Source organism: Podarcis bocagei (assembly GCF_964188305.1).
Source record: "Podarcis bocagei genome assembly, chromosome: 2".
Taxonomy (NCBI): domain Eukaryota; kingdom Metazoa; phylum Chordata; class Lepidosauria; order Squamata; family Lacertidae; genus Podarcis; species Podarcis bocagei.
In genome coordinates, this window is record NC_138126.1 from 3,700,633 (window position 1) to 3,844,308 (window position 143,676).

Consider the following 143,676-nt stretch of genomic DNA (forward strand, 5'->3'; position numbering starts at 1 on the left):
TGAGTCACTTCCAGGAGACAAAGGGGAGTTTGCAGTTTCCTGCCCCCAGAGGGAAGATCTGATCATTGTCCTTTGTTTCAGTCCATGCTGAATCCACTCCCATATGCAAGTTCTTTGTGATCTTGATTGTCTTCTGTCTGGGATCATCAGGGTTGACATAGCAACTGGGCAGGGCTCCTGTGGATGTGCTGGGATGGTGAAGGGATTATGGCTGACCAGAACCAAGCCACCCCCCCCCTTTGATAGTCCTTGTCATATGGAGTAAAATAAAAATGGAACAGTGCAAATCCGATGTATGGTTGATTTTCTATGAATTTATAACAGAAATGTGGCATATGTAGTGTGTGAGTGTGAGTGTGTGTGAAGTTTGTACAAACAGAATGATTAGGGTGGGGAGGTTCCTGCTACAGTTATTAAGCTTAACAGATATGTTCCTGGTTTTTTGAGAATTGTGCTCTTAAATATTCTTTTCAATGCTTCATGTATCTTGGTCCAAAACTGTTTAATCGCCTTACACCCCCACCACATATGGTGCATTGTTCCCACTTCTGCTTTACATCTCCAACAAAGGTCTGAATATTTTTTATAGATCTTTGCCAATTTTACCAGGGTGCTTTTTCATTGGCAAGGATTTTTCTGCTCTGCCACGGCTGCCCACCATGGCACCCCAAGCAGGAGCAGACTTTGGCAATACGGAACCTGAAGGGAGGGAGGCAAATTTTGACACACCCCCCCCAAAAAAAATTCCTATTTCACAATAATTCCTTTTGGTACAGTTGTTTTTTTAAGTAGATCTCCTCAACAGGCACCGATCTCCTCCCCATTTCACTCTGCGCATGCTCTCAAGTGCACCATGTCATAGTTGTGGCAACTCAATCACCCGTCTGACCAGGGCCTAACTTTGAGTAGGCACACAAATAAATTGTTGTTGGCCTCCGCCTGTCTCAAGAGACAATGGAGTACGCCTCCAGGGGTGAAGCCCAACCGTTGTGTTGGCAGCCCCAAAGTGGCCTCCCCGGGGCACAATCTGGGACAGTGTGTATGGAGGCCCTGGGCTGCCCAAATAAATATAGGTTTACAGTGGTACCTTGGGTTACATGCACTTCAGGTTACAGACACCGCTAACCCAGAAATAGTGCTTCAGGTTAAGAACTTTGCTTCAGGATGAGAACAGAAATCTTGCTCTGGCGGCGCGGCGGCAGCAGGAGGCCCCATTAGCTAAAGTGGTGCTTCAGGTTAAGAACAGTTTCAGGTTAAGAACAGACCTCCGGAACGAATTAAGTACTTAACCCGAGGTATCACTGTATATATTTTATATATATATATATATTTCCTGTTTAGGGAAGTTTTAAATGTTTGATGTATTTATCGTGCTTTTAATACAGTGGATGCTCAGGTTGCGAACGTGATCCATGCGGGATGCACGTTCACAACCCGCAGCGTTTGAAACCTGCAACAGCGTGTCTGAACTCACACAGGTTGCGATTCAGCGCTTCTGCGCATGCGCAAAGTGCGATTTAGCACTTCTGTACATGTGCAGCCGCTGAAACCCGGAAGTAACCCATTCCTGTACTTCCAGGTTTTGGCGGTCCGTAACCTGAAAAAGGGACGTGGGTGGCGCTATGGGTAAATCCTAATAATAATAATAATAATAATAATAATAATAATAATAATAATTTATTATTTATACCCCGCCCATCTGGCTGGGCCTCCCCAGCCACTCTGGGCGGCTTCCATAAAAACCAAAAATACAGTAAAATATCACACATTAAAAACTTCCCTGAATCCTCAGCGCCTAGGGCTTGCCGATTGCATGGTCGGCAGTTCGAATCCCCGCGGTGGGGTGAGCTCCCGTCTGTGGTCCCAGCTCCTGCCCACCTAGAAGTTTGAAAGCACCCCTAAAAGTGCAAGTAGATAAATAGGTACCGCTTTCTAGCGGGAAGGTAAACGGCGTTTCCGTGTGCTGCACTGGTGCTGGCTCACCAGAGCAGCTTCGTCACGCTGGCCACGTGACCCGGAAGTGTCTCCGGACAGCGCTGGCCCGTACGGGCAGGGGTACCTTTGCCTTACCCGAAAAAACGCAACCTGAAGGGTCTGTAACCCGAGGTATGACTGTATTCTGTTAGGAGCTGCCAAGAGTGGCTGGGGAATCATCTGCACCACCCTAAATCTGACGCTGTCCCCAACCTACTTTGAGGCCAGGCAGGCAAGAGGAGCTGGCAGTGAAAGCTCTTCCTTGGGCCACCTCTTTGCCCTCCTCCGTTCCTCATCCCAGGAAGAGATGCTGAGATGGACCCAAGAAGAGGATCTGATGGGAGTTGTAGTCCAAACATCTGGCACCAGGCTGGGGAGGGCTGGGTTACAGGTTAGTTTTTTGTTACAGCTTACAAATTTCAGGCAACGTTTTACTTGTGTATTTTGAACTCAAGTTTCTCAACGCTCAAACTTATAAAAACATTGTTGCTAAAGAGATTATTCAGCTTGGCAATTGTATCTGTTGAACACGCTCACACAGCATCAGCGCTGGATCTGAAGGAATTGGAGACAAAATCTGCAAAGGAACAGGCACGTCGAGTGAGATTTTGATGTGCCTGAAATGGAAACCTTTTCAGTGCCTTGAATTTTGACACCACAGTTGGCAAGGTTATTCCAAATGATCTGTGCGCTGGAACATTTTCTTTGGTATTTGCTGTGCTACTTACACTGGCAATTTAAAATAAACTTGGCAATTTCAAGTTTTGTGCTCTTCACTTTCTCGCTACAAGACACCTGTTTCTGAAAACTGAAGTTAGCATATTTTGGGCGTGGGGTGTGCGTGCGTGCGTGCAAGTAGTTAGCCTTGCCTAGGGTGCAAAATAGCCTGGCACTAGTGCTAGGAACATAAGAAATGAGAACAGAAAAAGCGGGAAAGGCATAGCCAGGATTTTGGGATGGGGGCGGGGCAGGACACCCACCTGTTATCATCCTCACTCTGGCTCTGTCTAGCAGATTCGGAATGAAATGTCTCAACAACAGTTGCTTTATATTACTTTCTTTTGACCCTAAGTGCTCAGAAAAATCTTTTTGCGTTTTCTACTTTTAGTTGAGCATTTTTATTTATTTTTACTTGATTTAGGAGAGGGAGCTATCTCCCCAGTGGTTCCCCAGTGGTGGAGGAACCCTCTATTGCACCCAGGGCAGGGCAGCCCATATGGAGTGCGTATGAGCAGCATCCCGTACAGATTGCACATGTGCAGCATCCCGTACGGTTGCTGCGCATGTACTCTGTACAGGCTGCCACACATGCGCACTCCATACAGGCTGCTGCTCACGCATGGTGACCGTACAGGCTGCCGCGCGAGGGGCATCCCATACAGAGTGCGCGAGTGCGGCATCCTGTATGGACTGCATATGTGCGGCAACTGTATGGGATGCCGCACATGCGCACTCCGTACAAGATGCCGCTCGCGCATGGCGACCATACTGGCTGTCATGCGAGAGGCAGCCTGTATGGACAGCACGTGAGAGTGGTAGCCTGTAAGGACGACGCACATCCTTGGCCGCCCTACAGCTGGGGGGAGGCAGGGACCATCTTGTCACCCCCCCAAGAGTGGCACCCAGGGCGCACCGCCCCCTCCATCCCCCACTACGCCCCTGTACCTCCCCACCCATCCCCGGCTACATCCATGGCGAAACGGGAAGCATAAATAATATCAATGACACTGTTTTCACATATTCCATGCGTCTACCAAGGCTGCTTTCAAGGTGTGTGGCAGATTTGCCCTGTTACTATATTAAATGAGATGTCTCCAAAACTTCCCAAAGGCTTCTGGCTTAGTCCTACCGGACAAGAGAATTCCATGCCCTGCAAGCCTTTTCTGTACATGGCATACCCCAGACCTTAGCCCACTATATCCCACTATCAGTCTCCTGTAGTAATAACAACAACAACAACAACAACAACAACAACAATAATAAAAATAAAATTTTATTTATAGCCCGCTCTCCCCAGCCGAAGCCTGGCTCAGAGCGGACAACAACAATAAAAGCAACACAGTTCACATAAAATCACATTGTCGTCTTCCACTACTGAACAGTGGTAGTTCATCAGTTTTGTTGAATTAAGCGAAATAATTTAAATTGGATTTGGCACAAATATGCAATTAATTGCTGCTGCTGCTCTTAAATCTCCTCGTGCTATTCTCTTGCATATCGCTATCCTTCGGGGCACCCAGGCCGGCGAAAAAGTTTTAGGAAACGGCGGCGTAACCCTTGGCTTGCACCTCCCCACCCCTACAAAAAAAACTACCAGCAAAAGCACAAAATGAGGGTCATTTGCAGAGGCGCCACTTGCTGGTCGTCCCTGCAAGGGTTAAAGCCACGTGCTGCAAAGTCCTAGAGAGGGTTTGGGGGGGGGGAGAGAGGAAGAGGAGGAAATGAGATAGGGTTACGTCACTTCCTCCCTTCACTCCCCTGCCCTCCTCCCTCCCCAACTCAGAGAGATAGAGAGGAAGGAAGAGGTGGGTGGGGTCTCGGGTGAGTTTGCAATGTGGAGTTTTTTTTTAGAGGGGGGGGGAAATGATGGGGGGGTTTTGTCGGGTTGAGGCGGGGGGGGGAAGGGTTCTTTGGGAAGCAAGTTGAGAAAGGGGAAAGTCTTCCCAGCTTTCCCCCCCCCCTCCCGGGAAAGACCCCCCCCCCGTCTCGCCGAAGCCCCCCTCCCTCCTTGGCAAGGCCACTCTGCCAGGCAAGCCTTTTGGGGAAGCACCCGCTTTGCAGGGCGCCTCCTCCTTTGTTGTTGTTTAGTCGTTGAGTCGTGTCTGACTCTTCGTGACCCCCTGGACCAGAGCACGCCAGGCCCTCCTGTCTTCCACTGCCTCCCGCAGTTTGGTCAAACTCATGCTGGTTGCTTCAAGAACACTGTCCCACCATCTCGTCCTCCGTCGTCCCCTTCTCCTTCTGCCCTCCATCTTTCCCAACATCAGGGTCTTTTCCAGGGAGTCTTCTCTTCTCCTGAGGTGGCCAAAGTCTTGGAGTCTCAGCTTCACGATCTGTCCTTCCAGTGAGCACTCAGGGCTGATTTCCTGAAGAATGGATACGTTTGATCTTCTTGCAGTCCATGGGACTCTCAAGAGTCTCCTCCAGCACCAGAATTCAAAAGCATCAATTCTTCGGCCATCAGCCTTCTTTATGGTCCAGCTCCTCCTTTGCGTGATTTAAACCGCCCACAGAGCTGGAAGGGACCCCCAGGGGCTATCCAGTCCAACCCCCGCAGGAATCCCAGGCGAGGAATCCCTGGCACGTGGGCGAAAGAGAGTTAGCCCGTTCCTCCTTCAAACAGCTCTTAGTTGTTGTTGTTGTTTAGTCGTGTCCGACTCTTCGTGACCCCATGGACCAGAGCACACCAGTTTGGTCTAAGCTCCCGCAGTTTGGTCAAACTCATGTTCGTAGCTTCTTTTTTTAAAAAAATTAATTTTAAAAAAATTTATTATTTTCCTTATACAAATTTTACAATACAAAACAATAAATTAAAAATGTTTCCCTCTTACCTGAGCTGATGATCGCTTTTATCCATTTCCGCAGTCACACAATCAATCATTCAGTAGCTGAACTGGGTTCCACGCAGTCACAAAAACAAATTAACCGGAAAAGCCTCAAAACTGGTGCATGTGCCCTGGAAACACTAGCCGACAGCCACATTGGACGTTCAGCTTCCGAAAAATGTTCGAAAACCGGAACACTTACTTCTGGGTTTTTGGTGTTTGGGAACCAAGTCATTTGAGAACCAAGGTACTACTGTATAAATAATTTTCTTGGACTTGGGGGAGTGCTCACACCGCACTGCCTGAGAGGTGGTGCAGAGTAGTGGTTAGTGTGCCAGACCAGGACATGGGAGATCAGGATTCGAATCCCTGCTCACCCACGAAGCCCACTGGGTGACTTTGGGTCGGTCAGGCTGACCTACGCCGCAGGGTTGTGGTGAGGTGTGGCATTTGCCCGTTTGTTTGAAAATGTCTGTACAGGGGGAGAGAAAAGGTTAATATGTAGACCAATAGGAAAGCTGGAGGCAGCGCCTACCTGTTTATAAAAGGGCTTAGCACAGGCTGGTTTTAGTGGGTTGGTTGGTTGGGAAAAGCGGTTGGAAAAGCAGTTGGCAGGCAGTTGGAAACAGAGAGACAGTGCAGTTGGTTCTTGTGTGAGGGGAGGTAGAAGAGATAGAGGCAGGATAAAATACAGTGGTGCCTCGCAAGACGAATGCCTCGCAAGACGGAAAACTCGCAAAACGAAAGGGTTTTTGGTTTTTTGAGTTGCTTCGCAAGACAATTTTCCCTATGGGCTTGCTTCGTAAGACAATTTTCCCTATGGGCTTGCTTCGCAAGACGGAAACGTCTTGCAAGTTTGTTTCCTTTTTCTTAAAACCGTTAATACAGTTGCGACTTGACTTCGAGGAGCAACTCATAGAATGCGGTGTGGTAGCCTTTTCTGAGGTTTTTAAAGACTTTGGTGATTTTTGAAGCTTTTCCAAAACTTTTCCGACACCGTGCTTCGCAAGACGAAAAAAACCGCAAGACGAAAAAACTCCGGAACGAATTAATTTCGTCTTGTGAGGCACCACTGTAAGACTAAGAAGGTAAAGAATAACAGCGTTTGGAATGCAGTTAAAGTTTGTTTGTGTCTGCAATAAACTACACTTTTCTTGGTTAACTTGAGAACCTGACTGAGACTAAGTGATTTACCGGGAAGGACATGGTTGGCAGCAGAGGATTAGTGGTGTATGGGTCAATAGTCCGTGAGACGACTGGGGGCTCCGTACGAAAAAATTGAGAGGGGGCAAAGTGTGTACATCCCCTTGAGCTCTTTGGAGAAAAGGTGGAGTAGAAATGTAATAGCAATTTTTTTAAAAAATCCAGTTACTGACCTGTTAAATTGGTGGTAGGACTCTCAGGGCGGTCTAGAAGTGATTGTACAAGACACTTTCTTCTGAGTGGACTTGCCATTGTACAGATATATGGTGCGACCGTGTTTGTAATCCTGTGTATGGTTCTGGTCATGTCTCACCTTCAAAAGGAGATCGCAGAGTTGGGAAAGGTTCAGAAAAGGGCAGCTCAAATGTTCAAGGGGATGGAGTGACGTAAGGAAAGGTTGCAGCCTTTGGGACTTTTTAGTCTGGGGAAAAGGCGAGTCGGAGGAGACGTGATAGAAGCTTATAAATGGGTGGGTGAGAAAGTGGGAAAGGAGAGAACGAGTTCTTCCTCTCTCATAACACCAGCAACTCGTGGGTGTCCAATGAAGGTGAATGTTGGGAGATCCGGGGCAGATAAAAGGAAGCCCCTTTTCACACAGCCCAGAGTTAAACTGTGGAACTCCCTCCCACAGGAAGAAGTAGGCACCAACTTGCATAGAGTTAAAAGAGAATTGGATAAATTTGTAGAGAGGGTTGTCAATGGCTACTAGCCACGGTGGCCACGTTCTAATAATAGAACTGTAGAGTTTGAAGGGACCCCAATGGTCATCTGTTCCAACCCCCAGCAATGCAAAGGGAATATTTATGAGTGAGGGAATACAGCAGTACATCGATATGTGACACAATCTCTCATTCTTATTTTCTTTTCCAAAGGGAGAATCTTGAACTGACTGCTGAAAGCCTCCTGTTTTGCCTAAAACTCACCTGCTTGCCTGTAGACCAGCAGTGCATTTCCTGCGTGCGTCTACTCAGAAGTAAGCCCCGCTGATTTCAACAGGACTCCACTCCCAGGTGAACACATATAGGATTGCACTCTTTTAGGTCTTTTGAGACTAATCAGGGGCCTCTTCAAAAAAACCTTTGTCCTGGGAATGGAAGGAACTTTGCAGCAAAAGGACTTTTTGGTCTGGAAGGGAGCTGAGATGGATGTCGGAGGTAAAATGGGTCTTCCAGGCCCAGCAAGGGAGGCGTCAGGAAAAGGCCCTGGCTCATTTTTGGCTGAGAACTCTGGGGGATTCCAAAAAAGAAGAGAACAGAAGATCCTGGATGAAGGAGCAGTGAGTTCAAACACTCTCTGCCGGCGCTTCAGGCGTTTCCGCTACCAGGAGGCCGAGGGCCCCCGCGTGGCCTGCACTCGACTCCACCGTCTCTGCCGCCAGTGGCTGAAGCCAGAAAGGCACACCAAGGCCCAGATGCTGGACCTAGTGATCCTGGAGCAGTTCCTGGCTGTCCTCCCCCCGGAGATGGAGAACTGGGTCAGGGAGTGTGGGCCAGAGACCAGTTCCCAAGCGGTGGCCCTGGCCGAAGGTTTCCTCCTGAGTCGGGAGGAAGACAGAAAGCAGGAAGAGGATCAGGTGAGAAAGTTGAACACCCTGATAGTTCTAGGGAGCTGGGATTGTACCTAAGGAGGGGTTGTTTTTTGTTTTTCTAAATCATTTTTATTAAGTTTTCCATTTTAACAATCCAATCAGGTCACATTAAATATTCCAAATTATACATATAAAATAATCCAAATATTCTGCCGAATTATAATTTTTTGTTGGGGCTTCCCATGCTTCGAGTTCGGGGGGGGGTGCGGCTCTGATTATCTCATATCTCTGCTGCTTTTGATAGTCATTTCTAATAGTTCCTTTAAATCTTCCTGTTGTTTTCCTTCTTTCACTGCCTCCGAGTTGTTTCCACAAGCGAGTCGAAGTAAAATGATGTGTTTCTGTGTGGGTTTTATGTGTATGATACCCCTCTGTCCGTGCAGCATCTCCCCACACGCTGGTATTTCTGCCAAATCAATCCAAAAGTCTTTTCGCTGCTGGCAGCCGCCATCTTCTCTCAGTTCCAATGAAACAATTCTAGGCGTCTGCTCATTAATTTCCCCTGACCGGTTGCATCAAACATTAGCGTTTCCAGGGGAAATTGACCAAATCGAACCTGAAATACAAATAATAATGACATATTAAGGGCTCACCTCCCGCTATGACTATTTATAACTTTGTAGCTCGGTCTTATTCCATCATGGCGGATTTCCAGATTAAAAGGAGGGGTTGTATTTTGACATGCAGTTCCTTGCAATGGAGAGATTTCACTACCTCTAGAGGCCGATTGTTCCGCTGGTCAGACAAGGCCATCTGACTTTGCCTGTGGCAAACCTACAAGCAGGACACGGGCACGAGAGCCCTCTTAACCCCTGAGGTTTCCAACAGCTGGTTTTCAGAAGCCCTGCTGGCTGCAACCGTGGAGAGCAGAGCATGGCCACCACTGATTGCCAGATAGTTATCCACGATGCGCTGGGTGGGGAGGCCCAGACATTCCACCTGCCCCATTGATTTCAGCAGGGTTTTGCAGAGACTATGGGGAGGGAGGCATGAATCCGTCCCTTGGTCGGTATTGCTTCTCTCAACTTCTCCCCATTTTCTTGCATGGGATCCTTCTGTTTCAGGTGCTGGAAGTGATCATCGATTCCCCCAAGGCAGAGTTTGGCCTGCCCAGTACCTGTCAGGTCCCGTTATTTGGGGTAATCAACCAAGAGGATCGTCCATGGAACATGTTACCGGGTAAGGGAGGATTCCTTCTTGGTGGGGGTGCACATAGCTGTCAACGTTTACCTTTTTTAAAGGGAAATTCCCTTGTTCCAAATAGGATTCCTCGCAAGAAAAGGGAAAAGTTGACACTTATGGGTGCAAAGTTCCCAGGAGAAAGTCCAGCTCCCCTTCTCCTCTTGTGGGGGCCTGGAATTCACCCACAGTTTGCTGACATACTACTGCTTTCCACATTTTGCCTCCACCACTTCTTCACAGGGAACGGGATGAAATCACCGCCACCCCCTGAAATGTCTCTTAACGGCGGAGCAGAAGCAGCTGCTGTGCAGCCGGCTCAGGTAAGGAAAGGATCATTGAAAAATATTTGCAAGGCAGGGAGAGACTGATTGATATCAAAACTGTGTGTGTATAGTGAGGGGGGAAAGTATTTTGATCCCCTGCTAAATTTGCCCGTTTGCCCTCTGACGAAGAAATGACCAGTCCATAATTTTAATGGTAGGTTTACCGTAGCTGTGAGAGACAGAATAACAACGGGGAAAACCCCCAGAAACCCAGAAGACAAAAGTCAGAGATTGATGTGCATTATAATATCAACCAGCCAGCAGATGTCAGGCTACCTGCCATCTTCATGTCCCAGTTTTTAATGTTTGATGAACATGTTTTTATTATTTTGTTGGGAGCCGCCCAGAGTGGCTGGGAAAACCCAGCCAGATGGGTGGGGTATAAATAAATTATTATTATTATTATTATTATTATTATTATTATTATTATTATTATTATTAATTATTAATGAACTGCTTTGACACCAGCATTTATTGTTGGAAAAGCACAATTTTTTAAAAAATATTATATTAAATTGCCCCTGTAGGGAAATTACCTTCCCCTGCAAACATCAAACATCTCTCTCCTCATTTGGGAGTGAAGGACAACCATTATCCTTTGACTTGCCTGTTAACAGGGGAACACCATGTTCTTCCTCCTCCTCCTCCTCTTCTTCCAGGGTCCCCTGTCCTTTGAGGAGGTGGCTGTGTGTTTCACCGAGGATGAATGGTCTCTGCTCGACCCAGGCCAAAGAACATTGTACAGAGAAGTCATGCTGGAGAATTCCCGGAATGTGGCCTTGCTGGGTAAAGGATTTCATATTATTATTTTACTTTAGCAGTTTCCGTATTGCCCTAAGTGCATAAGTCTATAATCTGTGTACAAGAAATGCAGTTCAGGGAAGATTCAAATAATTAGTTACAATGGTGAATTAAGAATTCACTTAAAGGATCAATCTTTGCTCCGAGTTTAGGTAGCCTCTGCTGTTTCCAGCAACTAGTACTTAGAAGCAGCAGCAACATGGCAAGTAGCCATTGATAGCCTTTACCTCCATAAAGCCATCCACATTGATGGGCATCACTGCCTCCTGTGGGAACAAGCTCCATAGTTCAACTATGTGTTGCATGACGATGTACTTCTCGTTTTATTAAAGCAATAATTTTAAAGAGATAATTTTATTAAATGAGAAAGAAGGGAGCCCAGTCTAGGAACCCACTTCTGTTGAATTTATACACACCTCCTCTAAGGGCAGATCCATTGAAAATGGGCATTCAAAACACATATTCAAAGCACAGGACTTCCCTCGAATCCTGAGAACAGCCGTTCCATTCTGACAGTTACAGTTGCCAGCACCCTTGATAAGCTACGGTTCCCAGGATTCATTTGAGGAAGCTTGAATGTTGGAAAGGACCACAAGGGTCCTCTAGTCCAACCCCCAGCAGTGCAGCATCCATGACAGATGGCCATCCAACTTCTACTTAAAAACCTCCAAGGAAGGAGAGAGCCCACCACCTCCTGAGGGAGACAGTTCCACAGTCAAACCACTCTTAGTGTCAGAAAGTTCTTCCTGAGATTTAGTCGGAATCTCCTTTCTAGTACCTTGATTCCATTGGTCTGGATAAACCTGTTGTGCCTCGACTAAGCCACATATGTGCAGCCTTTTCTCTGTGGGAGTGAATTTGGTTTGATGAAAAGCTTTCTGCCCTTTCTTTTTCTAAAAAAAAATTAACAATTTCAACATAACAAAATATCAAAACATATCATATTCATTATTCCCCCCCCCCTTTCCCCCAACAAACCCTCCCCCAAGACTTCCCTCAGCTCCTCTCTCTGATTTCTCAACACATATTGTTCTCTGCATACTGTAAAATTGTATAAATCGTTACATTATCTATCTACTATATTAACCTTCAATAAATTTGTGTATGTTTATTCAAAACCTGCCAAGGAGTCCAGTTCATTTTGTTGTCTTTTTAGATAATTTGTAAAAAGTTCCCATTCTTCTTTGAAGTCACAGTTGTCCTTATCTCGCAGTTTGTATGTCAGTTTAGCCAGTTCTGCATAGTTCATCAATTCCTCTTGCCACTGTTCTTCTGTCGGGGTTTCCTCATTCTTCCATCCTTGTGCTTTCAAGACTCTTGCTGCTATTGCAGCATACATAAACAAATTCTTTATTTTCCTTGGCAGGTCTTGTCCTACAGTCCCTAACAGAAACGCTTCTGGTTTTTTTACAAATGTCATTTTAAACATTTTCTTCAGTTCATTATATATCAGCTTTCCGCCCTTTCTAACCAGGCTCCTCTCCTTTATTCCAGAAGGTGATGGGTGGCCCAGTAAGGATGAGGAGGGACCACCCAGAGAGTCGTTGGAAAGGAGCAGGTATGAAGAGACAGAAGAGGAAATCAGGAATCACAAAGGGCCAAAAAATCAGGAGCGGAATCAGCTGGAGGTGTGGATGAACGAATCAGTTAATTGGCAGGGCAGCAGCTTCCCCAAAGTTCCTATTCAGCAAGAAAAGCAGAAAGGAGCAAAGAGGAACGTCTGCCCGGTGTGCGGGAAAGGGTTCAGTCACAAATCAGACCTTAACGTTCACTGGCGAATCCACACGGGAGAGAAGCCGTTTAAATGCCCGGAATGCGGCAAGAGCTTCACCCAGCGTGCAAACCTTGCGTCGCATCAGAGGATCCATACGGGGGAGCGGCCGTACAAATGCGCCGAGTGTGGAAAGGGCTTCTACGACAAATCGAGCCTTGCTATCCACCAAAGAATCCACACGGGTGAGAAGCCGTACCAGTGCTTGGTGTGTGGAAAGAGCTTCCACCAGAGCTTTGGCCTCACCTCTCACCAGAGGATCCACACGGGGGAGAAGCCCTACGTCTGCTCGTACTGCGGGAAGGGCTTCTACGACAAGCCGCACCTCACCAGGCACCAAAGGGTCCACACCGGCGAGAAGCCGTACAAATGCTTGGTGTGCGGGAAGAGCTTCAGCCAGATCACGAGCTACACGTCCCACCAGAGAATCCACACGGGGGAGAGGCCCTTTATGTGTTCCCACTGCGGGAAGAGCTTCTACGATAAGTCCAACCTCCTCACCCACCAAAGAATCCACACGGGGGAGAAGCGGTACAAGTGCCTGGAGTGCGGGAAGAGCTTCAGCCAGAAGAAGAACCTGACTTGCCACCAGAGCATCCACACCGGCGAAAAACCTTACCAGTGCCTGGAGTGCGGGAAGTACTTCCGCCAGCACACGGACCTCACTTCCCATCAGAGAATCCACACGGGAGAGAAGCCGTACCAGTGCCTGGAATGCGGGAAGAGGTTCTATAGGAAAGCCGATCTAAACAGGCACCAGAGGATTCACGTCGGGGCGGGGAACCCCATAATTTCCTGGAACGTTGAGATGCCTTCAGAAGGTGTATCGGTCTTGCGTCCTATCAGAGAATTCGCCCAGGAGAGCCAGTATGTCACCCCTGAGATGCTGCTGAATCACCCCTTGTTAGTCATTGAGGAATCCACATAGCAGAGGCTCCTCCTGTTGTTGTTTAGTCGTTTAGTCGTGTCCGACTCTTCAGGACCCCATGGACCACAGCACACCAGGCACTCCTGTCTTCCACTGCCTCCCGCAGTTTGGTCAAACTCAAGCTGGTAGCTTCGAGAACACTGTCCCACCATCTCGTCCTCTGTCGTCCCCTTCTCCTTGCGCCCTCCATCTTTCCCAACATCAGGGACTTTTCCAGGGCGTCTTCTCTTCTCATGAGGTGGCCAAAGTATTGGAACCTCAGCTTCAGGATCTGTCCTTCCAGTGAGCACTCAGGGCTGATTTCCTTCAGAATGGATAGGTTTGATCTTCTTGCAGTCCATGGGACTCTCAAGAGGCTCCCTCCTAGTTCCCCCAAATAAATATTTGGGGTGTGGAAAAGGATCAAGCTATTTAAATATGCAGACTTTTTTAAATAAACCAGACATCAATGCAGACACAGATTGATGCTGGTAGCTGTCACCCTTCGGGGGGGGGGGAGAGTAGGCCCCACATTTATTTACTTGGGTATATTATAGCCTATGGCACCCTTCAGATGATTTTGGACTACAGCACCTAACAGCTGCACACTAGTACGCCCATTGCAGTCCAAAAACCTCTGAGGGAGGCTGCTATAATGCATGTTTTTATGCCTTACTGGGTCCTGTTATTATTTCTTGACTGGTTTGCATGAAGCTTCCTTTTATTTCCCCTGTGCCTTAGTTTTTTTATTAAAAATTATTATGATTAATATATACCGTATTTTTTGCTCTATAAGACTCACTTTTTCACTCCTAAAAAGTAAGGGGAAATGTGTGTGCGTCTTATGGAGTGAATGCAGGCTGTGCAGCTATCCCAGAAGCCAGAACAGCAAGAGGGATTGCTGCTTTCGCTGCACAGCGATCCCTCTTGTTGTTCTGGCTTCTGAGATTCAGAATATATTTTTTTCTTGTTTTCCTTCTCCAAAAACTAGGCGCGTCTTATAGTCTGATGCGTCTTATGGAGCGAAAAATACGGTATATACATTTGATGGAAACTATTTCTTTCCATTGGTCTGGAATTCTGACTGTGCCCTGCCTTTTGTAGTCAACGCACATTAAAACACGTTTAGCTAATTTTGGAGTCGCTGCTTTCTTGTTTGGGTTTGAGGAGTCCCAGGATTCTTGTGGGGTGTCTGGGCGTTTTGTATCTGTTCCTGCTTTCCAGAACCTGAAAACAGTGCCTGAGTACAGATGTACATCAAACAGAAGCTTGCAGGATGTGGCTTTGATGCTACAGCCATCGATAAGGCCAAAAATGGGAGGCTCCAGGCAAATCCAACCCTGGCATAGGCTACACCAGACGTGGTGGCCTACAATCCATAGAATCAGAGTGCATAAGGTACATCTAGTCCAACCCCCTGCAATGCAGGGATTGAAGAATCTCTGACAGGTGGCTAGCCAACCTCCGTTAAAAAACCTTAGAGGAAGAAGAGTCCACCTTCTGATGTAGCCTTTTTAGCCTCAGGTGAAAAGAGTTTTGCGCCCGGGAGAGGGAAATGGGAGTCAACAGACACTCAAGGAATAGTTTCAGAGAAAAAGCTTTATTCTACCATCCGTTTGGTAGAAGGAGCAAGTGTGATAACTCACAAAACAAGCACGAGTTCACAGCCATTTGCACAGAGTATATATTCCCCTTCAGTTCCCTCCCCTTTCTCCTCCCCTCAGGAGTCCTGCCCCATGATGGGTTTCCTGAGCATGAATAGAAAGCTCCTGTCTTGGGACTCTTTTGGACTCTTCCCAGGAAAGGGGGATGAGAAGCCAAAGGGGGATCGGTTCAGCATGTTCAAGATGTGACAACCGAATGAGATAAGAGTCAGTTCTCAGGTCTGAGTATTCTTGGCAATGACAGAGCCTATTCATTAGCCTTTTGAAGCCTTCTCGTACTGATAAAAGTAACGGTTTGCCTTTGCCACAGCATCTTGTGAGGAAAACTTTAGCTGTGGATTTTTAGAAGAGGGAAAGGAATTTTGGACAGTTTTGAGGCCTGGTTGGGGGGGTGTGACTTCGGGTCTAGGTGGGGTCACCTGTCCTCACCTCCTTCACTGAGGGAGTCCTCCAAGCTCTCCAGGAAGACTTGGAGAAATTATTTGTGAGAATTAACTAGAATGGGTAAAGAGATACGGTTTTGTTGACACCATCTCCCTCACTCACCGGGGGGGGGGGGGATCCATCTAGAAGAGCCCTTCCTAATGTGAAAGGTCTCAAACTCCACATTCTGAGGAAGAATTACTTCACTGGCTCTGTGTTGCAGTCAGGTCTGGCATATGGGGACAAACTTCAGGGGCCTACAGCCCACAAGGCCTTCAAATGACCACCCAGAGAGCCAGTGTGGTGCACTGGCTAAGAGTGGTGGACACGTAATCTGGTGAACCGGGTTCGCGTCTCCGCTCCTCCACATGCAGCTGCTGGGTGACCTTGGGCTAGTCACACTTCTCTGAAGTCTCTCAGCCCCACTCACCTCACCGAGTGTTTGTTGTGGGGGAGGAAGGGAAAGGAGAATGTGAGCCGCTTTGAGACGCCTGAAAGGGAGTGAAAGGCGGGATATCAAATCCAAACTCCTCCTCTTCTTCTGTGTGGAAAACTGTTCCCTCAACTATCACCACAAAAAGGTTTCCTTTGGTCCCACCTTTTAATAAACCCTGCTGGATCAGACCAGCACCCTGTTCTCACAGTGGCCAAATCTATTAGAATCATAGAATCCTAGAGTTGGAAGAGACCACAAGGGCCATTGAGTCCAACCCCCTGCCAAGCAGGAAACACCATCAGAGCACTCCTGACATATGGTTGTCAAGCCTCTGCTTAAAGACCTCCAAAGAAGGAGACTCCACCACACTCCTTGGCAGCAAATTCCACTGTCGAACAGCTCTTACTGTCAGGAAGTTCTTCCTAATGTTTAGGTGGAATCTTCTTTCTTGTAGTTTGGATCCATTGCTCCGTGTCCGCTTCTCTGGAGCAGCAGAAAACAACCTTTCTCCTTCCTCTATGTGACATCCTTTTATATATTTGATGGGTAAAGCTAACACTGGAGAGAACGAACCATTAACTAAGACACTTTTTAAAAGGCACATTAATGCCATCAAGAGGACACTGATACTGACTTGGCGGCTTTTGATGTGCTCAGTGACAGTTTCTGTGGACTGGACTCAATGGCAGTTGCTAACACCAGCCTCTAAAAGGCAAATTTACCTCAGGCCAAAGACCCTAAACCTCCACCTTGGCCATATATGCTCACAACCCAGTTTAGCTACTGGGGACAGTCTGCCTCTGGCCATAGGTGCCAACTCCCTGGGGCCCTGGGTGCACGAGCACCCACAAAATTCCCCATGAAGGGGTTTGGCACCCACAAATTTTGGTGCCAGGGTCATGCATGTTGCATGGCAACCACAGCCACTAGGCCAAGTTGGTGCTCCTGCCTCTGACCGCCCCCCAAAGCTCCTCTGGCTGCTTGGCCAGCTTAACCAATTTCTGAAAAACCTGCTTTTTTGAAATCTTTAAGTTAAGGCTTTTTTAAAAAGCAGGGCAGCCTCGGCCTGGCACAGCTGCCAGCTCCCCTTTCCTGGCCCTAATGGCAGCTTCATATCCAGCCCTCAGCTTCCTCTCAGCGCTCTTTCTTCCCACCTTCCTTCACCAACTGACATTCCCAACTGTCACTATTTCTGCCAGCTGTCAGTCAACTCCCTTTTCTTTGCTGGCCAATCAGGGTCTTGTTGCATTTCGACCCAGACCAATCACATCAACGTGACTGACTATCGTTTCTTGAAACTTTAGTTTTCTTGCAATTGACAGCCAGCTGTTCTCTTTGGCAGATCATCCATCTTTTTAGGCCTACTTTTGTTTAGGATAAAAGTACCACACCATCTGCGTATAATAATAAATAATTTTTTTTTTATACCCCACCCTTCCTGGTTCAGAAAACCGGGCTCAGGGCTGCTAACAACAAATTTAAAACACTTAATTGATGCAACAAAAACCAGCATAAAATACAGTATAAAACATGAGTAACAATAAATTCAGAATTCAAAAATCAATTTAGGGGGAAATCCATCCAAAAGTAATACAGAGATGGCTTTTGTGGCCAATTTTGAGGCATGATACTCTGGGGATGTTAAACTCTGAACAATATCATTTATACATAAATTAAACAGTGTGGGAGCTAGGATACAACCTTGCTTAACTCCCTTTGTGGCTGGTACTGAAGGGGAACAGTTAGCTTACCCTAAAAAACTGTTTGTGAATCCCCCCCCCCGCCCCAGCCAGGCCTCAAAGCCTCAAACACTTTTCAAACTGCACTTCTCAAAGTTTTTTTCTCTATCTAAGGCTAAAAGCTTTTAGCTCAGCATCTTTCTATGTAACAAAGGTAGAGAACAATGTCTTTTGCTTCTCAGGCTAGCTGACCTTGTCCAAGCACCTTTAGATTGTTGCAAACTCTTCCGGGAGCAGAGCCAGGGAACAAGAGCGAAACATTTTCTATGCAATTCTGTGAAGGGGGAGAGGAAAAATGGGGGTTTGGGAAAAAGGATAAAAACCTGCTGTAAAATGTTTTTTCTGCGGCCTGTTTTTGTGAATCCATCACACAGGTCCTCTGCCCCCCCCCCATGGCAGAATAAAGCTCTTTCTCTGGATTTAACCCCTTGGTGTCATTTGACTCTTTTCGTCCCTGCCCAGGTGCAACGCTTTCCTACCCATGGTTAAAAAGGCCTAGAAAGGTTACAGTACAGATCCTGTGAGCTGCCCATTTGTAGAGCAATGCACTTTCAGCAGTTTTCATATAGACATTTAATCAATAACAATAATCTTTTATCTATACTTGAAGAGTTCAACTTATCCCACAGACTTTCTCGAGAGACTGAATCGAATGCAGCTTTCAGATCAATGAAAGCTACATATAGCACACCACCTGGTTTCTTAACATACTTATCTATAAAATGGGCTAGTACAAAGCAATGGACTATAGCGAATCTGCCTTGTCTAAATCCTGCTTGCTCTTTGGCAAGAATAGCTCCATCAGGTTATCCAATCAACTAGCTTATTGTAAAGATGCTTTGCATATAATTTGCTAATTACAGGTAGCAAACTAATTGGTCTATAACTAGCCAGATCGGATGGAAGGCCCTCTTTGAATAAAGGGGTGACCACAGCAGACCTTCAGGAAATAACCTGGATGAATCGATAAATGAGAATATTACCGCCGGCAGGGAAGCCCACCAACCGATGTAAGATTTCAACGGTTCTAGGGGCAAATAGTCTATGCTGGGTGCTTTATTATTTTTTAACTGAAAGAAGGTTCTTGACCTCGGTTATAGATACTGGAGGTCAGTCTGGAAAGTTTTCCAAAGATTCTGTTATTTGGTTGACCTTACTATCCTGCCCTTGATAGAGAGAATAAGAATATTGCATCCATTCATTGAGTCCGATAGTGTCAGAAAAAGCAGCAATGCAAATGTCAGCTGCAGGTGGCTGGAATGCAAAACAGGATGTTGATGTCTGGAACTGTACTATTGGGGAAAAGGGGCAGTCCACTCTCTGTACTGAGCACCGGATGTTAGCTCAGAGTGTCATCTGACCTGTACTGGAAGTACAGGGGTGGAGTGGTGACTCTACTGCTGGAGTCTGGAGAGTGCAGACACGTTTCTCTGTACTGCTGGAACGACAGGAATAAAGACATGTAAATAGACTCCTGTCTGTCTCTTTTCCCCTCCCTGGGGGAAAGCAGGGAGGAGGGTGTGTTCTTCTCATGTCTGAGGAGGATCGCCGATTTGTGACCTTGCCTGTATCCTGCCGGGAGACGCAGTCAACAAGTATCTCAGCCGATTGCCTGGAGTGAGGCCAGTTACCTCTGACTGCGTCTGAGAATACTGACAGATAGTACACACATTGCAAGCATAAAGGCGGGATATCAAATCCAAACTCTTCTTCTTCTTCTTCAGTTTGAGCTTTTAAAATCTTCAGCCGCACACTTTTTTTTCCATTGGGGTTTGCAATCCTTAAAAGTTTGTTTTTATTCACTCCTAACAGGAGTGAGGGAGCAAAGAATGGAAGGAATGCTTTGGAAGGGGCTGGTTGGTGGGAGGAGAGAACAGAAATGCCAGTCGAGTTTAGAATGCAAAATGACCTGTGATCCCGGCCCTGCCAGGGTTCGGACTAGATGACCACTTTGTGTCCCCCTTCTAACTCCCCGAATATTTGATTCTATGAAAATCGCACCGTGGGCTGCATCTGATTCCTGCCACTTGGCAGAAGGGCAAAATTGTTCCAAGGGCGGCGGACTCTCCTTCATCAGAGGTTTTTTTAAAAACAGAGTTGGCTGTCCATCTGTCGGGGGTTCTTTAACTGTGACACCTGCATTCCAGGTGACCCTCGGGACCCCTTCCAACTCTACCATTCACAACCAAGAGCCCTCCTTCCACCTCCCTCTCTGCTCCCTTGCCAGGGCTGAACTCTTTCTCCCTGTCTTTTATTTTTTAACTGTGGCCATGTCCACACCGTATACTTATTTTAGGGTGGCAGAGGCCCCTTCTACCTGCTTCACTTGCGTCCTGGGCAGACAGAGCCTGCTCAGGACTTTAAGGACCCCTCATCTGAAATCTTGGGAGAGCTGCTGCCGCTGCCAGTCAGTGCAGGCAATAGGACTCAGCATAAGGCAGACTTCCTAGGCTCCAGCCTCCGACGTGGCTGCCCTGTCCTTCACGGGAGACTTTTAAGCAGAGGTTGGGTCATGTATGATCTAGCTGTGATCTCTCCATCACAAGGGGTTGGGCTAGATGACCCCTCCGTGTCCCATGCAGCTGATTCCATGATCTCCCTTTGCTGTTTTCCCCCTGCCTTGAGAAACCCCCACCAGCACTGCAGGATTTCCTGCAAATCGCACCCACCCTCCCTTTCCCACCAAGATTTGGGAGGAGGAAGTGACTATTCCCAGGAACCTCTCTAGGGCTGCGAGCAATTGCTTTTAACCTTTGGGGGGCGTGCATTTCCTTTGCAAAAAATAAATAAAGGCGGGGTGGGGGGAAAGCCACTGAGAAAGGGGCGGCCGGATGCCTAGAGAGGCAGCTGGGGGGGGGGAAGGAGGAGGAGGAGAGGAGCAGCTGAGCTTTGCAAGATTCAATTCCTCTCCTCTCTCTGCGCTTTGCATGTGGGAAAGAAAGAAAAGATCTTCCCACGGGTTGCATCCCTGGATGAGGTGAGTGACAGCTGCTCTCCCCCAATCCCACTTCCCCGCAACTTGGGCTCGAGGGGCGTCCCGGGGCCAGGGAAGGGGGTGCAAAGGGGGGGCGGGATTTGGATGCAAAGATCTGGACGGTGAATGGAGGCTTAACAAAAAGAAAGAAACGCAAGCGAGGTCAAAAGCATATGAAAATATTCAAAGCATTTATACAGATACTCAAAGCATGTCTTTTCGATAGTCTCCAATATGACTGGGCTCAAAACAACTCTGCGTGAGGACACCAGTTTAAGAAGACCAAGCCGGCTTCATCCTTTAATCTGTTTTCATCTCTTTTTTGGCCTGGCTATAAATCTCAGTTTTTATGTGAGCTCGCTCTTTCCCTTAAACAAAACAATGTGAGCCCAAGGCAAAGATTAATCAGATTTACCTAACTTTTCTTCCCCCTCATTTCCCTTATTGATATGTTTTGTTACCTCCCCCCCCCCCAATAGCTGTCAACGTTTTCCTTTTTTTAAGGGAAATTCCCTTATTCCGAATAGGATTCCTCGCAAGAAGAGGGAAAAGTTGTCAGCTATGCCCCCACACCTTGAGAGTTATGGGTACAACTTCTGCAAGATGCGAGTTTTATATGGCGTTAGTTTTGCTGATAGAATTCTGCCTATCACTCTCGATCCTGTGCTCAGAAGCCCCTGCAGTCTTCTCCACTGAATCACGCCCCCCAACCTGCTATTTTGCCTTCCCTTATTTCTGCTTTAAAAAGCCAAATACTTCACAACACCAAGCGCTCTGAGCTCTTTAGAACTGAATTGTCTGCCTCATTTTCCAGCAAACTCTTTACTGGTGTCTGCAGGTGTTAACAATAACAATAACAATCGTATACCACCCTTTATCCAAAGATCTCAGGGCATAAAACACAACACCCTCCCACAAAATATATAATAAGAACAGAACAGGCCCATTAACAGAGTGTTAATGAGCCCAAAGCCTGGTTGTAGAGAAAAGTTTTGCCTGGCGCCTAAATATGTACAGTGAAGGCACCAGCTGAAGCTCCCCGAGGAGAGCATTCCACAAATGGAGCCACTGCAGAAAAGGCCCTTTCTCGTGTTGCCACTCTCTGGACCTCTGGAGGAGGAGGCACATGAAGGGCCTCAGAAGCTTATATTAGTGTCCGGGCCAGTTCACAGGGGGAGAGGTGGTTCTTCAGGCATTGTACTCCTGAGCCATTTAAGGCTTTATAAGTCAAAACTTGCACTTGGAATTGTGTCCAGAAACTAATTGGTAGCCAGTGCAGTCGGACCAGGATCGGTGTAAGGCTATACTCAAACCGTCTTGCTCTGGTGAGCAACCTGGCTGCTGGATTTTGCACCAGCTGAAGTTTCCGAACCGTCTTCAAAGGAATCCCTACATATAACACATTGCAGTAATCTAACCTTTAGGTTACCATAGACAACAGTAGTTACGCTATCCCTGTCTAGAAAGGGGCATAGCTGGGCTACCAGCCGAAGATGATGGAAGGCACTCCGGGCCACTGAGGCCACCTGAGCCTCGAGCAACAGAATAATAATAATAATAATAATAATAATAATAATAATAATAATAATAATAATAATTTATTTATACCCTGCCCATCTGGCTGGGTTACCCCAGCCACTCTGGGTGGCTTCCAACAGAATATTAAAATACAATAACCTATTAAACATTAAAAGCTTCCCTAAACAGGGCTGCCTTCAGATGTCTTCTAAAAGTCTGGTAGTTGTTTTTCTCTTTGACATCTGGTGGGAGGGCCTTCCACAGGGCAGGTACCACTACTGAGAAGGCCCTCTGCCTGGTTGCCTGTAACTTCACTTCTTGCAGTGAGGGAACCGCCAGAAGGCCCTCGGCACTGGACCTCAGTGTCTGGGCAGAACGATGGGTGTGGAGACGCTCCTTCAGGTATACTGGACTGAGGCAGTTTAGGATCCAGGAGGACTCCCAAGCTACCAACCCGCTCCTTCAGAGGGAGGGTAACCCCATCAAGAGCAGGTCACCTCCCACCCATCCGGTTCAAGTAACCACCCACTAACAATGCCTCAATCTTTTCTACATTGAAGTTTGATTTGTTGGCTCTCTTCCAGTCCATTACCAAGGCAAGACCTCAGTGTCATCAGCATACTGCTGACAGCGTACTCCAAACCTCCGGATGACCCCTCTCAGTGGTTTCACGTAGATGTTAAATAGCACAGAGGATAGGTGTTGAATTTTACAACTTTGTTGATTCTTTCCTGTATTACCTTTATGCATTTGTCAAATACGGTTCCGATGTTTTAATTGTGTGCTAAGCTGGGGCATTTGGGCAAATGACAATGTAGAACTATCTAAAACGAACAAACAAATGTTCTTGTTCTTCAAGTCTTCTTGGAAGCTCAGCTACTGCAGAGAACAAAGATGGAAGAGCAAGGGTTAGCTGGACCTCAGGCAGGAAGAGGACCCCATTTAACCCAAGCTGGGAGCAGCGGGGACTTCTGGGAAAGGGCACAACAGAAGACCCTAGATGAGGCCAATGCCAACCCGGATGCTCAGCGCCAGCGCTTCAGGGAGTTTGGCTACCAGGAGGCCGAGGGGCCCCGAGAGGTTTGCAGCCAACTCCACAGTCTTTGCCACCAGTGGCTGAAGCCAAAAAGCCACACCAAGGCCCAGATGCTGGACCTGGTGGTTCTGGAGCAGTTCCTGGCTGTCCTCCCCCCGGAGATGGAGAGCTGGGTCAGGGAGTGCGGAGCGGAGACCAGTTCCCAGGCGGTGGCCCTGGCAGAAGGCTTCCTCCTGAGCCAGGAGGAGGGGAAGAAGCAGGAAGAGGAGAAACAGGTGAGAGCTGTTTAATCCTTGCAGGGCCAAAAGGTGGGGTTAGGCTTGAGGATTTCTCTCCCTCCCCCGATGGCAGCAAGAAGAAGGGAGTTTATTTACTCATCATGGTGAGAGACAAAGAAATCCCGTCATTCCTCAATAATGGCGTTGCTTATTGGCAAAACCTATTGGTGTTTCGCAACTTTCTGACTAGTTGCAGGACCTTAGCCAGACCTAGCAGACTAAACGCAGAGTTCACAAAAGCAATTGGCAACTTGGCTGCAGACAGGATGGACGAAGCAGGAACCAGGAACTTGTAGTTAGGTGTTTATTCTATACAGTGGACTATTTACAGGAACAGAACAGAACACGGATCTTTAACTAACTCTCTCATGCACAACTCACAACTCTCAACCTCCAACTCCTACTCTCAAACACGTACTAGCACACATTCTAGTTAGTAGGCCATTAATCATTATTCCCGGGAGAGAGCTTGACCAATCATGGAGCTGTCTCCATGCCTCTGCATCACCAGGCAGACTTCTTCACATTGCCTTGGCTGTCTGCCAAACCCTAATTGACTGTGTGAGTAGCTGCACGTACTCAGATTCCCAACATTGCTCACACTGAGCTCCACCCCCTTCCCTTTCTAGCCACAGCATCTGTTTCTACGGTGTCTTCAGTGGTCAGCTGCCTCTGTGCGCTGTGATCTTCCTCAAAACCCTGCTGTAATTCAATGCTGCCATCTTCTTCTCTGGAAGCTACAGGAGAAGGGTTGGGTGATCTCCACCATTCCTCCTCCTCTTCAGTCCATTCCCTGACAGGTGGATGGCATGAGCCATAGGATTCTGAAATCCACACCTTTTGCCCTCCCTTTCCCTGCCTCCTTCCTCTTCTAATGCCTCGCAACTAATGGTCGCAACTAAGGCCAGGGCCTTTTCAGCGCTGGCCCTGACTTGGTGGAACGCTCTGTCACAAGAGTCTAGGGGCCTGCAGAACTTGACATCTTTCCGCAGGGCCTGCAAGACAGAGCTGTTCCGCCTGGCCTTTGGTTTGGACTCAGTCTGACCCTTGTGTTTCCCTCCTCTTATGGTTTTGATGGGGCTGCATTTTAAATTGCATTTTAACCTGCATTTTAAATTGGTTTTTTCTTCTTCTTCCTATTATGTTTTTACTGTAATTTTACTGTTGTTAGCCGCCCTGAGCCCGGCTGTGGCCAGGGAGGGCAGGGTATGAATAAAATTTATTATTATTATATTATTATTATTATTTATTATTTCAGGTGGAGGGGTGGAGAGAAGTGGTCAGAGGTCCTCTCGAGGCAGAGGAGGACACCCTGGGCCCCATGCAGAGGACACAGTTCAGGTGGATTGTGCTGGAGGGTGACGGAGGAGCTGCCTCGCCAGGTGAGGGTCCACAGGTGATCTTGAACCTCTCAGATGTGCCAATTGCTCTCCCTGTTCCCCTGGAGCTGGGGGGCGGGGCCTTAGCTGTCAACTTTCAGATTTGAAAATAAGGGATCAGCAGCCTCGAAAATAAGGGATCAGCAGCCTCACCTGTCCCGGGGACAGTCTACGGCAGTGTTCCCCAACCTTGGGCCTCCAGCTGTTTTTGGACTACAACTCCCATCATCCCTCGCTAGCAAAACCAGTGGTCAAGGATGATGGGAATTGTAGTCCAAAAACAGCTGGAGGCCCAAGGTTGGGGAACACTGGTCTACGGGATTTCCAACAATCCGGGATAGCAGCGGGAAGCAGCGGGAAACGGCGCTGGAATAAGGGAATTTCCCGCAAAAAAAGGGAAGGTTGGCAGCTATGGGCGGGGCAGAAACATTTGACTCCATCTCCTCCCACGGTTTATGAAGATGTGTTCATCTACAAAAGCTTTGCTTCCACTCAAGGAGATGGACTGGAGCTTAAAACAACAACAACTTATTTAGCTCCAATCCATCGCTTTGAAAGGAAGCAAAGCTGTGATGTGAGGAGGGAGGGATGTTTTTCTCACCAGGTGCTGAACTGTCAAAGGTGTCTGGATGAGCATGTGTTTCTTCCATGGCTTTGGTTTCTTGTAGAGCAGATCCTCCTGGGGGCAGCCCCTGGGGTGGTTGGATGGCGCCTTGTCCGCCTCCTTCCAGCAACTCCTGCAGCCAAGCTGGTGCCCAAAGTCTTGCTCTGCTTTCGTTTGGACCACATCAGTCTTATCTAGGCAGCCTCGGACCACCACACACACTGCCCAGGCTTGCGTCTTGCAGAGGTCACTTCATTGTCTCTCAAATCTGTCTAATCTTCAGAAGAAGGCTAGCAATGGCCATTGGGGGCCTTTGCTACTAAGGTCCAGCACCTCGAATGGGCAGCTAACAGGGTCAATAATAATAATAATAATAATAATAATAATAATAATAATAATAATAATAATTTATTTATATCCTGCCCTCCCCAGCCAAAGCCGGGCTCAGAGCGGCTAACAACAGTAAAAACAGCACAATTTACATAAAATTGCAGTCAATTAATTAAAATACATTATTTCTTTTTTAAAAATATTTGTTATTAGGAATTTCAACATAACAATTCATCAAAAACACATCATCATTTTTCCTCTCCATTTTTCCCTCCCCGAGAAAGATTAATTTAATAAATTAAAATACATTCTAAAATCAATTCAGAATCAAATTAATGGCAGCCATTGGGCTAGAGTTCTATGAGGATTACAGAAGGAAACAGGGGGGTCAGACTGTGCCTTGGCCAAAGGCCAGGTGGAACAGCTCTGTCTTGCAGGCCCTGCAGAAAGATGTCAAGTCCTGCAGGGCCCTAGTCTCTTGTGACAGAGCGTTCCACCAGATCGGGGCCACTGCCAAAAGAGCCCTGGCTCTGGTTGAGGCCAGCCTAACCTCCCTGTGGCTCGGGACCTCCAAGATGTTTTTGTTTGAAGACAGTAAGGTCCTCCGTGGGACATACCAGGAGAGGCGGTCCTGTAGGTACGAGGGTCCTAGGCTGTATAGGGCATTAAAGGTTAAAACCAGCACCTTAAACCTGACCCTGTTCTCCACCGGGAGCCAGTGCAGCTGGTAGAGCACCGGGTGAACGTGATCCCTTGGTGAGGACCCCGTAAGGAGTCTCACCGCAGCATTCTGCACCCGCTGGAGTTTCTGGGTCAGTCTCAAGGGCAGCCTCATCATGCCATCATTTTTGTGTCCCTCCCAGGCGGCGAAATGACCCTGGAGCGTCCTTCCGGCCCTTTTCCTCTTTGGGATGGAGCAGAAGCAGTTCTTACCAAGCCCCCGGATCAGGTAAGAGGAGAACGGTTCGAAAGATTGGAGGCAGGGGCAGGCTGGATGTCTCTGGGTTCCCCTTTTGATCCTTCCACACCTGCCCAATAGGAAGCCTTTCCATGCTAATACCTGTGTGTATGGGAGGTGGCAAATACGTTCTTCTTTCTTCTTTCAGAGCCCAGTGACCTTTGAGGAGGTGGCTGTGCATTTCACGGAGGAGGAGTGGGCACTGTTGGATCTGGGCCAGAGAGCTCTGCACAAGGAAGTCATGGAGGAGATTTGTGGGAACCTGAGCTTTCTGGGTAAGGATAGAATCATAGAATCATAGAGTTGGAAGAGACCACAAGGGCCATCGAGTCCAACCCCCTGCCAAGCAGGAAACACCATCAGAGCACTCCTGACATATGGTTGTCAAGCCTCTGCTTAAAGACCTCCAAAGTAGGAGACTCCACCACACTCCTTGGCAGCAAATTCCACTGTCGAACAGCTCTTGCTGTCAGGAAGTTCTTCCTAATGTTTAGGTGGAATCTTCTTTCTTGTAGTTTGGATCCATTGCTCCGTGTCCGCTTCTCTGGAGCAGCAGAAAACAACCTTTCTCCCTCCTCTATGTGACATCCTTTTATATATTTGAACATGGCTATCATATCACCCCTTAACCTCCTCTTCTCCAGGCTAAACATGCCCAGCTCCCTTAGCCGTTCCTCATAAGGCATCGTTTCCAGGCCTTTGACCATTTTGGTTGCCCTCCTCTGGACACGTTCCAGTTTGTCAGTGTCCTTCTTGAACTGTGGTGCCCAGAACTGGACACAGTACTCCAGGTGAGGTCTGACCAGAGCAGAATACAGTGGCACTATTACTTCCCTTGATCTAGATGCTATACTCCTATTGATGCAGCCCAGAATTGCATTGGCTTTTTTAGCTGCCGCGTCACACTGTTGGCTCATGTCAAGTTTGTGGTCAACCAAGACTCCTAGATCCTTTTCACATGTACTGCTCTCAAGCCAGGTGTCACCCATCTTGTATTTGTGCCTCTCATTTTTTTTGCCCAAGTGCAATACTTTACATTTCTCCCTGTTAAAGTTCATCTTGTTTGTTTTCACTCTTAGCTGTCTTCTGGTGTTTGAGGCAAACCTATGTAGGGTAATAGTGGGGGAGGGTCCACCCCCCCCCACTCTTTGGCACTACACCAAAAAAACCCTTCACCACCTGTGAAGCCATGAGCTGGGATTTTTTAATGCATGTTTCGCTAACCCCCTTTATTTCTGTGGCCACCACAGATAACATTTTTTAGAATTCTCCAGCCCTAGCATAGCCAAGCATAGCGGAATGTTTGGAGATGGGGTGGTGGACCCTCATTCTTTGGAGGTTTTTAAACAGCGGTTGGGTGGCCACCTCTCAGGGGCTTTTTAGTTGTAAATAAGGTGTTTTGCAACATGACGCTTGGGGCCCCTCTACAGGGTATAGCTTCAGTCTTCGTTTATTTGTTTGTTTATTACAGTGCACACTTGCGTTGCGAACATGATCCATGTGGGAGGCACTTCCACAACCCGCAGCATTCACAACCTGCAGTGCTGCGTCTGCGCATGCGCGGGTTGCAATTCGGTGCTGCTGCGCATGCGCGAAGCGCAATTTAGCGCATGCATGATGCCAAAATCCAGAAGTAACTCATTCCGGTACTTCCGGGTTTTGACGCTTCCATAACCTGAAAAAAACAACCTGAAGTGTCTGTAACCCGAGGTATGACTGTACAACGACAAGAATGGCTACTATACTTCTGCTCCCACGGTACTGAACTAGTCCTGCTTCACATCCAACTCAAACTAAACGCAAACTTTCAGGGTGTCAGGCGTGGAGAGTACTCCTCTTCCAGTGTGAGCCAGTGTGGTGTAGTGGTTAAGAGTGGTAGACTCGTAATCTGGGGAACCGGGTTTGCGTCTCCGCTCCTCCACATGCAGCTGCTGGGTGACCTTGGGCTAGTCACACTTCTCTGAAGTCTCTCAGCCTCACTCACATCACAGAGTGTTTGTTGTGGGGGAGGAAGGGAAAGGAGAATGTTAGCCGCTTTGAGACTCCTTCGGGTAGTGATAAAGCGGGATATCAAAGCCAAACTCCTCCTCTTCTTCTTCGGTAACTTCACAGATAAGAATTAATGAGCAGTTCATAGACTTATAGTCCTTTTATTACAGCATCATGCTGCAAGCACAAAACACACATCTCTCCGCAAGGCTAGTCTGACTCCTCCCTTCCACTTCCCCAGCAACTTCCTGAGCGCCAACAGGAAGTTCCTCCCCCTCTCTGCCTTCTCTGATATGATCAGACCTCCTAGATTTTGGGGAGGGGGGTCCCCCCACACTCTCCAATGACGTATCTGCTAGCTGATCCTGCTCGTCTCTCATTATCTCGTAGCTAGGCAACTCCTGGGGAATGTGTTCTGCGTCTGTATCTCTCTCTGCTTCTGAAAACGCTGGATGCAAGGAGGGAGCCAATCCCCCCCTCCTCTTCTGAGAGGAGCTGATCTGCCTGTGAATGCATTCCCCAGTCCTCATCTCCAGACCTTTCCCTGACAAGGGGTTGGACTAGATGACCCTGTTAGGATTCTTGCTCCGTGTTTGCAGTCATGGGATTGTTTTCTATCACATGACGGTGTATGTTTTCATTCCACAGGGTGGGAAGTGACAGAAACAGGATGTTGTGATGTTAATATGTTCCGTGATGTAAGACTATTGTACTTTGGTCTTTTTCTCTTTGCTGTCTGATGAGAAAGAGGAAGGAGCTAAGTCAGAATGCTCCGAGTGTATTATATGTAAATAAAGTAGATTAGCTTCTGCTTTCCAGATAGAAATTCCCAGGTTTGGTCTCCAGCATCTCCAGGTAGTCTGGGTGGGTCTGCTACCTGAAACCCTGGAGAACTGTTGGCTGTGGACCAATGAACTCACTAAGTATAAGACACCTTCCTATTTTCAGGATCTGTGCATTGAATGCATTCTTCCTTCCGCGATTCTAACAGTGTCCTTTTGAAAAGGGCTCAGAATCCCTACTAAGACCTTCTATCCCTATACAGAAAGATCTGAAGGGGAGCTGGTGCCTGTAAGTGGGTTTGGGGGGTTGGCCTTGCATGCATATAAAAGAGAAGCAGCTAATTGGGCTTGTCCCTGATGAGGTCGTTGGTTTCTGCCTTGCCATCCTAACAGGATTTCCTTTTCCTTTTGTTTCCCAAGCAGAAGGTGGTCAGTCCAGCGAGAATTACGTGCAATCATCTGCGGAGTACGGAATGTGGAAAGAGACATTTGGAAACCAAAGGGGACCCAAAATCATCAGTCCGGATAAGCAACATTGTCAAAATAATATAAGTATCCAGACCGGAGAGAAACCGTACACATGTGTTGAGTGTGGAAAGAGCTTCAGCAACGGAGGAGACCTTGCTACCCATGAAATAATCCACAAGGGGGAGAAACCGTATAAATGTGTAGCTTGCGGAAAGACCTTCTGCACCAGTGGGAATTTTAGTAATGAAAGAATACATTCAGGGTGGAAGCCATATGTATGTGCCGAGTGCGGAAAGAGCCTTGGCGATAGCAGATCACTTGCTAAACCTCTAGGAACTCACACAAAAGAGAAACCAGATAAATGTGCGATGTGTGGAAAGTGCTTCAGGTGTACTGGGAAGTCCCTGAAAGAAAGGAAGAAAGCTGAGAAAAAACTGGCCATCATGGCCAGGAGCAGGAGGGCTAGAACAGCCCACACACTGAAGGTCAAGCTGGAGGTGGTGGAACGTGCAGAGCGCGGGGAGCGAAACAAAGACATTTCTTTAGCCATGGGCTTGTCAAAGTCTACAGTCCGTACCATATTCAACAACCGCGAGAGGATAAAAGCAAGCGCTGAAAATCTGCAGAGCGAAAAGTTAACCAAGGTGACAACCGGGCGAGCAGAAATTTATGAAACTCTGGAGAGGCTGTTGGTTCAGTGGATTGACTGCCACGGCAATCGGGGCGCCCCATTGTCCTTCCTCCTCATTCAGGAGAAAGCGCTGTCCTTGTTTGAGGACCTGAAGAGGAAGAAGGCGGAGAAGGGGGATGCGAGTGCTGTAGGCATGGGGTTCAAGGCGAGCAAGGGGTGGTTTGACAGATTCAAGAGGAGGGCGTACCTTCACAACGTTAAACTAAGGGGAGAGGTAGCTACTGCTGACACTGCGGTCGCATCAACCTACCCCACACATTTCCAGGAAATTATTGAGGAAGGCGGGTACCACCCGAAGCAGATCTTCAACATGGATGAAACGGGGCTGTTTTGGAAGCGCATGCCGTCTCGGACGTGCATCTCCATCCAGGAGACAAAGGTGCCGGGGCCCAAGGTTTCAAAGGACCGCCTGACGCTGCTGCTGGGGGGTAATCTAGAGGGTGACGCGAAGCTAAAACCCCTACTTGTGTACCACTCAGAGAACCCCAGGGCGCTGAAGGGGATCCCCAAATCAACTCTGCCCATTTTGTGGCGTTCCAACAGAAAGGCATGGGTCACCCGCGAAGTTTTCAGCGACTATATCAGGAGCTACTTTTCTCCTTTTGCGGCTGACTATTGTCGGGAGAGCAACCTGGGCAACAAAGTGCTTCTCCTGCTGGACAACGCCCCTGGCCACCCTGTTAGCAGCCACGATTATTCCGACAATGTCCGTGTTCTGTTTCTGCCTGCCAACACGACTTCGTCATTGCAGCCTATGGACCAAGGAGTGACCGACAAATTCAAGGCTTACTATCTGCAGCTTGTCATGAAACACATGGTCACGAAGAGTGCCGAAGACAACAGCAGAAGCCTCGTTGACATTTGGAAAGAATTCAACATAAGGAAGGCTGTGGATTTCATTGCTACAGCTTGGTCGATGGTTACGAAAGAGACTCTAAATGCTGCCTGGAAAAGCTTATGCCCCAAGTATGTTCGTGATCACAGAGCGCTGGCGAAGGACTTGCCCGCTGCACATAAGACTATTGTGGACCTGGCGGCACAGGCTGGCTTTGAGGGTGTGGAAGAGGAGGACGTGCGAGAGGTGCTTGCGAGTCGCACGGAACGCCTTACAAACGAGGAGCTGATTCAGCTCGATGAGCAGTGCTTTGGTGGGAAGAGGGAAAAGGGTGAGGGCAAGGAAAAGGAACAGAAAGTTATCGGCATGAAAACACTAACTCAGATGTTGGCGCTGCAAGGTGGCTTGCTGTCCGTGACGGGGGAATATGACAACAACTTCGAATGTGCTCTAAACACAGAATTGATGCTCGACGAATTAATGGAGCCCTATACGTTTCTCCATGACAAAAACCAGAGGGAGGCAAAGCAGCCCACAGGCCACGATCCTTTTCACAAGGTACCAAAAGACAGCGCTTCTGATCTCGAAGCCTTGCCTTCCACATCTGGTTATGTTCCTCCCGAAAAGGCAGTTGCCATCAAGGAAGAGATCATGGTCATCGAGGTGAACGCGGAAGAAATGGGAACTGAACCTGCAGCCAGAACTGATTCGCAATCTTCCATTTCCTTGAGTTTGTCTTGCCCTGCACCATCGCCTTGAATACAATCATCTTGCTAAGGATTGGGATAAGGAGAACCTTACGGGACTTCAAATCATTGTCTGAAGAAAATGTTTCAGTTAGCACAAACCATGAGTTGTATTCAACTAGCTTTTACTCTAAGAAGACTCATGGACACTAATGACCATAACTTTCTTAGGTCCATTTATTTTAATGGGTCTACTCTGAGTAAAAGTTAGCTAAATAGAACCCCATTTATCTACATTGGAGGAAAACAGGTAGGGCCAAAAGGGGTGCTGTTAAAAAAATAATGGGTTTTTAAAATTAGCTTCCCATATAATTTTTCCAAAATATCCAACTAAATACAAAAGACGACAACAGCACATTTTTTCAATGCTGATATATTGTATGTTGTTTCATATTGTTTGCTGTAGGTTTGCTGTGACCTGATAAAACATACACTACTTAAAAAACCCAAGTTGAGGAAAATGAGGGTAGGAATAAGGTAGAAGAAAAGAGAAGAGAGAAAAAGGACCAAACCTTTTGCTAAGCAAAACAATAACCTAAGAGGATTTTTATGACAACCAGACATTTCTGTTCACCTGTGGCATTAAATCACATAGATTTTTTGTCATTAGCATATTACATGAAGCCCCACCACACCGAAAAGAAGTCCTGTGGCTGTGCTTTACCTTGAACTAGTCTTAAATTTGATGTAAATCCCCCCATTGCAACATTCTATGCATTCTTGTACCACATTTATATATTCAAGTTGTCGAGTTCCTTCCAGTGCTGTACAAAAGTTCATCTAAACTGCAAATACTAAGAAGGCGATAAATTGTTTGGACGTTAAATCTTTATTTGTACCTTGAAACGATGTTAAAAAAAGAACGTTCCGGTGCAAAGTTTCTATGTATTGCTAATAGTTCTGTGTGAATCAGGGACCAGAATGTTTGAATGTGTGGTCACTTCCACCATAGATGAAAGTAGGTCCCTTTAGTATCACAACCATGGCAACACATAGGGCTTATTACTGCTGATGTAATAATGTGCTAATTGGGCTATATATGTCCCATACCATCTATGCCACATTTCGTGTGAGAGTTTTCTAATATTTGCCAACAGAGATATACTTGCCAACCACAGCCCTTTTCTGGTGGAATCGTCAGTATTTGTTATTAAATCATATTCCCACACTGATTTTAAGCTGGACAAATCACCTAGCTGGGCTTTTTCTCAAATTATCATAGAATTCTGAAACTTGTCCTTTACCTCTTTTCCCTTGCCCAGGCAGGCAGCAGCCAATAGATCAGCCCCCTCCTCTCTCCTCCCACCTCTGCCCTCAGCAGCCCACCTCTCTATCCACTCACTTGCCTTTTCTTTTGTGACGCCACAGGCAGGCAGCAGCCAAAGGCAACCTTCACAGCCTCCTCAGGCCACACAACAATCTGTGGTGGGTGCAATGCAATAGTAGCTCATGCACCCCAGAGCCACGCCCAGCTGAACCACTGAGAGACTAAGCAGGTGAAGGTGCTTTCAACCCGGGAACATCTCCTGCCTCTCACACACCTGTAGTTGCTGCCAAGTACCCCTGCCCAGCCCACAGTGGGGGGGGGATAGTTTGGGTGGGTTGTGTGGCTGGGGGATTTTGCCCATTTTGGAAGGGTGTTGCCTGTGTCTCATTTGTAGTGTGTGTGACTGCATACACATTTTAAGTGTCTTTTTCTTTACCTCCCTAAATCGTGGGAATTCATTCTTTGTGTTTTGAATGTAAATATGTGTTGCATGTGTAGTCTTTTGTGGGAGGGAGTGTTCTGAGCACCACCAGTGAAATGTGTATCTTGCGCTGCCCGCAACAGTTTCTGTCATTCCTAAATATATGCCTCCAGTCCCAAAACTCTCTGGACCCCCATGAATCGGGGTGTTGAATGCTGCAGTCACAGCCAACCTGTTTCTCTCCATGATTCCTTCTGGGCTCTGGATTCTTCTGTGACCCAGGGGGGTTCACAACATAACATTACAATATAAAAACCATAGAACACATAGTAGAAATAACAACCACAGCAAACCAGCAACCCCCTCTCCAACAACGCATTTAAAAGGGCATCAGATGTCAGTCAGCCAAAGAATTTTTTTGTCTGGTGCCTAAAGGTGTATAATGAAAGCACCAGGCGAACCTCCCTGGGGAGAGCATCCGACAAACAGGGAGCCACTGCAGAGAAGGCCTGTTCTTGTGTAGTCACACTCCAGAGCTCTCGTGGAGGTGGCACACGGAGAAGGGCCTCAGAGGATGATCTCCAGGTCCAGGTAGGTTCATATGGAGAGAGGTGGTCCTTGAGGCATTGTGGTCCTGAGCCATTTAAAGTAGCGGTCCTGAGCAGTTCAGCTCCTTCAGTTGCCAGTTGTGGCTGGGATCTCTCCTGGCTGCACCTATATTCCCTTTCCTCTAAGGAGCTCAAGGTGACCTATATGGTTCCCCTCCTCCCACTTGATCCTCACAACAAGAACATCCCTGTGAGGTATGTTAGGCTGAGGCACAGTGTCTGGCCCTTAAATCCCCAGTATGGAGATTTAAGTCCTCTTCTCCCAAGCCCTAGTGTAACACGTTAACCACTGCACAACACAAAGTTTGGATTAATACACCTTTTTAGACCTCAATTTTTCTACAAAGCCCAGAACAGCAGCACCATCACGTATAAAACTGCCTTATATTAAGTCAGGCCATTGGCCCATCAAGCCTAGCATTGTCTTTCCTGAATGGCAGCAGCCATCCAGGATTTCGGACTAGGCTCTCTCCCAGATGCTAGGGACTGAGCCTGGGACCTTCCACATGCAAAAGTGGGTACTGAGCTTTGACCCTTCCACACAGGGCAAAATGGCTACTTTGGCACTACCTTCCCAACTTCCCCAAGAAACGTGGCTTTGGTGTACCAGGCAGGTGTACCATTCACCACGTGACATGTCTCTGCCTTCCTCTACCACCCAGCATGCTTCCTAGCCAACTCAAGGGCAGGTGGTCCAGCGTGTGAAGGAAAGAGAAGAATCCCTTTCCCATCTGCCTCCCTCCAAGGTCCTACTCTGACTCCATTGTGGCTGGTAGGGCAGAAGGCAGGGAGCCCAACAGTAGATGGCGCCACAGCAGATAACAGGAACCAGAGCCAGGAACAGACAGAACCAACCGATTCTGGTTTTGTTCTCGCCATCCTCCCTTGCTGAGTTCTGCAAGGGCAACACGGAGACTAAGGAGGAGGTGGGAGCTGATAGTGAGGACCATCACCTGGGCTGTTTGTAAGAAAGGAGGCAGGAAACTGGGTGGAGGCGGACAGGTTGGTTGGGCAGTGCCCCCCTTGCCCATATGGACCACCCTCCACTGGCTGTTTGGACTGACCCAGGTGCACTGCTTTTCTAATGCTCTTGTCACCGAAGTTTGGGCAAAACACTCTCTTACACACAACCCATGCCAAATTTGGAGCCACATCTGTAATCCCTCACAAACATATTTTCCTCCAGTGCTGCACCTGCCACAATGATTTCAGGATGTTGTGGAGATGAGCTTCCCTCCTAATTATAATTACATCAAAATCATAGTGATTTATTCCTGCCAAAGCTCGAGAGAGATTTCTGGAGATTGCCTAGACATTGGAATAAAGGCCATCGTGAGGTTATCCGTTGCGTTCTTCCAGAGGGAGGGTGGGGAGTTGGTGTACAGCGTATCTCCTGTGTGAGACACAAACTGAGGAGACACAGAGCAGGTGAAAGGGAGGGATGTGTCTGCTTGAAGCTGGATGCCCCTGTAGGGGTGAATCCGCTGTGGGTTTGGCCTTGCAAGAGTTCTCGCCATCTTCTGATTAGCTGGCTCCGGAGGAGAGACAGGTGCAGGAGGCAGAGCCAGGATGGTACCCTTGCTGGTTCTGCTGGTTCTGCTATTGATACCCCACGGAGTGTGTGGGAACCTGAAGGCAAAATGCCCCTTGAATCTGACCATAGAAGAAGAAGCTTGGAGTTACTACCGGCCTGGAGATTTCCTCATTAGCGGGATCATATCTCCACAATATCCTTTTAAGCAAAACCTATACGACTTTTCTCGGCTCCCAGTAACCAGCTTTGACCGGTAAGTCATTATATGCTGATGGAAGTTATGCGTCTCCAATTTACAACAGAAATTGTCCCTGGATCAAGGCTGAGGACCACCCAAATGTTGCTGGGCTGTCATCCTGGGCCATTGGCCATGCTGGCTGGGGGCTTATGGGAGACCAGCAACAATTGCAGTGGGGGCACAGGTTCCCAAGATGCCTGTCCTATTTTCTAGTTCCCTTTGTCAGCCCTGGGAAGATGTTCTAGCTGCTATGATGCAGTGTTGCCTGTTGAAGGATGTAAGTAAATCGGTTCAGCAAAATTATGCACTGAAGCGAGGGTGTCCCCCAAGTCATGCAATTTCCTACAGGCAAACAGATGTCAGAACTCTCTCTCTCTCTCTCTCTCTCTCTCTCTCTCTCTCGGTGTGTGCGTGCGTGTCTGGGTCCACATAGGTTTCTTCCTGGCCCAGCAACTCATGCAAAAACCCTCCTAGGTTTCCATCCTGCCTCCTGTAACCTTTTGCTTTTGTGTCGTGTATTTTTTGGCGATAAGTCTGAGGACAGGGCCCCTCTTAACAGTGACATTTTAAACCTGCTCTGGGAGGCATTTTTGGCGGAAGAGCCAAAAGGAATAATAATTAATTTAAAAAAAATCAAGCCAGGAAGTCATAGGACCTCCTCATTACCAGTGTCCAATCTCCAAAATTTGAGAAGTAGCTATTCAGTTTTTTGAACAACAACCAACCACAAAACAACAACTTCAACTCACTAAGCTTCGTTCATAAGTAAAGTTGTTTTGATGGCTTTGGTGCTTCCTCAACTGCAGTCTAGATTAAGGTCACCAGATTTTTTTCAATGAATCTAGGACACTTTTCAACTTCAATGGATTTTGTATGGGGACTGATTTGTAAATCCGGGGACTGCCCCCGGGAAATGGGGATGTCTGGTAACCTTACTCTAGATGCTCCTAATTACAAGGGATATCCTCAGTTTCTTAGTCCCTTTAGGCTGTGTGTTTCTCTCCCTTCTGTGATGGCGTGTTCATTTCCTTACTTTTATTGTTAAGTGGCAAGTGGGTTTTTCATATTGCAAGGATATGACTTTTCTCAGTCCTCACAGCAGACGTACAGGCCATTATGTGGGAGAATCAAAACAACTGTATAGTCGCTGAATGATGAACAGTTGTTTCACATTTTAAAAAAAGTATTTATTTATTTCAGTTTCTCAGGTAGGATGTACTGGCACATCTTGTCCTTCTTGTTCACCATCCAGGAGATCAACAGGGACCCCAGGCTCTTACCCAACATCACCCTGGGCTACAACCTCTATGAGAGCTTATTCAATGCAATGATAACGTCCGATGCCATGCTAAACCTGCTTTCGGGTGGGGAAAGCAACATCCCAAACTACACCTGTGGAAAAGGGAATGATAACCTGCTGGCTGTTCTTGAAGGGGCCAATTCTGTGATTTCCAAACACATTTCGATCATGTCAAGCATCTACAAAGTACCACAGGTGTGAAGGGGCAGCAGGGAGGGACAGAATAGAAATTCATAGGCATGAAATTCCACTTTCTCTCCAGGGAAATCTAGGCAGGACATCCAAAACTAAGTTAAAACGCTGCAGATTGGATCCAGGGCTCCCAAACCCAGTCTCTGCCCACCTGGCATCCCACCCCTTGATGTTTCAGACTAATACTAATCATTTCAGGTTAATAAATGTCTGGTTCTTATCCTGAGACCAAAGCAAAGCACGAATCTCTTCCTTTCCTCACTAGATCAGTTACGGCTTCAATGCTCAGGCTCTGGATGACAAATCCCAGTTCCCTTTTGTCTACCGGTTGCTCCCCAAAGAAGATTCCCAGTACCGGGGGATTGTCAAGCTGCTTCTGCATTTTGGATGGACGTGGATTGGCCTCATTGCTCCAGACAACGAGAATGGAGAGAGGTTCATGAATGCCCTGACATCTCTGATGATCCAGAGTGGAATCTGTGTTGCCTTCACAAAACGACTAACAGAAGGCACTCTCTATGAAGGGTTCGTATCCGGGGTACCCTTTGCCATATGGAGACAAGTCAGTGTGTTTGTTTACTATGAAAACACGCGGATGGGATGGGTGACAATCATCACACTACAAAGAAGGATTTGGGAACAAGTTGGAGCAAGGGTCTGGATCACAACAGGTTTTCAGGACATCAACGTGGCATTGCAAGGCAAAGGTTTTCAGTACATCCATGGTTCTTTCTCCTTTATAATTAAGACCCCCAAAAGGACCACACACGACTACTATGGGCCATATTCCTATCTTCTTTATCAGTTTTGGGATGAATCAGATCGTTGCTCGTATTCAAAGCACGCCTTATCTGTGAAAGGTCAGATAAGATGCACAGAGAAGGAGCAGCAGCAGCAGCTGGAGCCTCTGCCCAGGGAGGAGCTGGAGAGGGCCCTGTCCCAAGACAGCTACAGCACTTACTTCCATGTCCAAGCCGTGGCGCATGCTTTACATGCTGCACGTTCGTCGAGATCAAAACGGATGCTGATGGGGGATGGGGGAGACAGGTTGGGACATCAAAGGCTGCAGCCATGGCAGGTATTTCCTTTCCCTCTTTTCAAACTGAAATGCACTTTCCAAACCGTAGAATCTATCTTAGTAGTGTCTCCAGCATTGGCACTTGTGGGATAAATGAAGGGCACTAACTTTATTACTGTATATAAAGATACGCTGCTGTTTCTAGAGATTCTAGAGATTGCCAGATGCTGGCGAATGGCTAAAAGCCTAAAAATTGAAGCATGGTACCAAAGGGTCAGGGACGCGGGTGGCGCTGTGGGTTAAACCACAGAACCTAGGACTCTTTGGCGAGATGAGCGCCACAACCCCAGAGTTAGCCACGACTGGAGCTAATGGTCCGGGGTCCCTTTGCCTTTACCTAACCAAAGGGACTGGTCAGTAGCACTAGCAGAAAAACTAACTTGCCAAATCCACACAGCCAAGGGAAAGGAATGCCCCTCTTCCTTTCTACACAGCATGGCGACTGCTTGTCTTTTACATTAGACAGGAAGAGTAAGCAAGGACTCCCACACAGCCTCACGGCAGCCTTTATGTATGCTGTTGTGGCATCTGAATATAGACTGCATTTTTAATCAAGGCATATATTGGCTTATATCTTGATCAGGTTCCTAAATTAAATGGGCTTAGATTTTCAAAAGTTTCATGCCAGGCAGGCCAGCTGTTTTTAGAGAACCTTGAGAGTGTTTTCCTCCTAGACAAGGAGACGCCATCCGAGCTATCCTGATATATGGCTGTCAGACATTTGTTTAGAAACCTTCAAATGATGAATATCTTTCAATGTTGATGTGAAACTCAAGATCCTTGACATATGTTTAAGATAAAAATTTAAGATTAACCATTTGTTTTAGAAGGCAATAGGGCAAGGAAGGCGAGAGGTGAGCTGGTAATTAAGATTCCTTGTTGAGACACATGTAAGATATATTACTACTTATTTGTCATTTATAGATGTAACAATATATAGCTCTTTGTCTGCCATATAAGGACAGAAGGATATGGGTGTATCTTAAAAATTGGTTATAGCAATCAGCCAATAGGAAATTCAAGCAGGCTGATTGAACAGGAGGAGCAAAGGGGGGTGGATTAAGGAAATATAAGGGCTGGCCATAATGGCAGGAGGCCAGGCCAGAGCTTGGTAACCATATACCACTGTGCCTCTCATTTATTTGTCTGACAAATAAATTATTATTTTAATTTCTCTGTTGCTGCGTTGAATATTTCATTCCAGCTAAGCGTTAACCACAAGCAGGGTGCTACATTTTATGGTGCCTGCGACTCGGATAAGTGGTCTGCTGGAACGCAGCGCCTTCGCCTTACTGGACGGGGTACAAGAGAGAGGACAACTGTGCCTACCCAGCGCGCACTGGAAAAATTTTTTCCAGGGGAACGCAGCAGTCTCGTCTGTCTGATACCCTGCCCACCGATGGCGACGGACCGGGGGGGACCAGAGAAATAAACAGGGAACCAGCTAAGGGTAAGTGCACTAAGGGGTTTTGGCCCTCCAATTAATTGGGAGGAAGAGAAGTCCTGATCAAACTTCTGCGTCTCAGTAAAGGGGAACTGAGTACGCTAGGTGGCTGGGTATATCAGATGGTGATCTGGTGGGGGGAAAGGGAAGAATGGGAGGTAGTGTGTGGTGAAGTATCTGGCGCATTGCATGTGTGAGAAAGTACAATGTGTAGCTGACCTAAGTGTGGAGTGAGTACTACTTCGTTTCCCAGTAAGGTGTGTGTGTGAGTGACTGAGTGGATACTTCACAGGGCCATACAATGGGAGTTGGGGGTTCAAAGGGGGGAAATACACCTTTTGAATGTATGTTAAATAATTTTAAGAAAGCCTTCTCAGGGGCATATGGAGTCAAACTGACGCCAGAGCGCCTGAGAACGTTATGTGAATTAGAGTGGCCGAATCAAAATATTGAATGGCCATCTCAAGGAACCTTTGATATAAATTTAGTAAGCAAACTTTCGTCTAACATCGCCAAAGAGACTGGAGGGTGCCCAGAACAATTTTCATATATAGATTCCTGGCTGAGCACATTAAATAAAAATCCTCCATGGATAAGGGAATGCAAAGTCCAACGATGCAAATTATTGGCTGTAAAAGCCAAAGCTAGGAAAGTAATCTTGCCAAATAAATCCAAACACTCCACCAGTTGTAACCCCAAGGCAAGAAAGTGGAATGAATAATGGGGGTGGAGTCACAGAACTTGATTCCTTGATAGATTATGAAAAATATCTTCAGGAGGCATTGGAGTTCTATAATGAAGCCCAAGCAGAAGTGGTTATTCCACCTGTGAGTCCCAGTAGAACTCCATCTACAGTCTCCTTTAGTGGAACAACTAATTGCCCACCCCAAACCCCTGTACATCCAAGTCCTAGAGAATTATTACAGAAGTTACAGGGAGACCTTGATCGGTCAGCAAGCAATACAGCCACCTCAGGCTATGATGGACTTGGTGACTTCAATAATAAATACTCACAGTCCTACTTGGACAGATTGCCGCCAGCTCCTGAATACTCTGTTCACCACTGAGGAAAGGAGAGACATAATTGAAAAGGCACAGATATATTTGCGTGAGCAGGCCAGAGTGGGAAATATTTACAACTTTCCCTTGGAAGATCCTAATTGGGATCCAAACAATGCAATTCACCTGGCCAGGCTTACCACCTACCGCCAGACGCTTGTGCAAGGTATCTGCAGGGCATGCCAGAAGCCCACTAATATGTCTAAAGTCTCAGGAGGGTAGACGTGTTACCCATAACACTGTTTCGTGTTCGGTGCACACCCACAAAAAGACTTAAGTTGTCACCTTTTGAGCTCCTGTATGGGAGGCCGCCCTCCTTTGTTCAGGATATTCCAGCTGACCTCAAACAAATAGGAGACCATGTGACACAGGGACAAGTGCAGTCTCTCTCCCGTGTTTTTGTCTCTCTCCCGTGTTTGTTTGTTTGTTTTTTATCTTAACAGGTGGGCCCTCGAGCGCACGCCGTGCAGCATTGCCGTGCCGATTCATCAGCTTCAGGCTGGCATAGCATATGGGTGAAAGAGTGGAAACGTGATCCACTTGCACCTAAGTGGCGTGGACCTTACACCGTCTTGCTCTCTACTCCAACAGCGGTGAAGGTAGCTGAGGTGACCCCCCTGGATTCATCACTCCCGTTTGAAGAAGTCCGAAGGCAGTTGGACATGCAAAGGTGACCCCTCTAATCCTCTTAAACTGACTCTCTCCAAAAACCCCTGTATCTAGCCCTACGGGGAACGGGCTAGGTCACGGGCAACATTAGACGACCGGCCTGCTGCAGCCACAACCTGGAAGCTGGCTGACCTGCGCACGCCTGAAGCTTGAGGAGCGTCTGAACCAGCGACTGTGAGCGGGAAGATTCTCTTATACAATTGATTGACTGCCCCCTTGTGGAACAATTATCAGGGATATTACACATTGGGGATCCTTGGGATATATGTTTTGGTCTTGGTGGTTCCCCATTCCTGTCACTGGGGGAATTATATTGGGACTAATATTTATATGCTATCACAATAAGGTAATCTTTTGTGGAAGGAATGCCTATGCTAGACATCAACATGATTTTATTATTAATCCTGATCCCTTGGGAAGGGGAGGGGTCCTTGAATCTGACCAAATTTGCTAAATATGGATTCCGCTATGACCACAATATGTGGGTAGGTTTAGCTGAAATGGTAAGCCAATGTTGCAAATAGGACTAATTGCCTTGTTTGCTCTCTTGGGCCAGATGATTCAGAGGGAGGTATGCCCTTATTACCGATACCATTAAATGCCATTGGTATGGTAAGCGAAATGCCACACCAAACAGAAGTACAGAATTTCCCCGGATGGAACTCAACTAAACATTACGAGTTATACCTGTACAAGGGGAATTCTGTGTACTTAAATCATCAGATGCAGCTGATTCTACCATGATAGGCTCTTCTCATTGTCACTATACTTGGGATTATATTAAGAATAGTCATACCTGGGCAAACGGTACTACCTATCGAACTCGGAATACCTTGCCCTGTGCAACCCCTTTTATTCATGCATGGAAAGTGGTATGGAACATAACTGTGACAGAGAAAGGCAATCTAATATACTGCACTGTGAACTCTATACCCCTTGTGATATTTCGCCTTATGCACTCCACATACCAAAACCCTCAGACCCAGGGTTGTGGTGGATATGTGGAGAATGGGCATACAAGAAACTCCCTTCCAAATGGAGTGGGACTTGTTTCCTGGGATGGGTATTACCACCAATGTGGATTTTGCCCACTAATTTGGCCAAGCGAACACGAAGAAACGCTGATATTTCTCATATAGCAGGAGAAAGTACCCAAAGTTGGAGCGGTACTGATGATTGGCCACCAGAGCGCATTATAGCCTATTATGATCCTGCCTCCTGGAATCCTGGTGAGCTCATACAAGGGGCACGGGATCCTATTTATAATCTAAACAGAATAATTTGATTGCAAGCAGTAGTGGAACTTGTAACCAATGTAACGGCCCAGAGTTTGAGACTTATTGCACAACAGTTGGATGAAAGTAGAGCCGCCATTTTGCAGCTGAAAATGGGAACGGATTATGTACTTGCCAAGCAGGGAGGCCTATGTGGAGTCTTGAACTTGACAGGGAATGCCTGTTGCTTTAACATTTCAGATAATGGTGAGGCAATCCGTGTGTTGGCCACAAAGATGGAGAATATAGCACATGTCCCAGTACAAACATGGGAAGGATGGGATATGGGATGGTTACCTAATGTCACAGGACTCAAAGGGATATTATTGTCTTGCTTGTTTTTCTTGACGGTAGTAGTGATGGTTTTATGTATGATGCCATGTATCATTTCATGTTTTAGAAGTACAATTAGCAAGATGATTTCGAATGAAACTCTACCTCATATCATGGCCCTATACACAGCTTTACCTTAGGAATATAATGCAGATCAAGCTATCAAGGACACCTGGTACCAAGGTCCTTGAGCTTGAAAGGGGGGAATGTGGCATCTGAATATAGACTGCATTTTTAATCAAGGCATATATTGGCTTATATCTTGATCAGGTTCCTAAATTAAATGGGCTTAGATTTTCAAAAGTTTCATGCCAGGCAGGCCAGCTGTTTTTAGAGAACCTTGAGAGTGTTTTCCTCCTAGACAAGGAGACGCCATCCGAGCTATCCTGATATATGGCTGTCAGACATTTGTTTAGAAACCTTCAAATGATGAATATCTTTCAATGTTGATGTGAAACTCAAGATCCTTGACATATGTTTAAGATAAAAATTTAAGATTAACCATTTGTTTTAGAAGGCAATAGGGCAAGGAAGGCGAGAGGTGAGCTGGTAATTAAGATTCCTTGTTGAGACACATGTAAGATATATTACTACTTATTTGTCATTTATAGATGTAACAATATATAGCTCTTTGTCTGCCATATAAGGACAGAAGGATATGGGTGTATCTTAAAAATTGGTTATAGCAATCAGCCAATAGGAAATTCAAGCAGGCTGATTGAACAGGAGGAGCAAAGGGGGGTGGATTAAGGAAATATAAGGGCTGGCCATAATGGCAGGAGGCCAGGCCAGAGCTTGGTAACCATATACCACTGTGCCTCTCATTTATTTGTCTGACAAATAAATTATTATTTTAATTTCTCTGTTGCTGCGTTGAATATTTCATTCCAGCTAAGCGTTAACCACAAGCAGGGTGCTACACTGTTTGCACAATGTGACAATGCATTTTAGCTTTCATTCATGATACTTTGGATGCTGTAATATGCAATGCAAGGGCAGTCAAGATGTTTGTAGCAGTTCTTCTTTATTATTAAATTGCAAAATGAAGCAAAAACATTTTCTGACATTCAGTAGTGAGGGGAGGGAAATGTCCATTTGTAAGGCAAATGCAATTGGTGAGGCATCTGGTGGAGGCCAATCTTTCTGCCCACTGTGGGAATGTCAGAAGAAAAGCCTTCCAACTTCCTGTGCTTCCTCCTTGGTGCTCTGAGAGAGATCCAGCCATTTTAGCTGAAATTGGACTCTCCTCAGCCTTGGCTTTGTCTCTGCTGAACCTCAGCAAGCAGCTAGAACAAAAAAGGTAAAGGACCCCTGGACAGTTAAGTCCAGTCAAAGGCGACTACGGGGTTGCAGCGCTCATCTCACTTTCAGGCCGAGGGAGCCAGCATTTGTCCACAGACAGCTTTCCAGGTCATATGGCCAGCAGGACTAAACTGCTTCTGGTGCAACAGAACACCGTGATGGAAACCAGAGTGCACGGAAATGCCATTTACCTTCCCACTGCAGCGGTACCTATTTATCTACTTGCATTGGCATGCTTTTGAACTGCTAGGTTGGCAGGAGCTGGGACAGAGCCATGGGAGCTCACCCTGTCCCGGGGATTCGAACCGCCAACCTTCCAATTGGCAAGCCCAAGAGGCTCAGTGGTTTAGACCACAGCGCTACCCATGTCCCATAGAACATAGATGCAGCAGGCACAGAGGCCTCCTGGTGACACAAGTCTGTCCCACAATGTTGAAATGTACTCATTTTATATTGAGTTATTTCTGTTTAAATGCTTATATACTGCTCTTTGTCAAAAGACGGCAGGGTGGTTGGTTTTAGAAAAAAAATGCAAAACAACTGAGGGTAGAATAAAACATAATACAAGAAGGCCGTCTAAGACAGCTTTTCATCATGCGGGGAAAAGCTGTTGAAGCAAAAAAGTTTTTCCAGGAAAATATTGTTAAATTATTGGAAATGCTTCTAAATCAATGTCTATATGACCGTGGAGTGTAAGGAGTGTAAGGAGGTGGAAATATCAATTTTGTCCTTTGATTGTTGCAATCAGCGCTGCTTCTGTTTGGCTAAATGTGTGTTGCTCTTAAATTGTTTTCTAAAAATTGGGTAACATAGCTGTTGAGGCCACCTTCGCCATTCTTCTTCTCAAGAGCACTAAAACCCAGATACTCATTATGGCATATACACTAGCTGAGTTTTACACTTGCCGAACTTCATGGGAGCAGGGCTGAGAGGTCTAATATGCTTTCTATATCCTGGTAATTTCTTTCTCATTCCAGCTTCACCCTTTCTTGAGAGCAATCCGGTTTTCTAATACGTCAGTGGGTGAACTGTATTTGAACGAGAATGGGGAGCTGCCTGGCAGTTATGATATTGTGAACTGGGTGATGTTTCCCAACATGTCTCGCGCCAGAGTGAAAGTTGGGAGTGTAGAGAGAGAGACATCCGCTGACATAAAGTTCAAGATTAACCCCGAAGCTATTACCTGGCCCCAACAGTTTAAAAAGGTAGGGGATACTTTATTTGATGTGGCACCTGTTAAGATGTAGCAATTTGTTGAAGACAGCAAATGGGACTTGATTGCAAACTTTTAAACACTTACCAGGGAGCAAGACTTACAGAATAGTGTGCCACATGGGAGCAGCATCAAAGGGGTCTCCCGTTTCTTTGGAATGCAGATAGAGAGAATTGATAAGAATAATGATCTGTTGTGACCTTGACGGAAGCATACAATAGATGAGCCTTCTTGTGTTTTGGCTCATCTTCCTCTTTTTTTCTTTTTCTTTTTCTTTTTCATTTCTTTTCTCCTCCTCCTCCTCCTCCTCCTCCTCCTCCTCCTCCTCCTCCTCCTTTCCTTTTTCCTTTTACTTTTTCCTTTCCCATAATGGCTTATGTTCTATGCCATGTGCTTTGATATTTATTGTAGTTTTTTTTTAGCTTTTTTCATCATCATCATTATTAAGGATTTTTCTTTTGTGATTTTGGTTGTTTATATTTACCTGTATGTGTTTAAAGCAAAATAAAAGTATTAAAAATTTTAAAAACAAAAACAAAGGGGTCTCCCGTTCATACAGTGAGCTTTGTATCCATGAAAGGGACATGGATTAACCACATTCCATTTGGGAATGTGGAAATTCAGAGTTGACAGCAACAGCAGTTAGCCAATGGCACCTCAGAAGGTTAACTCACCAGCCTGCCACTGCTTTTGAACAGGAACAGTGTTTGGTTCTCACTGGCTGTCACCATGTTAAATTACCCATCATGTAACCCCCCGCCCTACAGAACTATGAAATGTTAGCCCACCATCTAAATACACGATAAGAATCAGTCCACAAAAGTCCATCCCACTGAGATAGTTGTATAATAATAATAATAATAATAATAATAATAATAATAATAACAACAATAACTTTATTGTCTTTTTTTTTTTATAAAATTTTTATTGGTTTTACAACATTTTTAAGAACAACAAACAAACACAAAAAGTAACAGACATACATGAATAGTTTCAAACATATTTTCATAAACCTCTTTTCTTGGACTTCCCCATACCCCCCCTCTCTGCATCCCAATGTCCATAATTCAACTAGCAACTCCCAGTTGTTACTTTCTAATCTCTGTCATCTTAGTCCTCTTTTATAGTCTAGCCTTGTATCCCTGTACCCTTTTACTTCTGGAAACCAGAACATTTTAGCATTCATTAAGTTTATAGTAGACCTTAAGATAACTTTTAAATTTTCTCCATTCTTCTTCCACCGTCTCTTTTCGTTGATCACGGATTCTGCCTGTCATCTCGGCCAGTGTCATATAGTCCATCACTTTCATCTGCCATTCTTCCAAAGTGGGTAAATCTTGTGTCTTCCAATACTTTGCGATAAGTATTCTTGCTGCTGTTGTGGAATACATGAAGAAAGTTCTATCTTTCTTTGTCACCAATTGGCCGACAATGCCCAAGAGGAAGGCCTCTGGTTTTTTAGAAAAGGTACATTTAAGTACCTTTTTCATTTCATTATAGATCATTTCCCAGAAGGCCTTTATCTTCGGGCATGTCCACCAAAGGTGATAGAAGGTACCTTCAGTCTCTTTACACTTCCAACATTTATTGTCGGGCAAATGATAGATTTTTGCCAGTTTGACTGGGGTCATGTACCACCTGTAAACCATTTTCATAATGTTTTCCTTTAAGGCATTACATGCCGTAAATTTAATACCGGTGTTCCATAACCATTCCCAGTCAGCTGACATAATGTTATGTCCAACATCCTGAGCCCACTTAATCATAGCCGATTTAACTGTTTCATCCTGTGTGTTCCATTTCAACAACAAGTTATACATTCTAGATAAATTCTTAGTATTGGATTCTAACAATTCGGTCTCTAATTTTGATTTTTCCACCTGGAAACCGATTTTCCTATCCTGTTTAAAAAATTCCATTATTTGGCGATATTGGAACCAATTTTCTACTTTATGCTTCAATTTCTCCTGACTTTGTAGTTTGAATTTATCTCCATCCTGTTCTAAGATTTCCCAATACTTCGGCCATCCGACCTCCATATTGAGTTTCTTCACTGCTTTAGCCTCCACTGGTGACACCCATCTAGGGGTTTTATTTTCCAATAGATCTTTATATCTTATCCAAACATTAAATAATGCTTTTCTAACAATGTGATTTTTAAAGGCACTGTTAACTTTATCATACCAAAGATATGCATGCCAACCGAAAGCATTATTGAAACCTTCCAGATCCAAGATGTCCGTGTTCTCGAGGAGCATCCATTCTTTCAGCCAGCAGAAAGCTGCTGCCTCATAATACAATTTTAGGTCCGGCAGGGCAAAACCCCCTCTTTCTTTAGCGTCAGTCAATATTTTAAATTTAATTCGGGGCTTTTTGCCCTGCCAGACAAATTTCGAGATGTCTTTGTGCCACCTCTTAAAACATTCCATCTTGTCAAGAATCTGCAAGGTCTGAAACAAAAACAACATTCTAGGCAATACATTCATTTTAATTACTGCAATTCGGCCTAACATTGACAGTTTCAAATTTGACCATATTTCTAGATCTTTTTTAATTTCTGACCAACATTTTTCATAGTTGTCCTTATACAAATTCACATTCTTAGATGTTAAATAAACCCCTAGGTATTTCACCTTCTTGACCACAGTCAAACCTGTTTCCTCTTGAAATTTCTCCTTTTCCATATCTGTTAGATTTTTCCCTAAAACTTTAGTTTTTTGCTTATTCAACTTAAATCCAGCTACCTGGCCAAATTGTTGTATTATTTCTAGGACCTTTTTCGTACTAGTGTTTGGCTCTTGCAAAGTCAATACTAGGTCATCTGCATACGCTCTTAACTTATACTGTTTAGCTCCGACCTGCACACCTTTGACCTGCTGGTCATTTCTTATCATGTTCAGCAACACCTCCAGAACTGAAATAAAAAGTAATGGGGAAATTGGGCACCCCTGTCGTGTTCCTTTTTCTATCTTAAGTTCCTCAGTCACGACATTATTTACAATCAGTTTAGCTTTTTGTTCAGAATATATTGCAGCCATACCATTCTCAAAACCCTGGCCTACCCCCATCCCATGGAGATTCTTCCTCATAAAACTCCAAGAAACATTATCGAAGGCTTTCTCCGCATCCACAAAGATCAATACTGCTTTAGTGTTTATATTCACCTCTAGCTTTTCCAAAATGTCTATTACATTCCTTACATTATCTGCTAGGTGTCTCTTAGGGAGAAAGCCTGCTTGGTCTCTATGAATCTTCTCCATCAAAACTCTTTTAAATCTTTTTGCCAAAATGTCTGCAAAAATTTTGTAATCCACATTAAGCAGTGATATTGGGCGGTAGTTCTTAAGTTGGGTCTTTTCAGTCTCTGACTTTGGTATGAGTGAAATATATGCCTCTTTCCACGATTCAGGTGCCCTTTTTCCCTCAAGGATCTCATTACAAACTTCTCTTAGTGGTTGAGTCAGCCATTCCTTCAGCGATTTGTAGTATCTGGAAGTCAGTCCATCTGGTCCCGGAGATTTGCCCAATTGCATATTCTGAATGGCAGCCTCTATCTCTTGTTCTGAGATTCTCTGGTTCAAATCCATCTTATTTTGATGAGAGATGTTTTGTAGTCCATATCTTCCAAGGAATTTATCTATATCTTCTTCATTTTGCGGGCCTTGAGTGTAAAGTTTTTTAAAATAACTTAAAAAGCAATTTCTAATTTCATTGGGTTTAGATATGTTCTTTCCATCCACCTCTAGGCTTGTAACTGTATTTAGTTTCTGCCTTTTCTTCAGTTGCCATGCCAAAAGTTTACCACATTTATTTGCTGATTCAAAAGTCTTTTGCTTCATTTGCTTTATCTTCCATTCAATCTCTTGGTTCATCAATTCCATATATTGTGTTTGATATAACTTGATCTCTCTTAAAATATCCTGAGACTTTGGTTTTGTTCTTAATTTCCTCTCTCCTTCTTTTATCATTTCCAAAATCTTCTCTTTTTCTCATTTTGTTTTTTCCTCTTTATTGAGTTTTGTTGAATCAAAAATCCTCTCATAACCGCTTTACTTGCGTCCCAGATCACTCTTTTCTCCACGTCGGTCCTCAAATTTATTTCAAAATAGTCTTTTAGGGTCTTTTGGGCCTTCGTAAGAATCTCCTTATCTCGAAAGAGGGTGTCATTCATTCTCCATCTAAATTGACCAGTTATTGTGGGTTTCATCTCCATCTTCACGGCGTTATGGTCGGAGCAAGTTTTTGGGCAGATTTCCACTTTCTTAATCTTTGGAGCCAGTCCACTAGTAACCCAGATTTGGTCAATTCTGGTCCAGGTCATCATTGCTTGGGAGAAAAAGGTTCCCTCTCTCTCCAGAGGGTTCCTTGTTCTCCAAATGTCTATCAAGTCCATGTTTTCTGTCATTTCAAAAAAAGTCTTAGGGAGTCTCCCTTCTTTAGTGACTGTTAGTCTTTGTGCCTTGTCCATATTAGTGGAGACCACGCCATTCATGTCTCCCATGATTATCATATTGTAATCCAGATAGTCCGTCAAAGTTTCATGAAGTCTCTTAAAGAAGTCAGATTTGCCTTCATTTGGTGCATAAATTCCAACAACTAGAAATTTTTCTCCTTGTACTTGTATCTCCACAGCCAGATATCTCCCTTGTTCATCTTTGAATATCATTTTTGGAGCCCATTTCTCCTTCACGTATATTACCACTCCTCTCTTCTTAACTTTGTCTGATGAAATAAATTCTTGTCCTAGCCTTTTATTTGTGAGTAATCTCCTGTGGGCTCTGGTTATATGAGTTTCTTGTAAACATATCAAGTCCAGTTGTTCTCTGTTCAAAATATGAAATACTTGTCTTCTCTTCAAAGGCCCATTCAGTCCATTACAATTCCAACTAAGGAATTGCAAAGCCATCTTGTTATTTTCTTAAGGCTCCTCCAACAGCTCCAAGTTGTTGCTCTTCTTCTGATGGTGGTAGTTTTTGTCCAAACGAGAGATTCAGGATATCCAGTGCTCTCCTCTGTTCTGCAAGTACGTCCACAGTCCCCTTCTGTAGGTCCTCCTGGTATCTTGCCAAAAATTTGTCTTTATCTTGAATTGTCTTTATTTTCACTTTCTTTGCCTTGTAGTCAAATGACAGTCCTTGTGGGAACTCCCACCTGAAACGGATAGAGTTTTTCTTTAGCAAAAGAACCAAGTCCTTGTAGAAGTTTCTTAAATCCAAAATATATTTTGGGATGTCTTTAAAGATCTGTACAGCTGAATTTCCAATTTGCAAGGCCTTTTCAAAGTGTAGTCCTAATATTTTATCTCTTTCCTCCTTGGATCTGAGTGTAATCAAGCAGTCTCTTGGTGTCTTTCTATCTTGCTTTTTACCCAGTCTAAAGGCAGTCGTAATTTTAAATTCGTCTTCCTCAAGGTCCCAGCAATCCGCAAACTCCCGTGTCAAATATTCCACAAGGTTGTCTCTTTCATTCTCCGGAATCAGTCTTAATTTTAAATTTCTCTCTTTCCTCTGTAACTCCCACAAGGCCAAAGTTGCATCATGCTCATAGACCTTCTTGGCAAGTGGCTCTAATTTCTCCTGTGTCTCTCCGGCAGTGGCTTTTGCCTCTTCGGCAATTTGGCGCGTGGTGGCGTTTTCCTCCACCAATTTGTTTATAGATTCCGTATTCTGGTTTAATCTTGCTGATATTTCTGTTAATTTTTGTGTGTTCTCTGAAGTCTGTTTTGTCAAAGACTCCAGAGTTTGGTTTATCTTGAGCAAGGCCTCTGTCACAGCTTCCATAGAGACGGCTGCTCCTTTGTCTTGTCCTGTTGTTCCTGTTGATCCGGCTGTTGCGCCTGAAATTGAGCCTCTTTTCTTTGCCTGTTGCAGCTGCAGCTGTTGTTGTTGTTGTTGTTGCTTGATCTTGGCTCTTGTAACTATCTCTTCTTGTGGGCCACTCATGTCAAGGTCAATTCCCACGGGATAATTCTCCCTTGGAAAATTCCACTGTCTTAGGCCGTGCCAAGTTTTACTTTATCCTCTAGAGGGAGCAAATCAAAATGGCCATAGAACAGGATTTCCAAATACAAAAACAAAGGAGACAGTCCAAGATGTAAAAAAGAAGGAGATTAACACAGTCAAAGTCAATGTTGCTAAAGACTTATAACTTCAAATTGCCACAGTTGCCCAGTTTATACTGTTTCTTCTAATGATATACAGTGATCAGGCACTGTGGAAACTTTGTATCAAAGTATCACTTCACAGGAAAAAGTCAGTTCAGTGTACTAAAAAGGCAGACCGTTTCATGCTTTCAGATAGGTGAGATAGCAGAGGTTTTTTTTTTTTCCTCCAAATAGATCATGCAGTTGTTGGTCAGATTCACCTCCCCTCTGCCCTGCTTGCTGGAGGGGAGATCAAAGGTCTAAATGTCCGGTTTATATGATCAAAGAGCAGGTTTAAACGGATGCAAGTTTAGAGTTCCGTTGCTTTCACTTTCATGCAGTCGGGGGGAGGCAGACTTCCTTTGCTTAAATCTCCCCGTTTTTAGCCCAATTTCTAAAATTTTAAAGGGTCCCGATTATTTTCCAGCTCTTACTCACGGGAATTCAGTCCAAATTTTCTTTTCAGGAAGGAATCGGCGCTCTCCGCTTATGGCGACGCGGCTTCACTTCGCAGGCTGGGTAGCGACTCTCAGCACCGCGCTCTCTCCCGATGTCGATCCGTAGCCTTTAAAAAGGCTCTTTCACGGTACCGGGGGGGCGCGAAGGTGCCCACCGAGTCTCCTTGTTCTCAGGCTTCAGCGCCTGGGATTTTAGGGGTCCCCCGCTCGCCGTAGCGGGTAAGACCCGAACTTGCGAAGCAGTCCTTCTCCGGAGCTCGGAGGTAGGACCGCCATTAAGCGCTGGCACCGACCGGAAGTCCCAATAACTTTATTGTCATTGCCCCCTTCGGGGACAACGAAATTACTTGACTGCTCCATAAAAACACTAATTAAACAATACAGTATAATACAGCAAGGGAGATTAGATGACTTTCAAAGTCCGGGCTTCCCATTCAGGGCCGAGATCGCTCTGGAGAAGAAGCTGTTCTTAAGACGGCTCGTTCTTGTCTTCATCGTCCTGTATCTCCGTCCTGACGGCAGGAGCTCGAAGAGACAGTGACCAGGATGCGATGGATCTTTTACTATGTCCAGTGCCTTCCTATGGCACCTTGTGGCATAAATCTGCTCTAAGGTGGAGAGTGGGCAGCCAACAATGCTCTCTGCTGCCTTAACAACCCTGCACAACCCCATCCTGTCCTGGGTAGTACAGCTTCCGCACCACACACATAAGCCATAAGTGAGCACGCTCTCAATGGCACAGTGATAGAAGGCAAGCAGCAGTTTCTGCGGAAGATGGTTTTTCCTTTATTACCCAAGTTTTGTTTTGCAGTTGCTCTTATTCCTGGATTTGGATTTTGTGCCTTTTGTCCTGTGCCTTCAGCACAGTAAGAGCTCCTCCACACTTCTGCTAGACCTGTACTTGCTAGGCACAGGTCTGAGAGGAGTTGTTGTTTTTCCATTTCGAAACCCATTCTTTACTGCTGAATCGTAACAAACCCCAGTTGGGTTTTCTGAGGATTGATTTCGCTCTGATTCTCAGTGGTAAACAGCACCTTTTTCTAAAGGAAAGTGGTGGGGCAATCAAAAATATTCTCAGACTCATGCCTAGAAGGAATAGTACAAGCAGACGAAAACACAGGAGAAGTGGAAGTGTAGATGAGCCCTAAGACATATGAAATGAAATGAAGTTTATTACGGTCCCAGTGTATCTGAAGAAGTGTGCATGCACACGAAAGCTCATACCAAGAACTAACTTAGTTGGTCTTTAAGGTGCTACTGGAAGGAATTTTTTTATTTTGGTCCCAGACCAGATTCACATACCGTCCTAAGCAAACATAAAACACAATAGAATTAAGTTTGAATTTGCAATCGAATATAACAATAAACAATGTGACTATGACAGCCATTAGAAATGTGGTTTAGGTCTTAGTCTCTAAAATAGTATCTAGGGTTTGCATCTGAGGCATCAGTCTTTGTAGTAGCACAGCTTGTTCCATGAGTTTTATGGCAGCCGCAGAAAACTTGGCCACCCTTAACGTGATCTCTGGATCCTTATCCTCTATCAGGGATTTTAAGCATTGAGGTTCAGACCCACTTGGAATTTTCTGTATAACAGGGATGATAAAGACCGAGTGTATATCCTCATAAAAAGGACATCGTAGCAAGACATGAGAGACGGTTTCCGCCTCTATCAGACTCGCTCCGCATATGGTTTAACCACATATCTGCCCTGCAATAAGGCAGATGGCAGCACGTTGAATATAGTGAGATCCTGAGACATAGAAAAGAGGAATAATAAATGTAGAAGCAAGCAAACAAACACACCAAAATAGTATGCATCAAAAGAAAATTGCCTTGGGGTTAAGTGGAGCTCAGTGAGGATGCGTTACTTGCAGGTTTCGCCACTCATGCATGCGCAGACGCTCAAAATGACGTCACATGCATGCGTGGAAGCAGCGAATTGCAGACACGGGTTGTGTTCAGGATGCGAACAGGGCTCCAGAACAGATCCCGTTCGCATTCAGAGGTACCATTGTACAGTATACTCCTAACACTTTCCCCTCACTGCACCTTCTTGTCTTACCAATTAGGCTGTCCCTCACTCCAGGTGTACTGAAAGCTGTCACCCTGGATATGCCAAGGCAGTTCAAGAAGGAAAACCAGTTTGCTGCTATGCTTGTTCCCCATGTGCAGAAGGGAGAATCTCAACTCGAAAAGGTGGGTGACTCCTTATCAAGGGCAGAGATTCATTCAGAGACAGACTCTGGGAGGGACTGGGAGGTATTTCATCATCACCACCATTAATTTATTATACAGTGGTACCTTGGGTTACATACGCTTCAGGGTACAGACTCCACTAACCCAGAAATAGTACCTCGGGTTAAGAACTTTGCTTCAGGATAAGAACATAAATTGTGCTCCAGTGGCACGGCAACAGCGGGAGGCCCCATTAACTAAAGTGGTGCTTCAGGTTAAGAACAGTTTCAGGTTAAGAACGGACCTCCAGAAAGAATTAAGTTCTTAAACCGAGGTACCACTGTATGTCTCCCATTTAACTGGGTTGCCCCAGCCGCACTGAGTCTCTGAATAGGGTTCTTGCTTTGCCCTTGTTTTTAAATCACCTCCCACAAAATGAAATACTTTACCTGTCAAAGCCCAAGGTAAAGAGATGTGTCCCTAGTATGCAGAGAAAGATGTACAATGAAGACGCCAGATGCACCTCTGGACAGTTTCAATTTTCTCTTCCTCAGATGCAAGCCACTGCACCAAATGTCTGGAAGAGGAACATCCAAACAAGGACCATGATCAATGCGTTCCCAAGATGATCACCTACCTGGCCTATGAAGGGTATTTGGGGATCCTCCTGGCTACCTTTACCCTACTCTTATCCTCAGCCACAGGCTTTATTTTGGGAATATTCATGAAATACAGTGAAACTCCCCTAGTCAAAGCCAACAACAGGAACCTTTCTTACATCCTCCTCATCTCCATCCTCCTCTCCATTTTGTCCTCCTTCCTCTTCATTGGTAAGCCAAGGAAAGTCACCTGTCTTCTCCAACAAATGGTCTTCAGCATTGTCTTCTCATCTGCTGTCTCTTCTGTCTTGGCAAAAACCATCACTGTGGTTCTGGCTTTCTTGGCCACCAAGCCTGGGAACAGGCTGAGGAAATGGCTGGGGAAGAGTCTGGCCAACTCCATTGTCATTTCCTGTTCCACTGTCCAAGTTGTCATCTGCATCACCTGGCTGGGGATCTCTCCACCGTTCCCAGACTCGGACATGAGCTCCCAGCCTGGAGAGATCATCCTGAAATGCACCGAAGGGTCTGTGGCCATGTTTTACATTGCTCTCGGCTACATGGGCTTCCTGGCTGCCATCTGCTTCACAGTGGCTTTCCTAGCCAGGAATCTGCCTGGGGCCTTCAATGAAGCCAAGCTGATCACTTTCAGCATGCTGGTCTTCTGCAGTGTTTGGGTGTCCTTTGTGCCCACCTATCTGAGCACCAAGGGGAAGTATATGGTAGCCGTGCAGGTCTTCTCTATCTTGGCTTCCAGTGCTGGACTTCTGGGCTGTATCTTCATGCCCAAGTGCTACATTATTATGCTAAGACCTGATCTGAACAAGAAGGAACACCTGACAGCAAAAGACTAAACTATATATATATATATATAGAGAGAGAGAGAGAGAGAGAGAGTCTCTGTGTGAAATCATTTGTCCTTTCATTTGTCTGTAAACAAGGTATTGTCAGTCCTTTTCAGCAGGTGATGTTGAGTTTTCATGCCATGCTCTGATTATTATAGAAAGGACAAGCCATGGACAACCACAACAAAAATTGCTGGCATATTGATAATTTTATATTACAAAATGAAAATGTTACACAGGACCTGGCATCTATATTAAGAGAATATTAATAATTTTGTAGAGCTGATAAACATACTTTATGGGAGACTTCAACGGCAATAATGAGAGGTCAAATAATTCAAAAGCTTCATATATATTTTTTTGGGGGGGACACCAAGGGAGAAAGCACTGAATGGTGAGGTTGAAACTGAAAAACTAGAATTTGTTAAAAACCTAAAACTACCTGCTCTTAAAAAAATTATAGAAAATCAGAGCTACTTAGAAAGTAATCTCTTAAGAAAGATAGAAAAAGCTAAGGTTGTAAGACAGTGTTTATATGAAAAAGGGAACAAAGCTGGCAAATTGTTAGCACATTTTTACACAAACACACACTTATATACTTTCAACAATTAAAGACCAAAGAGGATAACAAGATCTGATGGGATCACAAATGAATTAATTTTTTAAAATAAGAAATCATATACATCTGATTGTCACAAAAAAGATGCTATCGAAGCCTTTTTATATCTAAAAATAATAAAAATACAATGTCTAACCCAATCTGGTTCTGAGAAGCTCCAATCTCCTATAATGCTCCCTAAACTCTGCAGAATGGTTAATGTGTTAAAATGCAATGAAGCCCCCAGACTGGATAGTTTCACAGCCAAGTAATATGAAAAATTATTGAATGAATTAGAGTAATCTTTGAAAGTGACATTAAATAAAATTATGCTAAGAACTGTTTTTCCTAAAACATGGCAAATGGCTGGAATAGTGATCACATATTTAAAAAGATAATGTCCAGCCGTACTGTCTTACAGCATTGCTGAATCAGGCTTTGTTTCACAATTCTAGTAAGTAGATTAAATATAGTAATAGATAAATATATAGCAGATCAAACTGGATTTATTATGGGACATAAACTCTCTTGAAACATATGTAAGGTGCTGCATTTCATTCATGTTACCAATAAAGTGAAACAACTATATGGCATATTATTATTTTTTTATGCAGAGAAAGCCTTTGATCGTTTAGAATGGGCTTTTTATAGCCTGTATTGGATTATATAGGGCTACGCAGGGGATCTATGACATGGATCAAGTTAATACATTTCAATCCTAAACAAAATCTGAAGGGCATCATGTTGGTGACTCCTGTTCTAAAAATGCTTAAGGATAGGCCAAACCCAGTTTTCCCTTTGCTAGCCATTTATCCATCTTTAGCTTAACTTTTTTTTTTATTTAACTATTTAAATTTGTAAACATCTGTCTACAATGAAGTGGTATGGGAATTTTATTTCAAATAAAAATAGAGGTTTAGGTGAAGTCATGGAGGTGGCTAAGGATAGTAACAGAAACTAGTCCTTATGGAAATGACCCCTCTCCACTGTTTGAGGCAGGAAGACTCTGAGTTCCAGTTGTTGGGCATCACTTGTAGGAAAAGGGCTGCTGCACTGACCCCTTCCTTAGGGCCTTCCCTTTGGGGCAACTGATTGTCCATTTTGAGAAGAAGATGCTGGACTTTATGGACCCTTCACCTGATTCAGCTTCAGGGCTCTTCTTATGTTAATCATGTTCAGCCAAACTCAACTTTCTCCCTCCTTGAACCATGTCAGTCTCTTGAGTCAACATGTTTTTCTCCTGCTCTGCACCTGCTCCCAGAGGAGACCTTTCTTCCCCTTACAATTATCAGAACCACAGTGATCTCTTCTTATCCCCTTCAAATGCTGCCTTTGGGAACAATAATACAAACATCACAATCAAGAGCAGCAGGAGTTTATTTACTCCACCGTGTCTGAGAAGTTTGATATATAAAATATATTTTGTGCCATAGAGTCCTTGCAGTCAAGCTCTAGGCCAGGTGAAAGGGTGCAGGAGATAAGTCCATGTGAAGTTTAATCAGTTCATAGGAATCTGCCTTCTAGCTTAGTACTATCTACTGACTGTAAGCTCTCCAGGTAGAGGACATCCTCAGTCCTACCTGGAGCAGGTAGCAGAGGTTAAACCCGGCACCTTATGGCTGGAAAAGAAATGCTCTATCACTGAGCTGTGGCCCTTCCTCTTTGGCTCGCTGGACAAGTCTCAGCAACCTCTGTTCAGCAAGAGTTTAGGTTTCTTCTGATTAGCAGGTTATGGAGTTAAGAGAAACAGTTGGAAGGGAAGTGTAGCAGGCACATTCAGAATGATAACACTGCTCCTGTTGCTCCCTCTTGTAACCTGTGGGATGGAGCATAAGGCAAAATGCCCACTGAACCTGCTCAGGGATACAAATTATGCTGTGAATTTTTACAGGCCAGGAGGCCATCTCCTTAGTGGAGTCATATCTTCAAGATTCGTTGGAGATCAATTTCCCTTTACATTTGACAAGAGCCCGTTTATCTGGGTTGATGCGTGAGTAATGTACTGATGTGTTTCTGCTTCCTTTATTGTTTTACTTATTTATGCATTTTTTGGTTACATTTGGATACACTTGTTTTCATCCATCCATCCTCTCCTATTTAATTGTTTGTGGACTTCCCCAACCTATCTATCCTTGACATTCTATCTTACCCTATTTGTTGTTGTTGTTTAGTCGTTCAGTCGTGTCCGACTCTTCGTGACCCCATGGACCAGAGCACGCCAGGCACTCCTGTCTTCCACTGCTTCCCGCAGTTTGGTCAAACTCATGCTGGTAGCTTTGAGAACACTGTCCAACCATCTTGTCCTCTGTCGTTCCCTTCTCCTTGTGCCCTCCATCTTTCCCAACATTCCAAGGAGTCTTCTCTTCTCATGAGGTGGCCAAAGTATTGGAGCCTCAGCTTCACGATCTGTCCTTCCAGTGAACACTCAGGGCAGATTTCCTTAAGAATGGATAGGTTTGATCTTCTTGCAGTCCATGGGACTGTCAAGGGTCTCCTCCAGCATCATAATTCAAAAGCATCCATTCTTCGGCAATCAGCCTTCTTTATGGTCCAGCTCTCACTTCCATACATCACTACTGGGAAAACCATGGCTTTAACTATACGGACCTTTGTTGGCAAGGTGATGTCTCTGCTTTTTAAGATGCTGTCTAGGTTTGTCATTGCTTTTCTCCCAAGAAGCAGGCGTCTTTTAATTTCGTGGCTGCTGTCACCATCTGCAGTGATCATGGAGCCCAAGAAAGTAAAATCTCTCACTGCCTCCATTTCTTCCCCTTCTATTTGCCAGGTGATGGAACCAGTGGCCATGATCTTCGTTTTTTTTTATGTTGAGCTTCAGACCATATTTTGCGCTCTCCTCTTTCACCCTCATTAAAAGGTTCTTTAATTCCTCCTCACTTTCTGCCATCAAGGTTGTGTCATCTGCATATCTGAGGTTGTTGATATTTCTTCTGGCAATCTTAATTCCGGCTTGGGATTCATCCAGCCCAGCCTTTCGCGTGATGAATTCTGCATATAAGTTAAATAAGCAGGGAGACAATATACAGCCTTGTCGTACAATATACAGCCTTCTATGCTTAGGCAAGTGCAATGCTGCCTGTGGCTCTGGAGGGGAGGTTGTAGCCCCTTGGTTAAGGGTTTCCCTTTGAAGGGATCCAAAAGGAGTGGCTTCTGTCTGACACCCAGGCAGCGTCTAGGTCATAGCACTCTTTCAAGGGGGACCCCTGGGGGTGGATACTCCTATTCAGGGCTTTTTTTGCAGCCAGAAGTCACTGGAACTCAGTTCTGGCATCTCTCAGGTGGGTGCCTTTGCCATTATAAGAAAACAAGGGAGGTATTCATAGTGAGTTCTGGCACCTCTTTTTCTAGAAGAATAGCAATGCCTCTATTTGATGTAGCCCCCACCCCCAAGATGTGGTTTACCCCCAGATGCACTCCCTGCAGATGTGCTCGGCTGGAATAATTGACTTCACTCAATACTGATGCCAAACCATTCACATCTGTAACCAATAAAATTGTGGCCGAGCTGAACCCAAAAACTAAATGCTGCTGTCTTGACTGGTTATTCATTACCCTAGGGAACTGTGAGGTCACAGGGCACACAACCACCAGACCTGGTAGGACAACCAAGTAGGTCACCACATAGGGCCAGATTTGTGTTTTTCTCCATTCTCCTCTCTTGCAAGGATAGTGCGGACACTGCCCCACTGTGCCCTACTTGCTGGGCTCCTTTCTCATTTGCTTTGATTGATAAAAATAATAATAATGTGACTATCAATTTCACTGAATGGACATGACAATGTGACACCATTCTTTATGCAGTGAGACAGATAGCAGGGGATTGCAAATTCTTACCTTCTTGCTTGCCATTCACGATGTCAATAAAAACCCCAGGCTCTTAGCCAACATCACCCTGGGCTACAGCATCTACGAGACCAATTTTGATGGAAGAATGACTTCGGATGCCCTGACAGATCTGCTTGCTGGTGGGAGAATCAATATACCAAACTACAGCTGTGGAAGGCGGAGAAAACTGCTAGCTGTCCTTGAACGGGGTGAATCCGACATCTCCATGCACATTGCAGGCATGTTGGGCATCTACAAAATCCCACAGGTAAGAATGGGCTTCAAGTTAGGCATACCTGACATCTTCCTCCCCATGAAAAAAAAAGTAATGCTAAGGATAATGTAACTGGTTTTATTCCTTACTTTATAATGTACACCACTTTGAAACACTGCTTTTCATGAATGAGAAAGCATATAGAAATGTTTTAATAAATAAATTGTGGGAAATGCTCCAAACTCAGAGAAAGGGGGTCAAAATGGCAAGTGTAAATGAGTGTGAAGTGTTGCAGATGGGGGGCAAGAAAGAAATCCCAATTTTACATATATACTCATAATTAAACGATGGAGCTTGTTGTCCACAGGTAGCAGCAATGGACACTAACTTGGACGACTTTAAAAGGGGATTGGGCAAATTCATGGAGGAGGAGAAGGCTATCATTGGCTACTGGCCATGATGACCATGCTCCTGTCACCACAGTTTCTGGAAAACACAAGAGCAGAGAGTGCTATTGTTTTCAGCGACTGCTTGGTGTTTCCCACATGCATCTGATTGGCCAGAATGAGAACAGGATCCTTGCCCCCCCCCATTGACTCTTTCTTAACTGCTTACAAACTATTGCAGTTAAGTGGTATGTACATAGCTTAAACAGAAATAAAATGTTTCATTTCAAATAAGTTAGAGGATGATAATTAAATATGTCTTCTTTCACATAGAAGTATCCAATCTTTGTCCTGAAAAGCAAAGCATCAGTCTCTCTCTCCCTTATCTCTCCAGCTCAGTTCTGGCTTTGTTCTTCATGATAAAAAACAGTCCCCTTTTGTCAACTCAATGGTCCCAAATGAAGAAGCTCTGTACGATGGGGTGGTCCAACTCCTCCTGCACTTCAGATGGACATGGGTGGGCCTCTTTGCTTCAGACAATGGCAATGGAGAAAAGTTCTTGAGCACTTTGACGCCTAAAATGAGCAATAGGGAAATTTGTGTTGCCTTCACTGAAAGAGTACAACGGAAAACTTCCTTGTGGTTTCCTCATGAACCATCTCCCTTGTGGAGACAAGTCAATGTATTTGTTTACTATGCAGAATCTCAGTATGGATTTTTTGTCATCGTAGAGGTACAATCTTTCTTTGAAAGGACACAAACTGGGGGGAAAGTCTGGATCACCACAGGTCTTCAGGATATAATCATGTCATATGAGACGGAAGCCTTCCGGCATGCCCATGGTTCTTTGTCCTTTGTAATAAAGACCAAAAAAAGCAGGAGAATTGGCCACTATGAACCAATACCTACTGTTTCTTGGCAGAAAGCATTTACATGTTCATATTCAGAGCAACCCTTGTCCGTGAGGAGTTGGGAAAAATGCAGGGAGAAGGAGCATCTGAAGATGCCAAGGCAGGAGATGATTGAAGAGATCCACTCCCAAGACAGTTATATCACTCACTACATTGTCCAAGTCGTGGCTCAGGCCTTGAATGCAGCCTATTCATCCAGATCAAAGCAGAGGTTGATGGTGGGTGGAGGAGACGAGATGGAACGTCAAAGTCTACAGCCATGGCAGGTATGGCCTCTCACTTTTGAAGATTGTGATTCATTAACACAGCTCTGGAATGATCCTGATAGGAACATAGGAATCTGCCTTACTTCAAAGCAGACCATTGGTCTATCTAGCTTAGGATTTTCCACGTTGGCTGTCTGCCTGTGGTTCTCCAGAGTTTCTGAAAGGGAATATTTCCCAGTCCAACTGGAGATTCAATCTGTGGCCTTTTGCATTCAAAACAGATGCTCTACCGAGTCCATTGTGCCTTTCTGCCCATTATCCCGCAGTCAGAATCAAGCATTGTGGCGGTGTATTTTATTCATTTATTTCTACAAATTTCTGAAAATGTATAAGCCACCCTTCATCATACCTGAGGGCAGTTTCCAGGAATACATTGAAATGCAATGAACAAATCATATGTTTAAATAATCCAATAACATTGTTTTCACCTGCTGGCAGAAACCTACCAGAGTCCTGCCTCCCAGAGACTCATAAGGCAAGGAGAAACTGGAACGATGGGGAGCAAACAACAGAAATGGCCCTCTCATGCCTCAGAGCCACAAAACCAGTGTGACATTCCGGCATACAAAAGTACCAGCCACAAATTGGCAGGCGTCACAACATAGAGAGCACCATAGAGCTGTTTGGACCATTGATCTGAGTCTGCAGTTATCTACCTATTTTAGACTACTTAGATCACAACCATGTGTTATACCCAGGGCTGCCTCTGAAGACAGTGCAGAAACTTCAGCTGGTGTCAGATTCAGCAGACAGGTTACTCACCAGGGCTAGATGGTTGGAGCAATGGTCCAACCACACTGGCTGCCAGTTGGTTTCTGGGCCCAATTCAAAGTGTTGGTTTCCAGTTATAAAGCCTTAAGCAGAGATTGGGGGTTTGTTGCTTTGTTGATAAGTGACTTTGGGTACCCTGTGCAAGATAAAGCAACTACCGTATTTTCCCATCTATAAGACGCCCCCATGTATAAGACACCCCCTATTTTGGGGGACTCCAAATTAAGAAAACACCCCTCAGAACTACCCGTGTTTTAGACGAGCCCCACTTTGAAACCCAATTTTTGGTAAAAAAAAACAACCCTAGTCTTACACATGAAAAATACGGTAATTTTAAAAATAAACAATAATATGAATAACAATAATTATTAGCAGTTTGTACATGACATTTCTTGGGAATTCAAAAAAGTCACCAAATGCAGTTTTGAAAGGTCAAAACATAGAATAATAGAGTAACAGAATTGTAGAATTGGAAGGGACTCCAGACATCATCTAGTCCAACCTTCTTCAATGCAGGGATCCCAACTAAAGCGTCCATGACAGATGGCCATCCAACTGCTGCCTTAAAATATCCAAGGAAGTAGATTCCACCACTTTCTGACAGAGTCCATTCCATTATCAAATAGCTCTTACCATCAGAAAGTTTTTAGTTTAGCCAGAATCCCCTTTCTTGTAACTTGAAGCCATGGGTTCAAGTCCTACCCTCCTGAGCAGGAGAAACCAAGTTTGCTCCATCTTCCATGTGGCAGCCCTTCAGATATTGGAAGATGGCTCTCATATCTCCACTCAGGAGAATCTGGATGTAAAATGAATATGGGGCTGGGTTTTTTTTTACAAAATTTAATAAGCAGTCTAAAACTAGACCTAACTCAGAAAACATGAGGGAATTAAATTCAGAGATTCAAACACTACCATTCTGGATTATCATTAGACATCAATACATTTACAAACTTTTGTGTTACAAATTCATCCACGGAGCTCCAAAATTGCTTTGCTCCGAGGGAGCCCTATGATAAATGGAAGGAATATCCAACCAATTTTTTTCTACCTCCAAACTTCCGTATAATCTATGACTACCAGAGCCCTAATGCAACTGGATTGACATTTTCATCGTTTCCTTTAGAAAAAGAGACCCTGTAGTAGAAATTGGAATCCATCCCTTGAACAACATTGTGTTCCACCTTTAATAAATCCATATTGACAATTTTTTTCACTAAATTTCCCAAAACCATTACCTGTCTTTCCCAATATATGCAATAATACTGACTTTGGTCATTGACTAAATGTTGAAGCCAAATGAGGGGACTTTAGCGTGCATCATAGTCCCTAGGAGTCCAGATGAAAGATGTATTGGCCCTTATTCAAAAGTGATTAGGGTGCAGACGCAGCAAGGATAAATTATCCAAAGTGGTTTCACATTATCTCAGAGCTGGAGTTTCCTCTGTTCTAGCTTCATTCATTCTTGAAAGGAGTCAATCTGTCTTCTGATACTTCAGCTGATGGACAGTATTTGGATGAGAATGGGGCACTGGCCATTGACTTTGATATTGTGAATTGGGTGCTGTTTCCAAATAATTCGCATGCTAGTGGGAAGATTGGGAGCATAGAGAGACAGAAGTCCTCAAATATAAAGTTCACCATTAACTCGGAAGGAACTGTATGGCCCACGGTGTTTAAGAAGGTAGGATAAATTTATTTAACCTTTAAATATATGTGATTTCTGCTACACTCTAATAGCTAGTTGAACAGTACATATGAGGCTTTCATTGCAATCCTAGACACTTCCTGGAGCCAAGTCCCATTGAGCTTAATGGACCCCACTCATATTTAAGCACAACTGCATAAACCAGTAGCAGATGTGATGGCAGCTTTATCAGGACTTGTTTTAGTGCTGCATTTTGTGGGAGTGTTTTATGATTGCTTCTTCAAAGATCATGAAGTTAGGCTCTTGTTCTTTGTATCTTTCATGCTGCCTCGATCATCTGTATGTATAGAAAAAGGAGGCATTCATGTTAAAGGAAAGCAGCAGATACACTAATGAGTTTTCATGGCCATGCTGCTCTACAAAAAAGAAAAAGGAATCACAATTGGAAGTAAAGGTGCCTTTTCCTGGATCCTTCCCAAACTCAACAATCCATTTCCTAATGCATTCTCCTCAATTCTCCTTCTCTTCCTTTCCAGACCACGCCTCATGCAAGATGCACAGAGAGCTGCCACCCAGGATATGCCAAGCAGATTCAGGAAGGGAAGCCCCCGTGCTGCTATGATTGTTCTCCCTGCTCAGAAGGGACCATCTCCACTCAGGAAGGTAGGACATGACATCATTGGAAAGGGCCTTCAATGGGAGGGTGGGGTAAATATCTGAGCCAGCCTGAACAATCATGTTTGTGATGGAACACCATGAACGGAATGCCTCATGAATGGAATGCCTCTCTGGTTTCTCATTTATATACTGATCACCTCTCACCACTGCTTAATTATCTTGGCTTGAAGGGCACCAGCAGTCGGTATTTGAGTCTGCCATTCCTCCAGCCGGAAGGCTGTCCTTTTGCTTGGTTTTCGGAGGATCAAAGAGCAACAACCGGAGGAAGCAGTTTCCACTAGATGGAAACTGTTCCCGCCTCCTTCAGCAATATATGCATGCACCACCCATCAGATAAAGGGTGGAAGACCGTCTGCCTTGCTTAAGCTCCCAATTGTACCTTTGAAGCCCCACCGACACAACTGACAAAAATTGCTTCGCCATTCCCTGTGTGCTCTCAATAGAAGCAACTAGGAAACATTTCACAGAGAAAACTTTTTGTTTAAAAAGATTATTTATTAATTTTTCCACAGAAAAGAAATCTTTACCTATTTTAACATAAACTGTTACTTTACTTTATCGGTTGACTTCCCATCCTCCTTCTCCATGGTTTCCATCTTTACCCTTAAATGCTGGATATTTCACCTATACTATTCAGTACATCTGTATTTGTTAACCTATATGTCATAGTAATTCACACTGTTGCTCATATTTCATGTCCTTCTTGCATTTTCATCTTGCTAAAGCAGTTCTTTAAGACTGGAAACATTTTACTGATTATTTAAAGGGTGTGGTTTTTTTGTCATTTTGGTCTCTGATCTTTTCTGTCATTCTTGCCAGTTCCAAATACTCCATCTTTTTCAAAAGCCAATCTTCCTTTGGGCATACAATATTCTTCATGCTGCCACCATTGAGTGCATAAATAAGTTAACCAGGTTTTTGGGAATAATTCCTTTAACAAAGCTTCAGGTTTATAGGGAATCATCAGCTCCTCCCCATCAGCTGAAACATTTTTAAAATCTCATATATCTTTCCCCAGTACCCTTAGCCTTTTTGCAAGTCCGCCACATTTTGCACTTCCAACACATACTTAGTTTAATACATTTTGGCCAGCTTTTTTGTCCTTTTGATATATACTATATATAAATCATCTTCGTATAATTTTATTTTAAAGTATAACAAGCAGTAAATCTTAGATTACTCTTCCACAACTCCTATGAAGGCATTTCTATTTTGTTTTTCCTTTATTTGGGGGATGAATCCATGGATTGAAACTTCTCTACCAGTGAACACAGTGTTCTTTCTTGATCTCTCCCATATGCCAATAATTTTGCACAATTGTAACAACATCCAGACTGCTGTAGGTGTATGACTTATGTTAGCATACTGAAGTCTCTTTTACTCTATGCAGATGCCAATGAATGCACCAAATGTCCAGAAGATAAGCATCCAAACAAGGACCGCGATCAATGTGTCCCCAAAGCAATCAACTTCTTGTCCTATGAAGAATATTTGGGGATCCTCCTGGCTTCCGTTGCCCTACTCTTATCCTCAACCACAGGCTTTATTTTGGGAATATTCATGAAATATAATGAAACTCCCCTAGTCAAGGCCAACAACAGAGACCTCTCCTACATCCTCCTCTTCTCCCTCCTGCTCTGCTTTTTGTCCTCTTTCCTCTTCATCGGCCGGCCAAGGAAAGTCACCTGTCTTCTCCGACAAATGGTCTTCAGCATTGTCTTCTCATCTGCCGTCTCTTCTGTGTTGGCAAAAACCATCACTGTGGTTCTGGCCTTCTTGGCCACCAAGCCTGGAAACAGGCTGAGGAAATGGCTGGGCAAGAGTCTGACCAACTCCATTGTCATTTCCTGTTCCACTGTCCAAGTTGTCATCTGCACCACCTGGCTGGGACTTTCTCCTCCATTCCCAAACTCTGACATGAGTTCCTTACCTGGAGTTATAATCTTGCAATGCAATGAAGGGTCTGTGGCCATGTTTTACGCTGCCCTCGGCTACATGGGCTTCCTTGCTGCCATCTGCCTCACAGTGGCTTTCCTAGCCAGGAAGCTTCCTGGGGCCTTCAATGAAGCCAAGCTGATCACCTTCAGCATGCTGGTCTTCTGCAGTGTTTGGGTGTCCTTTGTGCCCACCTACCTGAGCACCAAGGGAAAATACATGGTAGCCGTGCAGGTCTTCTCTATCTTGGCTTCCAGTGCTGGGCTTCTGGGCTGTATCTTCATATCCAAGTGCTTTATTATTATAATGAAGCCCGAACTGAACACAAAGGAGTACCTGACAGCAAAAAACTAAACAGAGAGAGTGAGAGAGATTATCCATCTTTCCTTTGGTGTGTATTAAAAGCATTGTTAATCATTTTCAACAGGTGATGCTGAATTTTTGTGTTTCCCTAGGGAGTTCAGGAGTTCAGTTGTTTAAAACTGCCATTTTCCTCTCAGTATGACACCTCATTCACTTTGCTCAGTCGATGTTTTACCTTTCAGCATCACTGCCTTCTCACTTTAGTCACTCTGCCCTTACTATTCCTCAACTGTCTCATGGTTCTGAGTCCTGGAAGACCTGCTCCCTCCTTTGCCATTTTGGCATAGTCCATCATCTTAGTTATCCATTCTTCTTTTGTTGGTACCTTCTCTTCTTTCCAGTTCTGGACAAGCCGCATTATTGCCTTGGTAATTATTCTCCTGTTAATCCAAGTAAAAAGGCTTCTGGGTTTTTTTTTGGCAAAAGTTATTTTTATTTTATTTTTAATTCATTGTACTGTATATTATTTCCAAGAAGTCTTTTACTATTCTGCAAGACCAACACATATGATGAAAAGTACCTTCCTTGTCCTTATGTTTCCAACATACATTTTATATACTTTTATACACTTTTGCTAATTTTACCAAACTCAAATACCAATAATACATCATCTTCATGTAGTTTTCTTTCAGTGAACAGCAAGCCATAAATTTTAAATCCCCTTTCCATAACTTCTCCCATAAATTAAATGGTATATTATAACCTACATCCTTTGCCCAGCTGGACCTTGTTTTCTCAACTGGGCAGGAAGAGGGTGATCTGAAAGTGGGGGACATTGACATCAGTCCCTTGTCAAGTTGACATGACTTCCAATTGAAAACGAGGCTATCAGCAGCTTTTCTGTTTGGCAGAGGCAGGGGTTTCCAGATGGCTGCTGGGAGCGATAATTAAACAAAATCTGGAGGACACAATGTTAGGGCCCCCTGTTCTAGAATGGTAAACATTCAAAACACTTGGAGAAATGAAAAATCTTGGTTTAAGAGTGAGCATTTAAAAGAAGAACTCTGCCCTAGTTAAAAATGAGAAGCAGGCTGACATGACCTCACCTTGTGCCTGTTCCAATGCTCCACTTTGGCACAAGACACAGTCACTTCCACTCCATCCACTGAAATCACTCTTAGGCCAACATTCGGCAGTGGGAGGGGGGTGCCCCTGGCCTGGCGTTGGAGGATCACATCCATGCAGAGATGGTCATTGGGCTGGATTGGGACTTCATCAGCCGATTACAACTCTGCTCTGAGATCTTCAGTGGTGGCTCCTTTGTTACTGAGCCAAGCTCAAGGTTTTACGGACGCTCCTAACACCTTGGGAAGAGTTGATTTGAGGAATTGTCATCTTCCCTATATATTCACTCATCTGCTTTAGTTTGAAAAACTGGCATAATTGTTGGTGCCCAGGGCTTTTTTTAAAGAAAGAAAAGAAGGTGCTTGCACTCACCATGAAGTTGTTTGGGGTGGGGGGAGTACTGCGCATCCTTGAGTACCCCTAGAAAATAGCACTGCTGGTGCCACACAATGCTCATTCTGGACAGGGGGAAATTGATCCCTTCCTGTGGCAGCACCTACACTTTGCCACATTCCACCTTTTGACACCTTCACTGTATTCTTTTTGATGCCTGGGAAAACAATTTTTATTGAGGGAAGTCTGTTTAGATGTGTAGAAGTTGACATGTTCTTTAATCTATCTTTGGCTTAACCTTTTTCTTAATAATATTTTGGATTTCCAAATAGATCTTCTTTATCTTCTCTTTTCCCAATAAATTTATTATTATTCTTGTAGGGGTTTTTGTACAAGAAAGTGGTATGTGAAATTTGTTTAAAATAAAAATAGAGATTTAGGCCACATCATGGAGGTGGATAAGGCTATATACAGCTACTAGCCCTTATGAAGATGGCCTCACTCCACTGTTTGAGGCAGGAAGACTCAGTTGTTGGGAATCCCATGTAGGGAAAGGGATGCTGCACTGACCCCTTCCTTGTGGCCTTCCCATTGGGGCAACTGGTCGTCCATTTTGAGAAGAAGATGCTGGACTTTATGGGCCTTTCGCCTGATCCAGTTTCAGGGCTCTTCTGATGTCAATCATGTTCAGCCAAACTCAACTTTCTCCTGATTTGTACCTTGTCAGTCTCTTGAGTCAACATGTTTTTCTCCTGCTCTGCACCTGCTCCCAGAGGAGACCTTTCTTCCCCTTACAATTATCAGAACCACAGTGATCTATTCTTATCCCCCATGAACACCCTTCGAATGCTGCCTTTGGGAACAATAACGCAAACATCACAATCAAGAGCAGTAGGAGCTTATTTACTCCACCATGCCTGAAAAGTTTGATATATAAAATATCTTGTGTGCCACAGAGGCCTTGCAGTCAAGATATACGTCAGGTGAAAGGGTGTAGGAGATAAGTCCTTGTGTAGCTTAATCAGAACATAGGAAGCCGCCTTCTAGCTTAGTACTATCTACTGACTGGTGGCAGCTCTCCAAGTAGAGGACATCCTTAGCCCTACCTGGAACAGTTGGGTGAGGTTGAACCTGTCACTTTTGGGTGCAAACAAGTGCTCTACCACTCCGTTATATCATGTCCTCTTTGTCTCTGAAGCTAGAGCTGGACACATCTTTGCAAGAGTTTAGGCTTCTTCTGATTAGCTGGCTGTGGAGTTGAGAGGAACAATCAGTAAAGAAGTGTAGCTGGTGGATTCAGAATGATAACACTGCTCTTGTTGCTCCCTCTTGTGACCTACGGGATGCAGCAGAAGGCAAAATGCTCACTGAATCTGATCAGGGATGTCAATTATGCTGTGAATTATTACAGGCCAGGAGACCATCTCATTAGTGGAATCGTATCTTCAAAATTCATTGGAAATCGTTTGCCCTTCACCTTCTCCAAAACCCCTTTTAACTTTGTTGATGCGTGAGTAATATATTGATGCGTTTCTTCTACACTCAATGCACTTGATGCACGTGGGTCAGCCCCTCTGAGATGAAAGTGACTGAAGCTAGGGTGGGTCGCTCCTGGAGACCTATGGGCTCCTAGAGGTCGATGGAGGTCTCTGGGGTGTGCCTGTTGCAGGTTTTCTGTATTTAGCAAATGACATTCATTCTTTCATTGTGTCTCACGGAACCTTGGAGTATTTCTTGGCATGAAAACTGTGGAGTTCTCCCACTCTCAACCCAATAAAATCTTATGGCCCCAGGACTGAGCCACTACCCTCACCTGGAGATGAACGGGAGATTGCTTCTCTCACTCGAAAAGTGAATGTTGAAAGGCAGGCTTGTCCTTTATAGCTGGGTGCAATGATAGATGGGGAACACAATGTTCAATGCACAATTATTTTCCCAGGCACAAAGCAATCTATGCAGCTGAAAACTGTAACTCTCTACTATGCTTAGGCAGGTGCTCTTCTCATGCTTTGATTCCAAACATGCCAACCATTTAATGGGAAGCAATGTTTGTGAGATATATAATGCCTGGAGAAGACCTTAGATACAGTGGTAGCTACTAACCACTGGACAAAGTTGAGCCAGGCTTCCCAAATCTTCCCTGAGCCCATGGAGTGGAGGATTCTAAGCCCTTGAATGCTGTTGCGTCTCCCAGGCTGCACACCTGGTCCTTCAGGGACACAGTTACCCCATTCAGGACCAAGACCCACACCTGCCCAGCCCCTGTCCCCCCAAAACAGTTCTTCTGCCTTGTCAGGATTCAACCTCAATCTGTTAGCCGTCATCCATCCTCCAACCACCACCAGACACTCACACAGGACATTCACTGCTTTCATTGGTTCCGATTTAAATGAGAGGTAGAGCTGAGTATAATTTGCATACTGATGAACACCCAGCCCAAACCCCCGATGGTTTCTCCCAGCAGCTTCATAGAGATGTATTTTTAAGAGTTTAGTATACTAGAAGTATTTTAGAAATCCTTAAGATATTTAGCAGGGAGAGAAGAGAGTAACTGCTCATGGAGCCATCTAAGACCGGAAGTGTCGAGTCTCAGAAATGAGGAGCCATCAGCAACTGTGTTTGGCTCCATTCCCTGGCTCCTCCCAAAATGTCATGTGATGTCATGTGATGTCATGCGTGTGATGTCATATGTGAAACCGTCCTCCTCAATCTTAGGCGTAAGTTTTTCTGTATTTATTTATTAAACTTATATGCTGCCATTCATCCTAAAATATCAGGGCAGTTCAGAGAATAAAATACAGTTGGAGCCTCTGCCACTGGAGCTGGTGGTGGGTTCAGGGGGCTGGTTTGTGTGCTGGTTTTTTCTCCACTCTCCTCTCCTGCAAAGACACCATGGGCATTGCCTACTGTTGTCTGATTACTGGGCTCCTTTACCATTGGGTTTGATTTACAAAAAAAAAAAGAATGTGACTTTCAATTTCACTGAATCGAACACGTCTATGTGGCATAATTCTTTTTGCAGCTCTGTGAATAAGAGGGCATGGCAAATTCTTAGCTTCTTGCTGGCCATTCAGGATGTCAATCTTAACCCCAGGCTCCTACCCAACATCACCCTGGGCTACAGCATCTATGAGACCCATTTTGATGGAAGAACCACTTCTGATGCCCTGACAGATCTGCTTGCTGGTGGGAAAATCAATATCCCAAACTACACCTGTGGAAGGCAGAAAACATTACTGGCTGTTCTTGAACGGGGTGAATCCGACATCTCCATGCACATTGCAGGCATGTTGGGCATCTACAAAATCCCACAAGTAAGAATGGGCACACCTGACATTTGTCATCTCACAAAACAACAAATTATGCTGAGGATACTTTGAGCAAATTGAGCAAAATGATAGTAAAAAAGGAACGTAATGCTAAATGTACAACTGCTTCAATATAGATATTCTTCAATGTGCATTAACGCATCAATAAATAACCGATCTCCCCCCCTCCCCATCTACAAATAATGTAATAAAAAGCCATGCTAAAGGTGGAATAATACTTGGAGGTGACTTCAATGGTATGATTTCATCTATGGTTGACAGATCTCAAGCAAGGCAATCTAGCCAATACCTTTAATAGAATAATGGAAGAAAATAGCTTGATAGATATTTGGAGAATCTACTATCTTCATGATAAAGATCTCACTTTCTATTCTCATGTCTACAATTCATATTTCCATAGAGATTTTCTCTCATTGCTTCATGCCCAGTAGCAAAGATAACTAAAACTGAAATCCACCCAATGACTTATGCTGATTATGTCCCAATATTGCTAAAGATACAACTTGCAGAAACTCGATATGACAAATTATTATGTTTGGACAACTACGTCTTGCCAATTGAAAGAGTTAGAAATGTGCCAAAATATTACTCTAGAGGTAGCCTGGCCAGTAAGCTGGGATGCAGCAGAAACCTATAGTTGTGCAATATTGATACAAAAAATATCTGAAGAATGGAAAATGTTTACCCCAAAAGAGAAATATTTAATTCATAAAAAATCATTTTTTAAAAAAGTTAATAAGCAAAGACCAGATCCGGGGTCAATGGAGAAATGAAATAAGATTGGTATACCAAAAACTTCAAACTGAAAAATGGAAGACAATGCATTGACTCAGGCATACCACAATGGTGGCTTGAAAATAGCCATCTAAATTACTTTCATATCAACTATAATATAGGCAAGCAAGAATCTTAATAGTATGTATAAGACACAAAAATCAACTACTTCCTTAGAAATAGCAAACTTTTTTCTAGTGGTACTCACTGGTACACGGTACTTGCACTACAGCCCCGCCCCCAGTCTTGGCTTCTATAGCAAGTGTGTGAGGAGGGCACACCTTTTCTCCTGCCCCCATGGCTGTGGGCCCATCCTACTACCAGCCCTGGTGGAAGCACTTCCTCCTCATTCTGTGGCAGCACAGCTGCAGGAAGGTGCCAGGCTGCTGCTGCACCAGTCACCACCATTCAGGCAGCTCTGCAGCCGGTGGAAGTTGCTGTTGGATTATCACCCCCCGGGACCACTGCCAGCATCCCGAAGCACTCCAGGGCGATTACTCCGGTGGTCATCCTCTGGCTGCCGTTCAGGAATCCTCCTTCAGTCCAGAGAGACTGATAATTAAGCAACTTCGCTCTTATGAGAAAAGCACACTAATTCCCTTCTACACAAAACATCAGAAGGAAAAGGCAGTTCGTAGATTTCATCTACTTTATTAAACTGCATACAAAACAACACGCATGGCTGGCTGTCTCAAACAGCCCAGCCTGTGAGTACTACAACGCAACACTGCTTCAGTCCAGAAGCGGAAGGGACGAACGTAACTCCACCCCGGTTACGCTGAAGACAGTCTGAGAAATGACTCACACTTCCTTTCTCACGCTGTGAGACATCTGATGTAAACAGCTCTTGGTGTTTCCTGGCAGCTTGGCAGCTGGTGAGAACCGAAATGGTGTACAGCCGGTAAGCTGAGTCTGTTATAGCAGTGGCAGCCAGGCTGGGCAACATCAAAAGGACTCTATCTTCCTTGAATACCTAACAGATTCTGGGGTTGCGGCGCTCATCTTGCTTTATTGGCCAAGGGAGCCGGCATACAGCTTCCGGGTCATGTGGCCAGCATGACTAAGACGCTTCTGGCAAACCAGAACAGCGCACGGAAACACCGTTTACCTTCCCGCCGGAGCGGTTCCTATTTATCTACTTGCACTTGGACGTGCTTTCAAACTGCTAGGTTGGCAGGAGCTGGGACTGAGCAACGGGAGCTCACCCCGTCACAGGGATTCGAACCGCCGACCTTCTGATTGGCAAGTCCTAGGCTCTGTGGTTTAACCCACAGCGCCACCTGTGTCAAAGTCTTACTCTTAGAGTAATAAGTCACCGAGGAACAGGTACAAAGCATAATTTATTCATTGATAAATGAAAGCAACCTATATAAACTTTCCACTAATAAAATAACAAAATACAACAATTATCTACAAATCTTCCACCCCCCAAAAACCTCCTAGAGTTTAGAAGCTATAAATGTACCTATTCCTAGCAAATGGATCTAAACCAGCTGAATCATATAGAACACTTCCTTTGCTAAACGAAGGTGCTGAGGTATGGTCCTCTGTAATCACAAAGCTTTTAAGTGGTTTATACATTGCTAAAATAAAATTAAAATACTATATTTCAAATAAGGTTGAGGTTGATAATTAAATTTGTCCTGAAAAGCAAAGCATCGGTCTCTTTCCCTTCTCTCACCAGCTCAGTTCTGGCTTCGTTCTTCATGATAAAAAACAGTCTCCTTTTGTCAACTCAATGGCCCCAAATGAAGACGCTCAGTACGATGGGGTGGTCCAACTCCTCCTGCACTTCAGATGGACATGGGTCGGCCTCTTTGCTTCAGACAATGGCAATGGAGAAAAGTTCTTGAGCACTTTGACACCTCTGATGAGCAAAAGCGAAATTTGTGTTGCCTTCACCGAAAGAGTACAATGGAAAACTTCCATGTGGTTCTCTCATGAACCATCTGCCATGTGGAGACAAGTTAATGTATTTGTTTACTACACAGATACTCAGTATGGATTTTTTGTCATCGTAGAGGTACAATCTTTCTTTGAAAGGACACAAACTGGGGGGAAAGTCTGGATCACCACAGGCCTTCAGGACACCATCTTGTTTTATGAGACGGAAGCCTTCCGATATGCCCATGGTTCTTTGTCTTTTGTAATAAAGACCAAACAAGGGGCAAAAAAGGACTACTATGAGCCAATAGCTTCTGCTTCTTGGTGGAACGCATATGAATGTTCATATTCAGAGCATGCTTTATCCGTGAGGAGTTGGGAAAGGTGCAGGGAGAAGGAGACATTGCTTCCCCAGGAGGAGATTGAAGGAATCCACTCCCAAGACAGTTATATCACTTACTACAGTGTCCAAGTTGTGGCTCAAGCCTTGAATGCAGCCTATTCATCCAGATCAAAGCAGAGGTTGATGGTGGGTGGAGGAGACAAGATGGAGCTTCAAAGTCTACAGCCATGGCAGGTATGGCCTCTAGCGCGATAGATATAGATATAGATATAGATATAGATATAGATATAGATATAGATATAGATATAGATATAGATATAGATGATATAGATATAGATATAGATATAGATGATATAGATATAGATGATATAGATATAGATAGATATATAATAGACACACACACTCATATATGCACACTGTATAAAATTTCTTAGTTTACAAAATAAGTGCATTTTCCTTTTTTCAAGTTGTGTTTTCTACAGATCAATTTCATTTGTTGTGAGACATTAGTGTTGCATATAAGTTAGGTTAGGAAGAAATAAGGGGGAGGAGGAGTGGTAAGTAGGGTGGGGTGGTTATGTTTCTATTCTTCCACTTAGTGTATGGTTGGGGTATAAGTTTAAGGAAGGGGGCGGGGTTTTAGCTCCAATTTGTTTGTAGCGTGATAAGAGGGCCATTATGTCTTGTTCTCTTTTGCTAATATTTGAAGAGGTTTGTTTTTTTAAGGGATGCTTTCTCTTTTATGCAGGCTCCTCTTGTGACCGCTTTTATTGCATCCCGAAGGAAGGGGGTTGTTATATTGTCTACATCATTTTCTTTGAAGTAGTTTTGGAGTGTTTTTGTGAGACTCCCTCTAATTAGCTCATTTGTGGTTAGGATGGGACTGAAGGGCCATGATGGGGTGGTTTGTGTTTCTTCTCATATATTAAGGGCAAATTCTACTGGGGCAGGATCTGTGATTTTAATGCTGCTGCCTTTGTTCACTGATCCAACTAAGGGGATCAGACCTAGTGTGAGCAGAATGCTATCTAGTCTGCACACTGTGCCGTGGCACCCAGAACGGAATCTGTAGCAATTTGCAAGAGTCCCTAAATGTTTGGGGTTGCCTTCAGAGGAAGGTTGCCCATGGGGATGTAGGGTGGGTGTTTTTCAGAAAGATGCCTCTCATATTTAGGTTGAGGTCACCTCCCAGGATTGCTTCCCCTTTGGAGAAGGAAAGGAATTTGTTTAGGTTTTTTGGATGAACTCTAGTTGCTTTGTGTTTGGGGCATATATGGAGCCAATTGTCAGTTTAGTTTTGCTATCTAGTGTCCCTTTAGCAAAAATGAATCTGCCTCTTTTGTTTTTTAGCACTGTCGTGGCTTTGACGTTCAGGTCTCTACTGAATATTATGGCTACTCTGAGGGCCTTTCCTGAACCAGGTGCAATCCATTGATGACTGAAGCAGGGATCACCCAGGAGTTTGCTTCTTTTTGGTGGATTGTGTATTTCCTGTAGGAAAGGAATGTGTGGTTTCATGGTGTTCACATACGAGGTGATGCGTTTTCTTTTCATAGGGTTTCCCAACCCCCTCACATTTAATGTAATTGCTTTTAAGCTAGCCATCTTGCTTATCTACTTTATAGGATGATTCCATGCCAACCCGTCTGGGTTGACCTGTGTCTCTCACCTTGTGTTTTCTATCAAACCTTTTAAGTTGCGCTAACATAAAGTGTGATGGGTGGGGAAGGGAGGGTAGAATTAGATATGGGTTAAAGAGTGGGGGGTAGATTACAGAAATGGCCTCTCACTTTTGAAGATTGTGATTTATTTTCCAACTCTGGAATAATCATAATAGGAACATACTCTACAGGTGTTTTGGAAAAACTGGGACATCCCATTTTCTTCTCATGTGTACACAGCAGCCATGTCCCCATATGACAAGTGAAGGAATATCCAACCAATGATTTCCTCCTCCAAATGTCTTTATAATCTGTGACTTCCAGGTCCTGATGCCATTGTATAGCCATCTTGCTCTCTGTGGACAATGTCAGCTCCCTTGGCCTGAAAGTGGAGATGAGCGCCACACCCCAAAGTCAAATTTGATTGGAATTAACCTTCCAGGGGTCTTTTACCTTTTTAAAAAACCTTATATCATTCTTTATATACTTTCCTTTAAGATTGATGCTATAGAAAACAGGATCTTGTAGTAGAAAGATGACTCCACCCTTCTTAGCCTTTGTGTTCCACCTTTACTAAATCCACTATGACCGTTCTTTACATACATTACCAATTAATAAGTCTTTACTAATATATGCCATCCAACGTGGTTTTCTCTGTTATTCTAGCTTCATTCATTCTTGAAAGAAGTCCATCTGTCTTCTAATACTTCAGCTGATGCACAGTACTTGGATGAGAATGGGGCACTGGCCATTGACTTTGATATTGTGAATTGGGTGCTGTTTCCTAATAATTCTCATTTTAGTGTGAAAATTGGGAGCATAGAGAGACAGAAGTCCTCAAATCTAAAGTTCACCATTAATCCAGAGGCAATAGTATGGCCCACGCTGAGTAAGAAGGTAGGATAAATGTTACGTGCCTTTTTAATATCTCTGATTCCTGCTATACTCTAACAGCTTGTTGAACATTAGCAGTTTGAAAGCTTCCCAGTGCCAGTAGATAAATAAGTATCACTGTGGCGGGAAGGTAAACCATGTTTCTGTGCACTCTGGATCTTGTCACAGTCTTCCCTGCACTAGACGTCGTTTAGACATGCTGGCCATATGACTTGGAAAGTTGCCTGCGGACAAACATCGGCTCCCTCGGCCTGAAAGCAGAGATGAGCGCCACACCCCAAAGTTGAATTTGACTGGACTTAACCATCCAGGGGTTCTTTTCTTTAACTTTTTCTTTTTTTACCTTATAGCAATTTTATATAGTTTCCTTTAAGACTGGTGCTATAAAAAAGGATACTGTAGTAGAAAGTGTCAGGAAAAAGCAGCAATGCAAAAGCCAGCTGCAGGTGGCTGGAATGCAAAACAGGATGTTGCTGTCTGGAACTGTACTGTTGGGAAAAAGGGGCAGTCCAGTCTCTGTACTGAGCACCGGATGTTAGCTCAGAGTGTCATCTGACCTGTGCTGGAAGTACAGGGGTGGAGTAGTGACTCTACTGCCGGAGTGTGGAGAGTGCAGTCACGTTTCTCTGTACTGCTGAAATGACAGGAATAAAAGACATGTAAATAGACTCCTGTCTGTCTCTTTTCCCCTCCCTGGGGGAATGCAGGGAGGAGGGAGGAGAGGGTGTGTTCTTCTCACGTTTGAGGAGGATCGCCGATTTATGGCCTTGCCTGGATCCTGCCGGGAGACGCAGAAGGAAGGTCAACAAGTATCTCAGTCGGTTGCCCGGGGGAGGCCAGTTACCTCTGATTGAGAGCTGAGATACTGACAGAAAGTTCACCATTAACCCAGAATTAATAGTTTTAGTTTTAGTGCTCCATTTTGTAGGAATGGCTGGTTCAATGTAGAAAAGTGCTGCCTGGATTGTATGTATGTACAGAAAAGTGTTAAAGGGAAGAAGCAGAAAAACTAAAGAGATTTCACAGCCATGCTGCTCTACAGTATGGCAAAAAAGAGATCACTCCTAATTTGGCCTGAGCTCACTTTGGGCCATTGGAAGTAAAGATGCTTTTAATGTTTCACACTTTATTATATTTTGGAAGCTGCCCGGAGTGACTGGGGTAACCCAGCTAGATGGGTGGGGTATAAACAACAACAACAACAATGATAATCTCCCAAAACTCAACAATCCATTTCCTAAAGCCTCGATGCTGCTCCTTTTATTGATTTCCAGACCACGCCTCATGCAAGATGCACAAAGAGCTGTTGCCCTGGATATGCCAAGAAGATTCAGGAAGGGAAACCCCCGTGCTGCTATGACTGTGCTCCCTGCTTAGAAGGGACAATCTCCACTCAGGAAGGTAGGACACGACATCAGTAGAAAGAAGCCATGGGTTGAAACTTCTCTACCAGTGAACACAACGTTCTTTCTTGATCTCTCCCATATGCCAACAATTTTGCACATTTGTAACAGCATCCAGACTGCTGTAGGTGTATGACTTATGTTAGCATACTGAAGTCTCTTTTACTCTGTGCAGATGCCAACGAATGCATCAGATGTCCAGAAGATCAGCATCCAAACAAGGACCGCGATCAATGTGTCCCCAAAGCAATCACCTTCTTGTCCTATGAAGAATATCTGGGGATCCTCCTGGCTTCCGTTGCCCTACTCTTATCCTCAACCACAGGCTTTATTTTGGGAATATTCATGAAATATAATGAAACTCCCCTAGTCAAGGCCAACAACAGAGACCTCTCCTACATCCTCCTTTTCTCTCTCCTGCTCTGCTTTTTGTCCTCTTTCCTCTTCATCGGCCGGCCAAGGAAAGTCACCTGTCTTCTCCGACAAATGGTCTTCAGCATTGTCTTCTCATCTGCCGTCTCTTCTGTGTTGGCAAAAACCATCACTGTGGTTCTGGCTTTCTTGGCCACCAAGCCAGGGAACAGGCTGAGGAAATGGCTGGGCAAGAATCTGGCCAACTCTATTGTCATTTCCTGTTCCACTGTCCAAGTTGTCATCTGCATCACCTGGCTGGGACTTTCTCCTCCATTCCCAGACTCTGACATGAGCTCCCAACCTGGCGAGATCATTTTGCAATGCAACGAAGGGTCTGTTGCCATGTTTTACGCTGCCCTCGGCTACATGGGCTTCCTGGCTGCCATCTGCTTCACGGTGGCTTTCCTAGCCAGGAAGCTGCCTGGGGCCTTCAATGAAGCCAAGCTGATCACCTTCAGCATGCTGGTCTTCTGCAGTGTTTGGGTGTCCTTTGTGCCCACCTACCTGAGCTCAAAGGGGAAATTCATGGTAGCTGTGCAGGTCTTCTCCATCTTGGCTTCCAGTGCTGGGCTTCTGGGCTGTATTTTCATGCCCAAGTGCTACATTATTATACTGAAGCCCGAACTGAACACGAAGGAGTACCTGATGGCAAAAAAATAAACAGAGAGAGTGAGAGAGACAATCCATTTTTCTTTTTGTTGTTGTTTAGTCGTTTAGTCGTGTCCGACTCTTCGTGACTCCATGGACCAGAGCACGCCAGGCACTCCTGTCTTCCACTGCCTGCCACAGTTTGGTCAAACTTATGCAGGTAGCTTCGAGAACACTATCCAACCATCTTTCTTTTGGTCTGCATTAAAAGCATTGTTAATCACTTTCAACAGGTGATGCTGAATTTTTGCGTTTCTCTAGGGAGTTCAGGAGTTCAGTTGTTTAAAACTGCCATTTTCCTCTCAGTATGACACCTCATTCACTTTGCTCAGTCGATATTTTACCTTTCAGCATCACTGCCTTCTCACTTTAGTCACTCTGCCCTTTCTAGTCCTCAACTGTCTCATGGCTCTGAGTCCTGGAAGACCTGCTCCCTGCCTTACAGGCCTTAGCAGCTAGATTTTATTTTATTTTATTAACCCAATATGATAATTTGGTCCAACAATTTATGACCAATGAGGATAACAAAATCTGATGGGATCACAAATAAATTCAATTTTTAAATGAGAAATTATATACATCTTATGGTCACAAAAATGATGCCCTTTCTTTTCCAGACCTTTCTTTTCCTCAACTATCTCACAGCTTTGAGTCCCAGAAGACCTGCCCCCTGCCTTACAGGCCTTTTTCCATGTGGCCTGAGGAGGGACGGGTCCTGACTGACTCCAGCTACAAAAACCGAGGCTGCTAAACAGAATTTTGGATTGGGATCTTGTTTAAGGATTAACTGATTTTAATTTGTGTGGGTTTTTGTTGTTGCTTTTATGGTTTGATTGTGGATGAGGAGGCTGATTGTATTTATATCACAGAGACCTGAGTGGATGATTGAGCGGACTGGAGTTGGTGTAAGACAGCTGTGCCCACCTGGGTATTCAGTGCAGCATCAGGGCAGACCTGAGGGTCGGGGAGAGGGAGTTGCTGGGTCTAAAGAGATCCCATCTCTGTGTCCAGTTGGGGGGGGGGCGTATCTAGAATTTGTGTTCCTCTTTGTTACAATGTATGATCACAGCTGCAAGACTTTTACATGAACAAAGATGCAAGGACACATCATTCCCAACAATGGCTGTTAAAGCTAATGGGTTTAGCTGAGATGGCGAAATTGACACATTCAATAAGAGAAAAGCCATTGTTAACATTTGTTAAAGACTGGAAACCACTCATAGAATTTTTGTGTGAAAAACAAAATGAAACAATGACATCTGGATTTGAGGTTTGAAGATAATTTGTTTATAGAAAGTTGCTTTGTGGGGTTTTATTGTGAAATGGACGAAGTGATCATTGTTTTTATGTAGCAAACAGCTGAAGAATCGGAAGTTCTTTACTTGTGGGGACTTCAGCATCCATGCTGAGGCAACTGGTTCTGGAGTGGCTCAGGACTTCATGGCTTTCACGATGACTATGGGGCTGTCCCAACATGTCACCGTCCCAATGCATGTGACAGGCCACACTCTGGACCTTTCCCCCCTCAAATGGGCAGGAAGAGGGTGAACTAAAAGTGAGGGACATTGACATCAGTCCCTTGTCAAGTTCGGATCACTTCCTGTTGAGATTGAGGGTAACAACACCTTTTACACTTGGCAGAGGCAGGAGACCTTTTTGGATGGTCAGTCTTTGGAAGTTGGTTGATTCAATAGGTTTCCAGATGGCTGCTGGGAGCGATAATCAAACAAAATCTGGAGGACACCATGTTAGGGCCCCCGGGTAAACATTCAAAATATTTGGGGAAATGAAAAATCTTGGTTTAAGAGTAAGCATTTAAAAGAACTGCGCCCTAGGTAGAAATGAGAAGCAGGCTGACATGATCTCACCTTGTGCCTGTCCCAATGCTTCACCTTGACACAAGACACAGTCACTTCCACTCCATCCACTGAAATCACTCTTAGGCCAACACTCGGCAGTGGGAGGGGGGTGCCCTTGGCCTGGCGTTGGAGGACCACAACCAAGCAGAGATTGTCATTGGGCTGGATTGGGACTTCATCAGCCGATTACAACTCTGCTATGAGATCTTCAGTGGTGGCTCCTTTGTTACTGAGCCAAGCTCAAGGTTTTACGGAAGCTCCTAACAGCTTGGGAAGAGTTGACTGGAGGAATTGTCTTCTTCCCTATATATTCACTCATCTGCTTTAGTTTGAAAAACTGGCATAATTGTTGGTGCCCAAGGCTTTTTTTAAAAAAAGAAAAGAAGGTGCTTGCACTCACCATGAAGTTGTTTGGGGTGGGGGGAGTACTGTGCACCCTTGAGTACCCCTAGAAAATAGCACTGCTGGTGCCACACAATGCTCATTCTGGACAGGGGGAAATTGATCCCTTCCTGTGGCAGCACCTACACTTTGCCACATTCCGCCTTTTGACACCTTCACTGTATTCTTTTTGATGCAAGGGAAAACAATTTTTATTGAGGGAAGTCTGTTTAGATGTGTAGAAGTTGACATGTTCTTTAATCTATCTTTGGCTTAACCTTTTACTTAATAATATTTTGGATTTCCAAATAGATCTTCTTTTTCTTGTCTTTTCCCAATAAATTTATTATTATTCTTGTGGGGGGGGGGGGTTGTACAAGAAAGTGGTATGTGAAATTTGTATAAAATAAAAATAGAGATTTAGGCCACATCATGGAGGTGGATAAGGCTATAAACAGCTACTAGCCCTTATGAATATGGCCTCCCTCCACTGTTTGAGGCAGGAAGACGCAGTTGTTGGGAATCCCATGTAGGGAAAGGGCTGCTGCTCTGACCCCTTCCTTGTGGCCTTCCCATTGGGGCAACTGGTTGTCCATTTTGAGAAGAAGATGCTGGACTTTATGGGCCCTTCGCCTGATCCAGTTTCAGGGCTCTTCTGATGTCAATCATCTTCAGCCAAACTCAACTTTCTCCCTCCTTGAACCTTGTCAGTCTCTTGAGTCAACATGTTTTTCTCCTGCTCTGCACCTGCTCCCAGAGGAGACCTTTCTTCCCCTTACAATTATCAGAACCACAGTGATCTCTTCTTATCCCCCATGAACACCCATCGAATGCTGCCTTTGGGAACAATAACCCAAACATCAAAATCAAAAGCAGTAGGAGGTTATTTACTCCACTGTGCCTGAGAAGTTAGATATATAAAATATCTTGTGTGCCACAGAGTCCTTGCAGTCAAGATATACGTCAGGTGAAAGGGTGTAGGGGATAAGTCCTTGTGTAGCTTAATCAGAACATAGGAAGCCGCCTTCTAGCTTAGTACTATCTACTGACTGGTGGCAGCTCTCCAGGTAGAGGACATCCTTAGCCCTACCTGGAACAGTTGGCTGAGGTTGAACCTGGCACTTTTGGGTGCAAACCAGTGCTCTACCACTCCACTATATCACGTCCTCTTTGTCTCTGAAGCTAGAGCTGGACACGTCTTTTCAAGAGTTTAGGCTTCTTCTGATTAGCTGGCTGTGGAGTTGAGAGGAACAATCAGTAAGGAAGTGTAGCTGGTGGATTCAGAATGGTAACACTGCTCTTGTTGCTCCCTCTTGTGACCTACGGGATGCAGCAGAAGGCAAAATGCTCACTGAATCTGATCAGGGATATCAATTGTGCTGTGAATTATTACAGGCCAGGAGACCATCTCATTAGTGGAATCGTATCTTCAAAATTCATTGGAAATCGTTTGCCCTTCACCTTCTCCAAAACCCCTTTTAACTTTGTTGATGCGTGAGTAATATATTGATGCGTTTCTTCTACACTCAATGCACTTGATGCACGTCGGTCAGCCCCTCTGAGATGAAAATGACTGAAGTTAGGGTGGGTCTCTCTTGGGGATCTTTGGGGCCCTGGAGATCTATAGGGTATGCCTGTTTCAGGTTTTTTGTACTTAGCAAATGACACTCATTCTTTCATTGTGTCTCATGGAACCTTGGAGTATTTCTTGGCATGAAAACTGTGGAGTTCTCCCACTCTCAACCCAATAAAATCTTCTGGCCCCAGGACTGAGCCACTACCCTCACCTGGAGATGAACGGGAGATTGCTTCTCTCACTTGAAAAGTGAATGTTGAAAGGCAGGCTTGTCCTTTATAGCTGGGTGCAATGATAGATGGGGAGCACAATGTTCAATGCACAATTATTTTCCCCAGGCACAAAGCAATCTATGCAACTGAAAACTGTAACTCTCTACTATGCTTAGGCAGGTGCTCTTCTCATGCTTTGATTCCAAACATGCCAACCATTTAATGGGAAGCAATGTTTGTGAGATATATAATGCCTGGAGAAGACCTTAGATACAGTGGTAGCTACTAACCACTGGACAAAGTTGAGCCAGGCTTCCCAAATCTCCCTGAGCCCGTCGAGTGGAGGATTCTAAGCCCTTGAAGGCTGTTGAGTCTCCCAGGCTGCACACCTGGTCCTTCAGGGACACAGTTACCCCATTCAGGACCAAGACCCACACCTGCCCAGCCCCTGTCCCCCCAAAACAGTTCTTCTGCCTTGTCAGGATTCAACCTCAATCTGTTAGCCGTCATCCATCCTCCAACCACCACCAGACACTCACACAGGACATTCACTGCTTTCATTGGTTCCGATTTAAATGAGAGGTAGAGCTGAGTATAATTTGCATACTGATGAACACCCAGCCCAAACCCCCGATGGTTTCTCCCAGCAGCTTCATAGAGATGTATTTTTAAGAGTTTGGTATACTAGAAGTATTTTAGAAATCCTTAAGATATTTAGCAGGGATTAAAGCTGCCCTTGTGTTTCTCATGGAGCCATCTAAGACCGGAAGTGTCGAGTCTCAGAAATGAGAAGCCATCAGAAACTGTGTTTGGCTCCATTCCCTGGCTCCTCCCAAAACGTCATGCGATGTCATGTGATGTCATGCGTGTGATGTCATATGTGAAACCGTCCTCCTCAATCTTAGGCGTAAGTTTTTCTGTATTTATTTATTAAACTTATATGCTGCCATTCATCCTAAAATCTGAGGGCAGTTCAGAGAATAAAATACAGTTGGAGCCTCTGCCACTGGAGCTGGTGGTGGGTTCAGGGGGCTGGTTTGCGTCCTGGTTTTTTCTCCATTCTCCTCTCCTGCAAAGATACCATGGGCATTGCCCCACTGTTCTCTGCTTACTGGGTTCCTTTACCATTGGGTTTGATTTACAAAAAAAAAAAAAAAAGAATGTGACTTTCAATTTCACTGAATCGAACACGACTATGTGGCATAATTCTTTTTGCAGCTCTGTGAATAAGAGGGCATGGCAAATTCTTAGCTTCTTGCTGGCCGTTCAGGATGTCAATCATAACCCCAGGCTCCTACCCAACATCACCCTGGGCTACAGCATCTATGAGACCCATTTTGATGGAAGAACCACTTCTGATGCCCTGACAGATCTGCTTGCTGGTGGGAAAATCAATATCCCAAACTACACCTGTGGAAGGCAGAAAACGTTACTGGCTGTTCTTGAACGGGGTGAATCCGACATCTCCATGCACATTGCAGGCATGTTGGGCATCTACAAAATCCCACAAGTAAGAATGGGCACACCTGACATTTGTCATCTCACAAAACAACAAATTATGCTGAGGATACTTTGAGCAAATTGAGCAAAATGATAGTAAGAAAGGAATGTAATGCTAAATGTACAACTGCTTCAATATAGATATTCTTCAATGTGCATTAACACATCAATAAATAACCGATCTCTCCCCCCCCCCATCTACAAATAATGTAATAAAAAGCCATGCTAAAGGTGGAATAATACTTGGAGGTGACTTCAATGGTATGATTTCATCTATGGTTGACAGATCTCAAGCAAGGCAATCTAGCCAATACCTTTACTAGAATAATGGAAGAAAATAGCTTGATAGATATTTGGAGAATCTACTGTCCTAATGATAAAGATCTCACTTTCTATTCTCATGTCTACAATTCATATTTCCATAGAGATTTTCTCTCATTGCTTCATGCCCAGTAGCAAAGATGACTAAAACTGAAATCCACCCAATGACTTATGCTGATTATGCCCCAATATTGCTAAAGATACAACTTGCAGAAAATCGATATGACAAATTATTATGTTTGGACAACTACGTCTTGCCAATTGAAAGAGTTAGAAATGAGCCAAAATATTACTCTAGAGGTAACCTGGCCAGTAAGCTGGGATGCAGCAGAAACCTATTGTTGTGCAATATTGATACAAAAAAATATCTGAAAAATGGAAAATGTTTACCCCAAAAGAGAAATATTTAATTCAGAAAAAATCATTTTTTAAAAAAGTTAATAAGCAAAGACCAGATTCGGGGTCAATGGAGAAATGAAATAAGATTGGTATACCAAAAACTTCAAACTGAAAAATGGAAGACAATGCATTGACTCAGGCATACCACAATGGTGGCTTGAAAATAGCCATCTAAATTACTTTCATATCAACTATAATATAGGCAAGCAAGAATCTTAATTGTATGTATAAGACACAAAAATCAACTACTTCCTTAGAAATAGCAAACTTTTTTCTAGTGGTACTCACTGGTACACAGTACTTGCACTACAGCCCTGCCCCCAGTCTTGGCTTCTATAGCAAGTGTGTGAGGAGGGCACACCTTTTCTCCTGCCCCCATGGCTGTGGGCCCATCCTACTACCAGCCCTGGTGGAAGCACTTCCTCCTCATTCTGTGGCAGCACAGCTGCAGGAAGGTGCCAGGCTGCTGCTGCACCAGTCACCACCATTCAGGCAGCTCTGCGGCCGGTGGAAGTTGCTGTTGGATTATCACCCGCCCGGGACCACTGCCAGCATCCTGAAGCACTCCAGGGCGATTACTCCGGTGGTCATCCTCTGGCTGCCGTTCAGGAATCCTCCTTCAGTCCAGAGAGACCGATAATTAAGCAACTTCGCTCTTATGAGAAAAGCACACCAATTCCCTTCTGCACAAAACATCAGAAGGAAAAGGCAGTTCGTAGATTTCATCTACTTTATTAAACTGCATGCAAAACAACACACATGGCTGGCTGTCTCAAACAGCCCAGCCTGTGAGTACTACGTCTCAACACTGCTTCAGTCCAGAAGCGGAAGGGACGAACGTAACTCCACCCCGGTTACGCTGAAGACAGTCTGAGAAGTGACTCACACTTCCTTTCTCACGCTGTGAGACATCTGATGTAAACAGCTCTTGCTGTTTCCTGGCAGCTTGGCAGCTGGTGAGAACTGAAATGGTGGACAGCCGGTAAGCTGAGTCTGTTATAGCAGTGGCAGCCAGGCTGGGCAACATCAAAAGGACTCTATCTTCCTTGAATACCTAACAGATTCTGGGGTTGCGGCGCTCATCTTGCTTTATTGGCCAAGGGAGCCGGCATACAGCTTCCGGGTCATGTGGCCAGCATGACTAAGACGCTTCTGGCAAACCAGAGCAGTGCACGGAAACGCCGTTTACCTTCCCGCCGGAGCGGTTCCTATTTATCTACTTGCACTTTGACGTGCTTTCAAACTGCTAGGTTGGCAGTAGCTGGGACTGAGCAACGGGAGCTCACCCCGTCACAGGGATTCGAACCGCCGACCTTCTGATCAGCAAGTCCTAGGCTCTGTGGTTTAACCCACAGCGCCACCTGTGTCAAAGTCTTACTCTTAGAGTAATAAGTCACCGAGGAACAGGTACAAAGCATAATTTATTCATTGATAAATGAAAGCAACCTATATAAACTTTCCACTAATAAAATAACAAAATACAACAATTATCTACAAATCTTCCACCCCCAAAAACCTCCTAGAGTTTAGAAGCTATAAATGTACCTATTCCTAGCAAATGGATCTAAACCAGCTGAATCATATAAAACACTTCCTTTGCTAAACGAAGGTGCTGAGGTATGGTCCTCTGTAATCGCAAAGCTTTTAAGTGGTTTATACATTGCTAAAATAAAATTAAAATACTATATTTCAAATAAGGTTGAGGTTGATAATTAAATTTGTCCTGAAAAGCAAAGCACCGGTCTCTTTCCCTTCTCTCACCAGCTCAGTTCTGGCTTTGTTCTTCATGATAAAAAACAGTCCCCTTTTGTCAACTCAATGGCCCCAAATGAAGACGCTCAGTACCAGGGGGTGGTCCAACTCCTCCTGCACTTCAGATGGACATGGGTCGGCCTCTTTGCTTCAGACAATGGCAATGGAGAAAAGTTCTTGAGCACTTTGACACCTCTGATGAGCAAAAGCGAAATTTGTGTTGCCTTCACCGAAAGAGTACAACGGAAAACCTCCCTGTGGTTCTCTCATGAGCCATCTCCCTTGTGGAGACAAGTTAATGTATTTGTTTACTACACTGATACTCAGTATGGATTTTTTGTCATCATAGAGGTACAGTCTTTCTTTGAAAGGACACAAACTGGGGGGAAAGTCTGGATCACCACAGGCCTTCAGGACACCATCTTGTTTTATGAGATGGAGGCCTTCCGATATGCCCATGGTTCTTTGTCTTTTGTAATAAAGACCAAACAAGGGGCAAAAAAGGACTACTATGAGCCAATAGCTTCTGCTTCTTGGTGGAACGCATATGAATGTTCATATTCAGAGCATGCTTTATCCGTGAGGAGTTGGGAAAGATGCAGGGAGAGGGAGACATTGCTTCCCCAGGAGGAGATTGAAGGAATCTACTCCCAAGACAGTTATATCACTTACTACAGTGTCCAAGTTGTGGCTCAAGCCTTGAATGCAGCCTATTCATCCAGATCAAAGCAGAGGTTGATTGTGGGTGGAGGAGACAAGATGGAGCTTCAAAGTCTACAGCCATGGCAGGTATGGCCTCTAGCGCGATATAGATATAGATATAGATATAGATATAGATATAGATGATATAGATATAGATGTAGATGTAGATGTAGATGTAGATGATGTAGATATAATAGACACACACACACACACACACACACACACACACACACTCATATATGCACACTGTATAAGATTTCTTAGTTTACAAAATAAGTGCATTTTCCTTTTCTCAAGTTGTGTTTTCTACAGATCAGTTTCATTTGTTGTGAGACATTAGTGTAGCATATAAGTTAGATTAGGAAGAAATAAGGGGGAGAAGAGGGGGAGGGGGAGTGGTGAGTAGGGTGGGGTGGTTATGTTTCTATTCTTCTACTTTGTGTATGTTTGGGGTATATGTTTAAGGAACGGGGCGGGGTTTTAGCTCCAGTTTGTTTGTAGCGTGATGAGAGGGCCATTATATCTTGTTCTCTTTTGCTAATATTTGAAGAGGTTTGTTTTTTTAAGGGATGCTTTCTCTTTTATGCAGGCTCCTCTTGTGACCGCTTTTATTGCATCCCGAAGGTTATATTGTCTACATCATTTTCTTTGAAGTAGTTTTGGAGTGTTTTTGTGAGACTCCCTCTAATTAGCTCATTTGTGGTTAGGATGGGACTGAAGGGCCATGATGGGGGGGGTTGTGTTTCTTCTCATATATTAAGGGCAAATTCTACTGGGGCAGGATCTGTGATTTTAATGCTGCCTTTGTTCACTGATCCAACTAAGGGGATCAGACCTAGTGTGAGCAGAATGCTATCTAGTCTGCACACTGTGCCGTGGCACCCAGAATGGAATCTGTAGCAATTTGCAAGAGTCCCTAAATGTTTGGGGTTGCCTTCAGAGGAAGGTTGCCCATGGGGATGTAGGGTGGGTGTTTTTCAGAAAGATGCCTCTCATATTTAGGTTGAGGTCACCTCCCAGGATTGCTTCCCCTTTGGAGAAGGAAAGGAATTTGTTCAGGTTTTTTGGATAAACTCTAGTTGTTTTGTGTTTGGGGCATATATGGAGCCAATTGTCAGTTTAGTTTTGCTATCTAGTGTCCCTTTAGCAAAAATGAATCTGCCTCTTTTGTTTTTTAGCACTGTCATGGCTTTGACGTTCAGGTCTCTACTGAGTATTATGGCTACTCTGAGGGCCTTTCCTGAACCAGGTGCAATCCATTGTTGACTGAAGCAGGGATCACCCAGGAGTTTGCTTCCTTTCGGTGGATTGTGTATTTCCTGTAGGAAAGGAATGTGTGGTTTCATGGTGTTCACATACGAGGTGATGCGTTTTCTTTTCATAGGTGTCAGGGGTTCAGGAGCAGAGGCAAGGGCAAGGGAGGAAACAGAGAGCGAGGGGGAGGAGGCAGAAGAAAAGATGAGTGATGACGACGACCCGAGATCTCCGAGTCTTTCCAGTGAATCAGAAGATTCACAGAAAGGAGCACCAGTGGTCAGGGCAAGGGGGGAGCTTAGGGGGACACCCCAGGAAGATAGAGCCAGAGGGGACTCAGAGGAGAGCAGTTGGAAATCGGGACCAGCGTCACAGCCAGAGAGCAGGGAAGAGGAGGAGCGCCAGAGATCAAGCGCTGGCAGCTCGCAACAGGGGGGAGGGCACGAGTCAGGAGTGGCCACACCTCCATCGGGGAGCGAAGAAACGGTCAGACGGAAAGTGGAAGGTTGGGCGCGCGCGCCAAGTTCAAATGCACAGGAAAGTGACGCAGTAGGCAGCCAGGAAAGGGAGCCAGGTCCTAAAGCCCGGCGCAAGGAGACAGGGAGTTCCGGGGGGTCGGCGTCAGAAGAATCCCGGAAGGAAGAGACCCCGGGGGGCAGAGGGACCCAGAGGAGAGCAGTCAGGCGGAAAAGGTGGAGCAGGGCTAGGATATTAAGTTGGTGCACAAGGGGCGGAGACTCAGACGGAGCTTCGCCGATCTAGCCATTAGACGTAGAGTTGCACGCAGCAGCTTGGGAATGGAAACTGTAACTCAATAAAGACTTTTACTTAATGACCGCTGGCTAGCGTGATCCTCTGTGAGCTAGGATCTTGAAGCAGCTCTGACAGTAAGCTCCGTCTCCTAAAATTGTGGGCATCTACAGCCTCGAGGAGAGGAGAGAAGCAGGTGCCTACTAGCTAGCTCACGAACGGCAGACAACATGACGGCTGAGCAGCAGATAGAGGAACTCAGAAAAGCAGTGTCACAACTGAATGCCGAGGCTCTCGCATCCAGGAAGAGAGAGGAGGAGGCAGCTGCCGCCTGCAGGGATCTCCAGGTCAGGTTGGACATGCTTACGAAGCACGGGCAACTGACACCCAGACAGGAGGGAATTGGGTTGGCGAGACGAACAGGCGGTCTGGTCTCTCACTTCGATGGGAACCTGCAGCAGTACCCCAACTTTAGAGCAGATGTAATGTGCGCACTGGAACTGCTGAAAAAAGACTTTAGAGATGAGCAAGAGAAAGTGGGGTTCATCATGTCCCATTTGCATGGGGAAGCTAAAGCATGGCTGCGCAATTTGTGGAGGGATAAGGATCCGGCGCTCCAAAATGCGGATGCCTTTATTAAAGCGATGGATGGGTGTTTCTTATCAAGCATTGACGTGGATCTTGCTCGGCAGCAGATACATGGACTGAAACAAGGGAGGGCCAGCGTAAGGCAGTATCATGCCCGCTTTTTCGCGTTGGTCAGTGCTCTGGAATGGGACAGGGATTCGGCTCCTGTAAGAGACCTGTTTTGGGAGGGATTGCACGGCTCTGTTAAAGATGAAATTGCGAGGGGGGAGAGACCCCGGACCACGCAGGAGATCGTTCAGAGGGCGCTAGCCGTGGGGGTGCGGCTGGAAGAACGTCCGTGGAGCAGGGACGAGGGGCGTGGAGGGCGCGAACCAGCCAGGGGCTCCTCCTTCCTTCCCAGAGAAGCAGCGCGTGCGCAATCCACGCCTCCGCCAGGAGGAGGAGTGGAACCTATGGAGGTTGGAAGTGCAAGGGCTCAATCAGCAGCCAGAGCCCTAGCACCGACAACAGTGAAAGCGAAGCCTCCTAGAGGGAACAGGAAGTGTTACATCTGCGAGGATCCAGGGCATATGGCGAAAGAGTGTCCCCGGAGGCTCCACAAGCACACTGCAGCCTCAGCAATGGTAACTGCAGCAACGCAACAAGGAGGACCACAGCAGGGAAACGACGATGTCTGGCTGGAGGAAGAGGCAATGGGGCCCAGCCAGACGTGTCAGTGAAGAAGTCCCCGGAGATTTCACAGCCCATGGACCCCCTCCCACCCAAACCAGTAGTGAGGCTCACCGCATCGCTCCAGCTGCCCAATGGAATCACCATGGACGTGCCGCTCACCATTGACTCGGGAAGCAATGCGGACTTTATAGGGCAGGACTTTGTCGACCGGCACGCTGTACAGTTGCTGCCTGCCACGCTGCCCCTGCAGGTGGTCACGGTGGATGGCAGGGAGCTGCTAGGGGGGCAAGTGGTGAAGCAGACGCCACCAATGGTGATGCGACTTGGGAATCACAGGGAAATCATCAGCTTCAACGTCACTCAACTATCGGACACGCCCATTGTATTGGGCATGAGTTGGCTGGACAAGCACAGCCCAACGCTGGCTTGGTACCAGAGGCAGCTGACCTTCGGCTCTTCCTTTTGTGCTGAACACTGCATCGTCCCCCGGCAGGAAGGAGAGGAAGAGGAGACACAGCTGCTGCTAGGCACGCTGCAAGCGATTCCCCACAACTACGCAGAATTTTTGGAGGTTTTCTGCGAGAAGGAGGCAGACAGGCTACCCCCCCCCCACAGACCATATGACTGCAAAATTGACCTGCTGCCGGGGGCGGCGCTGCCCAAAGGGAAGCTGTATTCCATGTCTGAGGACGAACTGCAGGAACTCAAAGAGTTCATAGATCATAATTTGGAGCGCGGTTTCATCCGGGAGTCCAAGGCAGCGGGGGGCAGTCCTGTATTCTTTGTTAAGAAGCGGGACACGCCCCAAAAAAGACTTGTGGTGGACTATCGCATCTTAAACAGTGTGACCAAGCCATCGGACTTCCCCATGCCCCGAATCGACGACCTCCTCGCAAAGGTACGGAAGGGCAGCGTGTTCACCAAGTTAGACCTGCGAGGGGCGTACAACCTCATTCGCATGCGGGAAGGGGATGAGTGGAAGACAGCCATGTTCACGCCGCTGGGCACCTACGAATATAGAGTTATGCCTTTTGGATTGCAAAATGGCTCCCACGTTTTTCAAGCGTTCATGCATCACGTGTTGGCGGGGCTCCTCTACAAGACGTGCGTCTGTTTCTTAGATGACATCCTGATCTTTTCGGAATCGCAGCAGGAGCATGACAGACACGTCAAAGAAGTGCTAAGCAGGCTACAGCAGCATAGGCTCTACGCCAAGCTGGAGAAGTGCCAATTCGACGTGACGGAGGTGGATTTTCTGGGCTACAAGTTGTCTGACAAGGGGCTCGCCATGGACAGCGCCAAGGTTCGAGCGGTGTTGGACTGGAAGAGCCCACGCAACCGGAAGGAGGTCCAACGGTTTGTCGGCTTCGCGAACTTCTATCGCAAGTTTATCAAAGGCTTCGCTATGCAGACAGCGGCCATCACGGACACGCTTAGCTCCAAGAAGAAGAAGTTCATCTGGACAGAGCAGGCGGAGCAGTCCTTTCAGGCACTCAAGCGTCTCTTCGCGTCGGAAGAGCAGCTGCTGCATGTCGACCCCAGCAGGCCGATGAGGGTGGAGACAGACGCCTCGGACAGAGCCGTGGGAGCAGTCCTGCTGCAGAAAGACCCGCAGGGGGTTTGGCGGCCGGGAGCGTTTTACTCCAGGAAGCTCGGCAAGTCCGAACAGAACTACACCATCTGGGACAGGGAGTTGCTGGCCATTCATGCAGCGTTCAAAGCATGGAGGCACTTCCTGATCGGCGCCAAGCACACGGTGCAGGTCTGCACGGACCACAAGAATCTGGAGCACTGGCGCACGGCACAGTTCCTGAACCAGAGGCAGATACGTTGGGCTGAGTTCTTTGCGAACTTTAACTTCCGAATAGAGTATGTCCCGGGGGACATCAACATCATGGCGGACGCTCTCTCTCGTAAGCCACAATATCTGGAGGACGCCAAGCCAGCGGCCGCCATGCACATCTTCGCACCAACAGTGTGGGCGTGCGCTGCGGCAACAGTGGACCTGGAGGCGGTGCGGCGAGCGTTGCAGGATGACTCCTTCGCGCAAGCGAAGATGGCAGAGGTGCACAGGGGCACGGCAGCGACCGACGAGTTCCAGCTGAGAGATGGATTGCTCATCCGTAAAGGGGCCATCTACGTGCCGGGAGACGAACTTCGCGCCAAGGTACTGCAGCAGCTGCACGACGCGCCCACTGCCGGGCACTTTGGCAAGGAGAAGACGGTGGAATTAGTCGCCAGGGACTTCTGGTGGCCCGGAATGAGAGGGGAGGTCGCGGACTACGTGGCGAGGTGTGACACCTGCCAGAGGGCCAAACCAGTGCACAAACCACCGGCCGGACTGTTGGAACCGCTGCAAACTCCGGTCGAACCATGGGAGAGAGTGGCCCTGGACTTTGTCACGGATCTGCCCAGCTCGAGGGGCAAGACGGCCGTGCTGGTGGTGGTGGACTTGTTCTCCAAGATGGCACATTTCATTCCGTGTGCCAAGGTGGCCACGGCGGAGCAAACCGCCAAACTGTTCATAGACCACGTGTTCAAGGTTCACGGTCTGCCACGGTCTATTCTGTCCGACCGGGGGCGACAGTTCATCTCGAATTTCTGGCAGAAGCTGATGGGCTTCCTGAACGTCAAGATCAACCTGGCGTCGGCGAGACACCCGCAGACCAACGGGCGGGTCAATGCCATCATGCAGCAGTACCTGAGATGTTATGCGAATCAACAGCCTGCGACGTGGGTGGATTACCTGCCGCTCGCCGAGTTTGCCTACAACAACACGAAGCACGTGTCCACGGGGGTCACGCCGTTCTTCGCTAACAACGGGAGGCACCCCAGAACCTTCCCGGGACTGGAAAGGATGGGGGAGGGGGAGCCGCAGACAGCAGATGCGTTCGCGTCGGAGTTGCAGGAGGTCCACGATCAGCTGCGGCGACACCTGGAGCTGGCCAAACATGCATACAAGGTGCAAGCGGACAAACACAGAAGGGTTGGCGAAGAGATCCATGTGGGAGACTGGGTCTGGTTAGCAGCCCACGCAGTGCCGGCCAGGTCGTTGGCCAAGAAGAAGCTGGGGCATAAGCAACTGGGGCCCTACCAAGTCGAAGAGCAGGTCAACCCGGTGGCTTTCAGGCTGGCGCTTCCGGAGGGTTCCAGAATGCATCCGGTGTTCCACAGATCGGTGCTCACTCCCTACAAGGCACCGCACAGGTTTCAGGAACCCGGAACGGCACCGAGTCCGCTCAGAGAAGGAACCGGGCACGCGGGAGTGGCACAGAAGGAACGCATCAACGAAGTCACGGAGATTTTGGACTCCAGATGGGGGGAAGAAGGGGTAGAATACCTTCTCACCAAGGAGGGCACCCCGGCCAGTGCGAACAGCTGGGTGCCGGGCTACGCCTTGGACGAACCTCTGCTCAAAGACGAGTTTCATGCCCTCTTCCCACATAGACCAATGCCAGCAGAATTTTTCGACGACTGGCTTTTCACGCCAACGCTTTCTGCCAGCACGTTCCGGGGGTTCGACTCGGACGAGGACCCGATACGAGACGCCCGTTCCCCGGAGGGGTCACCCTCGGGATCTGCCTCAGAACCCTCGTATTGGTGGGACGATAGACCAGAGGAGCAGTGGCGCAGGAAGTGGCAGGAAGGTCCAGGACGAGCAACGCCGCCAGGAGGAAGTGAGGGAGAGACGGACATGGACGTTTTCGGGGACGACCCTGGTTTCGAGCACGGTGGCACAGAGATGGAAGCGGAGGTGACCGTCGTCGACGAGAGCAGGGAGGCAGAACCGGGAGACTTCAGATGGAGGCCCGCCACGGGAAGCGAACTGTATCCGACGTTCGTCCCTCTGACACAGCAGCACCCAGTTCCTGCACCGGAAGGAGGGGAGGGGGGAACGGGGGGCTTCGAGGGGGGGGATGGATGTCAGGGGTTCAGGAGCAGAGGCAAGGGCAAGGGAGGAAACAGAGAGCGAGGGGGAGGAGGCAGAAGAAAAGATGAGTGATGACGACGACCCGAGATCTCCGAGTCTTTCCAGTGAATCAGAAGATTCACAGAAAGGAGCACCAGTGGTCAGGGCAAGGGGGGAGCTTAGGGGGACACCCCAGGAAGATAGAGCCAGAGGGGACTCAGAGGAGAGCAGTTGGAAATCGGGACCAGCGTCACAGCCAGAGAGCAGGGAAGAGGAGGAGCGCCAGAGATCAAGCGCTGGCAGCTCGCAACAGGGGGAGGGCACGAGTCAGGAGTGGCCACACCTCCATCGGGGAGCGAAGAAACGGTCAGACGGAAAGTGGAAGGTTGGGCGCGCGCGCCAAGTTCAAATGCACAGGAAAGTGACGCAGTAGGCAGCCAGGAAAGGGAGCCAGGTCCTAAAGCCCGGCGCAAGGAGACAGGGAGTTCCGGGGGGTCGGCGTCAGAAGAATCCCGGAAGGAAGAGACCCCGGGGGGCAGAGGGACCCAGAGGAGAGCAGTCAGGCGGAAAAGGTGGAGCAGGGCTAGGATATTAAGTTGGTGCACAAGGGGCGGAGACTCAGACGGAGCTTCGCCGATCTAGCCATTAGACGTAGAGTTGCACGCAGCAGCTTGGGAATGGAAACTGTAACTCAATAAAGACTTTTACTTAATGACCGCTGGCTAGCGTGATCCTCTGTGAGCTAGGATCTTGAAGCAGCTCTGACAATAGGGTTTCCCAACCCCCTCACATTTAATGTAATTGCTTTTAAGCTAGCCATCTTGCTTATCTACTTTAGAGGATGATTCCATGCCAACCCATCTGGGTTGACCTGTGTCTCTCACCTTGTATTGTCTATCAAACCTATTAAGTTGTGCTAACATAAAGTGTGATGGGTGGGGAAGGAAGGGTAGAATTAGATATGGGGGATAGATTACAGAAATGGCCTCTCACTTTTGAAGATTGTGATTTATTTTCCAACTCTGGAATAATCATAACAGGAACATACTCTACAGGTGTTTTGGAAAAACTGGGACATCCCATTTTCTTCTCATGTGTGCACAGCAGCCATGTCCCCATATGACAGTGAAGGAATATCCAACCAATGATTTCCTCCTCCAAATGTCTTTATAATCTGTGACTTCCAGGTCCTGATGCCATTGTATAGCCATCTTGCTCTCTGCGGACAATGTCAGCTCCCTTGGCCTGAAAGTGGAGATGAGCGCCACACCCCAAAGTCAAATTTGATTGGAATTAACCTTCCAGGGGTCTTTTACCTTTTTAAAAAACCTTATATCATTCTTTATATACTTTCCTTTAAGACTGATGCTATAGAAAACAGGATCCTGTAGTAGAAAGATGACTCCACCCTTCTTAGACTTTTGTGTTCCACCTTTACTAAATCCATTATGACCATTCTTTACATACATTACCAATTAATAATTCTTTACTAATATATGCTATCCAACGTGGTTTTCTCTGTTATTCTAGCTTCATTCATTCTTGAAAGAAGTCCATCTGTCTTCTAATACTTCAGCTGATGCACAGTACTTGGATGAGAATGGGGCACTGGCCATTGACTTTGATATTGTGAATTGGGTGCTGTTTCCTAATAATTCTCATTCTAGTGTGAAAATTGGGAGCATAGAGAGACAGAAGTCCTCAAATCTAAAGTTCACCATTAATCCAGAGGCAATAGTATGGCCCACACTGAGTAAGAAGGTAGGATAAATGTTATGTGCCTTTTTAATATCTCTGATTCCTGCTATACTCTAACAGCTTGTTGAACATTAGCAGTTTGAAAGCTTCCCAGTGCCAGTAGATAAATAAGTATCACTGTGGCGGGAAGGTAAACCATGTTTCTGTGCATTCTGGATCTTGTCACAGTCCTCCCTGCACTAGACGTCGTTTAGACATGCTGGCCATATGACTTGGAAAGTTGTCTGCGGACAAACATCGGCTCCCTCGGCCTGAAAGCAGAGATGAGCACCACACCCCAAAGTTGAATTTGACTGGACTTAACCATCCAGGGGTTCTTTTCTTTAACTTTTTCTTTTTTTACCTTATAGCAATTTTATATAGTTTCCTTTAAGACTGGTGCTATAAAAAAGGATACTGTAGTAGAAAGTTCACCATTAACCCAGAATCAATAGTACTGTATGGCCCACATTGTGTAAGAAAGTAGGAGAAATGTTACATGCCTCTTTAATATCTATGGTATATTCTACATTCTAACAGCTTGTTGAACATTACGTATGAGGCTTTTATTGCAGTCATGGAAACTTCCTTGGAGATAAATAGCAATGAGCTTAATGGATCTCACTGTTGAATAAGCATGTATAAAGTCTGACAATGAATGAGGCTTACAAAATGAATTACAAAATGAACAGCTGTAATAAATATTTATTCATCCAGCTGGGAAAGCTTCCTAAAATGAAAATGGGAAGTGCAGATATGCCTCACGAGCAAACTAGGTGTCAAGTTCTGCAGCCTTCATGCCAACCACAACAACACCATTTAGCCTTTGAATCAAAGCAGAAGTCAGTCAGTCCAGCCTTATTTCACAACTGTACAAACACATAGCAGATGTGATGGGAACTGTATCAGAAGTTGTTTTAGTGCTCCATTTTGTAGGAGTTTTTTATGATGGCTGGTTCAATTCTCATGTTTTTTCTTATTTTGATCCTAGCATTGCCGTTAAGCTCTTGTTCCTCATATATTTCATGCTGCCTGGATTGTATGTATGTACAGAAAAGTGTTAAAGGGAAGAAGCAGAAAAACTAAAGAGATTTCACAGCCATGCTGCTCTACAGTATGGCAAAAGAGAGATCACTCCTAATTTGGCCTGAGCTCACTTTGGGCCATTGGAAGTAAAGATGCTTTTAATGTTTCACGCTTTATTATATTTTATTATATAATTTATAATTTATTATTATATATCTTTATTATATATCTGTGCGGGAAGCTGCCCAGAGTGACTGGGGTAACCCAGCTAGATGGGTGGGGTATAAACAACAACAACAACAACAATGATAATCTCCCCAAAACTCAACATTCCATTTCCTAAAGCCTCGATGCTGTTCCTTCTATTTATTTCCAGACCACGCCTCATTCAAGATGCACAAAGAGCTGTTGCCCTGGATATGCCAAAAAGATTCAGGAAGGGAAGCCTCCATGCTGCTATGACTGTGCTCCCTGCTTAGAAGGGACAATCTCCACTCAGGAAGGTAGGACATGACACCAGTGGAAAGAAGCCATGGGTTGAAACTTCTCTACCTGTGAACACAACGTTCTTTCTTGTTCTCTCCCATATGCCAACAATTTTGCACAATTGTAAGAGCATCCAGACTGCTGTAGGTGTATGACTTATGTTAGCATACTGAAGTCTCTTTTACTCTGTGCAGATGCCAATGAATGCATCAGATGTCCAGAAGATAAGCATCCAAACAAGGACCACGATCAATGTGTTCCCAAAGCAATCAACTTCTTGTCCTATGAAGAATATCTGGGGATCCTCCTGGCTTCCGTTGCCCTACTCTTATCTTCATCCACAGGCTTTGTTTTGGGACTATTCATGAAATACAATGAAACTCCCCTAGTCAAAGCCAACAACAGAGACCTCTCCTACATCCTCCTCTTCTCCCTCCTGTTCTGCTTTTTGTCCTCTTTCCTCTTCATCAGCCGGCCAAGGAAAGTCACCTGTCTTCTCCGACAAATGGTCTTCAGCATCATCTTCTCATCTGCCGTCTCTTCTGTGTTGGCAAAAACCATCACTGTGGTGTTGGCCTTCTTGGCCACCAAGCCAGGGAACAGGCTGAGGAAATGGCTGGGGAAGAGTCTGGCCAACTCCATTGTCATTTCCTGTTCCACTGTCCAACTTGTCATCTGCATCACCTGGCTGGGGATCTCTCCCCCGTTCCCAGACTCGGACATGAGCTCCCAACCTGGCGAGATCATCTTGCAATGCACCGAAGGGTCTGTGGCCATGTTCTATGGTGCCCTTGGCTACATGGGCTTCCTGGCTGCCATCTGCCTCATGGTGGCTTTCCTGGCCAGGAAGCTGCCTGGGGCCTTCAATGAAGCCAAGCTGATCACCTTCAGCATGCTGGTCTTCTGCAGTGTTTGGGTGTCCTTTGTGCCCACCTACCTGAGCACCAAGGGGAAATACATGGTCGCCGTGCAGGTCTTCTCCATCTTGGCCTCCAGTGCTGGGCTCCTGGGCTGCATCTTCATCCCCAAGTGCTACATTATTATACTGAAGCCCGAACTCAACACGAAGGAGTACCTGATGGCAAAAAAATAAACAGGGAGAGTGAGAGAAATAATCCATTTTTCTTTTTGTTGTTGTTTAGTCATTTAGTCGTGTCTGACTCTTCGTGATCCCATGGACCAGAGCACGCCAGGCACTCCTGTCTTCCACTGCCTCCCGCAGTTTGGTCAGACTCATGCAGGTAGCTTTGAGAACACTATCCAACCATCTTTCCTTTGGTCTGAATTAAAAGCATTGTTAATCACTTTCAACAGGTGATGCTGAATTTTTGTGTTTCTCTAGGGAGTTCATGAGTTCAGTTGTTTAAAACTGCCATTTTTCTCTCAGTATGACACCTCATTCACTTTGCTCAGTCGATGTTTTACCTTTCAGCATCACTGCCTTCTCACTTTAGTCACTCTGCCCTTTCTATTCCTCAACTGTCTCATGGCTCTGAGTCCTGGAAGACCTGCTCCCTGCCTTACAGGCCTTAGCAGCTAGATTTTATTTTATTTTATTAACCCAATATGATAATTTGGTCCAACAATTAATGACCAATGAGTATAACAAAATCTGATGGGATCACAAATAAATTCAATTTTTAAATGAGAAATTATATACATCTTATGGTCACAAAAATGATGCCCTTTCTTTTCCAGACCTTTCTTTTCCTCAACTATCTCACAGCTTTGAGTCCCAGAAGACCTGCTCCCTGCCTTACAGGCCTTTCCCCACCTGACCTGAGTAGGGAGGGGTCCTGACTGACTCCAACTACAAAAACCGAGGCGGCTAAACAGAATTTTGGATTGGGATCTTGTTTAAGGATTAACTGATTTTAATTTGTGTGGGTTTTTGTTGTTGCTTTTATGGTTTGATTGTGGATGAGGAGGCCGATTATATCTATAGCACAGAGACCTGAGTGGATGAATGAGCGGACTGGAGTTGGTGTAAGCCAGCTGTGTCCACCTGGGTATTCAGTGCAGCTGTAGAGTGTATAGGGTTAAACCTCCTGAATGTCCTACATCTGGGGAGGGGCTTCCAATGGAAGCTGCAGTTTTCTTTCTTTTTTTTTTTTTATAAAATTTTTATTGGTTTTTCAACATTTTTGAGAGAAACAGACAAACATTAAAAATGACAAACATACACGTATAGTTTCAAACATATTTTCATAAACCTCCTTTCTAGGACTTCCCCATACCCCCCCTCTCTGCATCCCAATGTCCATAATTCAACTAGCAACTCCCAGTTATTACTTTCCAATCTCTATCATCTTAGTCCTCTCTTGCACTCTGACCTTATGTCCCTGTACCCCTTTGTTTCTGGAAACTACGACATTTTAACATTCATTAAGTTTATAGTAGTCCTTAAGATAGCTTTTAAATTTTCTCCATTCTTCTTCTACCGTCTCTTTTCGTTGGTCACGGATTCTGCCTGTCATCTCGGCCAATGTCATGTAGTCCATCACTTTCATCTGCCATTCTTCCAAAGTGGGTAGGTCCTGTGTCTTCCAATACTTTGCGATGAGTATTCTTGCTGCTGTTGTGGCATACATGAAAAAAGCTCTATCTTTCTTTGTCACCAATTGGCCGACAATGCCCAAGAGGAAGGCCTCTGGTTTTTTGGAAAAGGTACATTTAAGCACCTTTTTCATTTCATTATAGATCATTTCCCAGAAGGCCTTAATCTTCGGGCATGTCCACCAAAGGTGATAAAAAGTACCTTCAGTCTCTTTACACTTCCAACATTTGTTATCGGGCAAATGATAGATTTTTGCCAGCTTGACTGGGGTCATGTACCACCTGTATACCATTTTCATAATGTTTTCCTTTAAGGCATTACATGCCGTAAATTTTATACCGGTGTTCCATAACCATTCCCAGTCAGCTGACATAATGTTATGTCCAACATCCTGAGCCCACTTAATCATAGCCGATTTAACTGTTTCATCCTGTGTGTTCCATTTCAACAACAAGTTGTACATTCTAGATAAATTCTTAGTATTGGGTTCTAACAATTCGGTTTCTAATTTTGATTTTTCCACCTGGAAGCCGACTTTCCTGTCCTGTTTAAAAAATTCCATTATTTGACGATATTGGAACCAATTTTCCACTTTATGCTTCAATTTCTCCTGACTTTGTAATTTGAACTTATCTCCATCCTGTTCTAAAATTTCCCAATACTTCGGCCATCCGACCTCCATATTGAGTTTTTTCACTGCATTAGCCTCCACTGGTGACACCCATCTAGGGGTTTTGTTTTCCAATAAATCTTTATATCTTATCCAAACATTAAACAATGCTTTTCTGACAATGTGATTTTTGAAGACACTATTAACTTTATCATACCAAAGATATGCATGCCAACCAAAAGCGTTATTGAAACCTTCCAGATCCAAGATGTCTGTATTCTCGAGGAGCATCCATTCTTTGAGCCAGCAAAAAGCTGCTGCCTCATAATACAATTTTAGGTCCGGCAGGGCAAAGCCCCCTCTTTCTTTAGCATCTGTCAATATTTTAAATTTAATTCGGGGCTTTTTGCCCTGCCAGACAAATTTCGAAATATCTTTGTGCCACCTCTTAAAACATTCCATCTTATCAATAATCTGCAAGGTCTGAAACAAAAATAGCATTCTAGGCAATACATTCATTTTAATTACTGCAATTCGGCCTAGCATTGACAGTTTCAAATTTGACCATATTTCTAAATCTTTTTTAATTTCTGACCAACATTTTTCATAATTGTCCTTATACAAATTCTGATTCTTGGATGTTAGATAAACCCCTAGATATTTGACCTTCTTGACCACAGTCAAACCTGTTTCCTCTTGAAATTTCTCCTTTTCCATATCTGTTAGGTTTTTCCCTAAAACTTTGGTTTTTAGCTTGTTCAACTTAAATCCAGCTACCTGGCCAAACTGTTGTATTATTTCTAATACCTTTTTCGTGCTAGTGTTTGGCTCTTGCAAAGTCAATACTAAGTCATCTGCGAACGCTCTTAACTTGTAATGTTTAGCTCCGACCTGCACACCTTTAACCTGCTGGTCATTTCTTATCATATTCAGCAACACCTCCAGAACTGAAATAAAGAGTAATGGGGAAATCGGGCACCCCTGTCGTGTTCCTTTTTCTATCTTAAGCTCCTCAGTCACAACATTATTTACAATCAGTTTGGCTTTTTGTTCAGAGTATATTGCAGCCATACCATTCTCAAAACCCCGGCCTACCCCCATCCTATGAAGGTTCTTCTTCATAAAACCCCAAGAAATATTGTCGAAGGCTTTCTCCGCGTCCACAAAGATCAATACTGCTTTAGTGTTTATATTCACCTCTAGCTTTTCCAGAATGTCTATAACATTCCTTACATTGTCTGCCAGGTGTCTTTTAGGGAGAAAGCCTGCTTGGTCCCTATGAATCATCTCCATCAAAACTCTTTTGAGTCTTTTTGCCAAAATGTCTGCAAAAATTTTGTAATCCACATTGAGCAATGATATTGGGCGGTAGTTCTTGAGTTGGGTCTTTTCAGTCTCTGACTTTGGTATGAGTGAAATATATGCCTCTTTCCACGATTCAGGTGCCCTTTTTCCTTCAAGGATCTCATTACAAACTTCTCTTAATGGTTGAATCAACCATTCCTTCAGCGATTTGTAGTATCTAGAAGTCAGTCCATCTGGTCCCGGAGATTTACCCAGTTGCATATTCTGAATGGCAGCCTCTATCTCTTGTTCTGAGATTCTCTGGTTCAAGTCCATCTTACTTTGCTGAGAGATGTTTTGTAGTCCATATCTTCCAAGGAATTTGTCTATATCTTCTTCATTTTGCGGGCCTTGAGTGTAGAGTTTTTTGAAATAACTTAAAAAGCAATTTCTAATTTCATTGGGTTTAGATATGTTCTTTCCATCCACCTCTAGGCTTGTAACTGTATTTAGTTTCTGCCTTTTCTTCAATTGCCATGCCAAAAGTTTACCACATTTATTTGCTGATTCAAAAGTTTTTTGCTTCATTTGCTTTATCTTCCATTCAATCTCTTGGTTCATCAATTCCATATATTGAGTTTGATATAACTTGATCTCTCTTAAAATGTCCTGAGACTTTGGTTTTGTTCTTAATTTCCTCTCTCCTTCCTTTATCATTTCCAAGATCTTCTCTTTTTTCTCATTTTGTTTTTTCCTCTTTATTGAATTTTGTTGAATCAAAAATCCTCTCATAACCGCTTTACTTGCATCCCAGATCACTCTTTTCTCCACGTCGGTCCTCAAATTTATTTCAAAATAGTCTTTTAGGGTCTTTTGGGCCTTCGTGAGAATCTCCTTATCTCGAAAGAGGGTGTCATTCATTCTCCATCTAAATTGACCAGTTATTGTGAGTTTCATCTCCATCTTCACGGCGTTATGGTCGGAGCAAGTTTTTGGGCAGATTTCCACTTTCTTAATCTTTGGAGCCAGTCCACTAGTAACCCAGATTTGGTCAATTCTGGTCCAGGTCATCATTGCTTGGGAGAAAAAGGTTCCCTCTCTCTCCAGAGGGTTCCTTGTTCTCCAGATGTCTATCAAGTCCATGTTTTCTGTCATTTCGAAAAAAGTCTTAGGGAGTCTCCCTTCTTTAGTGACTGTTAGTCTTTGTGCCTTGTCCATATTAGTGGAGACCACGCCATTCATGTCTCCCATAATTATCATATTGTAATCCAAATAGTCCGTCAAAGTTTCGTGAAGTCTCTTAAAGAAGTCAGATTTGCCTTCATTTGGTGCATAAATTCCAACAACTAAGAATTTTTCTCCTTGTACTTGTATCTCCACAGCCAGATATCTCCCTTGTTCATCTTTGAATATCATTTTTGGAGCCCATTTCTCCTTCACATATATTACAACTCCTCTCTTCTTAACTTTGTCTGATGAAATAAATTCTTGTCCTAGCCTTTTAAAAGGAAGCTGCAGTTTTCTTTGTCTGTCTGAAAGTATTTTCACTTTTTGCTGGGAGCGAGAGAGACACACAGCATGTGTCCAAGTTCAGGTGGAATCGTTCTTTTGCCTGCTGATGTAAATAAAACGCTGTTAGAAAGAACAGTGTGTGGACTTTTTCCTTCTTCTCACACGGAAAGCAACCGCTGCACAGCTCTGCAGCTGCCTGGAAGAAGTTTTGCACAGAGGAAATGTGCCGGACAGGCAGCAAAGTCCAACAGCAGCATCAGGGCAGACTTGAGCGTAGGGTAGGGAGAGTAGCTGGGTCTAAAGTGGTCCCATTTCTCTTTCCAGTTGGGGGCATATCTAGAAAGTGTGCTCCTCTTTGTTACACTATATGCTCACAGCTGCAAGACTTTTATATGTGCAAAGATGCAAGGACACATCATTACCAACATTGGAATAATGGCTGTTAAAGCTAACGGATTTAGCTGAGATGGCAAAACTGACACATTCAATAAGAGAAAAGCCATTGTTAAGATTTGTTGAAGACCGGAAACCTCTCATAGAATTTTTGCGTGAAAAACAAAATGAAACAATAACATCTCGATTTGAGGTTTGTAGATAATTTATTTATAGAAAGTGGCTTCGTGGGGTTTTATTGTGAAATGGATGAAGGGATAATTGTTTTTATGTAGCAAACAGCTGAAGAATCAGAAGTTCTTTACTTGTGGGGACTTCAGCATCCATGCCGAGCCAACTGCTTCTGGAGTGGCTCAGGACTTCATGGCTTCCACGATGACTATGGGGCTGTCCCAACATGTCACCGTCCTAATGCATGTGACAGGCCACACTCTGGACCTTTCCCCCCTCAAATGGGCAGGAAGAGGGTGAACTAAAAGTGAGGGACATTGACATCAGTCCCTTGTCAAGTTCACATCACTTCCTGTTGAGATTGAGGGTAACAGCACCTTTTACACTTGGCAGAGGCAGGAGACCTCTTTGGATGGTCAGTCTTTGGAAGCTGGTTGATTCAATAGGTTTCCAGATGGCTGCTGGGAGCGATAATCAAACAAAATCTGGAGGACACCATGTTAGGGCCCCCTGTTCTAGAATGGTAAACATTCAAAACACTTGGAGAAATGAAAAATCTTGGTTTAAGAGTGAGCATTTAAAAGAAGAACTACGCCCTAGGTAGAAATGAGAAACAGGCTGACATGACCTCACCTTGTGCCTGTGCCAACGCTCCACTTTGGCACAAGACACAGTCACTTCCACTCCATCCACTGAAATCACTCTTAGGCCAACACTCGGCAGTGGGAGGGGGGTGCCCTTGGCCTGGCGTTGGAGGACCACAACCAAGCAGAGATTGTCATTGGGCTGGATTGGGACTTCATCAGCCGATTACAACTCTGCTATGAGATCTTCAGTGGTGGCTCCTTTGTTACTGAGCCAAGCTCAAGGTTTTACGGAAGCTCCTAACAGCTTGGGAAGAGTTGACTGGAGGAATTGTCTTCTTCCCTATATATTCACTCATCTGCTTTGGTTTGAAAAACTGGCACAATTGTTGGTGCCCAGGCCTTTTTTTAAAGAAAGAAAATAAGGTGCTTGCACTCACCATGAAGTTGTTACTTTATACAACACCTTTAACATTTGGGGCAAAGGTACCAGTACTGCGCACCCTTGAGTACCCACAGAAAAAAGCACTGCTGGTGCCACACAATGCTCATTCTGGACAGGTGAAAATGGATCCCTTCCTGTGGCAGCACCTACACTTTGCCACATTCTGCCTTTTGACACCTTCACTGTATTCTTTTTGATGCCTGGGAAAACAATTTATATTGAGGGAAGTCTGTTTAGATGTGTAGAAGTGAACATGTTCTTTAATCTATATTTAGCTTAACTTTTACTTAATAATTTTTTGGATTTCCAAATAGATCTGTTTTTATCTTGTCTTTCCCCAATAAACTTATTATTATTCTTGTGGGGGGTTTTGTACAAGAAAGCGGTGAATGAATTTTGTTTCAAATAAAAATAGAGATTTAGGCAGCATCATGGAGGTGGATAAGGCCATAAACAGCTACTAGCCCTTATGAATATGGCCTCCCCCCACTGTTTGGACTCTTCACCTGATACAGCTTCAGGGCATTTTTGTTGTCAATCACGTTCAGCCAAACTCAACTTTCTCCCTCCTTGAACCTTGTCAGTCTCTTGAGTCAACATGTTTTTCTCCTGCTCTGCACCTGCTCCCAGAGGAGACCTTTCTTCCCCTTACAATTATCAGAACCACAGTGATCTCTTCTTATCCCCCATGAACACCCTTCGAATGCTGCCTTTGGTAACAATAACCCAAACATCACAATCAAGAGCAGTAGGAGGTTATTTACTCCACTGTGCCTCAGAAGTTTGATGTATGAAATATTTTTTGTGCCACAACGAGTCCTTGCAGTCAATATCGTTTTCAGGTGTAGGGGATGTCCTTGTGTAGCTTAATCAGAACATAGGAAGCCGCCTTCTAGCTTAGCAAACGAGAGCTCTAGCACTCCGTTATATCATGTCCTCTTTGTCTCTGAAGCCAGAGCTGGACATGTCTTTGCAATAGTTTAGGCTTCTTCTGATTAGCTGGCTGTGGAGTTGAGAGGAACAGTCAGAAGGGATATGTATCAGGTGGATTCAGAATGGTAACACTGCTCTTGTTGCTCCTTCTAGTAACCTACGGGATGCAGCATAAGGCAAAATGCTCACTGAATCTGATCAGGGATATCAATTGTGCTGTGAATTTTTACAGGCCAGGAAACCATCTCATTAGTGGAATTGTATCTTCAAGATTCATTGGAGATCGTTTTCCCTTCACCTTCTACAGCACCCCCTTGAACTATGTTGAAACGTGAGTAATGTATTGATGTGTTTCTGCTTCACTCGAGTTCTCTTGATGTACGTGGGTCAGCCCCTCTGAGATGAAAGTGACTGATGCTAGGGTGGGTCTCTCCTGGAGGTCTATGGTGTCCTGGAGGTTTATGGAGGTATACGGGGTGTGGCTGTTGCAGGTTTTCTGTAGTTAGCAAAATGAAATTCATTCTCTCATTGTGTCTCATGGAACCTTGGAGCATTTTTTGGGATGAAAATTTTGGAGTTCTCCCACTCTCAACCAAAAAATTTTTTCTAGAAGTTTATGAATTAATGCCCCAGGACTGAGCCACTACCCTCACCTGGAGATGAACGGGAGATTGGTTCTCTCACTCAGAAAAGTGAATGTTGAAAGGCAGGCTTGTCCTTTATAGCTGGGTACAATGATAGATGGGGAGAACAATTTTCAATGCACAATTATTTTCCCCAGGCACAAAGCAATCTATGCAACTGAAAACTGTAACCCTCTACTATGCTTAGGCAGGTGCTCTTCTCATGCTTTGATTCCAAACATGCCAACCCTTTTATGGGAAGCAATGTTTGTGAGATGTATAATGCCTGGAAAAGACCTTAGCTACTGACCACTGGACAAAGCGGAGCCGGACTTCCACAAGGCCGCTGAGTGTGAGAGATTTTATTTAAAAAAATTAGAATAATTTATTTATAAAAGGATAAAATATAAAGTAGGATTTCCCCACAGGGTAAGTTTAGCACGTGGAAATGGATCCTAATACTGTCCACCTAACCAAAGGCTTTACTGTATGTATGTATTCTCTAAAGTTGCTCAGCTTGGGAGATTAAGACCCCCAGTAGGTCTCCAGTGTCTGATACTTGACAATAAATAAACATGCTGGTATAATTCCAGATTTGGAATTCCAAAGCCACCTTCCTTAATTTGTGATGGCATTTTCTGCAATGATATTCTCAGTACATTTGAACTCCAAATACATTTCCTAAACAGGAACTTTATCTTTTGGAAATATGATTGGGATATAAAAACTGGAAGTCTTCTCAGAATATAAATAAATCTGGGATAATGTTCGTTTTGAGAGAGTTCACCCTTCCCCAAAGGATAAGGTTTAATGACTCCCATCTATCAATATTGGAGAAGCCTCTTTTGTCACTTTTTGGATTAGTTGCAGTTTCTGAGCCACCGTCAAAGGTAGCTCCATGTAGAGCACATTGCAGTAGTCCAAGTGGAAGATAATCAAAGCATGCACCACTCTGGTGAAGCAGTCTGAGGGCAGGTAGGGTTTCAGCCTGTGTACCAGAGGGAGCTGGTAGACAGCTGCACTGGACACAAAATTGACCTGCGCCTCCATGGACAGCTGTGAGTCCAAAATGACTCCCAGGCTGCGCACCTGGTCCTTCAGGGGCACAGTTACCCCTTTCAGGACCAGGGAATCCTCCACACCTGCCCGCCTCCTGTCCCCCCAAAACAGTACTTCTGTCTTGTCAGGATCCAACCTCAATCTAGATTCAGGTAGGTAGCCGTGTTGGTCTGACACAGTCAAAATAAATAAATTTTGTCCAGTAGAACCTTAGAGACCAACTAAGTTCGTTCTGGGGGTAAGCTTTTGTGTTCATGCACACGAAAGCTTATACCCAGAACAAACTTAGTTGGTCTCCAAGGTGCAACTGGACAAAATTTATTTATTTATTTATTTCAGCCTCAATCTGTTAGCCATCATCCATCCTCCAGTTGCCTCCAGACACTCACAGAGGACATTCACTGCTTTCACTCGTTCTGATTTAAATGAGAGGTAGAGCTGGGTATAATTTGCAAACTGATGAACACCCAGCCCAAGCCCCCGGTGATTTATCCCAGCGGCTTCATATAGATGTTTAAAAGCATGGGGGAGAGGACGGAACCCTGAGGCACCCCACAAGTTTGAGCCCAGGGGTCTGAACACTCACCCCCCAACACCACTTTCTGGAAATGGCCCAGGAGGAAGGAGCGGAACCACTGTATAACAGTGCCCCCAGCTCCCAGTCCCTCTAGACAGTCACAAAGGATGTCACGGTCAGTGGTATTAAAGGCTGCAGGGAGATCCTGCAGAACAAGAAAACAGCTTTCACCTTTGTCCCTAGCACACTGGAGATCATCGATCAGCGCAACTAAGGCAGTTTCCGTCCCATGATGAGGCCTGAATTGGAAGGGATCAAAATGGTCTGCATCCTCCAGTCATGACTGGAGTTGTTCAGCAACCACCCGCTCAATCACCTTGCCCAAGAATGGAAGATTTGAGACTGGGAGGTAGCTGGCCATATTGGCCAGGTCAAAATGTATTTTTAAGAGTTTAGTATTACAGAAGTATTTTAGAAAGCCTTAAGATATTTAGTGGCTATAGGAGAAGGCTATACTTTCAATTTCACTGAACTGAATGTCACTATGTGACATAATTCTTTTTGCAGTTCTGTGAATAAGAGGGCATGGCAAATTCTTAGCTTCTTGCTGGCCATGCAGGATGTCAATCATAACCCCAGGCTCCTACCCAACATCACCTTGGGCTACAGCATCTATGAGACCCATTTTGATGGAAGAACCACTTCTGATGCCCTGACAGATCTGCTTGCTGGTGGGAAAATCAATATCCCTAACTACACCTGTGGAAGGCAGAAAACATTACTGGCTGTTCTTGAACGGGGTGAATCCGACATCTCCATGCACATTGCAGGCATGTTGGGAATCTACAAAATCCCACAAGTAAGAATGGGCTTTGCCATCTCATGAAACAACAAATTATGCTGAGTATACTATAACTATTTTAATAAATAAACTGAGCAAAATGATAGGAAGAAAGGGACATAATGTTAAATGTACAACTGCTTTAATATAAATACAGTGGTACCTCGGGTTAAGTACTTAATTCGTTCCGGAGGTCCGTACTTAACCTGAAACTGTTCTTAACCTGAAGCACCACTTTAGCTAATGGGGCCTCCTGCTGCCACCGGAGCACGATTTATGTTCTCATCCTGAAGCAAAGTTCTTAACCTGAAGCACTATTTCTGGGTTAGCGGAGTCTGTAACCTGAAGCGTATGTAACTCGAGGTACCACTGTATTCTTCAATGTGCATTAACCAATATTTTCCCCTGTCAAATCTACAAATAGTGTAATAAAAATCCATGCTAAAGCTGAAATAATACTTGGAGGTGACTTCAATGGTATGATTTCATGATTTCATCTATGATTGACATATCTCAAAAAAGGCAATCTAGCCAAGACCTAGCCAAGGAAATGCAAGAAAGCAAAGTGGCTATCCAATGAGGCCTTACAAATAGCAGGGGATAGAAGGCAAGCAAAATGTGAGGGAGATAGTGAAAGATACAGGAAATTGAATGCAGATTTCCAAAGAATAGCAAGGACAGATAAGAGGGCCTTCTTAAACAAACAATGCAAAGAAATAGAGGAAAACAGCAGAATGGGGAAAATCAGAGATCTCTTCAAGAAAATTGGAGATATGAAAGGAACATTTTGTTACAAAGATTACCATAATAAAGGACAAAAGTGGAAAGGACCTAACATAAGCAGAAGACACCAAGAAGAGGAATTATACCAGAAAGATACAGAGATTTCATACAGCCCAGGTAGTGTGGTTGCTGACCTTGAGCTAGACATCCTGGAGAGTGAAGTCAAATGGGCCTTAGAAAGCACTGCAAATAACAAGGCCAGTGGAAGTGATGCTATTCAAGCTGAACTGTTTAAAATTTTAAAAGATGATGCTGTTAAGGTGCTACACTCAATATGCCAGCAAGTTTGGAAAACTCAGCAGTGGCCAGAGGATTGGAGAAGATCAGTCTACATCCCAATCCCAAAGAAAGGCAGTGCCAAAGAATGCTCCAACTACCGCACAATTGCACTCATTTCACACGCTAGCAAAGTTATGCTTAAAATTCTACAAGGCAGGCTCAAGCAGTATGTGGACCGAGAACTCTCAGAAGCGCAAGCTGGATTTAGAAGGGGCAGAGGAACCAGAGACCAACTTGCAAACATGACCTGGATTATGGAGAAAGCTAGAGAGTTCCAGAAAAACATCTACTTCTGCTTCATTGACTACACAAAAGCATTTGACTGTGTCGACCACAGCAAAATATGGCAAGTTCTTAAAGAAATGGGAGTGCCTGATCACCTCGTCTGCCTCATGAGAAATCTCTATGTGGGATGAGAAGCTATAGTTAGAACTGGATATGGAACAACTGATTGGTTCAAAATTGGGAAAGGAATACGACAAGGCTGTATATTGTCTCCCTGCTTATTTAACTTATATGCAGAATTCAGCATGCGAAAGGCTGAACTGGATGAATCCCAAGCCAGAATTAAGATTGCTGGAAGAAATATCAACAACCTCAGATATGCAGATGACACAACCTTGATGGCAGAAAGTGAGGAGGAATTAAAGAACCTTTTAATGAGGGTGAAAGAGGAGAGCGCAAAATATGGTTTGAAGCTCAACATCAAAAAACTAAATAAAAAAATTCCTTCCAGTAGCACCTTAAAGACCAACTAAGTTAGTTCTTGGTATGAGCTTTCGTGTGCATGCACACTTCTTCAGATACACTGAAACAGAAGTGCACACGAAAGCTCATACCAAGAACTAACTTAGTTGGTCTTTAAGGTGCTACTGGAAGGATTTTTTTTATTTTGACTATGGCAGACCAACACGGCTACCTATCTGTATCAAAAAAACTAAGATCATGGCCACTGGTCCCATCACCTCCTGGCAAATAGAAGGGGAAGAAATGGAAGCAGTGAGAGATTTTACTTCCACTGCAGATGGTGAGAGCAGTCACGAAATTAAAAGACGCCTGCTTCTTGGGAGAAAAACAATGACAAACCTAGACAGCATCTTAAAAAGCAGAGACATCACCTTGCTAACAAGATAGTTAAAGCTCTGGTTTTCCCAGTAGTGATGTATGGAAGTGAGAGCTGGACCATAAAGAAGGCTGATGGCCGAAGAATTGATGCTTTTGAATTATGGTGCTGGAGGAGACTCTGGAGAGTCCCATGGACTGCAAGAAGATCAAAACTCTCCATTCTTAAGGAAATTGGCCCTGAGTGCTCACTGGAAGGACAGATCCTGATGTTGGGAAAGATTGAGGGCAGAAGGAGAAGGGGACGACAGAGGACGAGATGGTGGGACAGTGTTCTCGAAGCTACCAGCATGAGTTTGACCAAACTGCGGGAGGCAGTGGAAGACAGGAGTGCCTGGCGTGCTCTGGTCCATGGGGTCACAAAGAGTCGGACACGACTAAACGACTAAACGACAAACCAAGACCTTTAAAACATAATGGAAGTAAATAGCTTAATAGATATTTGGAGATTCTAACATCCTACCGATAAAGACCTCACTTTCTATTTTCATGTCCACAATTCATATTTCCATAGATATTTTCCCTCATTGCTTCATGCCCAGTAGCAAAGATCACTAAAACTGAAATCCACCCAATGACTTATGCTGATTATGCCCCTTTATAAACTCCCCACTGATAAAATAACAAGTTAATACAACAATCTACAAATCTTCCACACACACCCAAAACCACCTATAGTTCAGAAGCTATAATTATATCTATTCCTAACAAATGGACCTAAACCAGCTGAATCATATAGAACAACTCCTTTGCTAAATGAAGATGCTGAGAGAGAGCTGTTCCACCTGGCCATTGGTCTGGACTCAGTCTGACCCTTATGTTTCCCACCCCTTATGGTTTTGATCTATGGGCCACTTTTAAAATGAGGCTGCATTTTAAATTGTATTTTAACCTGTATTTTAAATTGGTTCACACACACCCATTATGTTTTTACTGTAATTTTACTGGTGTAAGCCGCCCTGAGCCCGGCTCTAGCCGGGGATGGTGGGGTATTATTACTATTACTACTACTACTACTACTACTATTATTATTATTATTATTATTATTATTATTATTATTATTAATTATTATTTCCTCTGTAATTGCTAAGGTTTTAAGCGGTTTATACGTTGCTAAGCAGTTAAGTGGTTTATACATTGCTAAAATAAAATAAAAAATATTTATTTCAAATAAGGTTGAGGTTGATAATTAAATTTATCATCCAATATTTGTCCTGAAAAACAAAGCATTGGTCTCTTTCCCTTCTCTCACCAGCTCAGTTCTGGCTTTGTTCTTCATGATAAAAAACAGTCCCCTTTTGTCAACTCGATGGCCCCAAATGAAGAAGCTCAGTGCCAGGGGTTGGTCGAACTCCTCCTGCACTTCAGATGGACATGGGTCGGCCTCTTTGCTTCAGATAATGACAATGGAGAAAAGTTCCTGAGCACCTTGACACCTCTGATGAGCAAATGGGAAATTTGTGCTGCCTTCACTGAAAGAGTGCAATGGAAAACCTCCCTGTGGTTCTCTCATGAGCCACCTGCCATGTGGAGACAAGTCAATGTATTTGTTTACTATACAGATTCTCAGAATGGATTTTATGTTATCATGGAGGTACAATCTTTCTTTGAAAGGACACAAACTGGGGGGAAAGTCTGGATCACCACCGGTCTTCAGGACAACATCTTGTTTTATGAGACGGAAGCCTTCCGATATGCCCATGGTTCATTGTCCTTTGTAATGAAGACCCAAAAGGGGGCAAAAAAGGACTACTATGAGCCAAGAGCTTCTGCTTCTTGGAGAAATGCATTTGTATGTTCATATTCAAAGCATCCCTTATCTGTGAGGAGTTGGGAAAGATGCAGAGAGAAGGAGAATCATATGCTGCTGCCCCAGAAGATCGAAGGGATCCACTCCCAAGACAGTTATATCACTTACTACAGTGTCCAAGTTGTGGCTCAGGCCTTGAATGAAGCCTATTCATCCAGATCAAAGCAGAGGTTGATGGTGGGTGGAGGAGACAAGATGGAACGTCAAAGTCTACAGTCATGGCAGGTATGGCCTCTTGATATCTATATCTATATATGTAATATTTCTTAGTTTACAAAAATACATGCATTGTCTTTTTTCAAGTTGTGCTTGTACAGATCATTTTTATTTGGTGTGAGACATTAGTGTTACATACAGGGTTAGGTTAGGAAGAAAAGAGGGGGAAAGAGGGGGAGGAGGAATGGTGAGTGGGGTGAGGTCAGATGGTTATGCTTCTATTCTTCTGCTTAGTGTATGCGTGGGGTTTTGTGTCAGCATCACTTGTCTAGGTTCTCTTACTATTTGCTTGTTGTATTTCTGTTGTGACGTGGGGTTTGTGATTTCAGCTCTCTTGATATAACATGCTGGAGACAGTTCTCTAGTAACACTTCTTTATTAAAGCAACAAGACTGAAGACTGAGGAGGGGAAAGCTACATTTATAGGGACAGGGGACTAGCTAGAAAGGATACATTTTGGAGGGAACAATATCAGGCAATCACAGTCCTGCCTTTTGGAGGGAACCAATAAGACAGAGGATCCAAATACAGTAGCTTAAATGAACCAATAGTAGCTGTACCCTTTGAAACCAAAAGGCAGTTCTAATGCAAATACAGACAATAATAATACAGATATAAAAATCTCAATACACAACACCCCTCCCCCCCCCCTAGTGAGCACAGCAGACGTAATCTCTCAGGTACTGTGGGGTCCTACAACTTCTACTTGATCTCCTGACAACAGGTGTTGCAGGTTCTGGATTGGGTGCTACCTGTGGTAGAGGGGCTGCTCTAGGGGTTTCGCCAGAAACAGATGGAGTCCCAGACATCTCAGGTTCCCCTACCTGTACCTCGTCCTCATGAGGACTAGCAGACCCTGGTTCATTTGCTGAAGCCCCTGGTGACTGCACCTCTGGGCCATTTTCACTCTGGTCTTGCAGCTCTGCGTCGTTAGCCAGGGATGAATTATCTGACTCCTCCCTGCTGAGCGCCCGGCGCCTCAGCTGATCTATATGTCTCTTCCAAACTTGCCCATTTTCCAAGGTCACATAATAGGACACAGGTCCACTAGCCCGGGTGACCACACCAGCCACTTACGACCGCCTCTACTTACGACCGCCTCTACTTGGGCCCGATCCAAGTTGCGACCGCGGCAAACCCGGAAGTAAATACCTGGTTTGCCGCAATTTTTGCATGCGCAGAAGCGGCTGCTGCCATCTGCACATGCGCAGAAGTGCACTGCCGCCAAATGCGCCTGCGCACAATGGCGCTTCTACCAGCGACCCGGATCCTCTTACAGACGGACCTCCAGAACTGATTACGTCCATATGTAGAGGTTCCACTGTAGTTTGGGAGGAATGGGTATGCTGTGGTGGAGATATTTTCGATTATGTCTCCAGGTGTATCCATTGTTTCATCTCGTCTTCTAGGATATACAGAATTATGTGGCGTACTTGGTTGGCAATGTAATATGATTCTATGTTGGGGATTTCCCATTCTCCTTCTGAGGAGGGGAGGTGCAGGTATATGGGGATTATTCTTGGTCTTTTGTGAAAGAAAATAAATGAGTGTAGTTTTTTCTGCCATTTGCGAAGTTGGGCTGGGGGAATCCAGATTGGGAGGATTTGGAATAGGTAGGTTAATTTTGGGATGGTGATCATTTTGATCATGGCTATTTTGTCTGAGAGAGTGAAGTTGGTGTTGTTCCATCTCCTCAAGTCTTTGTTGATTTGTCACCACAAGGGGTTGTAATTGTGGGGGTATAGTTTATTGGGGTTTCTGGTTATTTGTACGCCATGGTATCTGAACCTGGTGCAGCAAAGTTTTATCTTGGTGGTGTTAATGAATTCTTGATGTCTGTGGCTGCTCGGATTCAAATTGCTAGAAGTTCCAGAGCCAGAATGAATAGGAAGGGAGACAGTGGGCATCCTTGTTTTGTGTTTCTTTGGATTGCTATGGTATTAAAGTCCATACTGTTAGTCTTGCATTTTGCTGAGGCTCAGGACTATATTTGTTTGAGGATTTGTAAGAAGATGGGACCAAATTTCATATTAGTTAGTACGGCTGGTAGGTATTTCTATTCTAAGCGATCGAAAGCTTTGAGGATGTCTAGGAACTTAATTATCAGGGGGAGTTTAGTTGCCTTACTGTGTCCAATCAGATCCAGTAGTTTCCTGATGGGGTCTGTTATATTGCAACCAGGGACAAAGCCAATGTGGTCTGGGACTATTAACTTGTGTAGGAATTTTAAGACAGTTAGCCAAGATTGATGTGAATATCTGGTAGTCTTAGTTTATTAATGAGACTGGGCAGTGTGATTCTACGTTGAGGCTGTATTTGAGTGGTTTGGGGATAGAGACTATCTTGGAGGAGGTCAAGGTTTTAGGAATGGCGCCCCCTTTTATGATGTTGTTGAATAGGTGGGTTATGTAGGGCATCAGAGTTCTTTTAATTTCTCATAGAATTCTGCTGTAACGCTGTCTGGGCCTGGGGCTTTGGGTGGTTTCAGGTTTTTGAGGATCGTATCCATTTCCTCCAGGGTGATAGGACTGTCCATGAATTCCTGTTCCTCATCAGTTAAGGTTGTCATGCTCAGTCCTGCTAGGAATCTTCTGATATCCTCCTTGGGTGGGTTGTGGGAGGTGTATAGGTTGGAGTAAAATTCCACAGATTCTTAGGTTATTTCTTTGGGGGAGAATGTTATGTTGCCCTCTTTTTTTGGTGATGCAGTGTATTCTTGTTTTGAGTGATTTTTTTCCTATACCTGCTTGCTAATAATTTGGAGTATTTCCCTCCATACTCATAGAAGCATTGTTTTGTGTATAACATGTCGATCACTTTCTTGTTGATTTCTAGTGAATCTAGTACCCTCCTTTTTTGTTCTATACATTTAAGGAGTTTTCTAGCTCCTTTCTGTTTGTAGCGTAATGAGAGGGCCGTGATGTCTTGTTCTATTTTGCTCATTTTTGAGGAGGTTTGTTTTTCAAGGGATGCTTTCTCTTTTATGGAGGCTCCTCTTGTGACTGCTTTCATTGCATCCCAAAGGAGGGGGGTTGTTATATTGTCCACGTCATTTTCTTTCAAGTAGTTTTGAAGAGTTTTTGTGAGACTCCCTCTAATTACCTTATTTGTGGTTGGGATCAGACTGAAGGACCATGATGGGGTGGTTTGTGTTTCTTCTCCTAACTTCTACTTGTTTGTTGATTCAACCAAGGGGATCGATGCTTGTGTGAGCAGAATGCTATCTAGTCTGGACTGTGCTGTGGTGCCTGGAATGGAATGTGTAGCTGGTGTAGCCCAGGTTTTCTTTGCCCCATATGTCATAGAGACCCCTGTGTTTTTTAGCAATTTGTAAGAGTCCCTAATTTGTAAGAGTCCCTGAAGCGGCTGCCTTCAGAGGAAGGTTGTCCATGGTGTTGTAGGGTGGGTGTCTTTCAGGAAAATGCTTCTCATATTTAGGTTGAGGTCACACTCCCAGGATTGCTTCTCCTTTGGAGAAGGAGAGGAACTTGTTTAGAGTTTTCTGGATGAACTCAAGTTGTTTTTAGTTTGGCAATTGTCTTTTTGTCTTTTAGCACTGTCGTGGCTTTGAAGCTCAGGTCTCTACTGAGTATTATGGCTACTCTGAGGGCCTTTCCTGAACCAGGTGCAATCCATTGTTGACTGAAGCAGGGATCACTCAGGAGTTTGCTTCCTTTCGGTGGATTGTGTATTTCCTGTAGGAAAGGAATGTGTGGTTTCATGGTGTTCACATACGAGGTAATGCGTTTTCTTTTGATAGGGTTTCCCAACCCCCTCACATTTAATGTAATTGCTTCTAAGCTAGTCATATTGCTTATCTACTTTATAGGATGACTCCATGCCAACCCATCTGGGTTGGCCTGTGTCTCTCACCTTGTGTTTTCTATCAAACCTATTAAGTTGTGCTGACATAAAGTGTGATGGGTGGGGAAGGAAGGGTAGAATTAGATATGGGTTAAAGAGTGGGGGGTAGATTACAGAAATGGCCTCTCGCTTTTGAAGATGGTCATTTATTTTCCAACTCTGGAATCACCATAATAGGAACACAGCATACCCTACAGGTGTCTTGGAAAAACTGGGACAGCTCATTTTCTTCTCATGTGCGCACAGCAGCCATGTCCCCATATGACAAGTGAATGAATATCCAACCAATGATTTCCACCTCCACCAATCAACCAATATTTTCCACCTCTTTATAATCAATATATGCCATCCAACGTGGTTTTCTCTGTTGTTCTAGCTTCATTCATTCTTGAAAGAAGTCCATCTGTCTTCTAATACTTCAACTGATGCACAGTACTTGGATGAGAATGGGGCACTGGCCATTGACTTTGATATTGTGAATTGGGTGCTGTTTCCTAATAATTCTCATGCTGGTGTGAAAATTGGAAGCACAGAGAGACAGAAGTCCTCAAATCTAAAGTTCACCATTAGCCCAGAAACAATAGTATGGCCCACACTGTGGAAGAAGGTAGGAGAAATGTTACATGCCTTTTTAATATCTATGATATCTGCTGCATTCTAACAACTTGTTGAACATTACATATGAGGCTTTTATTGCAGTCATGGGCACTTCCTTGGAGATAAATAGCAATGAACTTAATGGATCTCACTGTTGTATAAGCATGTATAAAATCTGACAATGAATAAGAGGCTTACAAAATGAATTACAAAATGAACAGCTGTAATAAATATTTATTCACCCAGCTGGGAAAGCTTCCTAAAATGAAAATGGGAAGTGCAGATATGCCTCACGAGCAAACTAGGTGCCAAGTTCTGCAGCTTTCATGCCAACCTCAACAACGCCATTTAGCCTTTGAAGCAAAGCAGAAATCAGTCAGTCCAGCCTTATTTCACAACTGCACCAACACATAGCAGGTGTGATGGCAACAGTGTCAGGAGTTGTTTTAGTGCCCCATTTTGTAGGAATGGCTGGTTCAATGTAGAAAAGTGCAGTATATCAATGTTAAAGGGAAGAAGCAGAAACACTAAAGAGATTTCACAGCCATGCTGCTCTACAGAAAGCAAAAAGGAAATCACTCCTAACTGGGCCTGGGCTCACTTTGGGCAATTGGAAGTAAAGATGCTTTTAATGTTTCGCGCTTTATTATATTTTTATCTGTGTGGGAAGCTGCCCAGTGTGGCTGGGGTAACCCAGCCAGATGGTTAGGGTATAGATATTATTTTATTGTTAGTATTAGTGTTATTCCAGGGATCCTTCCAATACTGAACAATCTATTTCCTCAATGCTCTTTCTTCTGTTCATTTCCAGACCATGCCTCAGGCAAGATGCACAAAGAGCTGTTGCCCTGGATTTGCCAAGAAGATTCAGGAAGGGAAGCCTCCATGCTGCTATGACTGTGCTCCCTGCTCAGAAGGGACAATCTCCACTCAGGAAGGTAGGACATGACACCAGTGGAAAGAAGCCATGCATAGAAGGTTCTCTACTAGAGAACACAGTATACCTGAAGGAGCGTCTCCACCTCCATCGTTCTGCCCGGACACTGAGATCCAGCGCCGAGGGCCTTCTGGTGGTTCCCTCGCTGCAAGAAGCCAAGTTACAGGGAAGCAGGCAGAGGGCCTTCTCGGTAGTGACACCCGCCCTGTGGAATGCCCTCCCACCAGATGTCAAAGAGAAAAATAACAGACCAAACTTTTAGAAAACATCTGAAGGCAGCCCTGTTTAGGGAAGCTTTTAATGTTTAATAGGTTATTGTAATTTAGTGTTTTGTTGGAAGCCGCCCAGAGTAGCTGGGGAAACCCAGCCAGATGGGTGGGGTATTATTATTATTATTATTTCTTAATCTCTCCCATATGCAAACCATTCCCCACAATTGTAAGACTGCTCTAGGTGTATGACTAATGTTAGCATACTGAAGTCTCTCTTTCTCTGTGCAGATGCCAATGAATGTACCAAATGTCCAGAAGATCAGCATCCAAACAAAAACCACGATCAATGTGTCCCCAAAGCAATCACCTTCTTGTCCTATGATGATTACTTGGGGATCCTCCTGGCTTCCTTTGCCCTACTCTTATCTTCAACCACAGGCTGCATTTTGGGAATATTCATGAAATACAATGAAACTTCCCTAGTCAAGGCCAACAACAGGGACCTCTCCTACATCCTCCTCTTCTCTCTCCTGCTCTGCTTTTTGTCCTCTTTCCTCTTCATCGGCCGGCCAAGGAAAGTCACCTGTCTTCTCCGACAAATGGTCTTCAGCATTGTCTTCTCATCTGCCATCTCTTCTGTGTTGGCAAAAACCATCACTGTGGTTCTGGCCTTCATGGCCACCAAGCCAGGGAACAGGCTGAGGAAATGGCTGAGGAAAAGTCTGACCAACTCCATTGTCATTTCCTGTTCCACTGTCCAACTTGTCATCTGCATCACCTGGCTGGGACTTTCTCCTCCATTCCCAAACTCTGACATGAGATCCCTCCCTGGCGAGATCATCTTGCAATGCAATGAAGGGTTTGTGGCCATGTTTTACGCTGTCCTTGGCTACATGGGCTTCCTGGCTGCCATCTGCTTCACAGTGGCTTTCCTAGCCAGGAATCTGCCTGGGGCCTTCAATGAAGCCAAGCTGATCACCTTCAGCATGCTGGTCTTCTGCAGTGTTTGGGTGTCCTTTGTGCCCACCTACCTGAGCACCAAGGGGAAATACATGGTAGCTGTGCAGGTTTTCTCTATCTTGGTCTCCAGTGCTGGGCTTCTGGGCTGCATCTTCATGCCCAAGTGCTACATTATTTTACTGAAGCCCGAACTGAACACGAAGGAGTACCTGACGGCAAAAAAATAAACAGAGAGAGGGAGGGAGGGAGGGAGGGAGAGGGAGGGAGAGGGGGGAGAGGGAGGGAGAGAGGGAGGGTGAGGCTGATTGTATCTATAGCACAGAGACCTGCTTGGATGAGTGAACAGGCTGGAGTTGGTCTTACCCAGCCTTGCCCACCTGGTTATTCAGTGCAGCATCAGGGCAGACCTGAGGGTCGGGGAGGGGGAGTAGCTGCATCTAAAGAGATCCCATCTCTTTCTCCAAGCTCTCTGTCCAGTTGGGGGAGTATCTAAAATATGTGTTCTCCTTTGTTACAATATATGATCACGACTGCGAGACTTTTATATGCACCAAGATGCAAGGAAACATCATTGCCAACAATGGAATAATGGCTGTTAATTCTAAAGGGTTTAGCTGAGCTGGCAAAATTGACATGTTGAATCAGAGAAAGCCATTGTTTTGTTTTTTTAAAATAATATTTATTAAAGTTTCAAAAGGTACAAAAAACAAAACAGAAAAACAAAGAACAGCACACACAAAAAATTCCACCTTTAAGATCTCATTTTCAATAACTTCTTTTCACGACTTCCCCTCACCTCCCCTTCTTGTATTCCAAATCCAATTATTTGTTCAACAAGTTTTTATCCCTAATGTCTTAACCTTATTTTGTTAATGTATTTCTTTATAATAGATTTTAACCCTTAATTCATTATTATATTTAGTTCAGTTTATAAAACAACTTATAGATTGTATACCTTGATCATATGTAAAAAAAAAAGAGAAAAAAACTTTTTCTAAGGTTGACCCTATTTCCCTTCCACGAATTCCCCATTCTTATAATGATAAACAACATAAAATTTTGACACAGCAAAAGAAAGATCAGGCCCCCTTTGGACTTCCAAACCCCACCCTTCTCTCCCCAGTTTCAATCCCAAACCATAGTCCATTAGTCCGTCTTTTTAGCCTGGTGACCTTACGTCCGAGGCTCTCAAATCTCTCTCAGTCCCTTTCAGCCGGCTTCTTTGAAAGTCCCTTATGATTGACACCCAAACTCGAAGAGGCAATTTCTCAATAATGTCCATGATCCTTCCAGCCAGGCCTACTTGTTTAGAGGTGGAGCTCAAGCTCTGTTTCTTAAATCCATGTGTCCCAAATACTCCAGCTTCCACCTTGGTCGAGCTTGTAGTCATCTTGACAGGTCTCCGGCTCTCGTTTACCTTCTGTAACGTTTCGGCCACCCCTCCTTTCTGCTCCTCCTGTTCAGCAAGTATCTTTTCCTCCTCTTCAGTCTTTGGTTTCTTTTCCTGTCCAGCTGCCTGTGTTTTGATCATCAAGTCCTTTTCCAACTCAGAGGGTATATTTACTGTTTACTTCGGTTTTGTAGGACTTGTAGACAAAACATGGCCTTGCTCATACATCTTTCGCAGCTTTCCCATGAGAAAGACAACCTCATCCAGATCTGCCAGAATTTTCCGACCTATTTCCATTCTTGTAATGTCCGTGAATCCCCTCTAGAGGGATTCTGGTTATTTAATATTCCTTTCACTTCCGATCCAAAAGTCAAATTTATTTGTATCAATCTTTCTTTACTTTCAATACTTTGTAACGATATAACCGGCTAAAACCAAAGCTTTCAGTTTTTCCCGGCTTTGACAGCTAATTTGACAGCTGTCAAAGTCTTCTGTAAACCCTCAGCAGGCTCTTTTCACGGGTTACTCCCAGTCTCAAGAAGAGTGGCTCTTAATCTAAACAAATAAATTCTTGTCCTCCAGCACAGTAACTTAGACTTTTAAATCCGTGGAATTAATAACTTTTATCCAATCAGGAAGAAAAAACAGCTCTTCTCGCAACCTTAGTTGGCAAATCCTTGCTTTAAACTGTTTGCAATGGGGGGGAGACGGACTTCCTCTTTGCACCTCCCCCGCTCGTGCCAAATCCACAAAGAAAATAATTTTAGTCCAATTTCCAAATTACTCACGGGTTGTTGTTCTTGATTTTAAGTCCAATTTTTTAAAAGGAAGAAGTCAGCACTCTCCGACAAATGGCATGCGGCTTCGCTCGGCAGGGGAAGCAGAAGACTCACAGCACCACGCCGCTCCCCGTCACCCGTTCTGTAGCCTTTAAAAAGGCTCCTTCGCGGGTCAGGAGGGCGCTAACGGTGCCCGCCAAGTCACCATGTCCACGGCCATGTCCCGTGGTTTTTAAGGGTCCCCGCGTCGCCGGCACGGCAAGACCCGGCCCCTGTCGAGCAGATTCCCTCCGGAGCTCGGAGGGAATCCGCCATTAGCCGATCGCGCTAACCCGGAAGTCCCAGAGAAAGCCATTGTTAACATTTCTAAAGACCAGAAACCTCTCATAGACTTTTTGCATGAAAAAGAAATTGAAATAATGACATCTGGATTTGAAGTTTGAACATAAGTTTTGTTTATAGGTTTATAGATTCTCTCTCGCTCTCTCTCGCTCTCCCCCCCCCCCCACACCTTTCTGTGTTTTTATTGTATCTATATAAAAGTCTTGGTTTGGTTTAAAAAGTGGAAAGTATATAAATTTTGTATTTTTCTCTGTAAACCTTAATAAACTATGTAGACATGTAACAGTTGACATGTTCTTTAATCTTTCTTTAGCTTAACATTTTACTTAACAATAGTTTGGATTTCTAAATATATCTGTTTTTATCGTTGTCTTTTCCCCAGAAATTTATTATTCTTCTTGAGTTATTTTTTGTAAACCTCTATCTACAATAAAGTGGTATGTGAATTTTGTTTAAAATAAAAATAGTAATTTAGGCCACATCATGGAGGTGGATAAGGCTATAAACAGCTACTAGCCCTTATGAAGATGGCCTCCCTCCACTGTTTTAGGCAGGAAGACTCTGAATCCCATATACTGAATCCCATATAGGGAAAGGGCTGCTGCACTGACCCCTTTCTTGTGGGCTTCCCATTGGGGCAACTGGCTGTCCATTTTGAGAAGAGGATGCTGGACTTTATGGACTCTTCACCTGATCCAGCTTCAGGGCTCTTCTGATGTCAATCATGTTCAGCCAAACTCAACTTTCTACCTCCTTGAATCTTGTCAGTTTCTTGAGTCAACATGTTTTTCTCCTGCTCTGCACCTGCTCCCAGAGGAGACCTTTCTTCCCTTATAATTATCAGAACCACAGTGATCTATTTTTATCCCTATGAACCCCCTTTCCAATGTTGCCTTTAAGAACAATAACACAAACATCACAATCAAGAGCAGCAGGAGGTTATTTACTCCACCGTGCCTGAAAAGTTTGATATATAAAATATTTTGTGTGCCACGGAGTCCTTGCAGTCAAGGTCAGGTGAAAAGGATGTAGGAGATAAGTCCTTGTGAAGCTTAATCAGAATATAGGAAGCCGCCTTCTAGCTTAGTACTATCTACTGACCGGTGGCAGCTCTCCAAGTAGAGGACATCTTCAGCCCTACCTGGAACAGTTAGGAGAGGTTGAACCTGGCACTTTTTGGGTGCAAACCAATGCTCTACCCCTCAGCTATATCCTTTCCTCTTTGTCTCGGGAGCCAGAGCTGGGAACGTCTTTACAGGAGTTTAGGCTTCTTCTGAAAATCTGGCTATGGAGTTGAGAGGAACAGTCAGAAGGGACGTGTAGCAGGTGGATTCAGAATGATATCACTGCTCTTGTTGCTCCCTCTTGTAACCTACGGGATGCAGCAGAAGGCAAAATGCTCACTGAATCTGATCAAGGATGTCAATTACGTTTCGAATTTTTACAGGCCAGGAAACCATCTCATTAGTGCATTAGTATCTGCAAAAACCATTGGAGAGCAGTACCCCTTCACCTTCTACAAAACCCCCTTGAACTGGGTTTCTGCGTGAGTAATGTATTGATGTGTTTCTGCTACACTCCTGGTCTCATGATGCACCTGGTCAGGCCCTCTGAGATGAAAGTGACTGAAGCTAGGGTGGGTCGCTCCTGGAGGCCTATGGGCTCCTAGAGGTCGATGGAGGTCTATGGGGTGTGCCTGTTGCTGGTTTTCTGTAGTTAGCCAAATGAAATTCATTCTTTCATTGTGTCTCATGGAACCTTGGAGCATTTCTTGTCATGAAAACTGTGGAGTTCTCCCATTCTCAACCCAATAAAAGTGAATGTTGAAAGGCAGGCTTGTCCTTTATAGTGGGGTGCAGTGATGGGCACAAAGGGTCTGATTTCTTTCCGCAGGGTCTGTAAGACAGAGTTGTTCCGCCTGGCCTTTGGCTTGGAATCAACTTGACCCCCTTCCCCTCTTTCCTTTTTCTTTTCTCCTTCTGTGATGGAACTCTATTTGAGGACTTCCCTGGCTTTTTTTCTGGCCCACCTAGGACCTGTCTGGATAGTTGGCCTTGGTGAAGATTTGACGTTTTCATCCCCAAAAAGTTTTTGATTTGAGTTTCTACTGAAACGAGGCTGTATATTAATGTTGTATTTTAATCTTGTTTTTAAGTTGTATTTTAATCAATTGTTTTTATACCTGGTGTTAGCTGCCCTGAGCCCGGTCTTGGCTTGGGAGGGCAGGGTATAAATAAAATTTATTATTATTATTAAAGTAATCTTTGCAACTGAAAACTGTAGCTCTCTACTATGCTTAGGCAGGTGCTCTTCTCATGCTTTGATTCCAAACATGCCAACCATTTTATGGGAAGCAATGTTTGTGAGATATATAATGCCTGGAGAAGACCTTAGATACAGTGGTAGCTACTGACCACTGGACAAAAAAGAGCCAGGCTTCCTCAATCTTCCCGGCCCTCGTGGGGTGGAGGATTCTAAGCCATGAAAAGCTGCTGAGTGTCAGAGATTTTATTGAAAAAAGTATTAGAAGCATTTAATTTATAAAAAGATAGGGTGAGAAAGAAATGAGGAAAAAAGTGAGTAAGAATGAAAAAAGAGTAAAAATATTGTTACAATACCATGCAATAACCTAATATATTCTGTGTAAACACATTCCAAATACTATTGCATTTATACCAAGAAAGTCTGTGTCTATAAGCTGTCTGTTCATATGTTGCCAGTGTTGCAGGGAGACAATATACAGCCTTGCCGTACTCCTTTCCCAATTTTGAACCAATCAGTTGTTCCATATCCAGTTCTAACTGTAGCTTCTTGTCCCACATAGAGATTTCTCAGGAGACAGATGAGGTGATCAGGCACTCCCATTTCTTGAAGAACTTGCCATAGTTTGCTGTGGTCGACACAATCAAAGGCTTTTGCATAGTCAATGAAGCAGAAGTAGATGTCTTTCTGGAACTCTCTAGCTTTCTCCATAATCCAGCGCATGTTTGCAATTTGGTCTCTAGTTCCTCTGCTTCTTCTAAATACAGCTTGCACTTCTGGGAGTTCTCGGTCCACATACTGCTTGAGCCTTGCTTGTAGAATTTTAAGCATAACCTTGCTAGCGTATGAAATGAGTGCAGTTGTGCGGTAGTTGGAGCATTCTTTGGCGCTGCGCTTCTTTGGGATTGGGATGTAGACTGATCTTCTCCAATCCTCTGGCCACTGCTGAGTTTTCCAAACTTGCTGGCATATTGAGTGTAGCACCTTAACAGCACCATCTTTTAAAATTTTAAATAGTTCAGCTGGAATACCATCACTTCCACTGGCCTTGTTATTTGCAGTGCTTTCTAAGGCCCATTTGACTTCACTCTCCAGGATGTCTGGCTCAAGGTCAGCAACCACACTACCTGGGGTGTACGAGCCCTCCATATCTTTCTGGTATAATTCTTCTGTGTATTCTTGCCACCTCTTCTTGATGTCTTCTGCTTCTGTCAGGTTCTTTTTTTATATATATAAGATTTTTATTAAAATTTTTACATTACAAAAAATAAAACAAAAAGAGAAAAAAAATACAGAATAAGAATTGTTGAAAACAATAAATCTTTTCATCACATTATTTTCCATTTACTTGTTTCTCGGACCTCCTCATACCTCTCTTTTTTGTATTCCAATTCAATTTATTAGCTCAGTAATTTGTTTTCCTCTTTATTCTACCCAAATCCTTATTCTTAAATTGTTATAATCTTGAAATTTTACTTTTATAAACCCATTTTTTCATATTCTTTTAACCCATTACAGCTAGAAACCACTTAATTTCGATCCAACATTATTCTAAAATTCATAAATTTTACAATGTCTCTGTAGATAATCTTTAAATTTCTTCCAGTCTTCTTCCCCTGACTCCTCCCCCTGGTCTCGGATCCTGCCAGTCATTTCTGCTAATTCCATGTAATCCACCACCTTCATCTGCCATTCTTCCAGAGTGGGTAGATCTTGTGTCTTCCAGTATTTTGCGATAAGTATTCTTGCTGCTGTTGTGGCGTACAAAAAGAAAGTTCTGTCCTTCTTTAACACCGATTGGTCAACTATGCCCAGAAGAAAGGCCTCTGGTTTCTTCATGAAGGTATATTTAAATACCTTTTTCAATTCATTATATATCGTCTCCCAGAAAGCCTTAATCCTTGGGCACGTCCACCAAAGGTGAAAGAATGTACCTTCATTTTCTTTACATTTCCAACATTTGTTATCGGGCAAATGATAAATTTTTGCAAGCTTGACCGGGGTCATGTACCACCTATAAATCATTTTCATAATATTCTCTCTTAAGGCAATGCATGCCGTAAATTTCATACCGGTGTTCCACAACTGTTCCCAGTCAGCGAACATAATATTATGACCAACATCTTATGCCCATTTTATCATAGCAGATTTAACCGTTTCATCCTGAGTATTCCATTTCAACAGCAAGTTATACATCCTTGACAAATTCTTAATTTTGGGTTCTAGCAATTCTGTTTCTAATTTTGATTTTTCCACCTGGAAGCCAATTTTCTTGTCCAGATTATATGCTTCCATTATCTGATAATAATGGAGCCAATCTCGCACTTTGTTCTTTAGTTTCTCAAAACTCTGCAATTTTAATCTATCTCCATCTTGTTCCAAAATGTCCCAATATTTCGGCCATTTAGCCTCCATACTGAGCTTTTTCTGAGCTTTCGCTTCCATCGGTGACAGCCACCTTGGGGTTTTATTTTCCAGTAGATCCTTGTACCTTACCCCAAACATTAAACAATGCTTTCCTAACAATATGGTTTTTAAATGCTTTATGCGCTTTGACCTTATCGTACCATAGATATGCATGCCATCCAAATACATTATTAAAACCTTCCAAATCCAAAATTTCTGTGTTTTCAAGAAGTAGCCATTCTTTCAACCAGCAGAAAGCTGCTGATTCATAATAAAGTTTAAAGTCTGGCAGGGCAAATCCACCTCTTTCCTTTGCATCCGTTAATATTTTAAATTTTATTCTAGGCTTCTTGCCCTGCCAGACAAATCTAGAAATATCTCACTGCCACTTCTTGAAACAATCCATCCTATCCACAACTTGCAATGCCTGAAACAAAAACAGCATTCTCGGCAATACATTCATTTTTATAGCTGCGATATGGCCCAGCAAAGAAAGTTTCAAATTTGACCATATTTCTAGATCTTTTTTCACTTCACCCCAGCATTTTTCATAGTTATCTTTAAATAAGTTCCCATTTTTTGCTGTCATATTGATCCCCAGGTATTTAACTTTCTTGACCAATGTTAACCCTGTCATATTCTGAAACATCTCTCTCTCGGTTTGTGTTAAGTTTTTCTCTAAAACCTTGGTTTTTAACTTATTCAGTTTAAACCCAGCGACTTGACCAAATTCTTGAATCATTTCCAAAACCCTTTTAGTACTAGATTCTGGCTCCTGTAAAGTCAATACTAAGTCGTCTGCAAAAGCTCTCAGTTTGTACTGTCTAGCTCCGACCCGTACACCTTCAACCAACTGGTCCCTTCTGATCATGTTGAGCAAAACCTCCAGAACCGATATAAAAAGCAATGGGGAAATTGGATAACCTTGTCGTGTCCCTTTTTCTATTTTAAATTCTTCCGTCACCACATTATTCACAATTAATTTTGCCTTTTGTTCTGAGTATATTGCACTTATACCATTTTCAAAACCTTGGCCTACCCCCATACCCTGTAAGTTCTTTTTCATAAAAGTCCAAGAAATATTGTCAAAGGCTTTCTCCGCATCCACAAATATCAAAACTGCCTTAGTGTTTATATTCTCTTGCAATTTCTCTATAATGTTAATTATATTTCTCACATTATCAGAGAGATGTCTTCCTGGGAGAAAACCTGCTTGGTCTTTATGTATCTCTTCCACTAACACTTTTTTTAATCTTTTTGCTAAAATGTCTGCAAAATTTTTGTAATCCACATTAAGCAGTGATATGGGACGGTAGTTCTTAAGCTGAGTCTTTTCAGTCTCTGTTTTTGGTACAAGTGTAATATATGCTTCCTTCCACGACTCTGGTGCCATTTTCCCCTGCATTATTTCATTACAGACTTCTTTCAGAGGTTGCAATAACCATTCCTTTAAAGATCTGTAGTATCTAGAAGTCAGTCCATCCGGTCCTGGAAATTTACCCAATTGCATATTCTGAATGGCACCTTCTATCTCCTGTTCAGTTATTTTATAACTCAACATTAATTTATTTTCTTGAGAGATTTTTTGTAATCCATTTTTCTTCAAAAATCTGTCTAAGTCAATTTATCTCTGTGTTCCTTGTGTATATAGTTGTTTAAAGTACCTCTGGAAACAATTTCTGATCTCCACTGGGTTCTGTATATTCCTTCCTTCCACTTCTAAGTTTGTAATTGTATTTTGTTTTTGTCTTTTTTCATTTGCCAAGCCAACAATTTCCCACATTTGTTAGCTGATTCAAATGTCTTTTGTCTCATTTGTTTAATTTTCCACTCAATCTCTTGATTCATCATTTTCATAAGTTGCACTTGGTATAGCTTTATTTCTCTCAAAATCTCCTGCGATTTGGGTTTTACTCTCAATTTTTTTTCACCTTCTTTTATTTTCTCCAAATTTTTTTCCTTCTTCTCATTCTGGATTCTCTTTTTTAATGTATTCTGTTGTATCAAGAACCCTCTCATAACCACCTTACTAGCATCCCAGATTACTCTTTTTTCCACATCGGTGTTCATATTTATCTCAAAATAGTCTCTCATAGTTTTTTGTGCCTTCTTTAAAACTTCTTCATCTCTAAATAAGGTGCCATTCATCCTCCATCTGAAGGAGCCAGTTGATATTAGTTTCATCTCCATCTTAACGGCATTGTGGTCAGAGCAGGTTTTGGGGCAGATTTCCACTTTCCTAGTCTTTGGTGCCATTCCTCTAGTTACCCATATTTGGTCAATTCTAGTCCATGTCATCTTGGCTTCAGAAAAGAAGGTTCCCTCCTTAGCCAAGGGGCTCTTTATTCTCCAAATGTCCACTAGATCCAAATTGTCTGTCATCTCAAAAAAGGTCTTCGGTAGTCTACCATCCTTGGTGAATACCTGTTTTTGTGCCTTATCCATATATGTAGATACCACTCCGTTCATATCTCCCAGCAGAACTACATTGTAATCCAAATAGTCCATCAGGATCTCTTGCCACCTCTTCTGCTTCTGTCAGGTTCTTACCACTTTTTCCTTTATTATGGTAATCTTTGCACGAATTGTTCCTTTCATATCTCCAATTTTCTGGAACAGATCTCTGGTTTTTCCCATTCTATTGTTTTCCTCTATTTCTTTGCATTGCTCGCTTAAGAAGGCCTTCTTGTCTCTCCTTGCTATTCTTTGGAAATCTGCATTCAATTTCCTGTATCTTTCACTATCTCCCTTGCATTTTGCTTGCCTTCTCTCCCCCGCTATTTGTAAGGCCTCGTTGGACAGCCACTTTGCTTTCTTGCATTTCCTTTTCTTTGGGATGGTTTTCGTTGCTGCCTCCTGTATAATGTTGCGAGCCTCCATCCATAGTTCTTCAGGCACTCTGTCCACCAAATCTAAATCCTTAAACCTGTTTTCTTGGCAGGGATACTGGAGTGGCTTGCCGGTTCCTGCTCCAGGTGGATCACGTTTGGTCAAAACTCTCCACTATGACCTGTCCATCTTGGGTGGCCCTGCATGGCATAGCTCATAGCTTCTCTGAGTTATTCAAGCCCCTTCGCCACGGCAAGGCAGTGATCCATGAAGGGGGTTCTGGTATTTAAGTTGCTCATAATTAAGCCTCTTCAAGATTAGGAGTAAAATAAGGTAGCAGATACAATATTACCCAATTAGCCATGATTTTTGTTCACACAGATTAGCATTGTTTGCAGTTTAGCATTATTTATGGACATCTCAGACCGGAAGTGTTGAGCGTGAGAAATGAGGAGCCATCGGCAACTGTGTTTGGCTCTGTTCCCTGGCTCCTCCCAAAATGTCATGCATGTGATGTCATATGCGCAGCCATCTTCCTCAATCTTAAGTACAAGTTTTTATTTATTTATTTATTCAATGAATTTATATACTGCCATTCATCCTAATATCTCGGGCCAGTTCACAGAATAAAATGCTGTTTGCACCTCTGCCACTGGAGCTGGTGGTGGGTTCAGGGGGCTGATTTGTGTCCTGGTTTTTTCTCCATTCTTCTCTCCTGCAAAGATACTTGTGGACATTGCTGCTCTTTGCCCTACTTACTGGGCTCCTTTCCCATTTGCTTTGATTTATACAAAAAAGAATGCGACTTTCAAATTCATTGTGGCGTTTTCTTTTTGCAGTTTTGTGACTAAGAGGGCATGGCAAATTCTTAGCTTCTTGCTGGCTGTTCAGGATGTCAATCATAACTCCAGGCTCCTACCCAACATCACCCTGGGCTACAGCATCTATGAGACCCATTTTGATGGAAGAACGACTTCTGATGCTCTGACAGATCTGCTTTCCGGTGGGAAAGTCAATATCCCAAACTACACCTGTGGAAGGCAGAAAACGTTACTGGCTGTTCTTGAACAGGGTGAATCCGACATCTCCATGCACATTGCAGGCATGTTGGGCATCTACAAAATCCCACAAGTAAGAATGGTCTTCAAGTCAGGCACACCTGACTTTTGCCATTTCATGAAACAACAAGTTATACTGAGGATAATATATTTTATTAAATAAATTGAGCAAAATCATAGTAAGAAAGGAACTTAATGCTAAATGTACCACTGTTTCAATATAGATCTTCTTCAATATGCATTTACAAAACAATAAATAACCATTCCCCCCCAAATCTACAAATAATGTAATAAAAAGGTGGAATGCTAAAGGTGGATATATACTTGGAGATGTTTCAATGGTATGATTTCATCTATGATCTAAAGCAAGGCAACATAGCCAATACCTTTAAAATAACTATTATTATTATTATTATTATTATTATTATTATTATTATTATTATTATTATTATTTTGTTTATACCCCGCCAATCTGGCTGGGTTTCAAAAGCCACTCTGAGCAGCTCCAAACAGAATATTAAAAACATGATAAAACATCAGTGGAAGAAAATGGCTTTATAGATATTTGGAGAGTCTACCATCCTACTGATAAAGACCTCTCTTTCTATTCTCATGTCCACAATTCATATATCCATAGAGATTTTCAACAATTACTTTATTCCCAGTAGAAAAAATGAGTGAAACTGAAATCCACCCAATGACTTATGCTGATCGTGCCCCAATATTGATATTGATAAAATACAACTTGCAGAAGCTCTATCTAACAAAATATTATGTTTGGACAACTACATCTTGCCAAATGAAAGAGTTAGAGTTGAGTTAGCACAATATCTTTATTAATGTTTTTAGCCACAATATTACTCCAGAGGTAACCTGATCCATTATGACTCATCTTTATTGACCTTATGCAGCCTGATGAAGATTTATTATTATTATTCCTGCAGGCATTTTAATTGGCGTTTGGTTTAATAGATGTACCTTCCTGGGTTTTTTCCCTATCGACTCTTTCTTAACTGCTTAGGGACTGTGGCAGTTAAGTGGAATACATTGCTAAAATAAAATAAAAACAGTTTATTTCAAATAAGGTTGATGTTGATAATTAAATTTGTCCTGAAAAGCAAAGCATCAGTCTCTTTCCCTTCTCTCACCAGCTCAGTTCTGGCTTCGTTCTTCATGATAAAAAACAGTCCCCTTTTGTCAACTCGATGGCCCCAAATGAAGAAGCTCAGAACCAGGGGGTGGTCAAACTCCTCCTGCACTTCAGATGGACATGGGTCGGCCTCTTTGCTTCAGACAATGACAATGGAGAAAAGTTCTTGAGCACCTTGACACCTCTGATGAACAAAAGGGAAATTTGTGCTGCCTTCACTGAAAGAGTACAACGGAAAACCTCCCTGTGGTTCTCTCATGAGCCACCTGCCATGTGGAGACAAGTCAATGTATTTGTTTACTATGCAGATTCTCAGGATGGATTTTATGCTATCATGGAGGTACAATCTTTCTTTGAAAGGACACAAACCGGGGGGAAAGTCTGGATCACCACCGGTCGTCAGGACAACATCTTGTTTTATGAGACGGAAGCCTTCCGATATGCCCATGGTTCATTGTCCTTTGTAATGAAGACCCAAAAGGGAGCAAAAAAGGACTACTATGAGCCAGTAGCTTCTGCTTCTTGGCGAAATGCATTTGTATGTTCATATTCAGAGCATCCCTTATCTGTGAGGAGTTGGGAAAGATGCAGGGAGAAGGAGAATCAGATGTTGCTGCCCCAGAAGGAGATTGAAGGAATCCACTCCCAAGACAGTTATATCACTTACTACAGTGTCCAAGTTGTGGCTCAGGCCTTGAATGCAGCCTATTCATCCAGATCAAAGTGGAGGTTGATGGTGGGAGGAGGAGAAAAGATGGAACTTCAAAGGCTACAGCCATGGCAGGTATAGCCTCTCGATATATATATATATACTTCTGCGTGTGCGTGAATTGTGACAAACCCGGTGCTTACTTCCAGGTTTGCTGCGGTCGCGACTTGGATCAGGCCCAAGTAGAGGTGGTCGTAAGTAGAGGTTCTACTGTATAAGGTAAAAGGTAAAGGACCCCTGGACAGTTAAGTCCAGTGAAAGGCAACTATGGGGTTGCGGCGCTCATCTCACTTTCAGGCCAAGGGAGCCAGTGTTTGCCCGCAGACAGCTTTCCAAGTCATGTGGCCAGCATGACTAAACCACTTCTGGCACAACGGAACACCGTGACAGAAACCAGAGTGCATGGAAACACCGTTTACCTTCCTGCCACAGCAGTACCTATTTATCTACCTGTACTGACGTGCTTTTCAACTGCTAGGTTGGCAGGACCTTGGACAAAGCAACAGGAGCTCACTCCATTGTGGGGATTTGAACCGCTGACCTTCCGATGCTCAGTGGTTTAGACCACAGTGCCACCCGCGTCTGTACACACACACACACACACACACAAACACAATTTCTTAGTTTACAAAAATACATGCATTGTCTCTTTTTTCAAGTTGTGTTTTCTACAGATCAGTTTCATTTGTTGTGAGACATTAGTGTTACATACAGGGTTAGGTTAGGAAGAAAGGTTGGTAGTACAACAGCTTTATAAACAAGCATTGTGTTTATGGAAGACAATCTTACTCGGCTATGAGTGATCACCAAAGAGAAGAGAAAGAGAGGAAGAAAGGAGGGGGAAAGAGGAGGAGGAGGAATGGTGAGTAGGGTGGGGTGGTTATGTTTCTATTCTTCTACTTAGTGTATGTTTGGGGTTTTGTGTCAGTGTCACTTGTATAGGCTCTCTTACTATTTGCTTGTTGTATTTACTTGGTGGTGAGAGAGGTTGGGCGTGGCTTAGGGTGTGGTTGGTTGTGGTTGGTTGGCTGTAGTGTGGTGTGTGTGTGCATTTTTAGATCAAGTTAGCCAGATTGATTCTTATGCTGTTGGCGGATTCTTGTTGACTTGTTGGGCTATTTATATAATAAAGGGGAACGATACCGGGTTGAAGGGGTCTTCTTACTCCTGACAGGTCTCTCCAGTATCTGGCTATGATGCTTCTGTCTGCTGAGAATAGGTGGGTTATGAGCTCTTTATAATGTGAGTGGGAAGATGTTTAGTAGGGCCAGTTCTGGGGTTGATGGTGGGTGGAGGAAACGAGATGGAACTTCAAAGTCTACAGCCATGGCAGGTATGGCCTCTCACTTTACACACACACACACACACACACACACACACACACACACATATATATATATATATATATATATATATATATATATATATATATATATATATTACACACACACACACACACAGACACACTGTTTACAAAATACGTGCATTGTCCCTTTGTTCAAGTTGTGTTTTCTACAGGTCAATTTCATTTGTTGTCAGACATTAGTGTTGCATACAATTTAAGTTAGGAAGAAATGGGGGGCAGAGGGGGAGGAGGAATGGTGAGTGGGGTGGGGCAGGGTGGCTAGGTTTCTATTCTTCTACTTAGTGCATGTTTGAGGTTTTCTGCCAGCGTCACTTGTATAGGTTCTCTTACAATTCACTTGTATTTCCTTGGAGATGACAGATGTTTGGGGGTGGCATAGGGTGTGGCTGGTTATGACTGGTTGTCTGTAGTGAGATTTGTTTTTTGTGTGAGTGGTGTGTGTGTGTGTGTGTGTGTGTGTGTGTGTGTGTGTGTGTGTGTTTGGATCAGGTTAGTCAGATTGATTTGTATGCTGTTGGCAGATTCTTGTTGTCTTGTTGGGCTGTGTATATGTTAAAGGGGAACCATACTGGGGTGAAGGTATCTTCTTCTATTTGTCCCCATGTCAATTTCAGTTTATTGGTTAGTTTTTCTAATACAGTGGTGCCTCGCAAGATGAAAAGAATCCGTTCTGTGATTCTCTTCGTCTAGCGGTTTTTTCGTCTTGCGAAGCAAGCCCATTGACGGATTAGCGGATTAGCGCTATTAGCGGCTTAGTGGCTTAGAAAAAGGGGGGGAGGGAAAAAAACAGCAGGAACTCTCAAGACATTGTCGTCTTGCGAAGCAAGCCCATAGGAAATTCGTTTTGCGAAGCACCTCCAAACGGAAAACTCTTTCGTCTAGCGAGTTTTCCGTCTTGCGATTCATTTTGCGGGGCACCACTGTAAGGCTGTTTCCAGATTGAATCCAAATTGGGAGGGTTTGGAATCAGTAGGTTAATTTTGGAAGGGTGATAATTTTGATCATGGCTATCTTTGTCTGAGAAGGTGAAGTTGGTGTTGTTCCATTACCTCAAGTCTCTGTTGATTTGTCACCACAAGGGGTTGTAATTGTGGAGGTATAGTTTGTTGGGGTTTCTAGATATCTGAACTTGGTGTGCCAAAGTTTTATCTTGGTGATGTTGGCAAATTCTTTTTGGGTGTGGGTGTTGAAACACATAGCCTCAGATTTTGCAACGTTTACTTGTAGGCCCAATGCCATTGCAAACATGTTGAGTTCTCAGATTAGGGTGGTTGCTGTGTTTATGGGGTCTGGTGTTGTGACCATCAGGTTGTATGCAAAGAGCCCTAATTTAAAGGTTCTGCCTTTAAATTATTTCCATTCCCTTGATGTCTGTGGCTGCTCGGATTCGGATAGCTAGACGTTCCAGAGCCAGGATGAATAGGAAGGGAGACAGTGGGCATCCTGATTTTGTGCCTCTTTGGATTGTTATGGTGTTAGAGTCCAGACTGTTAGTCCTGCATTTTGCTGGGGCTCGGGAGCATATTTGTTTGAGGGTTTGTAAGAAGTTGGGACCAAATTTCATATTAGTTAGTATGGCTAGTAGGTATTTCCATTCTAAGCAATCAAAAGCCTAGAGGATGTCTAGGAACCTAACTGTCAGTCAGAGTCTAGTTACCTTGCTGTGTTCAATCAGATTCAGTAGTTTCCTGATGGGGGTTTGTCATATCGCAACCTGGGACACAGCCAGTGTGGTCTGATTGTATTAACTTCTGTAGGAAAATTTTTAGACAGTTAGCCAAGATTGATGTGAATATCTTGTAGTTTGGTTTATTAACGAGATTGGATGGGTATGATTCTACTTTGAGGCTGTCTTTGAGTGGTTTTGGGATAGAGACTATATTGGAGGTGGTCTAGGTTTCAGCAATGAGGCCGCCCTGTTATGATGTTGTTGATCCTATAGTAGAAAGATGACTCCATCCTTCTTATAACTTTGTGTTCCACATGTACTAAATCCATGATGACGATTCTTTACATAATTTCTCAGAATCATAACCAGTCTTTTCTAATGGATGCCATCCAACGTGGTTTTCTCTGTTTTTCTAGCTTCATTCATTCTTGAAAGAAGTCCATCTGTCTTCTAATACTTCAACTGACGGACAGTACTTGGATGAGAATGGGGCACTGGCCGTTGACTTTGATATTGTGAATTGGGTGTTGTTCCCTAATAAATCTCATGCTAGTGTGAAGATTGGGGGCATAGAGAGACAGGAGTCCTCAATTCTAAAGTTCACTATTAGTCCAGAAACAATAGTATGGCCCACGCTGTGGAAGAAGGTAGGAGAAATGTTATGTGCTTTTTTAATATTACGATTTCTGTTACACTCTAATAGCTAGTTGAAAGTATATATGAGGCGGGGGGCCACTAGGGGGTGCATTGGAAGATGGCCGAGAATACCATCTCTCCGACCCACACGGGGTAATTAAGAGGCTGTTATGGGAGTAGGCAGCCTCCCTTGTTGCCCCCAGGAAATGGGGAACACTGCCCTTGCCTGCTGTGCCCATAAATCACCCCCTAATTCGAAAGAAGGGGTGAGGGCCCTAGGCAGAATGCCCCCGTGTGGACCTCGGCTCTCCTGGACGCTGTCTCTGACCGCGCACTAGCTGCAGCAATTTGGAATAATTAATTACAAAAGAAGCAAATGCACATATTTCAAGTGAAGAAGGGGAGTGAAGTCTGCTAATTTAAGTGACCTCTGCGAAAGAAGACGACGGGCTGGAGAAACAGGAATATTTTACGATGAAGATACACCAAAGGCAGGTTATGTTGACAACGAGGCTGAATGGGGGGGGACCTTTTTTATTTTCCTTCTATGTGATTTACAAGAACCCCTCCTCATTAGAATCGTCAGTTGAACTGACCCAAGCAGGATGATTAAGGTCTGTGTGCAGATAAACTTTAACCAAAAGTATGCTTTATGGAGATCGAGAAGCAATAGGAGCTTTTGGGAATAGCGCAGCAATTAATTTGGAGTCGCCATCTTGCAAAAGGATTTATAGCCGGGAGGAAGAATGGACTTGTTTTCAGACTGCATTCCTAGTGAATCTCCTCAGAGGTTTTGAGAAAGGAGGAAGATTGGTGAAGATTAATGACGCTAAGACTGTTTTGATGTATGGAAGTGATGTTATATGGAAAACGTCTGGATATGGCTACTGGATTAAAAAAAAAAAATCCACGCAGGATTACAAACTGTTCTAACCAGCTTGCGGAGACTATCAGAGGTCACAAAGAAAAAGGAAAAATATATGAAAATAAGAACAAGAGATGTGGAAAAATAATAAGAAAGGACTGGATAGTACTGTGAACATCATAAGGTTAGATTTGTGGACATTAAAACAGCAGTAAGAAGCAAGAAGTTGATTGGATCCCTTCGGAACTTGAAATATGGGTACCCCCACCAAAAATTTAAAATTCGGCTGTGTAATTTGGAATTTATGTAATTTGGTTTGATTTGATGTGATTGGTCGGTTAATAAAAAATTATTCTTTAAAAAAAAAAGTATATATGAGGCTTTTATTGCAATCATGGACACTTCCCTGGAGCTAAATCCCATTGCGCTGATTGGATCTCACTCTTGAATAAGCATGTATAAATTGACAATGAATAAGAGACTTATAAAATGAATTACAAAATGAACAGCTGTAATATATATATTTTATCTAGCCTGGAAAGCTTCCTAAAATGAAAATGGGAAGTGCAGATATGCCTCATGAGCAAACTAGGTGCCAATTTTTGCAATAGGTGCAGTCTTCATCCCAACCTCAACAATGCCATTTAGCCTTTCAAGCAAGGCAAAAATCAGTCAGTCCAGTCTTATTTCTCAACTGCACAACACAACTGTGTCAGGAGTTGTTTTAGTGCCCCATTTGTAGGAATTTTTTTATTGTTGCTGGTTTAATTCACATGTTGCCTGGATTGTCTATATGTGTCGAAAACTGTAGTATATCAATGTTAAAGGGAAGAAGCAGAAACACTAAAGAGATTTCACAGCCATGCTGCTCTACAAAAAGCAAAAAAGAAATCACTCCTAATTGGCTCTGAGCTCACTTTGGGCCATTGGAAGTAAAGATGCTTTATTATATTTAAGAATATAATAAAGTTTCAAGCTTTGTTATATTTTTATATGTGCTAGAAACTGCTCAGAGTGCCTGGGGAAACCCAGCTAGATGGGTTGGGTATGAACAACAACAATAATGATAATGCTTCCAAAACTCAACAATCCATTACTTTGATGCTGCTCTTTCTATTTATTTCCAGACCATGCCTCAGGCAAGATGCACAAAGAGCTGTTGCCCTGGATATGCCAAGAAGATTCAGGAAGGGAAGCCTCCATGCTGCTATGACTGTGCTCCCTGCTCAGAAGGGACAATCTCCACTCAGGAAGGTAGGACACAACATCAATAGAAAGAAGCCATGGGTTGAAACTTCTCTACCAGTGAACACAGCGTTCTTTCTTGATCTCTCCCATATGCCAACCATTCCCCACAGTTGTAACAGCATTCAGACTGCTCTAGGTGTATGACTAATGTTAACATACTGAAGTCTCTCTTACTCTGTGCAGATGCCAATGAATGCACCAAATGTCCAGAAGATCAGCATCCAAACAAGGAGCAAGATCATTGTGTCCCCAAAGCAACTAACTTCTTGTCCTATGAAGATTATTTGGGGAAACTTCTGGCTTCCTTTGCCCTACTCTTATCTTCAACCACAGCCTGCATTTTGGGAATATTCTTGAAATACAATGAAACTCCCCTAGTCAAGGCCAACAACAGAGACCTCTCCTACATCCTCCTCTTCTCCCTCCTGCTCTGCTTTTTGTCCTCTTTCCTCTTCATCGGCCGGCCAAGGAAAGTCACATGTCTTCTCCGACAAACGGTCTTCAGCATTGTCTTCTCATCTGCCATCTCTTCAGTGTTGGCAAAAACCATCACTGTGGTTCTGGCCTTCCTGGCCACCAAGCCAGGGAACAGGCTGAGGAAATGGCTGAGGAAAAGTCTGACCAACTCCATTGTCATTTCCTGTTCCACTGTCCAAGTTGTTATCTGCATCACCTGGCTGGGACTTTCTCCTCCATTCCCAGACTCTGACATGAGCTCCCAACCTGGCGAGATCATTTTGCAATGCAATGAAGGGTCTGTGGCCATGTTTTATGTTGCCCTCGGCTACATGGGCTTCCTGGCTGCCATCTGCCTCATGGTGGCTTTCCTAGCCAGGAAGCTTCCTGGGGCCTTCAATGAAGCCAAGCTGATCACCTTCAGCATGCTGGTCTTCTGCAGTGTTTGGGTGTCCTTTGTTCCCACTTACCTGAGCACCAAGGGGAAATACATGGTAGCCGTGCAGGTCTTCTCTATCTTGGCCTCCAGTGCTGGGCTTCTGGGCTGCATCTTCATGCCCAAGTGCTACATTATTAGACTGAAGCCCGAACTGAACACAAAGGAGTACCTGACGGCAAAAAAATAAACGGAGAGAGAGAGATTATCCATCTTTCCTTTGGTCTGTATTAAAAGCATTTTGTTCGGGATCTTGTTTAAAGGTTAACTGATTTTAGTTTTAGTTACAGGTAGGTAGCCGTGTTGGTCTGCCGTAGTCAAAACAAAATAAAAAAATTCCTCCCAGTAGCACCTTAGAGACCAGCTTCTTCAGTATCTTTCTGAATCTTATTTTCCCCCTCTCTTTTCTATTTTTTCCTTCTCTCTCCCCCTCCCCCACCTTTCTAGGTTTTTATTGTATCTATATAGAAGTATTGGTTTGGTTAGAAAATGGGAAAATATGTGAAGTTTTGTAATTTTTTTATATATAAACTTTAATAAAATATATATTCTTAAAAAAATAAAATGTGTGTTTCTGGCATTGGGCAGTCGGGACAGATTAGGGACTGTGATGGTTTACCACCCACCACACTGCCCATCAGTCTCCCTGCCTCAGTTGACAGAGCTGGTCTCAGAGGTGGTGTAGAGGACTCCCACAATGTTGGCTTGGGGGACTTCATCATCCATGTTGAGGCAACTGTTTCTGGGGTGGCTCAGGACTTCATGGCTGCCATAATGACCATGGGGCTATCCCAACATATCATCATCCCAATGCATGTGACAGGCCACACTCTGGACCTTGTTTTCTGAACTGGGCAGGAAGAGGGTGATCTGAAAGTGTGGGACATTGACATCAGTCCCTTGTCAAGTTCAGATCACTTCCTGTTGGCAGAGGCAGGGGCTTCCAGATGGCTGCTGGGAGCTATAATCAAACAAGGTGTCAGTTGGGTACCAGCAACTCTCATGGCCCGTTGCCAGGAACATACAAATACAAGGAAATGCTTCTTACCATCGGCTTTTTCTTCAGTATTTACAGAGAGGATTTGGAACCCAGCCTCTTGGAAAATGGCATTGTCTCAAGAGAATCTCCACCCTCCATGTCTCTCCCACCTCCTCATTCGTCATCTCTATGGGTGCTGACAAGCGCCCTCTGCATTTGAGCCCTTTGCTCCCCTACTTTCAAGGCTTGCTAGGTTCTGGGAGGCAGGGGCTGGAATGCTCTCTAAAGACACTGTGTCCGTCAGCTGTCACCCCCTGGTACTTCCTCTTCCTCCTCCTCCTATCCCATTATTTCACAACTTTCCCCCTAATCTGCATCTAAACTGTGACCTCCCTCAAACCCCTGTTGTACTTCTTAACTGTCTTCCTCTTTTCTAGAAGGATCAGGCTGAGGAGGTGGTCTCCACAATTCCTCCTCTGCCAATTCCCTGACACATGGCTGCCACGATGACCATGAGGCTGTCCCAACATGTCACCATCCCAAGGCATGTGAGAGGCCACCTTCTGGACTTTGTTTTCTCAACTGGGCAGGAAGAGGGTGATATGAAAGTGGGGGGCATGGCCACCAGTCCTTTGTCATGTTCAGATTACTTCCTGTTGAGATTTTGGCAATCAGCAGCTTCTCCACTTGGCAGAAACAGAGGACCTCTTCAGAGGCTGGTGGATTCAATGGGTTTCCAGATGGCTGCTGGGAGCCACAATCAAACAAAATCTGGAGGCCCTCTGTTCTGGAATGGTAAACATTCAAAAAATTTGGAGAAATGAAAAAGCTTGGTTTAGGAGTAAGGATTTAAAAGAAGAACTCTGCCCTAGTTAAAAATGAGAAATGGGCTGACACGACCTCACCTTGTGTCTGTCCCAATGCTTCATTTTGGCAAAAGACACAGTCACTTCCACTCCATCCACTGAAATCACTCTTAGGCAAACACTCACCAATGGGGGGTCTC

The 143,676-nt window shown here is 44.4% G+C and overlaps 6 protein-coding genes across 9 annotated transcripts; all 6 read left to right on the top strand.

The window, feature by feature from the left end:
- Positions 1–4,215: 4,215 nt before the first annotated feature.
- On the top strand, positions 4,216–13,806 carry LOC308580549 (uncharacterized protein). 2 transcript variants are annotated; one of them, XM_081182365.1, is made up of 8 exons: positions 4,216–4,515; positions 5,342–5,419; positions 5,560–5,766; positions 7,595–8,295; positions 9,375–9,489; positions 9,733–9,812; positions 10,475–10,601; positions 12,111–13,806. In XM_081182365.1, the coding sequence occupies exons 4-8, from the start codon at positions 7,813–7,815 to the stop codon at positions 13,313–13,315; spliced, it is 2,010 nt and encodes a 669-aa protein (XP_081038491.1). In that variant the 5' UTR covers positions 4,216–4,515; positions 5,342–5,419; positions 5,560–5,766; positions 7,595–7,812; the 3' UTR covers positions 13,316–13,806. The 2 variants fall into 2 exon arrangements, with proteins under 2 accessions (XP_081038491.1, XP_081038492.1); XM_081182366.1 differs by lacking the exon at positions 5,342–5,419.
- Positions 13,807–20,416: 6,610 nt separating this feature from the next.
- On the top strand, positions 20,417–33,332 carry LOC308580371 (jerky protein homolog-like). 3 transcript variants are annotated; one of them, XM_081181832.1, is made up of 6 exons: positions 20,417–20,533; positions 22,908–23,359; positions 24,621–24,744; positions 26,539–26,624; positions 26,782–26,908; positions 29,825–33,332. In XM_081181832.1, exons 2-6 carry the CDS (start codon positions 22,943–22,945, stop codon positions 32,155–32,157), a joined length of 3,087 nt encoding a protein of 1,028 aa, XP_081037958.1. In that variant the 5' UTR covers positions 20,417–20,533; positions 22,908–22,942; the 3' UTR covers positions 32,158–33,332. The 3 variants fall into 3 exon arrangements, with proteins under 3 accessions (XP_081037958.1, XP_081037959.1, XP_081037960.1); XM_081181833.1 differs by having other exon boundaries at positions 29,828–33,332; XM_081181834.1 differs by lacking the exon at positions 22,908–23,359.
- A 3,937-nt stretch (positions 33,333–37,269) lies between these two features.
- Positions 37,270–80,668, top strand: LOC308579718 (vomeronasal type-2 receptor 26-like; the record flags this gene model as incomplete). Its single annotated transcript, XM_081180650.1, has 5 exons — positions 37,270–37,707; positions 37,970–38,782; positions 45,841–46,068; positions 65,469–65,595; positions 79,770–80,668. The coding sequence occupies exons 1-5, from the start codon at positions 37,426–37,428 to the stop codon at positions 80,666–80,668; spliced, it is 2,349 nt and encodes a 782-aa protein (XP_081036776.1). The 5' UTR covers positions 37,270–37,425.
- Positions 80,669–84,181: 3,513 nt separating this feature from the next.
- Positions 84,182–100,874, top strand: LOC308579719 (vomeronasal type-2 receptor 26-like; the record flags this gene model as incomplete). Its single annotated transcript, XM_081180651.1, has 6 exons — positions 84,182–84,390; positions 85,903–86,194; positions 88,669–89,445; positions 98,063–98,293; positions 99,672–99,798; positions 99,976–100,874. The coding sequence occupies 6 exons, from the start codon at positions 84,182–84,184 to the stop codon at positions 100,872–100,874; spliced, it is 2,535 nt and encodes an 844-aa protein (XP_081036777.1).
- Positions 100,875–108,392: 7,518 nt separating this feature from the next.
- Positions 108,393–122,317, top strand: LOC308579720 (vomeronasal type-2 receptor 26-like; the record flags this gene model as incomplete). Its single annotated transcript, XM_081180652.1, has 6 exons — positions 108,393–108,601; positions 111,037–111,328; positions 114,750–115,529; positions 119,761–119,991; positions 120,793–120,919; positions 121,419–122,317. 6 exons carry the CDS (start codon positions 108,393–108,395, stop codon positions 122,315–122,317), a joined length of 2,538 nt encoding a protein of 845 aa, XP_081036778.1.
- Positions 122,318–132,545: 10,228 nt separating this feature from the next.
- Positions 132,546–141,881, top strand: LOC308578723 (vomeronasal type-2 receptor 26-like; the record flags this gene model as incomplete). The annotated part of the gene is made up of 6 exons (XM_081179230.1): positions 132,546–132,559; positions 132,938–133,229; positions 134,308–135,090; positions 138,467–138,697; positions 140,679–140,805; positions 140,983–141,881. The coding sequence occupies 6 exons, from the start codon at positions 132,546–132,548 to the stop codon at positions 141,879–141,881; spliced, it is 2,346 nt and encodes a 781-aa protein (XP_081035356.1).
- Between the last annotated feature and the right edge of the window lie 1,795 nt (positions 141,882–143,676).

Coding starts and splice junctions, on each gene's coding strand:
- LOC308580549 (XM_081182365.1), top strand. CDS start 7,813: ATGGAAGGAACTTTGCAGCAAAAGGACTTTTTGGTCTGGAAGGGAGCT. Junction 8,296..9,374: donor GAAAGCAGGAAGAGGATCAG/GTGAGAAAGTTG, acceptor CTTCTGTTTCAG/GTGCTGGAAGTGATCATCGA. Junction 9,813..10,474: donor CTGCTGTGCAGCCGGCTCAG/GTAAGGAAAGGA, acceptor CTCTTCTTCCAG/GGTCCCCTGTCCTTTGAGGA.
- LOC308580371 (XM_081181832.1), top strand. CDS start 22,943: ATGGAAGAGCAAGGGTTAGCTGGACCTCAGGCAGGAAGAGGACCCCAT. Junction 24,745..26,538: donor CGGAGGAGCTGCCTCGCCAG/GTGAGGGTCCAC, acceptor TGTCCCTCCCAG/GCGGCGAAATGACCCTGGAG. Junction 26,909..29,824: donor TGGGAACCTGAGCTTTCTGG/GTAAGGATAGAA, acceptor TTGTTTCCCAAG/CAGAAGGTGGTCAGTCCAGC.